At 43.4% G+C, this 121,896-nt stretch overlaps 1 protein-coding gene across 4 annotated transcripts; it reads right to left on the reverse strand.

The window, feature by feature from the left end:
* Positions 1-43,787: 43,787 nt before the first annotated feature.
* Positions 43,788-121,425, reverse strand: ASB11 (ankyrin repeat and SOCS box containing 11). 4 transcript variants are annotated; one of them, XM_030573335.1, is made up of 12 exons: positions 121,235-121,425; positions 117,403-117,482; positions 111,341-111,448; positions 108,128-108,278; positions 107,740-107,874; positions 106,679-106,870; positions 55,649-55,728; positions 54,473-54,580; positions 51,681-51,831; positions 50,127-50,261; positions 49,101-49,292; positions 43,788-44,138 (listed from the first exon to the last, which is right to left on the reverse strand). In XM_030573335.1, the coding sequence occupies exons 1-12, from the start codon at positions 121,410-121,412 to the stop codon at positions 44,014-44,016; spliced, it is 1,635 nt and encodes a 544-aa protein (XP_030429195.1). In that variant the 5' UTR covers positions 121,413-121,425; the 3' UTR covers positions 43,788-44,013. The 4 variants fall into 4 exon arrangements, with proteins under 4 accessions (XP_030429195.1, XP_030429210.1, XP_030429202.1 ...); XM_030573350.1 differs by lacking the exons at positions 106,679-106,870; positions 107,740-107,874; positions 108,128-108,278; ... (1 more) ...; positions 117,403-117,482; positions 121,235-121,425 and adding an exon at positions 62,965-63,333; XM_030573342.1 differs by lacking the exons at positions 43,788-44,138; positions 49,101-49,292; positions 50,127-50,261; ... (1 more) ...; positions 54,473-54,580; positions 55,649-55,728 and adding an exon at positions 77,592-81,718.
* Positions 121,426-121,896: the final 471 nt, after the last annotated feature.

Below are 121,896 nucleotides of genomic sequence, written 5' to 3' on the forward strand. Positions count from 1 at the left end.
AGGATCCTGACACAAGGAAGAAAAGGGAGCAGCAGTATACGGACCCTGGATTTCAGAAAAGCAGACTTTGACTCCCTCAGGGAACTGATGGGAGGATCTTCTTGGAGAATAATATGAGGGGCAAAGAAGTCCAGGAGAGCTGGCTGTATTTTAAAAAATACTTCTTGAGGCTGCAGGAATAAACCATCCCTATGTGTGGAAAGAATAGTAAATATGGCAGGTGACCAACTTGGCTTAACAGTGAAATCCTTCCTGATCTTAAACGCAAAAAAGAAGCTTACAAGAAGTGGAAACTTGGACAGATGACCAGGGAGGAGTATAAAAATATCACTCGGGCATGCAGGAATGAAATCAGGAAGGCCAAATCACACTTGGAGTTGCAGCTAGCAAAAGATGTTAAGAGTAACAAGAAGGGTTTCTTCAGGTATGTCAGCAACAAGAAGAAAGTCAAGGAAAGTGTGGGCCTGTCATAAACAGATAGCTAAGGGTTAATGTCTCTTACACCTGGAAAGAAGTAACCTGAAACACCTGACCAGAGGACCAATCAGGAAACCTGACTTTTTCAGGTCTGGGTGGAGGGAAGTTGTGTCTGAGTTCTTTGTTTTCTGCCTGTACTCTCTCGGCTATGAGAAGTGATTTTTTCTGTCTCCTGCCTTTCTAATCGTCTGTTTCCCAGTTGTAAGTACAAAAGATCAGATAATGATTTATATGTTTTTTTGTATTTTACCTGTGTGTAGTGGCTGGAGTGCTTTGAATTGTATTCTTTTTGAATAAGGCTGTTTATTCATATTTCTTTTAAGCAATTGACCCTGTATTTGTCACCTTAATACAGAGAGACCATTTTTATGTACTTTTTCTTTCTTTTTATATAAAGCTTTCTTTTTAAGACCTGTTGGAGTTTTTATTTAGTGGGGAACTCCAGGGAATTGAGTCTGTGCTCACCAGGGAATTGGTGGGAGGAAGAAGTCAGGGGGAAATCTGTGTGTGTTAGATTTACTAGCCTGACGTTGCATACCCTCTGGGTGAGGGGGGAAGAGAGATTAGCTCTCGGTACTTCTCTTTTCCAAGGCTGGAAACGGGGAGGGTGGAATCCCTCTGTTTAGATTCACGGAGTTTGCTTCTGTTTATCTCTCCAGGAACCCAGGGAGGGAATACCTGGAATGGAGAAGGGAAGGGAAATGGTTTATTCCCCTTTGTTGTGAGACTCAAGGAATTTGGGTCTTGGGGTCCCCAGGGAAGGTTTTTGGGGGGACCAGAGTGCCCCAAAACACTCTAATTTTTTGGGTGGTGGCAGCTTTACCAGGTCCAAGCTGGTAACTAAGCTTGGAGGTTTTCATGCTAACCCCCATATTTTGGATGCTAAGGTCCAAATCTGGGACTAGGTTATGATAGGGCCCCTTACTGAATGAGGGAGGCAACCCAGTGACAGAGGATGTGGAAAAAGCCAATGTACTCAATGCCTTTTTTGCCTCTGTCTTCACGAACAGGGTCAGCTCCCAGACTGCTGCACTGGACAGCACAGCATGGGGAGGAGTTGACCAGCCGTCTTTGGAGAAAGAAGTGGTTCGGGACTATTTAGAAAAGCTGGATGAGCACAAATACATGGGGCTGGATTCCCTGCGTCCAAGAGTGCTAAAGGAGTTGATGGATGTGATTGCAGAGCCATTGGCCATTATCTTTGAAAACTCATGGCAATTGGGGGAGGTCCCGGATGACTGGAAAAAGGCTAATGTAGTGCCCATCTTTAAAAAAGGGAGAAAGAGGATCTTGGGAACTACAGGTCAGTCAGCCTTACCTCAGTCTCTGGAAAAATCATGGAGCAGGTCCTCAAGGAATCAATTCTGAAGCATGTAGAGGAGAGGAAAGTGTTCAGGAACAGTCAGTATGGATTCACCAAAGGCAAGTCATGCCTGACTAACCTAATTGCCTTCTATGAGGAGATAACTGGGTCTGTGGATGAGGGGAATGCTGTGGATGTGTTATTCCTTGATTTTAGCAAAGCTTTTGATTGGGTCTTCCACAGTATTCTTTCCAGAAAGTTAAAGAAGTATGAGACGGATGAATGGACGATAAGGTGAATAGAAAGCTGGCTAGATCGTCAGGCTCAACGGGTAGTGATCAATGGCTCCATGCCTAGTTGCAGTCAATGTCAAGCAGAGAGCCCCAAGGATTGGTCCTGGGGCCAATTTTGTTCAATATCTTTGTTAATGATATGGAGGATGGCATGGACTACACTCTCAGCAAGTTTGCAGATGACACTAAACTGGGAGGAGGGTAGGGATAGGATACAGAGAGACCTAGACAAATTAGAGGATTGGACCAAAAGAAACCTGATGAGGTTTAACAAGGACAAGTTCAGAGTCTTGCACTTAGGATGGAAGAATCCCATGCACTGCTACAGACTAGGAACCAAATGGCTAGGCAGCAGTTCTGTAGGACCTATAGGTTACAGTGGACGAGAAGCTGGATATGAGTCAACAGAGTGCCCTTGTTGCCAAGAAGGCTAACGGCATTTTGGGCTGTATAAGTAGGGACATTGCCAGCAGATCGAGGGACATGATCATTCCCCTCTATTCAACATTGTTGAGGCCTCATTTGGAGTACTGTGTCCAGTTTTGGGCCGCACACTACAAGAAGGATGTGGAAAAAATGGAAAGAGTTCAGTGGAGGGCAACAAAAATGATTAGGGGGCTGGAGCCCATGACTTATGAGGAGAAGCTGAGGGAACTGGAATTGTTTAGTCTGCAGAAGAGAAGAATGAGGGGGATTTGATAGCTGCTTTCAACTACCTGAAAGGGGGTTCCAAAGAGGATGAATCTAGACTGTTCTCAGTGGTAGCAGATGACAGAACAAGGAGTAATGGTCTTTAGTTGCAGTGTGGGAGGTTTAGGTTGGATATTAGAAAAAACTTTTTCACTAGGAGGGTGGTGAAGCACTGGAATGGGTGACCTAGGGAGGTGATGGAATCTCCTTCCTTAGAGGTTTTTAAGGTCAGGCTTGACAAAGCCCTGATTGGGATGATTTAGTTGGGAATTGGTCCTCCTTTGAGCAGGGGGTTGGACTAGATGACCTCCTAAGGTCCCTTCCAAGCCTGATATTCTATGATTCTTACAAACAGCAGATGTCGTAAGCACTTTGATCCTAGATGAGTATTAACTCTAGTAGAGCTTGGAGAACCAACTAGATAAACTTTAGAGTCTGTAACAAAAGACAGGACCAGTTGGTAGCAGCAGATGCAAGGGTAATGAAGTGATCAGTGGTCACCTTGTGCATTTTAGTGGCAGATCATAGCTCATCAAGCCCAAGATAGTGCTGTCCTTCAAAGGGATGTGGCTTTTGACATGAGGAGGACGTTTCATAATGTGGTCATTCAAGAGGAAGGGGAAAGGCAATTGTAATTTGACTGGTGGCCTGAACTTTAGAACAGTTTTCAAAACAAATAAACCATTTTAGATTTTCTGAAACATTCAGCACAAACGCCAGGAAAACGTGACACTTGAATCTGGGGACCATTTCTGATGTCAATGCTTTTGACTTCAACGACTATAGGCCAAAGCAGGTTAAGTCCATTTAAGTAGTGCAGTTTTTCATAAGTGCTCAAGACTGCAAGTTATTGTAGTTACTGAATTCCAGCTGTGAATTCATTTTTTCTCAGCTATTTTAGCATTTGGGTAGATGTTCTTTTTTGTCAAACAGCATAAAGTTGTAAGTAGTATGAATTTAGTGTAGTCTGTTTGAAAGTTATGATATTAAAAAAGACAGACAATTATCAGTTGAAAGAATATCATTTTGTGAACTGGAATGAGATTTATAGTGGAACAATTTAAATAACAGATGAAATTATAGGTTCTTGCACTTCCTTATTTTGTCATTCTTCAAAATGCATTTTGAGTGTGGCCTCTGGGTTGTGATGAATCCTTACTGCAGTAATGTCACCAAAATAAGTTCTCATCAGTTGGGATCACATGATTTACCCAATAGATATGTCACTTATTGGTTTTGGCTAGTATACAATATACATCCTTTAAAAGATAAGCTGATTATGCCAAATGTCTATGAAAAGTTTTGTTCAGGAAATATCTGTGTCTCAGTACATGTATGCATTTCCCCCTCTCTCTCATTATATGATAAAATCTACTTAGCTAGAACACCATGGAGGATGGCCTTTTATGAGAGTTAAGTAGGAATTTGACATAACAAAAGCAACTGAGTTGAGAGTTTGCCACTGACTTCTATGAAACCAGGACTTACCTACTGTGAGTAGAGCTGACTGAAAATTAGTGTATTCTCTCTGGTCAGCACTGCTGAGCCAGCATGCCAGAAAAAGTCACTGGCACCAGGTACAAAGGCTGATGTGCAGGGCTGGTGCAAGGATGTTTTGTGCCCTAGGCGAAACTTCCACGTTGCGCCCTCCCTCGCCGCATCCCCGCCCTGAGACACGCCCCCCCCCGTGGCAGCTCCCCCCTCCACCCTGAGGTGCCCCCTTGTGGCATCTCCCCACCCCCCACTCTCCACCCTGAGGCACCCCCGCTGCCCCAGCTCACCCCTGCTCCATGCACGAGCACAAGCACCCCGAGCACGCTGTGGCTGCTTCACTTCTTTCCCCTCCCAGGATTGCGGCACCTAAGCTGATTGGCACCGCAAGCCTGGGAGGCAGGAGAAGTAAAGCAACTCACCCCTGCCCTGCCTCCTCCCCGAGCATGCCGTCGCTGCTTCACTTCTCCTGCTTCCCAGGCTTGCGGCACCAATCAGCTTAGGCCCAAGCCTGGGAGGCGAGAGAAGTGAAGCAACCACAGCGTGCTCAGGGAGGAGCGGTGCAGGGGTGAGCTGGGGCGGGGAGTTCCCCTGCGTGGTCCCCCCCTTATTTGCTGCAGGCGGCCCTCCCCGCGCTTCCCTGCCCCGGCTCCCTCCACCTAAATGCTGGTGGTGACCGGAGCAGCTGGATCTTCAGCCGTCGCAGTCACTGCCAAAGAAAATGGTGCCCCCGCAAATCCTAGCACCCTAAGCGACCACCTAGGTCACCTAAATGGTTGCACCCACCCTGCTGATGTGGATTGCTTCTCCACTTGACCAAAGGAGAGACCTTGGAACCAGATGCTGACTGACTCACAATAGGGCCCCAGCGCTGCTCCTGGGACGGTATAACAATATGTTTGTTTCCTTTTAATCACCTATCTGTCTGTCTGTCTCCACCATTGCTATCTTGTCTAATACTTAAATTGTAAACTCTTTAGGCCACAGGGCTGTCTATTTGTTTTCTGTTAGTATGGTACTCAGCTAAATGAGGGCTTTCTTCATTACTAGCACACATAGGCACTACCACAATACAAATAATAATAATTAACAAACAGGGCTTATGACAAAGCCACAAATGAGCCCTTAAATAGCGGCAGCTTTAACTTGGTTTGGAACTATAGCTATCTTTCTGATTGGCTGCTCATTACTGTAGCGGGACACCCACAAAAGTGTTTCCTTTTAGCCTGTAATAAGAACTCTGTGTTCTTGTTAAGAAAGTGGTGAAGGAATAAGCAATAAATCAAAGGGCCTTCCCATGATGGAGGAGGGAGGCAACAGCACACGACAAAACACTTATGTTACATAGAAATATTGCTGCTTTGTTTCCTTTAAAACAGGGGTTGGCAACCTCTGGCATGCAGTTCGCCAGGGTAAGCACTCTGGCAGGCTGGGCCAGTTTGTTTACCTCTCACATTGGCAGGTTCGGCCGATCGCAGCTCCCCCACTGGCCATGATTCGCCATACCAGGCCAATGGGGGTGGCTGGAAGCCTAGGCCCGCACCACTTCCCGCAGCCCCCACTGGTCTGGGACAGGTAACCACAGACAGTGGGAGCCGCGGTCAGCCAAAACTGCCGATGCAGCAAGTAAACAAACTGGCCCAGCTGCCAGGGTGCTTACCCTGGCGAGCCGCATGCCAGAGGTTGCCGACTCCTGTTTTAAAAAATAGTTGTACTATACTATGGTTGTACGTAATTCAGCTTGTGTACTTGCAATGGGGAAGGGGGTGAGTGAGAAAGACTGAGTGCCTGCTCACCAAGGAAGTCATGGGGGTTTTGTAACTGTGGACACTATATACAATTTAGTCCCTTCCATATGACAAAAAAATTGCCTTCAGCAGTATTCTTCTCTTTCTATTGTATTTATTTTACCCCCACTACCACGTTATCTGTGCACTGAACAATCTTTTAGTGGTTTATCCTAAAAGCATCCCTGTCAGGCAGGGAAATATTATCCCCATTTTACAGACAGGAAACTGAGGCCCAGATCCACTTAGGTGCCTAAAACTGAGATTTAAGCACTCAAATCCCATGTTTAGGTGCCACTGACATCCACAAAACTCCTACTGTAGATGCCTAAATATTTGCAACAAAAGTTCTCTTGGCACCTACGCTTGTGTGTCTGGGCCTGTACACTGCTGCCTCACGCTAGGCATTTATCTCTCGCCTAAGTCCCAGAGCAACCCATGAACAGAGGCGAGGGGGGGGGGAGATAGGTGCTCCTCTGCCTATCTTACTTGTGGGGCCCAAACCAGTAAGTGTGCTCAGAGGCCCCTGACAGAATCAAGTCCCATTCAAAATCAAGCTAAAGGAGAAGGTGGTACCCCCATTAGAGCTTTTAGCCAGTGGTTAAAGCACTCAACTGTGAGGTGGCAGACCCAAGTTCAATTCTACCCTTTCAGGAGAGTGCTTTAACCACAGGACTATTCTGATATTGGTTTCTCATAATCTTTTCTGTTGAAGCTGTTCTGCTTTGACTTAATACTTAAAATAGTCATTGGGGCAGAGGACCTGGACCCTAGGTGTCCCACCTTCCAGATGGGTGCCCTAACCACTGGACTAGAGTCATTCTCACACTCTCTCTCTCAGGCCCAATGACTACAACAATCAGCATCACAATGCCTAAGACCCTTTGTGGATCCAGCATAGAGAGACCAGCTGACTTGCCCAAGATCGCACAGGAAGTCTAGGGTAGAGCAGAGACTTGGACTCAGGTCTCCTATTTCCCAGGCTAGCAACCTAACCATTGGATAATCCTACCTCAACACCACTGGCCAGTAGGGTCTTACCAGCTTTATGATGTAATTTTTGGCAGGAATTATTTAGCAGAATCTGGAGCAGGGTGACCTGTACCCAGAACAGAGAAAACACCAAGTCCTCTTCAGTTGTGTGATTGAATGTTAATAAAGGATTCCCATGAACCCCCCAAAACTCCCATTCTCCCACGTTGGACATCATGGCTAATATTAGGCCATCAGTATGGTTATACCCTTCTCAATAACTCTCAGCAAATCTTCACATTAAATGCTTGCCTTATTGTGCACATGAGTTCATCCACATGTTAGTCAAATACTCTTGGCAAAGCATTTCTAAGGTAATATGGCACTTTTCAAGTTAATAAAGTCTTGTCTCTGTCAGCCTTATAACACCAACCAAAGCACATTAGCATCAACTAGGTACATGTTGTGTAACTGTTGCTTAAAGAACAAACCATTTCATCTGTTTCCTAGGTGCTGATTGCTTTGTGACACACTGCACCACTCTAGGAAACATCAGTCACATCCCTTCACCTCATCTAACACATCACCCCACCAGGGAGATGCATGAAAGCTGATTTTACAGCTGAAGTGCACGACCCTTGAAACACGGAAAAAACAGCATGTTCCTGAAATTTCAAGCAGAGAAATTATCTGAGAACAGATATAGGTTGAGCCTTCAGTGTCAAAGTCTTCACAGTATTAAGAATCGGGCATGGCCATTTGTTCAGCTTTTAGTTTTTGTGAGGATTTGTGTTTGGAGGATCTTCTCATATTTAAAATTTTTAAAAGAAAGAGAGAGTGCTTTCCATGTGTCTTCTGTTCTTAAGGGTCTGTACCAAGGCCTATTGAAAGGTTACTATTGACTTCAATGGGCTTTGGATAAAGCCCAAAGAGGGGGGATGTATTCCTGTAGTTATGAAGTTAGTTTACTGGTAACTATTTCCCTCTTAAGATAGTGTATCCATCACAAGACACCCCCTCACCCCCATTGTTCCTCTCCAGAGTGATGAGGGTTCTGTAATCTTATTTATTTCACTAATTTTTATTGAGTATGCCTTTTGCCAAGAGGAAGTTGAACATAGGGATGTTCTATGGGGACATTCTACCAGTATGAAACCAGGTAAGAATTTCATAGCCAGAAATTCTGAACTATTACTTCAATAGCAAGCATTGCACACCTTCCCTGAAAATTGCCAACAGTGCTCTCTAGTGTCTATCAAGGCCTAGATAATGGTAAGGCACACACAAATCTGTAACAAAAGTAAAGGTTAGAAAAGCTTCAATATTCAGGAACTGATTATCTGTTTTGATGTAGTATAGAATATAAGACATACAGTAACTATTATTTTAGCTGGGAAAAATATTTTCTCTAGATAATCTCTGTAAGACTTTTCACTGACTGGTTTTGTATAATTCCAAAATCCCAACCTTTTCATTATTGTGAAAATTCAGGAGACTAAACATTATTTGCAATGAAGCGCAACAAAAACTAATGAAAAGAAACTGAAGCACTCTTAGCTGGTTTTTAAAGATGTGCCACATGATTCAGCTTTATTATGAAATTCAAAATTCTAAAGTTTACAGAAAACAGTCAATGCCAAGAGCTGTAAGTATTGGAAAGAATGCTTCAATGCCTTTCATTGCAATATCATTTTGGCTTCATCCAGCCTTAATTATTACTTCATGTAAGAAACAGTGAGTAGGAGCAGATGAACTCTGAATCAAATCTTGGGCCACAGCCTCCTGGTGTTAAGCAGGAATAACTCCATTGAAGCCAATGGAGCCACATCAGTGTAGAACTTATATGAGAGGAGAATTGTCATAAACAGATAGTTAAGGGTTAATGTCTCTTTTACCTGTAAAGGGTTAACAAACAGACCCAAACACCTGACCAGAGGACCAATCAGGAAACAAGATACTTTCAAATCTGAGTGGAGGGAAGCCTTTTGTTTGGGGGTTTTGGGTTTGTGTGTTGTTCTCTCTGAGTCTTGGACGGGACTAGAGGTGCAACCAGGTTTCTGCCAATCTCCCTGCTACAGTCTCTTATCTATTCAGAATAGTAAGTAAGTACAAAGGCGGTTATAGTCTTTTAACTTGTTTTTGTTTGTTTGCATATGTGTACTTGCTGGAAGTAGCTTAAATTGTGTTTCTGCTGGAGAAAGCTTCTTTCTATTGTCTATAAGATAAAAAACCCTGTATATTTACCATCTTGATTACAGAGACAATTTTTATGTTTTTCCTTCTTTATTAAAGTTTTCCTTTTTTTTTTTTTTTTTAGAATCTAATTGATTTTTTTTTTTGGTTATCTATTGTAAGACTCCAGGCAAGGGAGTCTGCACTCACCAGGGAATTGGTAGGAGAAAGGAAAGAAAGGAAGGAAGAAAAACCTGCTCTCTGTGTTTATCTCTGTATCTCTCTCTGGGGAAGAAGGGAGGGGGAAGGTAACATTCCTTTCAGTGTGGTGATTCAAGGAATTGAATCACTGTGGTCTCCTAGTGTACCCAGGGAGGGAAAGAGCTGGGAGAAAGAAAGGAGGGGGAAGGGAAATGGTTTATTTCCCTTTGTTTTGAGACTCAAGGAATCTGGGTCTTGGGGGTCCCCAGGGAAGGGTTTGGGAGGACCAGAGGGTATCAGGCCCTGGAATTCCTGGTTGGTGGCAGCGCTACAGAATCTAAGCTGGTAATTAAGCTTAGGGGAATTCATGCTAGTACCCATATTTTGGACGCTAAGGTTCAGACTTGGGAATTACACTATGACAAGAATGAAGAAGGTTTTGGCTATAGCTACAGTGGAGATTGTCTGACTCATTGTTCTCAGTAGATAGCATTCTACTGGAACTAATATAGACAGAATGCAGGAAGTTTTCCCACCATGTCATCTAACCCTTGTCAGTGTAGTCAAAGCCTAGGTTTTCATACAGATATCCTTAGAAAAGATGGAGTAAGGGATAGATATATATACTTTCCATCATTTCAAAAAAAAAAACAAAACAGCAGAAGGTAGTTAATTCCCATAAGACCTATAGCATTCCAGAGTCTAATACTTTTCCATTCACAGATTTTACTTAGGTGTAATTCCATTGACATTAGTGGAGTTCCTCTTGATTTATACTAGGGTAAGGGATAGGAGAATCAGGCCCCAGGGAAGAATCCCAGGGACCAAATAAACTGCAACCAAACATGTATGAAGTAACCATGGAGTAAGCACAGGTTGATGCCTAGGGAATTTTGAATGTGTGAGTGCAGACCAAGAGACTTTACATGTGGGAAACTGGCATTCAGTGTAGAGAGCTTGAAGGATGGTTTCTAGTTTTCTTACATCTGTGAGTGAATTAATGCTTGTGGATGATTAATAGCCAGCTCAGCCAATGCACCACATTCCTGACCTTCTACACACATGCTGTTCCACTCCTTATTCTCTGTTGAGCAGAGATAGCTGATTATGCCAAATTACTTGCTGGTTTCATGAGGAGAATTGAGAACATGAGAGGGAACACAATAGTTATATGTATTTGAGACATTGGCATAATTTGAATGAAGGCTAGCCAATAAAATATATTACTTAACTAGCAAAGTTTTACAGAATACAGGCTCACTGACAATGTCTACACAGAGCAGAAAATAATATAAAAGGATTCTCAATCCAAGTACAAAATAGAATCAAACATAGTACTTTAGTCCCTCTTCACTTCATTCATTTTTCTTGTGCTTCACTGAAAAATATTTTTTTTGCATCCTGAAATTGAACCAAGGTAGAGTAAAAAGCTGTTTGCAGATTTGCAGTATGTTCTCAAATAGCCCTGCAGTGCATCCCTTCTGCTCAGTGCCCTTTGAGCAAAAGACAAACTCTATGCTAGCCTAAACCCTCATCTCTCTGGAATTGGGAAGGAGGAAATTTGTTGTAATGTTTACTTTATTTTCTGAGGGCAAAGTTACGAGAAACTAAGTGTGTATCATAATCCATGGAACATATCCTCTCAAAAAATAGAAAGCTAGGGAATGTCTGTGTCTCTTACTGAAAATATAATAGGACCCGTCAAACATGAATTTCCAGTAAAAATTAAAAGCCAAAGAAGCAGCCATACTTTGTTTTTAAGCCTGAAAGATTTAGACACTGAAGGCTAATCTGTTCTGAGGTAATTTCTCTGCTTGAAACTTTAGAGAAACTGTGCTTTTTCTGTGTTTCCAGGGTAGCACAAACTGTAAAATCAGCTTTGATGTATCTCCCTGGCGGGGTGGCGTGTCATATATAGTGGAGGGATGTGACTGATGTTGCCTAGAATTGTACGGTGTGTCACAAAGCAATCAGCACCTCAGAAACTGATAAAACATATTTTATTCTTTAAGCAACAGTTATACAACATGTGCCTGCTTGATGCTAGCACGCTTCAGGATTTTGTTACTAGGCTGACAGAGAAGACAATCAACTTGAGAAGTGCCATGTTACCTTAGAAATGTTTTGCCAATAATGTCTCACTGACATGAGGATGAATTCATGCACACAATAAGGCAAACACTTAAACTTGCCTATTGGCTGACAATCATTGAGAAGGGCACATTATCACAGACAATGGAAATAATGAGGATATAACAGTGTGTCTGAGAAAGATCTTGGAGGCTATCAATAGGTGACTGTTAAAATTCCTTCTCCAACTTAAGAAGTTGGTTTAACATTTCTGCTTTGGATGTAGCTCACCCCTGTATATGGATTCTGCTAAAATCAACTCTGATGGATAAATTTGTGCCTTTTAGAATGGACTGGTTTACTCTAAACATCCAATATTTACAAAAAAAGGCTTCCAAATTCCACACATCCACAACATTACAAAATGCATAGCCTAACCAACTTGCTACAATATTTGTGAAAATGGTGTGTGTGTATCTCTTCTAGCAATCTTTATGCTTTGTTCATAAACTACAGATAACTTAGGTATCTTTATCAAGTAGTGCTACTGCCTGCCTTGGATATGAGTGTGTTTTGGTTTAACTAGGAAAAGAAAGGAAAAATTCCTCTTTCCCTGCCTCCCCATTACCATTGCTGCAAGTAAATGCAACCCTAATAAGCCATTGTCCTGTGTAGTGGATGCTGTAAAAACCACAGGCTAGCAGCAAAATTGCAAAATGAAGCACTGAGAAGACTGAAAACACCAAATCAAGGTGGCAGTGTGACTTTGTATATTTGCATTATGATACAGTGTTAGTTAGGGTACTCTTTTTTTTCCTGCAGGACTCCTCCTTCTTTGCTCAGATTACACAGTAAATAAATCAGGAGATTGGGAGGACCCCTGCCTCTTTCTCATTGATGATATGCAGTAACCAGGAGGATTAAAAATCTATTGAAATTGAATAGCTTCCTCCCTCAATGCACACTGTTTAATCAGTTCATTGTGTGAAGAAGGAGCCCTGAATTTAAAACAGTATGATCAGGTAGTTAAAAGGGAGGCATAAATAAAACTATGTGGGAAACCTTAACTTTGAGCATTTGCTGACTTTTGAATGCTTCCCTTTCCATCTTTAATATTCTTTGAAGAGATTTCCATTTGAAAGATAGTTATCTACAGCCTATTAAATACTATTTGAAATCATTTCCTCATATTATCTGAGTAGTTCAGTAGCTCAAACACTCATTTCAAGTGGATTATGAAATTAATCCCTTGTATTGGTCTTCAGGGCTGACTGTGTGAGGGAAATTCCCAAACCTGAGTCATTCTTTTTAGGTGACAAATCTGATAATTGTCTCACACTAAGATGTTGTTAGAGGAGGTTTTGGGAAAAAATGATAAACTAAACAATAATAAGTCACCAGAACCAAATAGTATGGCCCCAAGAGTTCTGAAGGAAGTTAGATGTGAAATTGCAGAACTACTAACTGTGATATGTAACCTGTCATTTAAATCTGCTTCTGTAGCAAATGACTGGAGGATAGCTAATGTGACACCAATTTTTAAAAAAGGCTCAAGAGGTGTTACTAGCAATTACAGGCCACTAAGCCTAACTTCGGTACCGGACAAACTGGTTGAAACTATAGTAAAGAACAGAATTTTCAGACACATAGATGAACATTATTTGTGGGGGAACAGTCAATGTGGCTTTTGTAAAGGGAAATCATGCCTCAGCAATCTACTAGAATTCTTTGAGAGGGTCAACAAGCATGTGGACAAGGGATATCCAGTGGATATAGTGTACTTAGATTTTCAGAAAGCCTTTGACTAGGTCCCTCACCAAAGGCTCTTAATCTGTCATGGGATAAGAGGGAAGATTCTCTCATGGACTGGTAACTGGTTAAAAGATAGGAAACAAAGGGTAGAAATAAAAGATCAGTTTTCAGAATGGAGAGAGTGGTGTCCCCTGGGGTATGCAGTCGGACCAGTACTGTTCAACATATTCATAAATGAAGTGAAAAAAGGGATAAACAGTGAGGTGGCAAAATTTGTAGATGATACAAAGCTATTCAAGATAGTTAAGTCCAAAGCTGACTGTGAAGAGTTACAAAGGAATCTCACAAAACTGGGTGACTGGGCAACAAAATGGGAGATCAAATTCAGTGTTGATAAATGCAAAGTAACGCACATTAGAAAACATAATCCCAACTATAAATATAAAGTGATGAAGTCTAAATTAGCTGTTAACACTCAAGAAAGAGATCTTGGAGACATTATGGGTAGTTCTTTGAAAACACCCACTCAAAGTTCAGCGGCAGTCAAAAAAGCAAACACAATATTGGGAATCATTAGGAAAGGGATAGATAATAGAACAGAAAATATCATATTGCCTCTATATAAAACCATGATATACCCACATCTTGAATACTGTGTGCAGATGTGGTTGCCCCATGTCAAAAAAGGTATATTTGAATTGGAAAAGATACAGAAAAAGGGCAGCAAAAATGATTAGGGGTATGGAACAGCTTCCATATGGAGGAGAGCTTAATAAGATTGTGCTCTTTCATCTTGGAAAAGAGATGACTAAGGGGGGATATGACAGAGGTCTATAAAATCATGCCTGCTGTGGAGAAAGTAAACAAGGAAGTGTTATTTACTCCTTCTCATAACACAAGAACTAGGAGTCACCAAATTAAATTAATAGGCAGCAGGTTTAAAACAACCAAAAGGAAGTGTTTCTTCGCACAACACACAGTCAACCTGTGGAACTCCTTGCCAGAAGATGTTGTGAAGGTCAAGACTATAACAGGGTTCAAAAAAGAACTAGATAAATTCATGGAGAATAAGTCCATCAAGGGCTATTAGCTAAGATGGGCAGGGATGGCGTCCCTAGCCTCTGTTTGCCAGAAGTTGGGAATGGGCAATGGGGGATGAATCACTTGATGATGACCTGTTCTGTTCTTTCCCTCTGGGGCACGTGGCATTGGCCAATGTCGGAAGACGGGATACTGGGCTAGATGGACCTTTGATCTGACCCAGTATAGCTGGTCTTATGTTCTTACAAATGTGTGTGTTTCCTCATCCCAAAAGACCACAAGTAACAGATTCCAAGGTATGCTTTTATCTTCCCTCCATTTGGACCGCAGGGAGTGGGCAGCAGACAAACAATAGGGGACATGGGGAGGAGAAGCAGAGTTCTAAACAGAACTGTGGAGATCATCTAAGTCCCCACTTTCATTGCAGGAAATGACACAGCTTCTAGAGAGTAAGAAGAGAAGGCTGGTACCTCCTTTGAATCAAATGCCTCCCTATCTCTTTGCCTGTTGCTCCTCCCAAGCTCCTGAGACAGCACAAGCAGCACAAATGGGGAGGCAGCCTCAAACCCAGGTAAGGAGCACACAGCAACAGCTACTTCTCTTGTGAGCAACCAACAAAAGCAGAGACACCAGAAAGTAGGTGATGACAGGGACAAAGCCACACATCACTTCAACGAGCTGTAGAGAGGAGGGTACCTCAGGTAGTTATTTTGGGTGAGCACTTCTGGAAGACAAAGCTAGACAATTTCAGACTAGAAATAAAATAGTGAAGGTAATTAACCATTGGAACAACTTATCTAGGGAAATGGTGGATTCTCCATCACTTGACATCTAAGTGTCTTTTCTAAAATATATGCTCTAGCTCAACCAGAAGTCAAGATAATTCTCGATGCAGGAATTATTGTGGGTGTGTTATGGGCTGTGTTATGCAGGAGATCAGATTAAAAGAGCACAACCGTCCCTTTCTGGGTTTAAAGATCCGTGCATCTAATCTAATGCAATGAATAACTTTACTAACTGTTCACAAAGCTTAGGTTGCAAACTACAAAAGTATTATCTAAAGCATGGCAAAAAAGGCTCATTTACATATGACAGCCTAATGCTATGTCTGTCATATCTGTCAGCTCAAAATTCTAGTCCATTATGTGCATGAAGTACCAGCCACTTGATTTTTAAAAACATACCCTTGCTTGCCTTGTCAGTTTATACTAAACTATTTCTTCCATTTCCCATGCATATTTAAAATTTCCTTTCTTGGCCACCCTCTTAAGTTTTAACTCGCTTCACCCTTTGGCCAAGTACTATTGATCTCAATCTGTGTACAAATTCAGCACAATCACAAGTACTGTTTTTGTTCTGCCAGAGAATAGATCTCAGAATTTGTCCCAAGATAACAGTGAATATTTTTAAATGATCTTCAATAAGGTAGGAGCAATTTATGTTAGAAAACATAGGTAATTATATGTAACATGAGTTAAGCAGAATACATCATACCTATTCTAAGACTCTAAAAACTTGGCTTAATTAGATACTTCTTACAATTGCATTTTCCGATATAAAGAAAAATACACTCAATGGCATTTCTGGTTTAGGGTAACACCTTCTTTGTAAGTGAAGCTCTCCTATTGCCTTATGCCCATTTATTTACAGATACATAGGCTTTTGATATTTGGGGGAGCAAAGGCCCATTTAATTTTTTAGACATGATCAATGATATTTATTTATTATAATGTCTTAGAATACACTTATGCAGTGTTCTCTTCCATACAGTTTGCTATTGTATCCAGTATTTAATGAGTCTCACATTAGCTGACAGGTTTTCAATTTCCCTCCAGCTAACTTCCAGTAGTCCAAAGAAACCCTTTGAACATGGATGACTATTTGGTAGACATACTGTTTTGCATACTACTTCAAGTAACAGCCAGCAGAAGGCATCCACCCTGCTGGTGGAGCTAACTAAGCCACTGTGGTCATCCTTTCTGTCAATTGCTCTTTACCTCGGAAAATATATTGGTTCCTTTTCCTATAGGGCAACTTATCATATTTTCCTGAGACACAGATTTAGCAACATATTTCATATGCTCTAGAATTAAAGGTATTTATGTATATCTGTATTGAATGGTAAAAAAACATAAAAATAAAGAGGAGTCCGGTGGCATCTTAAAGACTAACAGATTTATTTAGGCATAAGCTTTTGTGGGCAAAAAAACCTCACTTCTTCAGCTGCATGGAGTGAAAATTGCAGATAGAGGAATAAATATATATTGGCACATGAAAAGAAGGGAGAACCAGTGTTGAAGGCCAATTCAGTTACGGTGGATGTGGTCCACTCCCAATAACTGATGAGGAGGTGTTAATACCAAGAGAGGTAAAACTGCTTTTGTAGTGAGCTAGCCACTTTCAGTCCCTATTCAAGCCCAAATTAATGGTGTTAAGTTTGCAAATGAATTGTAGCTCTGCAGTTCCTCTTTGAAGTCTGTTTCTGAAGTGTTTTTTTGTTGAAGTATGGCTACTTTTAAATCTGTTATTGAATGTCCAGGGAGATTGATGTGTTCTCCTACTGGCTTTTGTATGTTACCATTCCTGATGTCCAATTTGTGTCCATTTATCCTTTTATGTAGAGACTGTCCAGTTTGGCCAATGTACATGGCAGAGGAGCATTGCTGGCACCTAGACTCATAGACTTTAAGGTCAGAAGGGACCATTATGATCATCTAGTCTGACCTCCTGCACAATGCAGGCCACAGAATCTCACCCACCCACTCCTCTTTAAAATCCCTAACCTATGTCTGAGTTGTTGAAGTCCTCAGATTGTGCTTTGAAGACCTCAAGCTGCAGAGAATCCTCCAGCAAGTGACCCGTGCCCCATGCTGCAGAGGAAGGCAAAAAACCTCCAGGCCCTCTGCCAATCTGCCCTGGAGGAAAATTCCTTCCTGACCCCAAATATGGCAATCAGTTAAACCCTGGGCAAGTGGGCAAGACTCACCAGCCAGCACCCAGGAAAGAATTCTCTGTAGTAACTCAGATCCCATCCCATCACAGACCACTGGCCATACTTATCTTCTGATAATCCAAGATCAATTGCCAAATTAATTGCCAAAATTAGGCTATTCCATCATACTATCCCCTCCATAAACTTATCAGTCTTATTAGTCTTAAAGCCAGATATGTCTTTTGCCCCCACTACTTCCCTTGGAAGGCTGTTCCAGAACTTCACTCCTCTAATAGTTAGAAACCTTCGTCTAATTTCAAGTCTAAACTTCCTAGTGTCCAGTTTATATCCATTTGTTCTCGTGTCCACATTGGTACTAAGCTTAAATAATTCCTCTTCCTCCCTAATATTTATCTCTCTGATATATTTATAAAGAGCAATCATATCCCCCCTCAACCTTCTTTTGGTTAGGCTAAACAAGCCAAGCTCTTTGAATCTCCTTTCTTAAAACAGGTTTTCCATTCCTCGGATCATTCTAGTAGTCCACCTCTGAACCTGTTCCAGTTTGAATTCATCCTTCTTAAACATGGGAAACCAGAGCTGCACACAATATTCCAGATGAGGTCTCACCAGTGCCTTGTATAACAGTACTAACAACTCCTTATCTTTGCGGGATGGCATATATCACATTGGTAGATGTGCAGGTGAATGAGCCCCTGATGGTGTGACTGGTGTGGTTGAGTCCTATGATGGTGTCGCTAGAGTAGATATGGGGACAGAGTAGGCAATGGGGTTTGTTACAGGGATTGGTTCGTGGGTTAGTGTTATTATCTTATGGTGTGTAGTTGCTGGTGAGTATTTGCTTCAGGTTGGGGAGCTGTCTGTAAGAGAGGACTGGCCTGCCTCCCAAGGTCTGAGAATGAGGGATTATTTCCAGGATAGGTTGCAGATTGTTGATGATGTGCTGGAGAGGTTTTAGCTGGGGGCTGTATGTGATGGCCAGTGGTGTTCTGTTATTTTCCTTGTTGGGCCTGTCCTGTAGTAGGTGACTTCGAGGTACCCGTCTTGCTTTGTCAATCTGTTTCCTCACTTCCCCAGGAGGGTATTGTGGTTTTAAGAATGCTTGATAGAGATCTTATAGGTGTTTGTCTCTGTCTGACGGATTGGAGCAAATGTGGTTGTATCTTAGGGCTCGGCTGTAGCTCCCTGAAAGCATGCATGCTAATACATTTCTCATATTGCTCATAACAACAACTGTTTAGTGTTGGTCAATTCATGACCTGCTAATATATATAATATATAATATTATATATGTATATATATAATATATATATATACATATATATAGTATATATAGTATATATATACATCTATATAATAATGTCCTTGTTAAGATATGAAAGCAAGATAATCTTCAAGTGTATGTATATGTGTATATGTATGCGTGCATGGGTGTATATATGTATGTATATATATAACCTGTGAAGCCTCTTTGGAAAAATTTGAAGATTATCTTGTTTTCATATTTTAACAAGGACATTAGTTATTAATCCAAGCTTGTATCATCTTGCATAACATTCCATGCAACAGCACTTACCTAGTCAACCTTAGCTGGTCTTGGAACATTCAGTTTCTTAGAATACCAGCTGTTCTGCTTGAAACCTTCCACAACTTTATGAAGCATTAATATGAAGTGTTGCATTTCCATTCCTCTTCTGGCTGCAGAGTGCATTCCCTCCATTGTAGCACACTGTCATGGTCATTTTGTTTGAATTGTTATTATGTATTATTAGTGTTCTCATTCAACACACTGATGGTGACATGCCTCAGTCCTCTTCTGAAGACTTAGTATTGCCACACAGCAAGGTCATTTTTCATGAGAGTAAAGTATTCTCACAACCTTCTGGAGTGCTCTTTCACAAAGCCTTACTTCCCGTTTGAAGAAATCCATCTGCAGTGACCCTGCAGATCCAGCTCTCACATTCAGTTTGAAAGGGCTTAAACTGGGGGAGGAAGTATAACTAGGAGTAAGGGGATGAGATTAAGGAAAGAGAAAGAGGCTGAATATTAGAGAAAGCTTCCAGACGCTGAGCTCTATTAAAATGCACAATAGTCTCCAAAGGCAAGTAATAAAAGCCCCATAGCTTGACACATTTTAAATTAGTCAGGGCAGAGCACTAAAAAAAAGTATAGAAGCACTTGTACTGGCAGGGGGTGGAGGAGATTATCTAATAGATCTTTTCCACCTTGAAGTATCGCAGTTTCACCTTGCAACAGCTTTTCTAAAGTTCCGGCAGAAACCTTTGCTGCTGTGCAAAAAGCAAATGCTGAGCTTTCATCCCATCCTCCATTTGGAGAAAATTATTTGGAAATGGCTTTGACTCCAGACATTTATGGAGTTTGAGCTCGTCTGTCATAATTCCCTGGTCTCCCAGAACAGTGGTTTTCAAACATTTTTTCTGGCAACTCAGTTGAAGAAAATTGTTGATGCCCGTGACCCAAAGGAGCTGGGGATGAGGGGTTTGGGGTGTGGAAGGGGTTCAGGGCTGGGGCAAAGGGTTGGGGTACAGAGGTGAGGGCTGCAGGGTAGGGCTGGGAATGAGGGGTTCAGGGTGTGGGAGGGGGCTCTGGGCTGGGGCAGGAGGTTGGGATGCAGGAGGGAGTCAGGGCTCTGGGATGTGGGTACAGCCTCTGGGGTGGGGCTGGGGATGAGGCATTTGAGTGCAGGAATGGGCTTGGGGGACTCAGGGCTGGGACAGGGGATTGGGACACAGGGTTGTGGCACAGGTTTACTTCAGGTGGCTCCTGGTCAATGGCTCAGCGGGGATGCTAAGGCAGGCTTCCTGGCTATCCTGGCACCACGGACCACACTCATCCCAGAAGCAGCCAGCAGCAGGTTGCAGGCACCGCACCCCCAACTCCCATTGGCCAGTGCTTGGGGCAGAGGCAGCGCACAGAGCCCTGTGGCACCTCGCCCAGGAGCCAGACCTGCTGCTAAACACTTCCAGAGTGCAGTGCAGTATCGGAACAGCTAGGGACTAGCCTGCCTTCTCTGGGCAGCACTGCCAATGGGACTTCTAATGGCCCAGTCGGCAGTGCTGACCAGAGCTACCATGATCCAGTTCCTTATATTCCACGATCCAATACTGGGTCGTGACCTGCTGTTTGAAAAACATTGTCCCAGATGAACTTTTAAAATATCTGTTCTGAGAGCCTGTGGGAAACTGAGACACCCTGAGAGCAGTACATCTAGAATGGTTTAATACCATGTAAATGTAGACATGGGCAAAACAGCCTAAACAATGTGATTTCTAATCATTCTACCCTGCCAGTTCAGTCTTCTAGTGTAGACACAGTCTTAGAGGCTCTTAGTACACAAAATCCAAGTGAGAGTGACAATTACATTAGAAAAGTGGAATATCTTTCTCAAAGCATCCAAAATTGATTGGCTATTTCAAGCTCTGAATATGTCTACCTGATATGATCTGGGCTGGTCCCATGAGTGCTCTTTCCATCCATCCCTCAGACCCCAAAGCCTGACAGGAAACATTACAGCCTTGCTCCACTCTGACCCACCTTTCTAAAATCACTTGCACAACCGCCTCCAGCCCTCGGTGGAGTACCAGTACTGCCACCAATGACATTAACATGAAGGTGGATGGGGTGCAGTGGGAGAGTAGGATCAGATGGGCCAAACTAAAGTTGGGGTGAGAATCCCAGCAGCATGTCCCAAGGCAGCTCAGTTTTTTCTCACATCGGTGCTCAACTTCAGTCATCAAGGAGACATGCCCATCCTAGTTCTGACTGAGCTAGCATGCTAAAAGTAGAAGTGTAGCCGCAGCAGCACGAGTGGCTGGAGAATCTAGCCACCCCAAGTACAAGCCTAGCATCTCAGATAGGTACAAACTTGGAGCGTCCAGTCCCTCCTGCAGCTCGCACCACTGCAATTACACAGTTTTAGCATGCTAGTTTGATCAGAGTTGGGACAGGTATGTCTCGTCCAGCTGAGAGTCACACCCTCAGATCGACATGTAAACTAACCTTGTGGGTTTGAGAGGTGGGTGTTATTCTAATTTTCACATGTAGGGAAATTGAGGTGTACAGAATCAGAACTAAGGCAAAGTGACTTGTCCAAAGTCACACAATCAATGGACCATTTCTCAAGTAAGATGTTACTCAGTGTGAGTGAGTATCAGGCCCACAGTGTGATCCAGTGGTGAACCCAGATCTCTGATTCTGTCAAAAGCTGCAAGACAACTCTGCCACCCCATATTCATGGATAGAAATGAAAGATGAAGGATAAAAATACGTATAGAATTACTGAGACAATAACAATGCTACACTAATTGGCAATATGCAATTACAGTCAAAAAATATGTGAAATGCTATGAGATGTAAAAGATGTAACGTAGAACTCTGAGGAAAACAAGTTTACCAGCATAAATGGTCGAAAATGTCATTTAGTGGTACAGTGTGTGTAAGTCTTATTAGGAAACAACCTTATCACAAAGTCGGTCCGGAGTGTGAGATGATCTGCCTCCTTCCTGAAAGCTCAAAAAGAAGGCTAATGGTACAGAGAATCCTAGAATGCCTTTGTGGGTTTAGAAATGAATTAACCTTACTAGTGATCATCCAAAAAATCTGTTATCATGAATGACCTAAATATTAACTGCTGGTCGGTTGAAATAGCATCTGAACGCTAAACTGTAGTGACCTTAAACCAGAAAGTCTATATCAGAGATACTAACTACAAATGATTTCTTAACAGATCTAGTCCAACTACAGAAGCAGAATTGTGACTCTTTTGTCAGAGCATTTATATAATTACTAGAGCATTGGGCCAATTCACGTTCAATCTGGGAAACCGTGAGTTTTAAGGTCATGGACTTTCTGGAGACTATCAAATGACATGCCACATTTTTCTTAAGGTGGAAAAGGTAAAAATCCTTGTGAATAGGAGAATATGAGTAGGTTCTTAGAGCTAGGGGTCCAGTGATGAAGAGCTTATCTCTGCTACTCATCTTGGGCTTTGCTTACCTCTGGAAATCTTACTCAGTGTTCTGGAAGTTGCCTTAAAATGGATTGACACATACACCAGCTGTGGTGCAAACATAGTTCCGTTGGTCTGAGGCTGGGGAAGGGACACCTGTCTCCCTGGCCATGGCAGGTTCAGGGCTGAAGGAGGTGCGCTGGGGAGGTGCGCCGCAACAGGTATTAGACTGGCAGAGTTGATATACTTGTTCTTTTATGAGACATTTACTTAATTATTTATTCTTAATCTGGAAATTTAATCTTGTTCTGATATTTTGTTTGAGGTTGTGTTTTAATTGTTTATAGTTAAGTATGGAGGGAAGGCTATGTTAAGTTAGAGGCAGTCTCCTGATGTTGTGTTTTGAATTTGATTTTAGTTAATTGTAGGGGTAATTAATAAAGCTTGTGAAATGGAAAAGTCATCTCAAATCCATCTCTTTGGCTTAATAAATGGAGCTTCTTTGAATCACTGAGAACTCTGGGGAGATTCATTAGAATTAATCAGCCTCTGCACTGATTAACCTCAATTCTTGCAATATGTTGACAAAGAATAGGTTCAGATGCTACTCAGTGCTCATTAGGATTTGATGGATCCTTTTAGAATTCAGACATGTGATCACTTAAAAAGTTAAGAAATCAACGGCAGGACCGATGTCATTATCCCCCAGAAATCCCCAGGTAAAAGAGTTTCATATTGGAGAAGCGACAGGACTTTGAAAAGGGTCTGTTCATTCATGTTCTGTAGAGATTTGTATGAGTTTGGCAGCTATATTCTCTGAAGATTATGTCTGTACCAACTATGCTCCAGTTCAGGGCTGCAGGGGCTGAGCAAAACATTCCTTGTGATTGCGTCTCCTGGCTGCCAGTGGCCTCTGAGGTGCTAGATACATGCACAGAGAGTAAGGATCCTCTCTCTCTTGTGCTCTGAATTCTCCCTCTGCTGGCTCCCAGGCAGCAAGGCAGCAGAATGTAGACTTTAATGCAGAAGAGACAAGAGTCAGAGTGGGGGTGGAAGAGGTAGCAGGTTGGGTGTGGGGAGACTGAGATCTGATAAGTTGTTCACTGCCTGGGGACGGAGACTGAGAATGGGTGGATAGGGCAAAGAAACTGAGGCAAAGATGTGCAGCTAGGAGTGGGAGAAAAAAAAAGAGAGCAAGCTTGTGGGCATGGAAGAAGAGCAGCAGGGTCTGTACCAACTAGAGCACTCTCCCTTCCAGAACCTGGAATGAAACCCAAGATTCCTGCATTTCACCACCTCTCTGCTGTCAGTGAATATGTGTGACACCTATTACCAAAATGTGTTTTGTCTCCTCAAATTCTGGTCCACACAGAGGATAACAACCCATTATTGCTATTAGCTACTAGGTTAGCGTAAGTGACCAAGGTCTGGGCAGTGAATTTACAGATTCCAATCCTGATGAACCATGCTGGTATCAATATGATGCCATGTGACTGAATTTCTAATTTTTTCAATTCGTTTTTATAAAAATGCAGGGAATTACACAGAAAAAATGATGTTAAAATAATATTATTAAGATTGCCAAGTCAAGCACTCAAAAGTTAGGAAATGACAAAATTAAGGTTGACTGTACAACCTTAATTTGATGCCCTTGTGTGTATGCATTATAATGCAGCCTTTAATTTCATGAACACATATTGCTCCTTCCACAGGACCCAAGCCTCATTCAGTGCACAGGATGGAATATGATCTATAAATGAATCAGGGTTGTGTAGAAGAGGTGTCTGTTGGCTGTAGGACCACTGCTTTATTTGTTGCAGAATTGGAAGGGGTGTAGTAAATGAAGCAGGGGACTGCAGGACTGGAAAAGACAGTCAACAAGACAAGAGTAGTCCCCATAGCATATCCAGGCGAGAAACCAGTGAGAGGTGTCAAGGAAATCTGAATCTTTCAGAAACTGCCATGTTTCTCTAGAACCACGGATAACATTTTCAAAAAGTGCCTAACTGACTTAGGAACCCAAGTTTCCCAGGTACTTTTGGCTAGATTCACAAAGGGGATATAGACCCAGTAGTTCACCATTTAACGTTTAGGTGCCTTACTGCCTAGCAGAATCCAGAGCCCTGAGTTAGGCACCCAGGCTTCCTGTATAAGGCACAGCAACATTAGGCACCTCTGACTGGAATTCACTAAAGTCAGTATACTGAGCAGAGAGCCACCTAAACTAGCCAGTAGGGAATACATAGGACCAGGGGGTGGCCTAAGCCCCATCTTTCACAGAAGCTTCCTCCTTCCACTTGGGGTTTATAGCTGAACCATCTCCTAGAGATAAGCACCAGCAGAGGAACAAAAAAAAAATGCTACTTAAATGACTAGAAAATGCTGCAAATAGTCAAATAGTTGATGTTCCCAATGAACTCCTTTGGCAGTACAATACACGATGTTTTATTAAGCCTGTTCTCCCTGCAGACAGATATAATTGCTTTAAAAAAATGTGTAAGTACTAAAAATTCAAGTTATGAAAAATTAACTGGAGGAAATTAGGCTTATATTGTTATTAATGGAAAACAGAGAAAACCCTGCAGTGACTTAAATTGCTTATTTTTAAATGATTGGAAGAGATGAATAATAAAACCTAAGAAGAATGACCTTTCACTTCTTACAAACTTTAAAGGTCATTGTAAACCAAAATTAGGATTCTAGGATAATTGTAACACAGATATTTTAATGAAACTGCTTCAGACACATACAGTTCTACAAACATGAAATGAACCATCAGTAGCAGCGGTGAAGCCAAGTGCTTCAATAGAGTCAGGAAACAATTAGATACATCCATACATGAAAAGGAAAGATGAGGCCTGAAACAGAAAATGTGTGGAAAAGAACCGCTCAAAAGGGACAAATACCGTTTCCTCTTCCCAAGATTTTTGTATTTGTTTTGACTTTGTTAGAATCATTTAAACTTTCATAGATGTTTGAGGAGGCAAAAGCTGCTGGTTAAAAGGCTGGGTTTTCACTAGCAATAACCGCAGCGACAGTCCTAACTGAGGTATAGTGCAAAATGAGCTCGGTAATTCCATCTCATCCCTTTCCCACTGTATTACCAATCCAGCTCATGCTGTTCAGCACTGTATAGGAAATACCTGCCCACAAAGGTCAGAATAGGAACTCAGTATTAACCCAGTGGTTACCCTTAAAAAACTTGCCAGTTGCCTTAGATAACTAAATGAGCCAGGTTCTCTCCTGCACGGAGATATCCCTACCCCAGTGCGGAGTGTGTCAGAGATCCAGTTATGGCTCCCTGATTTTCTAGCTTCTAAGGACTCAGCCCCAGCCGTAACATAAGATAGCGATGCCAGGGGACCATATGCCAGCTGAGAATTTCTATAGGGTATAAGGGAACTAACCGTCTGGCCTAGCAATCACAGTTGGGCTGGTGTCCATAAGTCAAGGACAGGCACAAGGCAGCAGTCAGCAAGCAGAAATAAGAGTAATCACTAGAGCCAGGGTCAATAGGTGACAGCCAGGGTCAGCACTAGGCTGGGATCAGTAGGCAAGACTCAGGGTCAGAAACTAGAGATCAAAAAGCAAGATGAGGCCTGGAGTCACAGCAAGCCAGAAATCTGTGTTGTTACCCAGACAATTTCTGAGGGCATGCTGTAAGGTTAAACAGTGAGCACTAGCCCATCAGAAGGGTGCCATTGTTAAGGCCCCTTTGGGCAGGACATCCCATAGTGCCAAATTGCTACAATGCTCTTTGAAGATGACTTGACATACCCTCCTGGGAGTGATGTGGGAAAGTCAGCTGTCCCAGGTTCTGCAGACCTGGGTTCTAGTCCCCCAGGTCCTTACACAGAGAATTCTGCTCTGCCCTTTATGTCCCTTCTACTTTATAGCACATCCACTATGACAGGGGCAGGGACGGCTGGTATAGCAGCCCAGAGCCAATTTTCACCTGGCTAGCTGCAGCTATTTGCACTCAAGTAGTACAAAGAGGTAAGAACTGGGGTCAAGAATCTGACGCCCATAATTTTTCTTCAGTATTTGCAGAAGTGTACACATTTCCTATATTAAGTTTATAGTAATGAAGGAAAAACTGTAGACACCTTCTCTGTTTATTTAAGGCACATTTGACCATTTTTTTAAAGGGGACCATTGTATGATTCCATTTGTAATCTTTCTTCATACAGTCATAGATTCTAAGGCCATAAGAAAGAAATAATTTGAGACATACTTATAGTACGGGGGACTCTAACCTGGAAAGCAGTGACTGTAAAAAAAATGATGTGGGGGTCATGGTGAATAATCAACTGAACAGGAATTCCCAATGTGATCCTAGGATGCATAATCAGTGGGATCTCAAGCAGGAATATAGCAGTTATTTTACCTCTGTATTTTGCACTGGTATGACTGCTGCTGGAATACACTGTCCAGTTCTGGTGCCTATCGTTCAAGAAGGCTGTTGATAAATTGAAGAGGGTTGAGAAGAGCTATAAAGATAAGTAAAGGAATAGAAAACATGTCTTATAGCAGTGGTGGGCAACCTGCGGCCTATGGGCTACATGTGGCCCATCAGGGTAATCCGCTGGTGGGCTGCCAGACAGTTTGTTTACATTTGCATGGCCGCCCACAGCTCCCAGTGGCTGCGGTTTGCTGTGCCCAGCCAATAGGGGCTGCAGGAAGCAGCACGGGCCACAAAGACATTCTGGCCGGAGCTTCCCGCAGCTCTCATTGGCCAGGAATGGCAAACTGCAGCCACTGAGAGCTGTGGGCGGCCATGCAGATGTAAACAAACTGTCTGGCGACCCACCAGCGGATTACCCTGATGGGCCATGTATGGCCTGTGGGCCACAGGTTGCCCACCACTGCTTTATAGTGATAGATTCAACCAACTCAATCTATTTAGCTTAACAAAGAGAAGTTTAAGGGGGGTGATTTGGTTACATTCTATAAGTGTCTACATGAAAAACAGGTACTGTATATACTTGTTCATAAGCCAATTTTTTAAGTAAAAAGGGAAGCACCAGAGAAAGGGGTCAGCTTATGAACCGTTATAGAGAGGGAGAGGTGGGACAGAGCACCTCCTCCCAACAGAGGGAGCAAGGAGAGACAGCACAGCCTACAGAGACAGAAGGGAAGAGGCGGGGCCAGAGTCTCTCTGCTTCTGGCCACACTGCTCTCCCCCCAGCCTCTGAAGCAGCTTCAGCTCTGGGGCTGGCAGGCTGCAGCCATGCTGCTTGGCCCCGCCCCCCCAGAGCAGGCAGTGGCCACGCCACCCGGCCCACCGGAGCATACTACTGCCATGCCACCCGGCCCAGCCCACTGGAACATGCTGCAGCCACGCCGCTGGAGCAGGCTGCAGCCACCCTGCCCAGCCTGTCGGAGCAGCTCCAGCCAAGTCAGAGACCTCCCCTGGCCCTCCCCAGATAAGGTGAGAAGGGATGGGATGGTAGAGTGTGAGGGGTAGGGGTGGGATCATGTGGGAAGTGGCCACAGAGGTTACTCCCCTGACTTCTAGCTTCTCCCCCACCCAAAATTTCCCCACCAGTTGCTGTCCCGGCCCATCAGGGTAAGCAGCTGGCGCACCAGGACTCTTTGTTTACTTAGATTTACCTCCATGCCTGCAGACGCTCGAGGGAAACAAACCATCTCGGCCCACCAGCAGCTTATCCTGATGGCCTGGGAGCCAAAGTATGCTGATCCCTGAATTATAGAGTCAACTTATGAACAGGTTATAAAAAATTTCCATTTTTACTTATCCATCTTGGGGGGGTCAGCTTATAAATGAACCGGCTTATGATCGAGTGTATACGGTACTTAATATTGGGCTCTTCAGTCTAGCAGAGAAAAGTATAACACAATCCAATGGCTAGAAGTTTAAGCTGGACAAATTCAGAGTGGAAATAAGGCATGAATTTTTAGCAAGATGATCACAATGGTCCCTTCTGACTGGAAACCTAAGAAAGGGACTGTTGTGATGATCTAGTCTGACCTCCTATAAATTACAGGCCACAGAACTTCACCAAAATAATTCCTAGAGCACCTATTTTTGAAAAACGTCCAATCTTCATTTTAAAATTGTCAGTGATGGAGAATCCACCACAACCCTCGATAAGTTGTTCCAATGTTTAATCACCCTTGCCATTGAAAATAATGCATTATTTCCAGTCTGTGTTAGTCTAACAGATTTTGAAAGATGGTGAGGATCCTTCATGGTTATTGTCCGCATATGGTACCTTTAAAGCCACATTTTAAAAGCAGTATGCAAATGTATTGAATACTTTGATTTGCAAGTCATTAACCTAAATTAGATTGTTATATGTAATGTGCTCATTATTCTTATCCCTGGTGCTAAACTTATAGAAAACAAATGTAAATAAAATGTCACAAACAGGGCACTTAAACCAGGCCTGCACCTATATACCTGTAACTCTTCTGTCACATGGAGTCAGCAGTGACAAGGGCTAGTTCAAAATCTAGGGGTTCCTTTTTAACAATACAACACAGAACCATCTCAAATCCCCACCCCTTGATGCCTATAAGAGGCAATACATCCCCTCTTGCAAACACTTAGTCTCTGCGTAGGAAAGAAACTTTTAATAAAAGGGGAAAGTAACCCAGCATTAACTTATGAAAATGCCACAAACATGATTCACAAGCATATGACCATGAGAAAAACATCCACCCCAGAGTACGTTGGGCACTGTCCTTTGCTCTCACCTTGCAGAGAAATTCCAATCAACAAAAGTTCCTTCAATGTGCCACTCTGCTCTCCCTCCACCACACCCCACTCACAGTTGTCCATGGTTGGCGAAGACCCAGAGTTCAGAGGTGCATTTGCTTGAGTACACCTCCCACCTGGGAAGGCAGAGGGAAGGCACCTTGGCTCACTCTGCCATCAGTCTCTGCACCACTGCTCACTCTGCTGGCTGCTTGTTCACTCCACCATCAGTCACTCTGCCATCAGCCATCGTCCACTCAGTCCACTGCTGCTCACTCACCACTGCTCTCTTTACTGCAATCACGAGGGTGTACTGAGGTCCTGCCACTTAACACAGCTCTCAATGATTTTGACTGTTAGGGGGAGAGCCGCACTGCTAATGCAGACTGGACAGTCTCTTTCATTAGAGACACTCTCCCATCACTGATCTAATGCTTAGGTCTGGTTATCAGTAATTTCAGCTCTAATGATCTACAACAAAAGACTGTCAATTGAGTCTTAGTCAGCTCTGTCATAACACAGTAGAGAGGGTCAAATGGTGTCTAGAACCCTCAGGCAGGGCCCATACCACCAGGTAGAAACACTCTCTCTCATCTCTACTGGGCTTTGGCACCCCTGTCCCCTGCTTAGCAAGGGCAGTTAGGTTGAGGGTGAACCCCTCAATCAGGGCATGACAGGCACAGTTCTGTTGCCCTTGATTCACACAACCAGGACAACAACCCTTTTTATATTATTGCTGCACCCAATAACAAAGTGACTTGCAATCCAACACTCACCAAAAGTTATCATTTGGGCAAAGCAGCTCCATCCCACTGCACACCTAGGCAGAGTGGATATGTCTATACAAACAAGGTCAGTTTCTGAAGTCTTCTCCAGCTCATCTCTAGATGTCAGGGGAGAGCACATTCAGACCCTGCTTACATACCATTAAAAAAAACTCACACGGACCAGCTGGGATGTCTTTCCATCATCCCGATAACATCTCTGAACTCAGACTGCAGCAATCAACACTTCCCTCCCCAGGAGAAGCCTGGAAGAAAAGGTGGGGTCTTGCAGTGTCTCCAGGTCACCAGATCTGGGTTCTGACAAACAAAGATGAGAAGCAAATTCTAGAACCAAGGACTCCATTGATACTGGGAGTGGGGGAATGGGTTTGCTAGCTCAAGCACCTCAGGTGATCTCAGCTTCTGCAGCAGGAGACAAGAAGAGAGGCAACCTCTCAGATAGCCAGGCCCCAAGCCATTTAGAGCTCTGAAGGTCAAAATAGGATTTAAATGCTTAAGCTTCACCCTGAAATCAGGCAATAGTCAGTGCAAATCATGAAGCACAGAAGTAATATGCTCTCTCTCTCTCTGTGTTGCTGAACCCTGTTGAATGAGTGCTCCGCTGCACTGGTTGCAGATTCTGGATGGTTTGGTAGAATAGCACCAGGCAGAGTTTGTCATAATAGTCTTTCTTTAAAGGGTCTGTGTACACTACAGCAGGACGTGTGCTGCCCAACCTGGGTAGACAGCCATTCTTTGCACAAGCTAACATGCTAAAAATAGTTGTGTGGATGTTGTGGCACAGGTGGTAGCATGGGCTAGCCATCTGAGTATGGACCCTGAGGTTTGGGCGGGCTTGTATTTGGGTGGCTAGCCCAAGCCACTGTCCACGCTGCAACATCCACATTGCTATTTTTGTTGCGCTAGCTTCAGCATGCGCCCAGCTGCAGTGTAGACATACCCAAAGTGACAATGGTGTGCATAACTATGGCACATCTGCATCCAGATGGGAAGGAAGGAGCTTTCTTATTGAATGCAGATGATAGCTCTTAACTGTTGCTGCCCAGGAATTCAACACCAGCCAAGGATCTCCAGACTGTGAAGCTTTGGAGAAAATGGGAAGATGCTGACATGATACATTAGAGATGCTGACACGATTTCCACCATTTCCTCCAGTTGTTTCTCTCATCCTACAAACATCATCTCATTCTTGCCTGAGCTGGGACTCAGCTATCATCCATTAAATACTAGATAAGTCATCACTCCCATGTAGCTTAAGATTTAGAAGAGAACATAAGAACGGCCATACTGGGTCAGACCAAAGGTCCATCTATCCCAGCTCCTGGCAAAAAGTCTGCACAGACAGAAGACTAGAAACAGAAGAGACTATGAAAGTCTACATACTTAGAAATGTAGTGTCCGCATAGTCAAGACACCACAACCCTTGCTTGCTTGAGTTAAAGATCACAGTCACAATCCACCAACATCCCATACTCCCAAAACAGGACTTCAGGCATGGCCAGTGGGATTGATAATAAATAATATAATATGCCCACTTCTTACTCCCTGTTTGCCTACTTCCATGCCTATCATGATAGAGATTGAGGAGACAAAACTTAACATCCCATCACTGTCTAGGATTGCCAAGTCCTCAATTCATGGCAGACATCCAAAAGTGACCATTGAGAGAATGCAGCCACATTCTGAATAGGGACTTCCAAATAGACTGCAAATGATGCCAGAGACACACCATCCAATTCTCCAGCTCCAGCCTCCAAACCTTCCTACAAAAGTCTTACTTCATCCACATCCTATGGAACTGTTCCATTCTAAAAAGGCTAATTAAATTAAACGTCCCCCAACCATCCATTCACCACCACAGAGATCCCACCTGACAGAGTGAACTAGGTGGTACCACATGTCCATCTACATCTCCCCGTCCCCACCCCCCAAAACCTCCTCCCAGTAGAACACTCACTTGTCAGGGAGGCCTGACTGATATAGACCCATTCAATCCTCAGTCCCTGCTCCTCATGACCTCCCAGGGTGAGATCTCAAACATTCATCATTATAAAAAATACCTTAAGAAAACCTAATCTCAGCAGTAACAATTATTTCATTAGAGTGGTGACAGTTTCTGGAGAACATTAGCTTTTGGACGTATTCGTGCTGCACACCCCTGCAGACATGAATCTCTCATTGGTTAATTATCTATAATTTTGGTAAGAATGGGTGATTCATTTTAATCTCTTCTAGCTCCTATAGTTTGCTGTAAATGGCTGATTAATACTGGAAATACAAGTTACCTTGGGCAAAATGGTTGGTGAAATGCAATTTAATGAGAAAAACCGTATAAGAAATGAATGAACATTTCCAAACTAGTGAGTGCTGTGGAATATCTGTAATTACTAGGTCCTTGGCAGCTGATGACCAAGTGTTTGTGTTCATTAGCTTCAGAGCTCCCTGATGCTTTCTTCACACCAGCTGTGAATGGAAAACACATTAGTCTCAGCCATGAAAAGAAATTAAAACCCAGTAAACAAGTCAGTCACGATAAATAAATGCTAATGGCCTGCATTTTCCCTGGTTAATTCCATTCCTGGACAATGAATACAAAAAGTGAGGACAACAGCAGGACATGGAAATAAAATAAAAAGCGACAAAGTTTTCAGTCAGGAATGGAAATTTCTGGGGGTTGCATGTTTTATTCTTGGCAGAATTTATATTCTCTGTTTGTACCTTATTATTTTCTTTTCCATTTTCCTTTGTTATTTCTGAAAAATTCTTGAACAGAAGACATATGCAGCAGCACCATCTGCTGGTTAAATCTAGTGCTGTGTCAGCAGAGGAAAATTCAAGTTGTTTTTTAAACTTGTCTTGTATAACCATCTAGTTAATTGCATTCTATAAAGACTTTGAGCCTGATTCTTAGATTCATTTATGGTCCTATCACAAGGCATGGCTCCCCTCCTGCCTTCTCCCTGCAGAAACTGCACAGATTCCCATGCTGGCACCTTCACAGGTCTTTTTATTTTGAGTTCCCTACATCCTTTCCACAACAATCCCCATGCAACAGTTCATTTACAATGTTAACCTAGTGTTTGGCCCACTCATCAGGGCCTAAGAGGAACATAGGTCTCCCTATTCTGTATCTCTGTGTGACCAGGCTCAGCAAGACCTGTCCCTCTCTCTCTCCCCTATGGTACCTCCATCCTGCCTTTTTATCAGCCTTGTTCTGATGGGGTAATTGGCTCCTCAGACCATCCAGCTGCCTAGCCTGATTGACTAATTACCCCCATCAGCTTTCTCAATGGGAACTAATTAAAGCCGAGTGATCAGAGTTCAGGCTCCTATGTTTTCACTCTGCACTCTGTCACAGGGTGTGTCTCTAGTGCTACAAAGGGGCCCACACAAGCTAACCTAACCAGACAGCTGAGGCGTCTCATGCGTGTAGAACCATTTGCTGCCCCCAAACGACTCTCTTTCTACCTCTAGCCCAGGAGTGGAGGCTGGGAGAAAGTGGTGTCCAAAGTGCTGTCTGCTAGAAGTACATGGTTATCCTTGGTTGCTGGAATGGCTTCTTAGAGACATTGGTATGTAGGCACAAATTAGAGCAGTTATTAAGTGCCTCTAAGTTATACCAGAGGCCAAACCTTTTTGTTTTTGTGTTTTAATTTATTTTTTTAAATCAAAAAAGACGGTTACTCACCGTGGTAACTGTTGTTCTTCGAGATGTGTTGCTCATATCCATTCCAGGTAGGTGTGCGCGCCGCGCGTGCACGTTGGCCGGAAACTTTTTTACCCTAGCAACTCCAGTGGGCCCACAGGTCGCCCCCTAGAGTGGCGCCACTATGGCACTAGATATATACCCCTGCCGGCCTGCCCGCTCCTCAGTTCCTTCTTGCCGACTACTCCGACAGTGGGGAAGGAGGGCGGGTGTGGAATGGATATGAGCAACTCATCTCGAAGAACAACAGTTACAACAGTGAGTAACCGTCTTTTCTTCTTCGAGTGATTGCTCATATCCATTCCAGGTAGGTGAATCCCAAGCCTTACCTAGGCGGTGGGGTCAGAGTGAGAAGTCGCGGCCTGTAGCACTGCAGAGCCAAAGGCCGCATCATCTCTGGACTGCTGAACCAGGGCGTAATGGGAAGCAAATGTGTGGACCGATGACCGGGTCACCGCCCTACAAATCTCTTGGATTGGCACGCGGGCAAGGAAAGCCAGCCATGACGCCTGTGCTCTGGTGGAGTGAGCAGTCACACGGCCGTCGGAACGTGGGGCAGGTCATAACAGGTCCTGATACAGGAGGTAACCCAGGAAGATATCCTCTGCGAGGAAATCGGTAGCCCCTTGACCCGGTCCGCTACCGTCACGAATAAATGGGGGAACTTGCGGAACGGTTTGGTCCTGTCCACATAAAATGCTAGCGCCCAACGGACATCTAGCGAGTGGAGCTGTTGCTCCCTGCGGGACGAATGGGGCTTTGGGAAAAAGACGGGGAGGAAGATCTCCTGGTTAATGTGGAAAGCTGAGACCACCTTGGGAAGGAAGGCAGGGTGTGGTCTCAGCTGCACCTTGTCTTTATGGAAGACCGTATACGGGGGATCTACTGTGAGGGCCCGTAGTTCTGACACCCATCTAGCTGAGGTGATGGCCACTAGGAAGGCGGTCTTCCATGAGAGATAGAGCAGGGAGCAAGTAGCTAACGGCTTGAATGGAGGACCCATGAGCCGAGTTAGGATCAGGTTGAGATCCCATGAAGGGGCAGGAGGGCGGATCTGTGGATAGAGACGCTCCAGTCCCTTCAGGAATCTCACCACCATAGGGTGGGAGAAGACGGAACATCCGTCCACTCCAGGATGAAGCGCGGAGATAGCCGCTAGGTGGACCCAGAGGGACGACAACGCCAGACTCTGGGCCTTGAGGGACCAGATGTAGTCTAGAATAGTGGTGATGGGAATCTCCATAGGGAGAAGACCTTTCTCTGAACACCAACAGGAGAAACGCTTCCACTTAGCCGAGTAAGTATCTCTGGTGGAAGGCTTTCTACTGCCCAGGAGAACCTCCTGAACCGGGGTAGAGCAGCGTAGCTCGGAGCCTGTCAACCGCGCAGGAGCCATGCCGTAAGGTGCAGAGACGGAAGGTCTGGGTGACAGAGCCTGCCGTGGTCCTGGGTGATCAGGTCCGGATGTAGGGGCAGGGCAACTGGGTTGGCTACTGAGAGGTCCAGCAACATGGGGTACCAATGTTGTCTGGCCCATGCTGGAGCTATGAGAATCACCCGAGCTCTGTCTCTGCGCACCTTGAGGAGAACCCTGTGTATCAGCGGAACAGGAGGGAACGCGTAAAACAGGTGAGTCGCCCATGGGATTAGGAAGGCATCCGCTATAGACCCAGGGTCCCGACCCTGAAAGGAGCAGAAAGTTCGACATTTCCTGTTCTCCCTGGACGTGAAGAGGTCCATCCGGGGACGACCCCACCTCTGGAAGAGTGAGAGGGCGACGTCTGGACGGAGGGACCACTCGTGCGAGCGGAAGGACCTCCTCAGTCGGTCCGCTAGAGTGTTTCGTACTCCCAGGAGATAGGAGGCGGAAAGGTGAACAGCATGGGCTATGCAAAACTCCCAGAGACACATCGCCTCGAGACATAGGGGAGAGGACCTGGTGCCGCCCTGCTTGTTGATGTAGAACATGGTCGTCGTGTTGTCGGTGAACACCGCGACACAACGACCCTGAAGGTGATGGATGAACGCTTGACAAGCAAGACGGACCGCTCTTAACTCCCGTATGTTGATGTGGAGGCCCAGCTCCTGAGGGGTCCACAAGCCTTGAGTTCTTTGGGTGCCGCAGTGCGCCCCCCAGCCCAGATCTGAGGCGTCTGTAGTCAGGGATGCCGAGGGTTGGGGCGGATGAAATGGGAGCCCCGCACAGACTATGGACTGGTCCAGCCACCAAAGAAGGGAGTCCAGTACCCTTTGGGGAACTGTGACAACTGTGTCCAACGAATGTCTGGCTGGCCGGTACCGCGCGATGAGCCAAGATTGAAGAGGCCTCATGCGGAGTCGGGCATACGCTGTCACGAATATACAGGCCGCCATATGGCCCAGGAGGCCCAGACATGTTCTTAGAGAGGTCAGCGGGGCCGCCTGCAAGCACAGAATGATGGCCGACAGCGACTGGAACCTGGGCAAGGGTAGCAAGGCCCTGGCTAGGGTAGAGTCCAGAACGGCCCTGATGAACTCTATCCTCTGCGTGGGGAGCAGAATAGACTTGTCCATGTTGATCACGAGGCCTAGGGCAGCAAAGAGGCTGCTGATCCTGCGGACGTGGTCGCGGACCTGCAGCTCCAATGTGCCCCGGATCAGCCAGTCGTCGAGATAGGGGAACACGTGAATGCGGCAGCGCCAGAGGTGTGCAACAACGACTGCCATGCATTTCATGAACACCCTCGGGGCCGTAGAGAGGCCAAAAGGGAGGACCGCAAATTGATAATGTTGGCGGTCGACCACAAAGCGGAGGAAACGCCTGTGCTGGGGGAATATGGCGATATGGAAGTAAGCGTCCTGCATGTCGAGGGTGGCGTACCAGTCTCCGGGATCCAGGGATGGGATGATGGTTCCAAGGAATACCATACGGAACTTCAACTTCACCATATACTTGTTGAGTTCCCGCAGGTTGAGGATAGGCCTGAGGCCCCCCTTGGACTTGGGGATTAGAAAGTAGCGGGAATAAAACCCCTTGCCCTTCTCGCTCTCTGGAACCTCCTCTATGGCTCCCTTGACGAGGAGCGTGTGCACCTCCTGACGGAGGAATTGCTCGTGAGAGGGGACCCTGAAGAGGGACGAGGATGGTGGATGGGGGGGGGCGATGAAAACTGCAGGCGATAACCGGCCTGCACAGTACGCAAGACCCAACGGTCCGATGTTAATTGGGTCCACGCCGGGAGGAAAAATGAAAGACGGTTGGAGAACTGCGGGGAAGGATCCGGAGGGGAAACTGGTACTGCGCCCTCGGGCGCACCTTCAGAATGAAGGCTTGGGTCCAGGAGGGGCCTTGGCAGAGCCTTGGTTTTGCCCCGTTTGGCCACCCGACTGTCTGCATCGGTTGTTCCTGCCGCCGCGCCTGGTGAGGTCCTGCTGCGGACGGAACTGAGGATACGGGCGACGCTGCTGTTGTTGGTTCTGCTGCTAGAATGGCCTGCACTGTGTCGCAGGCGTATGCATCCCCAAGGACCGTATTATAACCCTATTGTCTTTAAGGTCCTTTAGTCTGGGGTCTGTTTTAGCAGAAAACAGGCCCTGGCCTTCGAAGGGGAGGTCCTGGATAGTATGCTGGAGCTCTGGCGGAAGGCCAGAGACCTGAAGCCAGGAAATTCGGCACATCGTAAGCCCTGAGGCAAGGGTACGAGCGGCCGAGTCCGCAGCATCTAAGGAGGCTTCTAGCGAGGTCCTCGCTACCTTTTTGCCCTCATCCAGGATGGTGGTAAACTCCTGGCGGGCGTCCTGTGGTAACAGCTCTGCAAATTTTCCCGCCGCTACCCAAGAGTTAAAGGAGTAGCGGCTAAAGAGGGCCTGCTGGTTCGAGACCCTGAGCTGTAGCGCCCCCGCTGAATAGACCTTGCGGCCCAGGAGGTCCATCCGTCTCGCCTCCTTCGACTTGGGTGCCGGGGCCTCTTGACCGTGGCGCTCCCTGTCGTTCACCGACTGGACCACAAGGGAGCAGGGTGTCGGGTGAATGTGCAGGTACTCATAGCCCTTCGAGGGGGCCATGTACTTCCTTTCCATTCCTCGAGCGGTCGGAGGGATGGAGGCCGGTGACTGCCAGATAGTAGTGGCGTTGGCCTGAATAGTCTTGATAAAAGGCAAGGCCACTCTGGTGGGCGCATCGGCGGAGAGGATGCTCACCACCAGGTCCTCGATTTCAGAGACCTCCTCTGCTTGAATGTCCAGGTTCTGTGCCACTCGTCGGAGGAGGTCCTGGTGTGCCCTAAGATCTAGAGGGGGAGGGCTGGAGGACGAGGTACCCGCCACTGCCTCATCCGGGGAAGACGACGAGGAAACCCCCGGCAACAGAGCGTCCACGGGGGGTTCTGTCTGAGGCTGCACCTCCGTCACTGGAGGGAGCTCTGGGTCCTGGTGGCTGGACCTGTCTTCTGCTTCTGGGGAGGGAGGGGGTCTAGACACCGTTGCCTCAGGTGGCCTGCGTTCCGCCGCAGGGTGGGGAGTAATATGTTGTGGACCCTGGGCTTGGCGGTACGCCCATGGGGTCCAAAACCCCCACTGTTGAGGCCCTCGTTCCTGAGGTGGAGGGTCCTGAAACAGGACCGAGTGTCTGTCCTGGCCCAACGCATAGGCGCTCTCTGCCTGAGAGGACACGGATGGTTCCCTTGAAGGCCACGGAGGCGCTGAGCCAGTTTGATAGACCTCTCTATATGCCGACGCCGACGCTCTCCTCAGTGCCGAGGATCGGTGCCGCGACCCGTATCGGTGCCGGGATCGGGACCGGGAACGGCGTGGTAGTCGGTGCCGGGATCCGGATCGGGATCTGCCTCGAGGTCGGTGCCGAGAGCAGGACCGCGACCTTCGTTCAGCACGGTGCCGGGATGGCAGTGGGGACCGGGATCTGCCACCGACGCGGTGTTGGGAGATCGACCGGGATCGAGACCTACCACCGGCTCGATGCTGGGAGGTTGACCGAGGAGCTAAACGCCGAGGTGAACGGCTCCTAGAGTCTCGGTGCCGGTGGTAAGAGGAGCCAGACCGGGACCGTGCAGATGCTGATCGGCGCCACGAGTGTGATCGGTACCGCCGGGGAGAACGGTGCCGGGACTGCGAGCGGCGCCCCGAGCGCGAGCGTTCCCGTCTCCGGGGCGATCGGTGCCGGGACTCTGGAGACAGTGCTCTCAGCATCGGTTTGCCTCTGGAGGTTACCCGTCCAGGGGGTGCCGTGGTCTGAGGCTGCGATGGCTCCGTGAGCGCTATCAAGTCCCGTGCCGAGGCAAAGGTCTCCGGTGTAGATGGGACTAACAGCTCGACCCCTGATCTCAAGGGGGAGCTAGGAGGGGCTGGACTGGACGGACCTTCCGGACCCGGAGTCGACAGCAGCCCTGCAGGCGGTGCTGCAGCCAACGTAGATGCCGGGCGTTCCACTCGAGCCTGCCTCGATGGTGTTGCAGACGTCGAGGGTCTTGGATCTGCTCCCGGTGCCGGGGAGTCTTGCCGGTGCCGGCGCGGTCCGGTGCCAGAGTAGAAGTGGCCGGTTGCGCCGCCGGTGCTGGAGTCAGTGCCGCTTCCATTAGGAGAGCGTGGAGTCTTTGATCCCTCGCCTTCTTTGTGCGAGGCTTAAAGGCCTTGCATATACAACACTTCTCACTGATGTGCGATTCCCCCAGGCACTTGAGGCACGCGTCGTGGGGATCGCTAGTCGGCATCGGCTTCTTGCATGCCGAGCACTGCTTGAAGCCCAGCGAACCAGGCATGGGCCCGGTGCCGGGCGCCGGGAGGGCAACGGCCCACCCGCGAACAAGTTAAACAACTATATATAATAAACAACTAACTAATATACTACTTCAAACTATCTATAAAACTATTTACAACTACGACTACGAACAGAGTACAGGAGAGCTAGGTGCGTGGAGGACAGCATGCCGCACTCCACAGTTCCAGCAACCGACACGGCGGTAAGAAGGAACTGAGGAGCGGGCGGGCCGGCAGGGGTATATATCTAGTGTCATAGTGGTGCCACTCTAGGGGGCGACCTGCCAGCCCACTGGAGTTGCTAGGGTAAAAAAGTTTCCGGCAAACGTGCACGCACGGCGCGCACACCTACCTGGAATGGATATGAGCAATCACTCGAAGAAGAACTGGAACACATTTCAGTTTTTAATCAAAACAAAAAGTGTTCCAGTTAACCCAGACTGATATGTGTGTGCATGTGCATGTGTGTGTGTATGAACATTTTCTGTTGCATGGGGGAAAAAAATTCATTCTGATTTGAAAGAAAATCAAATTTCAAAATATCAACATTTTTCATGGAATTTTTTCATGAAATTCCAGTTCCTTAATAGCTCTGCTCAAAATGTTCAACTATTCCAAATATTGGCGTAGCCATTTAGGTCCCAGGATATTAGAGAGACCAGATGGGTGAGGTAATATCTTTTATTAAACCAACTTCTGTTGGTGAGAGAGACAAGCTTTCCAACTACACGGTGCTCAGACCTGAAGAAGAGGTCTGTGTAGCTCAAAAGCTTGTCTCTCTCACCAACAGAAATTGGTCCAATAAAAAATAAGACTTCACCCACCTTGTCTCTCTAACTATTTAAAGAAATCTGGGGATTTATGTGCCCCTAACATTGCTTAGGGATATAATTAGCTGGGGAGCAAAAATATGTTTTTTACGTGCACTGGAACCTCAAAGTTGGGGGTTACTGTTAGTGAGAAGGAGGCCCATGACCTTTGTTGAGGGAGTCTTAAAAGAAATGGATATGGTCCCTCCCATCCTGTAGGAAGAACTGCAGAAAGGGGTTGGGAAGAAATTAAAAAGTTAATTGATCTGATTCATTACTGTGAGTAGGATGGCATAACACTGATCATAATGTACAGTAGTGAATCAGGCTCAGGAAGTATCTGGAGAGAGTAAAGTAAATCTGCATAAGGAGAAGGTTTGCAAGTAATCTATATTTGTTTTACAATTACCAGTTTAAATGAAAGTAAAGCTAATGTGAGTCAGAAAATATGGACTGTTCTTGTAAGGGAAAAGCTTTCACACCAAGTATGTACACAAGAGAAGGGCCAAAAAGAAGATAGGTATTTAGAAATCTGGTCACCCTTTCTACCATACTCGGAAGAGGAGGAATCCCCAGCAGGCAAGCCAAACTTTTTAGCCAGTTCTTTGAATATTAATCTGATCCTGAATAAGTCCCATACAATGCAGTATGTTAACATTTCATTTTAAGTTTGTTTTAATAAATAGTTAAAATAAATGAGAAAGTAAAATAAAACAATAAAAAGTTTGTTTTTTTTTAAAAAGGAGGGAGAGGAGGTTTCAGAGACAGCCCATTGCCTATTTGTTTCCAGCAAGAACTGTTAAGTAAGGAAGAATTTATCTATTTGAAAAGAATGAGACAATAATTTGTGTATTTATTTAATGTAATTGTTGCAGGGACAGCTGAAATCTTCAGGAGAGATCCAGTACCCACACCGCTTCAGGGGACAAACAGCTGCTTCAGCTCTTATCGCAGCATTCTTTAGACATTTTAAAGGAAAAATACTGTGGTTACAAGAGCCCCAGACTCAGATAGGATTCCAGCTTATGAGAATTTGTATAGTATTATAAAGTTGTTAGCTCCCTGTTACAAGCCAGAGTATTAGACCTCAACCCAGGATGCCGGAATATTAAAACATAATGCAAAATTGGTGCTCTAATTAAAAAACAAAAACCAAACTTAGAATATAAACAATATATTTTGAGCAAACATCATGTACAACAGTGGTTGAACAATCTTGTTAAAAACGGCTGAAATAGAATCCTTGAGCAAAATTACAGCCTAGAATCTACAAAAATATATTCATGACAGTCTTTCAAACACTGAGTGGCATTTGGCATGATTTCAAGTTTGGAAATAGCTCCAGATTTCACTAAGCTTACCCTACAGCTTCAAGGATATCTATGCATAAAACTGTAATCCATCAGTTTCAATCACAAATGATTTAAAAATAAATAAATATGTAAATATATTGAGATGATGCAAAATGAGCCCAGGGAATTCATCCTAGTTATACAAGATAAAAAGATTCAGATAAACGGAGCCAATCTATTAAATTTTCAAAAGGTAAACAGCTAAAAAACCAGCCCTCACTACCTGATATGATTATGTGTCTCAGGATATTAGCTTTGCCCTACAAACACACTGATTGAGGTCACAAAATCAGAAGCTTAAAAGTAAGTGGCAACACTGCTAAGAAAAAATTACTTACTGTTTCTGATCCTAAAATTTGGAGAGCTGAATTCTGATGTGGGTATTTAAAGCATGATCCAATGCTCATTAAAATCAATGGAAGTACTCTTGTTGACTTAAGGGCATGGGATCAAGCCTTTAAGCAGGGTATCTATAGTCCACATCTATATGTCAAGTAGAGATGTAAATACTTATTTTACATACCAAAGGACCAAATATGAGCATACAGTTGTGGAATTTGGCCATTCTATTAAAGTTCCCATGTTTGTCAACTATGTAAACCACACAGGTGTATTGGAAAAGTTTTAAACAAGATGCTGTATTTGTAAAGTTGTGTGTCCTTCTTTTACATGCTAAGGACTCTGTATTTCCTCCTGCAGAAGTTAATGATATCACCAGCACTGGATGCAAACCATTTTCCTGTACTTTGCATATTAGTAAGGCAGTCAGCTTCTGCTTGGGAAACACAGTCCTAGTGAGCTCTTGGCAACTGAAAAAGGAGAAAATTATTTTTAAAGTGTAATTTACTGAGTAGTAGCATTTGGATCTACACATGTATTCTTTTGAGAAAGACAGTATGGAGATATCCCAGAAGAATATGCACTTGGCATTTAATGCTTAAGTATTGTGTAAAAGCACCATGCTTCAGAATGAGAGATGGGACTGAACTAGAAAGTTTGTACTCAGATCCCAGTCCAGACTTTCCCAAATTCAGGGTGTGCAGTTCTGTGGTTTTGCTTCAAATCCATCTCTATTCAGATTCAAACATTCTTTGAACAGAGAGTCAATGTAGAGAATTATCTGCAGAGAGAGAGAATAGCTAAAATACACTAAAATCATTCTTTCTACCCCAAAAAGCATGAGTTCAAAGAACTTGTAGGATATTTATGAATAAATCTAAAATTGAGTATAGCTGACTGAAAGCTGGCTCCGCTAATGTCAATACGAGTTTTGCTATTGACTTCAGTGGAGTCAGAATTTAAACCCTTGTGTTTGGTTGACCAACATGCAAATTAAACTAGAAAAAAAAAAGGGAGGAACGCAGATTACCGTTGTCCTAATTTTATTTTAATTAGAGTTTTCAAAGTATTTATATGGGATGGACTTTTCTAAGTATTTATGTTTTCATTATTTACTATATTATTCTACATTAAAGATAATTGTTTTTATTCTCTCATGTGGGAAATGTAAAGGAAGAGGTAGAATGTTTTCCAAGAAAGATTTTTAGTTCACCCTTTGAATGAACTCTCTGGTACCTTTTTCTGGAGGAAAAAAAATGAAGCTGTCCTTTTTGATGACCTGCTCATAAATCCTTAGGAAATTTCACTTTTCAATCAAACCATAAAGCGGAAGAACATTTACTCCCTGCCAACATGTGGTAACCTGTGTCCTTGAAAAATTGATCCTTAAGGGAGAAGTTATACTGAGCTAGGAGGTCATTAAGTCTCAGAACACATCAGTGAATGAGTGTTTTTAATGGCTGATCAAAAATAATTTTCCTACTATTTCCCCACTGCAGGAAGCTACCCTCAACAATGATCTATATGCCGTAATGGCAATAATGTAAACCCCTAACAGTTTCAGATGCCCGTCTGAATAGATCATTGTTGGCTGGTGCTCATCTACATGCACTGTTGGGTGTTCTGAAAACACAGAATATTCTTTAAGAACTAGTTAATATTTTCAAGTTTAAAACATGAAGGGCAGAAATAACCTAATTCGATAAAATAATTGACATTCACTATCTTCCCTTTACTTTTCTTTGAATTCTAAGGAAGAAATTTTCAGCAAATTCATTGACCATCTTTAAAAGAGTGGAATTATCTATGCCAAATGATTAACCAGTTTTTCCATGTCAAATCAACCCACTTGCTTTGCAGGGTTGGAATTGGGTCTGTTTCCTTATACATAAAGGGCAGCAAGACTGTGGAACATCTTCTACAGTTGACATGGGCATCCTAGATGGTTGCTGTTTAAAGCAAGACTTCAGCCATCCTTCTTATTTAATAAATCTGAGATGTTGTTTGTACTGCACTAATACATGTACTTGGTGCAGTACGGCCAACCCCAAGCATTCAAAAATCAGGCCTCAAAGAATCATGAGATTAGCTTAAAAATCATTTTCTTAAAAAAAAATGATAAATTTGGTCCTCATGTTACTTGCTTTCTGGTTTCTGAGCTGGGTCACGTTATCAAGTTTTTCTCCACAGCCACAAGGGCTAGAAAATTACTTCCTTTTTAATGAAAATTGAGATTCTCATCTAAGCGCATGACTCCAGCAGCTGGAGCTTTCAGAGAAACATCACATACCACAAGATTCACGGTAAAATTGCAAGAGTTGGCAACACTATGACAAACCGCGCCTTATTTTTACTGGTATGGTTTTGAATACAAAATGTTTAAATATGGAGGAGAAAATGTTTCAGCTCATCCGGGAGCAGAAGTCCAGTTATTTTATGATGTTGTTTGTGTCCGAAGCACTTCCTAATGCACAGGCGGCACAACTGCATCAAGGACAGGGGCCCTGGAGAAAGATGCCACAAGACAAGTTATAATGTGATTTTATTGTCCCAAGATCAGGTGTCACAGAACTGAAGCTGCAGATATGTAACAAGGCCAACTTTTGTGTAGTACAGGGTAGACCAGCTTTGGAAGGGCAACATTCCCAAGCTCTCAGCTCCTGCAGGCTCCTAAAAGCTCAACATACAGGAAATTCTTTACCAAATCATTTGAGTCACGTGGTGTTTGGAGCAGGTCATTTAAGTTTAAGGGAAATCAGAGGTGGTGTTAGCCTACTGGGGGCCCTACGCTTGCATATTGTGGGATGGGGTGTCCCTCCACACACAACATATACTCAAAAAGCAAAGAGGGGCCCCTGTGAGCTGCTCAGGATCCCCAAATAATTGTTTAGTCTGCTTATGCCTAGCGCCGGCTCTGAGAAAGATTATCATTTATAAATAGATTTTGTAGCTGAATACTGAAAACAGCACACAGGGACCGATTCCCCATTGCTATGCTCCTGGTGCAGTCATTTATTCTAGTGCAAAAACGGGTGCTAAACACTATCAAATGAGGAATCGCCTCTCACTTACTCCAGTAGAAGCAATTTATCCCCATGTTACCCAGGTGTAAATGACCATACAAGAGGCAAAGCAGTAGTAAGTCGAGCCCACAACGTAAATATGTTGTCTTGGAACCAAACACAGTCATTCTTAATCCTTATACAGAAATGATCAGTAGCTATATTTTCCTACAAGCTATAAGACAAATGTTAAATACTTTATGTTGCTTGAAAATAAGAGATGATTAATGCTTCCTTCAAAATCCTTTCCCTTGAGTGAGATTCAAGTTTGCGGCCCACTGGTTTCTGCAGAAGTATTCACAACAGTGATAAACACAGAGCAAGAGACGCAATATATAATCCCTTATTTAAACCTTCAAGATTAAATAGTCCCATGCTGATAATGCAAGCCCTAGTAAAGAATCTATGTCTTTTATTTAAATGTAATAGCATAACATGCTTAATGGAGGGCTTATCCTTCTTGTTAAGAGGTAGTTACTATCATGTATTTAAATACAAAACAGTTGGATCATATAACATGTCATTCGTACGGCTATCTCATCATGCACAGCAGTTACAACAACAGAACAGTTACTGTCAGAGTAGATAAGAAGAGCAGACAAGCAGGACACACTAATGGGGGAAGGCAGGATTGGGTTGGGTTTAAGCAGTGTAAGAGGATATGAGCTTTATGAGGTATTTTAGAAAGCAAGAGGGAATCAGTGAAATGGGATCAGGGAGGCAGAGACAATGGTACTAGCTAAAAGTAAGTTCCAGTTAAGATTTTCTAAAAGAGGTTAGAAGATAAAGGCATTTGTGGTCACCAGATAAGCTGTGTTGGCAGTAGCTGTGAGTAAGGGAGTTGAAGGTACTGATGGAAGCCGCTGGTACTGCTTTTGAGTAACAGCTTTAAAAAGCAGCTGTTTTCAGTGTCCTTCTACACTCCAGCTACCACTTTTTCAGCAGCTTTTCACAGCTGGCTGGGTTCTCTTAAAGATGATTTTACTGATCAAATGGCTGTAGCAAGAGCACTGTCAACATGCAGTATTAATGAGACATGTATTAATGAACCTGGTAAATACAGAGGCTTGAGTCTCCTCCACTGCTTTGCATCTTATACTGCCATTTACCTCTGTGCACAGAGAATGCAAGACTGTTCCAGGTCAGAACAGCAGCATTTTATACCCACATTACACAAGTTTAAAAGACTGTGTATGGTACAAGGAAATGGCGAATCCAGACCAGAATCACTTCATGCTTCAGGGTCTGTTCCCGCTGAAACTGGCAGAACTGCAGTTAGACAGACAAGGTGGGTGAGGTGGTATCTTTTATTGGACCAACTTCTGTTAGTGACAGAAACAAGCATTTGAGCCACACAGAGCTCTTCTTAAGATCTGGGAAATGTACTCAAAGCATCACAGCTAAATGCAAGGTGAAACATAGGGTATGTCCAGACTACCCGCCATATCGGCAGGTAACGATTGATTTATCAGGGATCGATATATCACGTCTCATCTAGACGCGATATATCAATCCCCGAATGCACTCCCTATCAACTCCGGAACTCCACCAGAGCGAGCGGCCGTAGTGGAGTTGATGGGGGAGCCGTGGCCATTGATCCTGCGCTATGAGGATGGGAGTTAAGTTGGAATAAGATACGTCGACTTCAGCTACGGTATTCCTGTAGCTGAAGTTGCATATCTTACATCAACACCCCCCCACCCCCCAGTGTAGACCAGGCCATATAGCAGAACATAAGCAGTGAGCACATATTCTAAGGGACCATTCAAGATAGAGTGGCCCATTAACACCTCTTCAGTCATAGAACAAAAAGAGGTGGTTGGTGAGTTACAGATTGTTGTAATAAGCCATAAATTCAGTGTCTCTGTTCAGTCCATGATTTTTAGAGTTAGCAAAGTTGTGAATTTAAGCTCCCAGGCTCATCTTATGAAACTGCAGTTGATATCAATGGGATCAGGAGTGACTATTGCAATATTACATTGTGCATTTCATTTTGTCCATTTTATTTTGCTCTGCCATAAGTAAATGTCTCTTTGAGAACTTCTTAAACATTTAAAAACACTCCCATAAAAGCAGAAATGTTTCACTGAAAAAGAGAAAAGTTTAAACAAAATTTAAAAAATCAATTTCACACTCCTGAAAAATAACCAAAAAATGCAAGGCAATTCATGTATTCAAGGTAGTTCAGTGTAGTGCTGGTTTATTCATCTAGTTCTCCGGAACACATGCACAACTGTCTGTATCATTCACATAGAAAACATATGCAGTGAAACATTAGATTGAGGCAATAACATTCTGTAACTGTTCATATGGGTGACTGTGGGCTGGTACTTTGACCAATAGTCTACTGAAGCAAAAATCCCTATATGCTGCCATTTCCTGCATATTTGTAGGTAGAGCCTTCCAAGCATTTACCAGACAGAGGAAAAGAAAACAGAATGGAAACCAAGTCTGATTAGCAAGTGAGTCTACTGGAAAATGGAGGCTGCACAGGACTGCAGGAAATACTATAGCTCACCTGCCGCCTGTACCCGAGATCACCATATTCATAGAATGACTCTGAATAAAACCAAAAGGAAGTAACACTACAAGAAGGGAATCTGAAGGTTAAATAAAAGGCTGTATATTTTCACATCTGTTTTCAATTGCTTCAGAGCAGACAATTTAGAAACCAGCTGCTAGCAAACCTGGAACTTACTCAGAAAAAGGAATTTTGAAGAACATTTGGGAAACACTACTCAGTAGCAAAACGGTCTCCAGAATTTTATAAGTACAGGCTTCAATGACTGTAAAAGCAGAAATTCCCTTAGAACCATTAATTATTGTCCAGCCCTCTCAACATTCCCTTCCAATGTTACATATGGTTCTGTGGCTGCTCCCTGGGCATGCATGACATATTCTTTTACCTCAGATAAATACATGTGATGTGAGTCAGAGGTCTAACAGAAAGAGGATTTGAGTTCTGTAACATACAGCTGTGTGTTGGCAGAATGTGTTGAAAGACCAAATATCTGTGCCATGCAGCACCATGTGGTTGTTTTCATAATATTATTGACTACACATACAGGGCCTGAATTCGCACTGTATTATTCCAGTTTTACACTGGGGGAACTCCACTGATCTCGGTAGAGTCACATTGGCATAAACTGGAGTAATATAGTGGCGGATCATACCAGCAGTATCTTGTTTAACATAATGATACTAACTGCTGTTTACTGCCTCCATAGGAAGTTCTAAATGAATACATTATAGGAATGTAACTCTGTTGACCAGAGGCATTGTTCAGATTTACCTGGCAAACACACAGGATTTCCCCCCAGAATTCATGAATATAATATACTCAATAAAACAAAATGGATTTGAAGCTATTTTGATTTATAGGTAAATAACAGCTGCTTTTTAAAAAGTTTAAATAAGAATCAAACCTAAAGATTGGAAGAAAGGCTGGATTCTGCAGGACATAATATAGGACCTTAATAAACACAGACATATATACTTATTGTACCACCTCTTGAGATGTATTTTACAACTTTTGCAAAAAAGCAACACAAGAGAAATTAATTTTCAGACACATTTTGCTACTTCTTAAGATTTTGGCCCAAAAATATAAAGCAAAAGGCAAGGAATTAGATCATAGTTACTGTCCATTTACTGTTTTTATACTGCATGAATTTAAGGCTTCCCAGCTGTACTTTAACACAGATTTTTCCTGGCATTTGCTGGACTTGTACCACAAAAATTACATTATTTAAACTCAGTGGGTACATTTCTGCTCTCTGGTAATCGGGTTCAACTCTCACTGGGTGATTTGAGGTTACTTTCTATCTTTTTCAAATTTGTTAACACGCTCCAAGGAGAATCACTAGCTTAACACAACCCAGGAATGATCCAGAACCCACTAAAGTCAATGGAAAGTTTCCAGTTGACTTCAGTGGATTTAGGGCCAGTCCCAAGAAGAACATTGATAGTCAGAAAGAGGAAAGTTCCCAGCTGATTTGTAAGTGTTCTTCTGCTTAATACATCTCCTAAGCTCATTTCTGTGACCCATTACAAGCTTCAAGTCTGTTCACTGATGCTCTGGACTCTCACTGAAAACTCTGGGGGGCCACGGGTGCATGGGATACAAATAATACTCTATCGCATTTGTAGTGACTGGAAATTCCTTTTTGCTGAGACTGGAACCTCCATAAAGTCTTTTAATAAAATAATAATAATAATATTTCATAAATTAATACTCTGATGCTAACGGACACTGTGTCCAAATATCTGAGGATAGAACTGAGCCCAGTTATTTTCAGTTTTGCTCCATGATACAGAACATGAAGTGCAGCACAGTAAATAACATGCCCTTTTTTCAGCCACCTACTGGTTATGATTTTGAATAAAACAAATATTAAAGGACACCTTCTTTCTGCACAAATATTTGTGTTAAAGTGCTGCTTGGTGGAACCAGCTCCACTGGCCTTTTGCCTTCTGCATTCTTAGCTCTCACGTCTGCTCCAAAGTCAATCAGCAAGTGCACCAGGTCAGCACTGGAATTCCTGGCAGCCACATGGAGAGGAGAGTCCAGATCTTTGCCACCATTTGCACTTGCTCCTGAAAATAAGGTAGGACCAAGAACATGATCACATTAGTAAAAAAAAGTCATAGCTGGACCATCTCATTTCCTTTGCTATTTCCTAGGTCTCTGACCAACCTGCATCAATAGTTAGGGGCTAGATTATGGCTTTAAATAACTTCCTGTGTTGGCATAGGATGAGGGGCGTGGTCTGTGAATCAATGAAAGCTCCTTGAGACACTCTGCCTATGGTTGTGCCTCTGTTCTGGGGGATCACACACAGCAGTGGTACCTGCTGTACCCTCTTGCAGGCCACAGACCAGTCTGCTGGATGCTGTGGAGTAGGGAAAGGACATAGTTCCACTCTCAAACCCCACATTCCCTTTCCCACCACCTATGGAGTTGCTAGCACTGCGGGAGGTGCTTCAATCTTCCAGTGTTCACATGATGTGATTGCACACTCCCAGGCCCCAGTTCAGTAGGGTACTTAGGCACATGTCTGAGTTTACACATATGGAAGCCCCATTGACCTGAGTGGGACCCCTTGTGCTACAAGTGAGGCACATACTTAAGCATCTGCTGAATGGAGGACCATGTCTGTGTCTGGCCCTTGCACTGGTGTACAAAAGATCCAAGAATGCAGGGCTTGGTGCAGTCCGGCTCCCTGCTCAAGGCACATGTAGTTTCAATGGGAGTTGTGTGGCTATATCCCTTCTAGTCAACTTAAAATTTCACTACAATACCCAGAGCTACCTACACGATTCAAATGTTTCAGAATTCCAGCGTGTGAGCCCCCCTGAGCCTGGGATGAGGACAGAGTATAAAGAGATGTTACAGAAAATAAAAGAACATCATTTTACTTTTTTTTTTACCTGATTCAAGTAACCTCTTGGCACAGGCTACCTGCTCATTCTCACAAGCCACATAAAGCGGAGTACCCAGATGTTTGATGTTGAGGTCTATATTTACTCCATTGGATGTGAGGGATTCGACACATTCAATATGTCCTTTGAAAGGATAAAGGAAGGTCAAATAACAAAAATAAGGGGTTTCTGAAGGCGCCTCATTTTGTGGTCCAGATAACTCTCCCCTTGTCCCCTTCCCAGTGTAAATCAGTAAAGCTCTATTGATTTGGCAAGAGATTTCAGATTTCCATTTTTTCCTCTCCCCAGTATTTTGATACATTCAAGATGTCTTTGTCTATCCATCCCATAATGAATCATTTTGATGGGATGGAGGAGAAAAGCAGCAGGTGGCGCAGCTCACAGACAACAATAGTCTCAAAGGTGCTCATCCAGTCACCTCTGCCATTTTTTATTTCCTGTCTATAATGGCCCCTTCTCCCCTAGTCTCTTTTCAAGAGATTGGAATCCTCATTTTCTCTTTCTCTCTTTAGTCTGGTCAAGGGAACAGTAGCCATAAGGAATATTACCATGTAAGGGGGGAGAGTTTACATTACACTTGACCAAATTATGCCATGACATCTTCAAAGGAATGCATTTTATTTGTTGGGCAAAGTCTGCTAAATCAGAGAAGGCCTTTGCAAGGCAGCCCAGTTACTTCCTAGGTTCTTGTATTTCATTTATTAGCTGAAATATTTTGCTCTTCCTGGGGTCTCATTTTAGTATGCCTATTGCTAGCTAATGTGAGATCATTATCCATTCTCAATACTTAATGGAAAGTAGTAAGTGGCATTTGTTCACCATCAAGGTGCTGAAGCAGTCTTCTTGTCCATAAGACTAGAACAGTAGTAGAGATGTGAATCCTTGCTTCATAAAGTGCTTACTAGGAAATTGAAGTGTCTCTGAAAATTTGTATTGATTTCCAGTGCTTTCAGTAATTCCTTCTTCACAGAATTCTCCTTATGGCGAACAAGTTTGTTAATTTAGGCAGTGAGAAGTTCAAGTTCAACCTGTTAAAACTGTTTTGTCAAGCTGTAGTAGATAGAGGCCACAGCAACACTGTTGGTGGGATACTTTCCCCTCCAATGAACAGCGCCATTTTGGGGGCCAAGGAGAGATAAGTACCAGATAAGGAAACACTTGCACCCTTTCCTTCACCCAAATGACAGCAGTTAAGTTGTGGGAGGCCCAAGGGCAACGTTCAAGTTAGAGGAACCCTCATAGCAGTGCAAGTTGGTGTGAGGGCTTGGGAGCCATTTTGTGTGGTAGAGGAAGTTAAGAGAGGTCACCTCACATACCCAGGACCTCAGGAGCTGATTAGACACTACAGAAGCAGGTGTCATGGATGAAGACAGGATGGTAGAAACTGTGATACCAGCACTGAGAACAAGTATCATGGTTCTATCGATGATATATTTGTATTTTACATTAATTCAATATATCGACTGATCTTTCCTTTTTCTCACCAGCTGTGAGGTGTTGGTAAAAGGAAAAGTAATTCTGACTCTTGATTGAGTAACCTACCTCTCTTAGCAGCTTCATGGATAGGGGAAGCCAGATCACATGGTGCATGCGGGCTGGCTCCATGCTGTAATAATAGATTCAAACAGGCCACGTTGCCACTGACACAGGCATTGAACAAAGGAGTATGCCAATCAATAGTAACTCCATTCACCTGAAGGAAAAACAACAGACAAGTAGTTTCTTTAGAAACAGTAATGATCTGGGAATATTTTAACTAGGGCTGGGTGAATATTTTCATTAAAAATGTTGTTTTCTATGAAAAATTGAGAGTATTCAAAATTATTTTTTTTTCAAAAAGTGTCTACTTTCTGTTAAAAATATCAACTTTTCATTGGAAAAACACATATTTTTTTTCCAAACCCGAAAACTATTTGAGTCAGAAATACCACCATAGTGCTCACGGGAGTTGTCTGGGATCATCATGCCCTCATTGTCCTGTATGGTCCAGATTATCTAGAGGGACAACATCTCCCATGATGCACCATGGCTAGGGGCTTCCATGATGTACCATGGTGGCTTAGCAAGAGGGAAGACCATGGTGCATCATGGAAGATATAGTCCAATCAGGGAGCCCATCCCATCGAGGAGAACGTTGGCATGAGGCACCTGACCCAGAACTCCCAGGAGATAGATATGATGGTGACGTTTGTGAACTAACATTTTAGGTTTTCCAACAAAAATATTCAGTTTTCAATTTTTCATTGAAAAATCAATACTTTCTGTTGGGAAAATAAAAAAAAACAAAAAACCCCCAGAAATGTCATGTTGCTTGTACTCATCACCACTTTGGGCACTTTGCTTGTCCATTCTCTCCATTTCTCTCTATTTTTTATGTGCTTGCTGCTTTTTTTAGGCACTGATCCTGCATATTTACACCTGTACTGAATTTATGCATGTGATTTGTTCCGCTAATGTCAGTGGGACTAATCACGTGTATAAAGTTAAGCATGCACATACTTTTTTGCAGGATTATAAACTCTTTGGAATAGAGACTGTCTCTTCCAATATGTTTGATAAGTGCCTAGAACATTCTGAGTGCTACAGCCAAGACTAAACTCAAGGAGCTCAATTTATTTAACTTAATTAAGAGAAGGCTAAGAGGTAACTTGATTACCATCTGTAAGTACCTACATGAGGAACAAATATTTGATAATGGGTTCATCAGCCTGCTAGAGAAAGGTATAACACCATCCAATGGCTGGAAGTTGAAGCTAGACAAATTCAGACTGGAAATAAAATGTACATTTTTAACTGTGAGGGAATTAACAGGGCCCTACCAAATTCACAGGCCTTTTGGTCAATTTCACGGTCATGGGATTTTAAAAATTGTAAATTTCATTATTTCAGTGATTTAAATCTGAAATTTCACAATGTTATAATTGTAGGGGTCCTGACCCAAAAAGGAGGTGTGCGGGGTGGGGGAGAGTCACAAGGTTATTGTGGGGATGGGGGGTTGCAGTACTGATACTCTTACTTCTATGCTCTGGCTGGTGGCAGCGCTGTCTTCAAAGCTGCGTAGTTAGAGAACAGCGGCTGCTGGCTGGGAGCCCAGCCCTAAAGTCAGAACTCCACCAGCAGCAGGGCAGAAGTAAGGATGGTATGGTATGGTATTGCCACCCTTACTTCTGTGCTGCTGCCTTCAGAGCTGGGCCCTCAGTCAGCAGCCGTCACTCTCCAGCCACTCAGCTCTGAAGACAGCAGCACAGAGGCAAGGGTGGCAATACCACAGCCCACCTAAAATAACCTTGAGACCTCCGCTGCAACTCTCTTTGGGTCAGAACCCCGAATTTGAGAAACGTTGGTCTCCCTCATGAAAGCTGTATTGTACAGGGCAAAAGCACACAAAACACCAGATTTCACAGTGGAAGACCAGATTTCATGGTCCGTAATGTGTTTTTCATGACTTTGAATTTGGTAGGGCCCTAGTAATTGACCATTGGGACAATTTATCCAGGGCTATGGTGGATTCTCCATCACTTGCAATTTTTAAATCAATAGTGGATGTTTTTTCTAAAAGATCTGCTCTAGGAATTTGTTCAGAAAAGTTCTGTGGCCTGTATTACACAGACCAGATGATCACAATGGTCCCTTCTGGCCTGAGAATCTATGAACATATGAAACCAAAATATTAATAATAATAATGGCTGGGCTGCTCATATCTGCACTTTTTTGTTGCTTTATTAAAAAGTCTCTTTTATGTAAAGAGTGGCGATATGCTTAGAGTTAAGCTAGGCACAGTGTACATATAAAGTATAAACTTTTATATTTAATATTTTATCATAGCATATTATATTATAAATTAAGTCTCACTGTGCTTTTTGGAATGGCTGTTCAATATATTTTGATCCAATCAAAATAATTAAATAAAAAAAATCTACAAGACCCAGCATCTTAGTTATACTTACACTCCTCCAAAAATGTAAGGGGGCCTTAATATGTAAATGGTACTTACACCCACGTTACACTGCTTTACACTACCAAAGTAGTGTAAATGGGCTTTAGTTTACATTAGAATTTGGTTCAGAAAACTCTAGCAGGGTTCATTCTTTTCATACAGCTTACAATATCAGGATCTTGAAATAGACTTTTTTAAAAATACAACTGGTCTTTTTATTGTTTAACTCATTGTGGTACATTCCTTCACATCACACAATTCCTCCTACATAACACACCATAGACATCTCAACATGCAATCCTATGGTTCTCTTCTCATCATTCAGTAAACCAATTACTATCCGGCAGCGGAAACTGAGTTTCATAGATCTGCTTCTAAACATCTTTGTTATACTTACCTGAGCCCCATGTTTTAATAGGACACTAGCACAAGCAGGATGGCCCCCTAAGCAGGCTTCATGGAGAGGAGACACATGATCAGCTGTAATGAGGTTAACACTGCTCCCCTTGTAAAATAACAGAAAATATTATTGGAGGCAATAACAGTAATGCTGACCACGTATATAGTGCTTTACATATTTTAAATGTCTTTGAATGATCTTGGCTCCCAGCCGTTTATGTCACCCACTGTGCCATGTGACCTTTTCCTCAAGATTTAGAATTGTGACTTCTCAAATAAAAGTGACCTTTTGATTTTTGCGAATATCTTATTTCCAATTTTGTCAAGAAATTCTGGAATTTTATCAAGTTGTTTTCCAGAAACCTCTGTGATTTTAGGAGCAAGTTTTGATGGAAAAGCAAACCTTGCATTACAAATATTTTATTTAGCTCTACCACAAACCCTTCAACTATGACAGAGTCTCATGCGATCTGCAAGATCAAACACAGGACATTTCCCCAATAACTGCTCTCCTCCAACTGACGTCTCAACAAGTGAGAAGGATATAACTCAGTTAGGCCCTAATCCTGCAAACACTAACACAGGGGTGGGCAACCTTTCATAAGTAGTGTGCCGAGTCTTCATTTATTTACTCTGATTTAAGGTTTCGCATGCTGGTAATACATTTTAACATTTTTGGAAGGTCTCTTTCTAGAAGTCTATAATATATAATTAAACTATTGTTGTATGTAAAGCAAATAAGGTTTATAAAATGTTTAAGAAGCTTCATTTAAAATTAAATTAAAATGCAGAGCCCCCTGGACTGGTGGCCAGGACCCGAGCAGTGTGAGTGCCACTGAAAATCAGCTTGTGTGCCACCTTCGGCATCTGTTCCATAGATTGCCTACTCCTGCACTAACACGCGTGCTTAACTTGAAGTATACGAGTAGTCCCATGGACTTGCATGGGACTTCTTGTGCAAAAGTTAAGCACATGCATAACTGCTTGCAGAATCCAGGCTTTCATTTATATGGCTTTGCATAGATAATAATTTGGTTAAAAAAAAAACATCCATCACAAGTGGAATTCACTGTACTAATCTCAGATATCTTACAATATAAAATACAGCCTTCATTCAACAACTGGATCAATGAGCAAAGCAAGCAGAATGTTCATCTCCCCAATAAAATGATACCTGATTGATGAGTTTCTTCAGAGCAAGCAAACGCCCATGGATAGAGGCATCATGTAAGGGAGACCAGTCTGAAACGAAATCTGCAGAAAGAGAAAAGAATGGTCAAGAATTTCATGGACTATTTCATTGCCTGACTTTATCTAAATGGGTGACATCCGTGAATTTAATAAATCTGCTTCTTTCTAATGCGATTCTTAAGTATGATCTGATTTCCACTTGTTTAATACATTGTTTGCGTTGCTGTTGCATTCATTCAACAATAGTAATGGTTCTGGTCAAGGTGTTTCATTACCTGAACTGCCACCCTTAACTCATTTGGAGGGAGTAAGAAACAAGATACATATTATGAAAATGCAAATTGTCTTCTAAACAAGCACTAAGCAACCCATTGGAGGATAAAAGAGTAATTAATCAGCACAGCCTGTCACTAGCTCAGAATTGTTTATAATACCTTTGGGGTTTTTTCAAGCTCAGCATACTTTACCAATTTTAAAAGGAAGGTATTCTGCTGGTGGCATCTGACTCAGATGATGAAAATGAACATGCGTCAGTCCACACTGCTTTGGATTGTTATTGAGCAGAACACATCATCAGCATGGACACATGTCCCCTGGAATGGTGGTTGAAGCATGAAGGGGCATATGAATCTTTAGCGCATCTGGCACGTAAATATCTTGCGATGCCACCTACAACAGTGCCATGAAAATGCTTGTTCTCACTTTCAGGTGACATTGTAAACAAGATGTGGGCAGCATTATCTCCTGCAAACTGTAACCAAACTTGTTTGTCTGAGCAATTGGCTGAACAAGAAGTAGGACTGAGTGGTTTTGAAGGTTCTAAAGTTTTATATTGTTTTATTTTTGAATGCAGTTATTTGTTTATACATCATTCTACATTTGTAAGTTCAACTTTCATGATAAAGAGATTGGGCTACGGTACTTGTATTAGGTGAATTGAAATATACTATTTCTTTTGTTTTTTATAATGCAAATATTTGTAATAAAAATAAATATAAAGTGAGCACAGCACACTCCGTTTTGTAATTAAAATCAATATATTTGAAAATGTGGAAAACATCCAAAAATATTTAAATAAATGCTAATCTATTATTGATTAACAGTACAATTAATCACGATTCATTTTTTTAATCGCTTGACAGCCCTAGTTATTACCTATCACCTTGTCCATGTTGGTTCAATCAAAACATCTCTATTACATACTGCCATCCTAACCTTATCTTTTAAAAGGAATCAGTGTATTCCTGTTATCCTTGGGAATTGTTTTTGTACTATCCTAATATTAGAATGTTTTGGTACCACTTAATGTCAAAAAGTGTTTGTGTAAGTACTCTGTGTTTAGTACTTCTTAGAAATGTATCAGAGGCGTAGCCGTGTTAGTCTGGATCTGTAAAAGCAGGAAAGAATCCTGTGGCACCTTATAGACTAACAGACGTTTTGGAGCATGAGCTTTCGTGGGTGAATACCCACTTCCTCAGATGCATGTAGTGGAAATTTCCAGGGGCAAGTATATATATGCAAGCAAGCTAGAGATAATGAGGTTAGTTCAATCAGGGAGGATGAGGCCCTGTTCTGGCAGTTGAGGTGTGAAAACCAAGGGAGGAGAAACTGGTTCTGTAGTTGGCAAGCCATTCACAGTCTTTGTTTAATCCTGAGCTGATGGTGTCAAATTTGCAGACGAACTGAAGCTTAGCAGTTTCTCTTTGAAGTCTGGTCCTGAAGTTTTTTTGCTGCAGGATGGGCACCTTAAGGTCTGCTATAGTGTGGCCAGGGAGGTTGAAGTGTTCTCCTACAGGTTTTTGTATATTGCCATTCCTGATGTCTGATTTGTGTCCATATATCCTTTTCCGTAGAGACTGTCCGGTTTGGCCGATGTACATAGCAGAGGGGCATTGCTGGCATATGGTGGCGTATATTACATTGGTGGACGTGCAGGTGAATGAACTGGTGACGGTGTGGCTGATCTGGTTAGGTCCTGTGATGGTGTCACTGGTGTAGATATGTGGGCAGAGTTGGCATCGAGGTTTGTTGCATGGATTGGTTCCTGAGCTAGAGTTACTATGGTGCAGTGTGCAGTTACTGGTGAGAATATGTTTCAGGTTGGCAGGTTGTCTGTGGGCGAGGACTGGCCTGCCACCCAAGGCCTGTGAAAGTGTGGGGTCATTGTCCAGGATGGGTTGCAGATCCTGGACAACCTGCCAGGATCTGCAACCTACAGAACCAGTTTCTCCTCCCTTGGTTTTCACACCTTATCTGCCAGAACAGGGCCTCATCCTCCCTGATTGAACTAACCTCATTATCTCTAGCTTGCTTGCATATATATACCTGCCCCTGGAAATTTCCACTACATGCATCTGAGGAAGTGGGTATTCACCCACGAAAGCTCATGCTCCAAAACGTCTGTTAGTCTATAAGGTGCCACAGGATTCTTTGTTGCTCTTAGAAATGTGTATTTCTGCAATATCAGCCTGGTTCTTGCCAAATTCTGAAAGCAGGTCCTGCCTCATACCAGGCCTCTAATACAAGGGCTTATGTCTCAAGCTGTCTTCCTTCTACATTCTGTACCATTAAAGCCACAAAATTAGATACAAAATGTTCAAGGAAAACCCAGAGGAAGGATCTGTCTTAGCATGTTGTTTGCTTATTTTTAGTGGGAAGGTCAAAGTGCTTTAGATTAGCATTGATGGGTTTCCTGGGGAAAGTGAGTTTTAAGGAGGGATTTGAAGAGAGTGAGCTCTCCCAAAAGGCAAGAACCACCCAATTTCTTACTGATTTGCTCCCCTGGAGTAACACTAAAACACCATAATGTCGGCTCACTAAATTCAATCCTGTCTCAGACACTTTAAAAACAAACAAAAACATAAGCCCTGACTTTCAAAGGGCTCTTTGAATTATAACTAAAGCAAACAGATCCGAAGCAGGTGCAAATGTTGACCACTCCCCCAGATTCCCTTGCATGATTTCAGGCCTACAGCAAAACACTGAAATGAGAACAACCTATAGCAACAGTCCAGGGAACCAGCACACTGCACAGCAGTAGTGGGGGTGAGGAGTGAAATTTCATCCAAGGGCATGAGGAGATATCCCTACCACTGTGAGAACTGTTCTGAGATCATTTACATCCACATAAGCAAACACATCGTTGGGTTTTAAGGTCCTGTCTGACAGGCCTAAATACAGTAAAATAGATGGAAGTCAGTTTATCTACCTTTAAAAGATGAAGTCCTAAGTCAAGCTAGGATTCGAGCTACTGATTCCAGGGAACCCAGGTATTTAAAAATTGATATTAGACATGTGACAGTCTGTACATGCTCTGACATTTGGAGGGTTTTGATGGAAAAATTTCCCCAGAAACTTGTCAGTACAGATGGCTGTGATAGGATCTGAAAGAGTCTTTTATAATGGGAAAATTGCTATGGTTACAATTCGATACAGGAATTGGAAAATTATTTTTTTTAAAGAGAGAGAAAGATTTATTTGGTATTTGTCAGGCGAAGGAGCAATTGGATATATATCATAAGACTTGCCAGCCATCCCTGGACTTGGTAGATCCACACAAATATGTGAATGAATACTCACATGTATGTCTATGGACAGTTATGTTTAATTTCCCCGGTTGCTGAATCTATTAATTAATTTATTTAAAATTACTTCTCTTAGTATTAGGCACCTGTACAAATACTGAAATAATAGCAAAAGGATCAATATCCTTAACACAAAAGGCTTTGTGGCATGAGCTATCTGACCGCACTATTCAATCAGTATCACATAAGTGAAATAGAATATTTAACCTTGAAGAGTCCCCCATAACTAATCAAATAAGCCACCAAAAATCCTTTACCCTTTCAAGAGAATAACAAAGATCTTCGGCAGGCACAAAAGGTCAACAAATCTTAGCTCTGATGGATCAAGAGAGGAAACAAATACGTTAGAGACTTATGGACCTGACACAGAAAATGCCTTGCTAGCAGCCACTACCTTTTAAGCTATGATCTGCTAGCCAGATACCTCAACTGACTTAGGCCACTGGATTACTCCTCTTTTATTTGTAATGACAACAACGGAAAGATATTACATCGACATAAGACATAGACAAGTGATGGCAATTTTGGACATAATGTCTGTAATTTATAAAGTTCTGTAGTAGGTAAATCATGAATGGTAATATTTTAGGGATGGTGGTATTGGGATATTTTAGGTGAATTTGGCTTTTGTTCTGTCTGAAACAATGTGTTATTAAAGGAACAAAAATGAGGCAAATTTTAAGGCATTTCACATTTTCCCAGACTTGAAGCCTCTGGGCAGTTTATCAAATGACAATTCAGAAAGGTAATAGCCGCACACATCTGATAACAATAGTCCAGTCTGTGAGGCTTATTATATTATTCAAATAAAGTAAATTGAAAGGAATTTGGAGTGCATAGTGAAGCCTCTGCAACGCTCTTGGGATAATAATTCAACAATACTTGTTCTAAAGGGGTTGTCATCCTGGGGCTAAGAGAAAGGATGGAGCAATTCCGATGGAACTCTGATTGTTATCCCAAAGTGAACAGCTCAAAGCAGGTTGAGGCCAGAGTGAAATATCTTCACTGGTATCTGGTACAGCATGTTGGCAGACAAGTCTGTACTAACTTCTGAAGATGGAATGAAGCCCTTACAATAGGGGTTCTTATCACAGACTGACAAACAGGTGGGCCAGTGTATTTTTTCCCAGAGGTGAACACTTCTTTATCTCCTGTGATGTCTCTGAAAAAGGCAGGCTGAAATCAGCTCAGTAGAGGAGAGAAAGACTGGAATGCAGACAAAGATCATGAATTCAAAGGGGCAGAAAGATTCACTCCTCTGTAAAAAACAGAATCTGTGGAATCTAGAGGAGTCAATGGGCCAAATGGGAGGAATGACATGCCCTTAATGCACCATTCCTGGTGGTAGTCAGTGCACGGCGTGCACACATTTGTGCAGTAAGTCTTTCTGAATAGCCCATTTTGTGGTACTTCTAGAGAAAATTATATTCTTTTTTTAATTTGGTCATTTGGTAGCATCTCACTGTTTTCACAAGCGAGTTGGCATTGACTTCACTGAAACTACAGTACTGTACACCAGCTAAAGATCTGTCCCCATATGGATAGTGCCACAGTGGGCCCAAGCCACACTATATTGATTGATGAAGGGTATTATGCTATGTATAATTATATGGATTTTGCTTTAAAAGCAATGTATGTAGAATATTGTTTATTAACTCACATTTATCCATGAACAATATATAGTGATTTTTCAGGCTGGAAAGTGAGATCATCTAAAGAATAAGAAATAGCCAAGTTGTTAGAGTAATGAAGATAGCTGTCTCTGCTCATTTGCAGTAGATGTCATGGAAATGGTTTTTATTTGTTGGGTGTATTGATAACCTAGTCCCGCATTTTTCCTACGTGGGGTCAATGATTGTCAGACATGTGGTTCTGAGCAACCACATGAGAAAACCTGAATCAGCAGGTAAGGAACAACCAAAAATTGTAGAGCAGAAATATTACTAGTATCAGCCCAAGTACTGGGGTTTTTCTAGTGAAACATTTTGGGATGAGGATATCACTAATCTAAGGACTTAAACCCCACACTTCTCCTACTCTTCTGGGTCAATCTTAACCCTACAGTATAGCCTCTTCAAGCTCTCTTGGCAACATCACATATTTATTCCTCACAGGGTTACCACTTGTATATTCAGTCTCTTCCAAAATCTTCAGACTTCCCCATTTTGAAACCAATGCCATCACAAAGTCTGCATGGGCTTCAGCAGCGATATGTTGACAGATCATTTCCAAATTTTGGACTGAGAAACAATTTTTCTGAGTTATACTCTGCTCTTTTATTGTTACCTACACCTTATGTCCCAAGCTTATCCGGACAGATGCAAATGCAGGTATTACACACAGATGTGTGAACTACATACCTATTGTATAAATTCACAAGGGATTCAGGTGACAACCTAGTAACTACAAGAGTGAAAGTGCACAGTTATGCCATCACAGTCTGGAGCTGTGTGCGTAGTTTAAGTGTTTGACGTTTCCCTCTGTTGCATACTAGTCCAGATTTAGGCTGGGGCAGTGGTGCCCAATGTGGGGCTCCCATGGGTTATGTGGGTATTCATTCCTTGAGCCTGGGCCACACTGACTTTCAGTGGGAGCTGGGTATCTCATTTCTTAGGCCTTATTGGAAGTTCCTGTCTAAATATTATTTTGAATCCTTAAATTAGTGCCACTACCTTTTGCTTCATCGTATGATTATTTATCATTTATATTACCAGGCTTCCATTGTGCTAGGCTCTGTACAAACAGACTTTCCTCCTTCATTCCAGATGCTGGAAACCTGCCATCCATTAAGGAAGAATTAATCTCAAACCCAGACTCATTTGGGATTTTATTGTTATCACTATTCCGCCATCCCCACAAAAATCAGAATCAACGTGACCTAGACCTTGGTCACTTCTGCGCTGCAGATGGCCTTGTAGTTCTCCTATTCTAACTGCATCATTCTTTTTTCGTTTAGTAACAAATGGAAGATTCCCAGAGCTCTCATGAAAGAAAGAGGAATACTGCAATGTTACTGCATGTTATCTTCATTTTTCCTCCCCCAGCATGCTAGCCATGAACTGAAAGCGAAGGAATACAACTAAGTGAAAAGCCACTAACTAAGCTGTATGTGAAAGAGATTTACGATGTCTTTTGACACTGTATCATTTTGTCAAAAGCTTTGGGCCAGACGGCAAGCCTCTTACTCAGCATGGTGAACAGAATGGGGCAACTTGTGTGAGTAACTACTCATCAGTGACAGAAAGGGGTTCACAACCTGGCCCTTTGAGAATAATCCACAAATATCTGTAATGCCACTAGCAAAAATTCCTTAGTCTATCTTTAAAAACAAAAGAGGAACTTTTTTTGCTGAGCTAACACTGAGCATTCAGCTGGCAATAATGCAAACCAAACATGCCCACGTTGCAACTTCTTTTTCAGTTATGTCCAACTCAGATTGTAATGCTTAGTTAACTTTACACAGATTCCTAATATTTGTGAAGTGCTAAAAATAAAGTTTGGTTTTTACTGTCGGAAAGCACTAAGAGTGCATAATAAATACTATTTAAAATGCAAGAACATGTACATGGATGTCTGCCTACAAACTGCATGTAAACAAGCTTTCAGGGAGAATACGCTTATGGAGCTATCTGCATATATACCATCCATGGCCCTTCCATCACCACTAGAAGACTACCTGGAAGATTGTTTGGATAGATACAGTTATATTACTTACCACTCATCAGTGGGTTTGATAGAGAAGTTGCATGTGACTGTCCTTCCACTCCCTGGTATTTACTGGCATTTCCCTTTGCTCCTGCACCATCCATTGCACGCTGAGCAGTCAAATTTCTGTTATTTCACTTCGCAGTTGGACTTGAGAGTTCAAATTCCATCCTCCCTGATGAAAATCCTAGTTATGCAAGTAATCTATTAAACAGACTCTGTGTGTGCAAGTCAAGCAGACTTCGCAGCAGACTGGAACTTGGTGCCGGCAGCAGTTTCCGAGTAACTCGAGTACCTGTGTGCAGATTTAATGAAACACCTCCTCATTCACTTGGTGTGCAGCCAGAGATCTGACAGACCACACCGTACAAAGCGAGGGATGTGGCTGATGTCATATCCTTTCAAAAGCCACACCCAATCAGCAAGGCAGCCTTCTGTTTTTATCAGGAAGGAACTTCTTAGTTTGACAAAAAAACAAGACAGAGCCAGCTCAGCTAGTTGAGCAAACTCTGCCTTTAGGGATCTGAAAAGGCAACTCAGAGAGATAACTGCGCTCAAAGCTTTGCATTCAAGAGAAGGATCGAATTAAGTTGTTTTGAGACAACACTCTTTTCCTATATCTACTGTGCCTCCGGTATTCAAAAACTGACATCTAAAAAGCTCATGACTGCATGCAAAAAATGGTGTACTGAATTCCTTTTACACAGCAGCAGTCACCACATACCAAAATAATATTGAAACCACATGTTCACAGAGCTGTGCTTTCCACTGGAAGTACTTTATTGTCTCCATGGCATGAAAAGCACAGCATTATGCAGGCTTATTTCCCTCCTTCCATTTCAATCAACTTCACTGAGTAGTCATAGTTGCACCAATACGATATATAAAATCTGCTTTTTCACCTGAAACAAAACTAATTAACTTACAGGCAAGTAAACAGGGTCAGATTTTCAAACAGGCTTCATCCTCCTCTCTATTGGTATGGGTGCAACTTTGCTACGTGCAGGTCATTTCAACATGCACATTTTTGTGCACATAAATTAAATAATTTACGAGTACAAAACCCATTTGCTCTCATCGCGTATGTATATTAGCACGGGTGCACAACTAAGGGTGCAAGAACTGCATTTGTAAGTGATTGCCTGTACAAAGTTGCATGCATGTACACAGAAGTTACATTCTTTAAATGTGGCCACAAATCTGCCCAACAACTGGGTAATTTGACTTCATTTTATTTCTATTTATAGTACATAAAAAGGCACCTGTGCTAGCTTCTAGGTACCTTTGACTGCAAATACATTCATATTAAGCATATAACTGCACAGTTAATCTAGGGGCTGACCTGGGTTTTACCTCAAGACACCCTACCTCTGACCTGGGTTTGGAGGTGTTTTAAGTCAGGGGTAGCTAACACGGCTCAGGGATGGGTTAGAACCCAAGCTCCTCTTTCATTCAGCCTGGAACCTGACCACTTTGCAGTGAGAATGGAGGCAAAAATCATTCCAGTGCTCATAGTCCTCCAATTCTATCCCACAATTCCCCCCCAGAGGACAGACAAGTTCTCCTGCAATTGACACAATTGACTAGGAAGGAATCCTATAGTATCTCACCACAAAGAACCATAGAATATGCCTCCAGATACTCATGGGTGACTGCAGAAACAGTGAGAATGCAGTAACACAGGAGGGATTTGCTGCAGGGCCTATCACACGGGGGCCAGGTTAACCCAGGTGCAGATTTCTCAGGATGACTGTGCAGTGCAGACATAGCCTAAGGGCTTGTCTACACTACTGCTTAAGTCGATGCAATTTACATTGCTCCGGGGTGTGGAAAAACCACCACCCCTGAGTGACGTAAGTTATATCAACTTAAAAGCGCTGTCTACACCGCGCTATGTTGAGGGGAGACACTCTACCACCGACATAGCTTCTGCCTCTCGTTGAGGTGGAGTAATTACGGCGATGGGAGAGCACTCTCCCTTCGACATAGCATGTCTCCATCGGATGTGCTACAGTTGCGTCGATGTTAGGGCTGGCTCCAGGCACCAGCTGAGCAAGCTCATGCTTGGGGCGGCAGATTCCAAGGGGCAGCATTCTCTCCGATACTTTTTTTTTTTTGCTTTGCCACTTCAGCTGCCCCCGCAGCTTTTTTTCTTTTTGGTTTGCTGCTCTGGCCGCCTGTAGGGGGCAGCAGCTCAGAGGAGGGGAGCGCCCTGCTGGGAGTGGTGACAGGTCTGTAGCAAGCCCGGCAGGGCAGTCTGCATCTTTCCCTGCCCGCCGACTGGAGCGGCATGGAGCCCTCCTGGCAGGAGGCATGGCGAGCGCCCTGCTGAAGGAAGCCCTGGCCGCCCCCCTTCTGTCTTCTCCCCCCCCCCCCGCCAGCCAGGGCACGCACTCCACTGCCCAGGGCACATCTGCAGGGCTGAGAGTCCCTCTGCACCCGTGCTCCGTCCACCCTGCAGGTTTTGTTTTTGTTTTTTTTCTCCTTCACTGCTCCAGCCTCCCCACAGGTTTTGTTTTTTTCCTTCGCCCCTCCGGCTGCCCCACAGGCTTGTTTGGTTTTTTGGTTTTTTTCCCTTTCACTGCTCCAGCCACCCCGCAGTTTTGTTGTTGTTGTTGTTTATTGTTTCCCCTTTGCCGCTCTGGCAGGCCTGCAGGTTTGTTTTGGGTTTTTTTCCCCATTCACTGCTCCGGCCAGCCTGCAGGGTTTTGTTTGTTTGTTTTTTGCTTGGGGCAGCAAAAAAGCCAGAGCTGGCCCTGGTCAATGTAGCATGATAGTGAAGGCAAGCCCTAAAAGATCCACCTGGCAGCTGCTCCTCACCACCCAACCAGAACATAAGCAAAGATGAAATCCAAATGCTGACAATCCCCACAAACACAAGCCCTTAGCGTATCCTTCCATCCTCAACAGCCTGGGTACAGAATTTGGTCTTGCAGCATGCCCTAAGGTTTGGGGCTATTTTGGACTGGAGGAGGGAGGTTAAGAAGCAAGACAGTTCCAAAGCTGAGGCAGGTGAAGTGACATGGCCACTACTCTAGCCCATGCACTGGAAAAATAACTGCTCCTACATGAAGTACTAAAACCACTAGAATCACATAGCTGCATTTCCCTCATGCTGCTGCCTTATCCACCAGTCTCAATGGATCCAGCACGGATAGCTCTGCAGTGCCCAGGGAATGAAACTATTCCCCAGCACAACCACTCTGTCAGCCAGTGCTTAGGGGACGCAGAGGGCCTTGCACAAGCCAAGGATGACAGCATGACCCAAAGCCTTTATTCTACCAAACGCAGAATAAGGCATTTTCAAACAAGCAAAGAATCCTCACTCCTCCCCATCGCCAAAAGGCAATTTTCAACAGTTAACTATTTATTATTAACCATGTTTATTACTGGTGCCTAAGGACCACCAAAGGATGGGGCGCCATATTGCTAGACACTGTACAAACACAGATACAGGCACAAATTGCTGTCTTGTTTTTGTACACAATTTGACCTGGATGTCTAAACAGATATCGAGAACAAGGAATGCAGTTTTGCAGCCCTTACTCACTGCAGTAGTCAAAAAAAGATCACAGGGCCCTAAATATTTTCTTGTTTCTTGTTTCTTGCTGCTTCTGGATCTCCTTACACAGATTCTAATCATGTTCCTGTGAGTATTCTCCACCCCACGTCAGCTTCCATGGTGTCTCAGCATTACCTCTTTCCAGTAATGACGTTCGTTAACTGCATGCATTCCCCTCTGAAAGATGGCTCTGTTTGCATAGGTCTCACTTCACAGCAATTTTATCTGTCAAGTGCATTAGTGAGACTGATGCAGTAAATTGCGTACTAACATAAGAGGTCTAGTTTTACAGCATTAAATATTGTATCCTGAATTTGGGAGCCGAGGGACAGTGGATAGAAACGATGAATGAAAAATAACTTCAATTATACGACAAAAGGCAAACAAAAACATTTCTTTGCACTGGCACAAAGCCTGTGTTCCTTTCTCTTCACTATCAATACCTTCCCACCCCAAGAGCTATGAGTGACCAGCAAATTGGGGTGTGAGTTACCTGAGGTCACCATAGTCAGGTGTGTATGTCTATCCTCCTGATAGCAATAAAGCAGTATTAAGGGACAGCTGGCTTTGTACATGGGGGGCCGGATACTGTGTAATTGCCCACAGTAAATATATAACCCACGGGTGCAGCTCAGGGTAGTTGTATTTGATAAGTACACACATAGCTGAGTCTAGCTGAAGGAGAAGAAACACAAACTACAAAACTAAAGTTCTTTTTTCCCCAAGCAGTAGCATAAGACTAATACAAGCCAAAGTTTAGGCAATTGGGCAGAGTCCACCCCAAGGGTATGTCTACAATGCAACTGGTGGTTGCAGCTTGGGTAGACATACCCACGCTAGCCTTACTTGCCTGTGCTAGCCTGACTAAAAGTAGTATAGCTGTCTCTGCACAGGTTTCAGCAATGCAAGTAGGTACCTTTGATGACACCCCACCATCACTTCTACATTGCTATTTTTAGCCATGCTAGCAATCACACCTTGGATTGCAGTGTAGACAAGCTCAAAGTCTCTTGTCAGACGCAGAGTAAAGGAGAGAAGCTCCTGTTAATTTAATGTGCTTCTTGCAAAGTCTTTATGATAGAAATATCTCAAGTGCTACCATCAGGGCAACAGTCGTAAATATAAACCCAGAAGTCAGGCTAAACTCTATACAACTTCAGAGCCAAACCAGAAGCAGAGCTTATACACATACACACCAGACTTTTCAGTCATTACACTGCTATTTTTCATTTATGTAGCACCCTTCATCCTGAAGGGTCCTAAAGTTTTATATCAACTTGGCTATCTGCAGAAATCATCTCCACCACCACCCAACAACAGGCATCCCTATATAAACACAGCAGCTGCTCAACAGTGCCCCATAAAGTTGGAGCAAATAGGTAGCAAATAACAATTTATTCAATGAATTTTCCTTCTTTTTCTCTTCAGAGAATATCCACAAGCCAATCACATTTTTTTTCCAAATTTATTAATTATGCCAAACTAATCAATGATTTTTTTCACTAATTCCATTTACTGTCTTCCTCGCTATTCAGTAATTGAAAGCTGAGCTCTGTGTGTTAGTTGTTATTGGTCAGAGAAGACACATAGAGTAGAAGCTCCGAGTTATGAACACCTCGGCAATGGAGCTTGTTTGTAACTCTGAAATGTTCATAACTCTGAACAAAACGTTATGGTTGTTCTTGCAAAAGTTTACAACTGAACATTGACTTAATTGACTTTGAAAGTTTACTATGCAGAAGAAAAATGCTGCTTTCCCTTTATTTATTTTTTACTTTTAACACAGTTCTGGGCTTTTTTTGTTTTTGTCTTTTTGTTTGGCTCTGCTGCTGACTGTTTGCGTACTTCCAGTTCCAAAAGAGGTATGTGGGATTGACTGGTCAGCAGGGCCACCCAGAGGATTCAGGGGGCCTGGGGCAAAGTAATTTCAGGGGCCACTTCCATAAAAAAAAGTTGCAATACTATAGAATTCTATATTCTTGTGGGGGCCCCTGGGGGGGACTGAGGCAAATTGCCCACCCACCCCGAGCAGTTCTGGGAAAAATAAACATTTAAAAACCTTCCGCATCTCAGCACAAACCCAGTTTTGAGAAAACTTCTTTTCAAGTCACTTTTACAAAGTATCACTGGTTCTCAGCATCAGCTAGTGCTAAAAGGCACTAAAGCTCATTAAAAGGGTTGGACAAATATTTTCTGTCTTTGGATCCAAAACTGGGGACTTTTAAAAAGCAGAAAAAAAGTCACGGACAAAGTCTTCTTTCCTTCAAAATTTGTTGTGTTTTTTTTAATTGAAAAGCTGAAATTAGTCTGCCAAAACCTGAACATGGTTTGGGGTTTCAGAAGTGTGTTGCCAAATATTTGCTGCTTGCTGTGTTTGACTGCTTAAAGAAACAATAAAAAAAATCTGCATAAAAAAAATCCAAAACTTTTGAACCATCTCAGCATGTGACCAAATGTCTGAGCCCATCCAGTCAGAGATTTTTCCAGGTTTCTGATACTCTGCTGGCTTCCTTGACTCATATCTGTCTCCATAACTTTGAGTTCATTTAGGTTAGAACAAAAGAACGGCCATTCTGGGTCAGACCAAAGGTCCATCCAGCCCAGAATCCTGTCTACCGACAGTGGCCAATGCCAAGTGCCCCAGAGTGAGTGAACCTAACAGGTAATGATCAAGAGATCTCTCTCCTGCCATCCATCTCCACCCTCTGACAAACAGAGGCCAGGGACACAGTTCCTTACCCATCCTGGCTAATAGCCATTAATGGACTTAACCTCCATGAATGTATCTGTTTCCTAGAGACTGGCTCCACAGGGTCCCTCACAAATTGGAGATGGTTATTGTGGGTTTGTCTTTAGTATAGCTTATGTACATACTCCACGAACTGAGCATTTAAGCTTGTTCCAGAATCTGGGATGAGCCTATGTTGTGACAACTGAAATGCTCAAAATAGCACATGCATGTGAACGGACACAGGGTGGTAAAATTAAATTAACTCAGGGGTTCTCAAACTGGGGGTTGGGACCCCTCAGGGGGTCACAAGGTTATTACTGGGTGTCATCAACAGTCAGCCTCTACCTCAAACCCTGCTTTGCCTCCAGCATTTATAATAGTGTTAAATATATAAAAAAAGTGTTTTTAATGTATAAGGGGGGGTCACACTCAGAGGTTTGCTATGTGAAAGGGGTCACCAGTACCAAAGTTTGAGAACCACTGAATTAACCCCTCTGGAGCCTCAGGGAATGCAGGGGAGGGGGGTCTCCCTTGGTAGGGTTGGGAAAGAGGTAGGTGGTGTAGGATATTGCTCTTCTCATGTGATCCCTCCCCCATGGAAAAGATAACAGCTTGGCTGTTTGTGTTAAATAGCTGTCTGCAAGCCTCAAACTGCTTTAGGGTAGGGAAGGCTGTGCCTCCCCAAACAGCCTGGCCCTGCTCCCTATCCAACCCCCATCCACTTCCTGCCCGACTGCTCCCCTCAGAATCCCCAACCCATCCTGCTCCTTGTCCCCTCACCACCCCTTCAAGACCCCATCCCCAACCACCACCCCGGGACCCAGCCCCTCCCAACTCCCCCCATTCCCTGTCCCCTGACTGCCCCAACCCCTATCCACCCCACCCATCCCCTCCGAGTCCTGACAGACCCTGGAACACCCACGATCCAGCTGCCCATTCCCCATCCCCTGACCGCCCCCCCCAGAACATCTGCCCTCTCCCTGTCCCCTGACTGTCCCCAGGACTCCCTGCGCCTTATCCAACCCTCTCGGCCACAGCCCCCTGCCATGCTACTTACCCCCGTCTACCCCTTCTCCTGCAGCCTCAGTGCACCGCGTGCAGGAGGCCCTGGACAGCATTGCAGCAGAGTGGCTCCAGCGGGGCCTAAGTTCCTGCCAGTCAGCCCAGAGCCCCACCCCCTTACTATGTGTCTCCGAGCAGGGATGAGCTCAGGCCTCGCCCCAGCCACGCCGCTTTAGTTCTATCCAGGACCCCTCCTGGAAGCGGTGGCTAGGGGAAGGCAGGGCCAGGGCCAGGGCTGGAGAATTCTCGTGGGGGCCCCTACCAGGCCCAGGGCCTGGAGCAAATTGCTCCACTTGCCCCGTCCCCCACCCTGTGGGCGGCCCTGCTGGTCAGCTCGTAACTCTGGTGTTCGTAACTCTAAGGTTCTACTGTAGTTTTATTTCTGTTTCCTGTCTGGATGTGCGTAACACTGATTATCAGGTTTCTGGTACAAATGTTTGCTGCAAGGGAATTCAAAATTCACTTTTGATGAATATTTCAAGCATGCAAGAGCAAAATTCGACTTGTCCAAGTATATATACAGTCATAAAGAGTAGTGTTAACATGGCTGAAATTCATAGTTCAGGCTGAATGAATATTCATGGCAATATTTTTGTCTCATTCACCCATTCTGTGATAGCTAATGCACAGCAATACTATGAAACAGTCTTCAACAGAAAGAGAGGAAGAACTTCAGATGAAGGGATAATTTAAACAAGCAGAATGCAGTTGCCCAGCTTAGAATTTGACCAGCACATAAGGGCCATCACTCCTGTAAAAACTATGTCATGGAATCTTTAATAACGACATGTACTCGGCATGGTGGTTTTGCACCAATAGCACAGTCTTTCTAAATACTAAGCTGGGGCACTGGTCCAACACTGACTCAGAGGGAAAAAAATGTCATGTACTGAAATCATCAATGCCACCTTCCTGCAGTATGCATGTTTTCCTCTGCGGGCTCCCAACAAAACACTGAGCAGGCTCTGCCCTTCTTAAGAGGTTCAGAATCTTGTCAGATCTCACAGGGACAAAAAGGCCTTATCCTCTAGTTGTCCTTAGCCACCAATAAAATCTCTTTCTTGGTTGCTGTTGTTTTTAAATACCTTCCTGTGCTGTCTGTTCCTCTGAAGCACCAGCAGCAGCTCCCCCTCACTCTCAGGCTCATAGAAACTTTCCTCTGTAAACATCCTCTCTTCCTATTAGAGTTTACGCCCACTGTGCTCTAACTGGGGGAGTGAACAGAAGTCTGCATCCAGTTACTGTTTGCCCTACACAGGTTTGTTGCTTTCAGGGAAGGAGAATCTCAGTTTAAACCAAAAAAACAGAGCTAACTTCACTTAATTAGAACCAAATCCTGACTTTAGTGAAGTCAATAGAAAACACCTTTTGAGTTCAAAGGGACCTAGATCTGTGTCTTAAAGTTCATTGCATAGAAGCTACAGTTTCTCCAGTCAGCAAGACGCACGTAGCATGAGATCTTCACACTAAACATTGCAACATTTTTTGTGGCATTTGTGCAATTACTGTGTATCCCCACTGCACAGGGTGTTGTAAAACTTTGCTTTTCATCATTTGATGCCAAATCCTTCTCAATTTATTAACCTGACTGGCCTCACTGGGGTCTTTTTTTCAATCCACACAGGATCCCTATCATTAAAATTGCAGTCAAATTGTTCTTAAAACGAATAACGTGCTGAGTCGTCATCCAAGACTGCTATAACATGAAATATATGGCAGATTGCGGATAAAACAGAGCAAAGGACATGCAATTCTCCCCTAAGGAGTTCAGTTACAAATTTAATTAACACATTATATTTTTAATGACCGTCATCAGCATGGAAGCATGTCCTCTGGAACGATGGCCGAAGCATGAAGAGGCATATGAATCTTTAGCATTCTGGCACATAAATATCTTGTGATGCCAGCTACAACAGTGCCATGCAAACACCTGTTCTAACTTTCAGATGACATAATTAAGAAGTGGGCAGCATTATCTCCCATAAATGTAAACAAACTTGTTTCTCTTAGCGATTAGCTGAACAAGAAGTAGGACTGAGTCAACTTGTAGGCACTAAAATTTTACTTTGTTTTGTTTTTGAGTGCAGTTATGTAACAAAAATAATTACTTTTGTAAATTGCAATTTCATTATAAAGAGATTGCACTACAGTACTTGTATGAGGTGAATTGAAAAATACTATTTCTTTTGTTTATAATTTTTACAGTGCAAATATTTGTAATAAAAATAATATAAAGTGAACAGCATACACTTTGTATTCTATGTTGTAATTGAAATCAATATATTTGAAAATGTAGAAAAATACTCAAAAATATTTAATACATTTCAATTGGTATTCTATAGTTTAACAGTGCAATTAATCGTGATTAATTTTTTTTGAGTTAATCGCATTCGTTAACTGCGATTAATCAACAGCCCTAATCAAAATATTTTGATGGAAAAATTTTGTCCAGACCATATTTATGAGACATGCACACAAACACAATGGAACAAACTTCAATATACTGCAAGCAAATACACATCCACTGAGGTCAGTGGAGCCAGCTTTGCCAAGTGTCACTCACCTTCCCAGGTCTTGCTCCATGTGTATTCCCACAGCCCAACCTGTGAGTCACACCCAGGGCCAGCTCCAGGCACCAACACAGCAAGCTGGTGCTTGGGGCGGCCCATGGAAGGGGGCGGCACATCGGGCTTTTCGGTGGCAATTTGGCAGTGGATCCCTCAGTCCCTCTCGGAGGGAAGGACCGTCCGCCGAATTGCTGCCGAAGAATGAAGCGGCACGGTAGAGCAGCTGCCAAAGTGCCGCCAATCGTGGCATTTTTTTTTCCTCTAAGCCGTTTGGCGTGACAAAAAAGCTGGAGTCAGCTCTGGTCACACCACTCAGCAGAGCTCCCCAAATAGGAGCCTTTGGGCTATGGTGGATCCTCTACATCACCAGAGGCCATGTGTCATCTCCTAAGCCAGGCAGTCTCTCTGTCTCTGAGTGTAATGAGTATACAGGCCTTGAATGAGGGGAATCCTCCTGGGCAAGTACCACCTATTTCCAGGATTGCCTATAAGAACATCTGTCTGTCAAGGCAGGAAGGTGGTGTGACTGAGGGGAAGGAAGTGGTCTTGGGAAATTGATATAAGGTGATGCAAGACTGCCTGATCTGCTGACGTACAGCTGAAGGTCCAAGGCCAAAGCTCCATGAACAGGGTCAGCTGGAACTAGGGTGACCAGATGTCCCAATTTTATAGGAACAATCCCAATATTTGGGGCTTTTTTTTTAATATATGCTCCTATTACCTCCCCACCCCCATCTTGATTTTTCACACTTGCTATCTGGTCACCCTACCTGGAACTCACCTCTCACTCAGCAGTGGGAGATAATATTGATTTTTGGTAACCTTTGGGCTTTGTCTCACTGATACCCAGGAGAGCAGGGCAGAATGGGAACTGTAATCTATTGTGACACACAGTTGTAGCCCTAGCTTCTGGCAAGGCATGATGGGAAATGGTGGATATATTTTTACACGCACACACACTTCTTTCTTTAAAAAATACCAGAAAAGACCTAGAGGAAGTTCGACTGACTATAGTGTAATGTGGTATTCTCTCTTTAAAGTTAGTCGTGCAATAGCCAAAGCAATCCCATTGTGAAGGGTCTCTGACACATAAGATAGACTGGAAAAGGTGCCTCATCACCGACAGTGCTGTGTATTGGTCAGGAAGGGGGTGACAGGTTGCCTTCCCATTTGAATTCAGTCTTTCCCTGCAGCACCCCCACCCCAGGGGCTTCCAGTCCTCCACTCCTGCACAGGGGTAGTAGGGACTGGGATTTCAAATAATCAAGGAGTATTCCAGCAGGCCTCTCTCAAGGCCCCTGGTGGTGCATTATCTTCTGGGAGTGGGTAGGAGAGCCTGGGCTCACCCTCTCCATTAAGCTTCAATTAGGATCCCAGTGGTGGGCAGCTCACTCGGCCCCTTAGGGTGCTAAACCACTGCCCTCCCCGGACCACTTCCTACCCCATCCCTGTTAGTTGCATCAGAGTAAGTCACTTCTCTCCAGTCTCTGACACGCAAGCTCAGTCATTCCTCTCTTCTTCATAGGGTCTTCAATGGTCCATGAAGTGAGACCTCAGGTAAGGAGTTCCTGGGCAGTACTTTTACCCTCAGAGTTCAGGGCAGCTGTCTGTTCCCTTCCATGGCCTGAGCTGCTCTGCTCCTCTTTTTAAAGCCCTGTTTAGGCTCTGCAGATGTGGCTGGGTGGGGCTGGCTGGGCCCAGAGCTGTCCCTTACCCCCTTGCTCACCAGTGTGGGGTTTGTAAAGCCCATCATACAGACACACACACACACTGAGTCAGGTTCTGCATGTTCAGAGCCTGTAGGAGTCATTTTGGTACGTATCGAATACAAAGAGTTGTGCTTCAAACTATACATCCTTGGACTCATGCTAGGTTTCTGATGTATTGAGGCTTCAGCCCACTCACAGATAGGGCGATCAGATAGCAAGTGTGAAAAATCAGGATGAGAGTGTAGAGTAATAGGCACCTATATAAGAAAAACCCAGAATATCAAGATTGTCCCTATAAATCAGGGCAACTGGTGACCCTACTCACATGGCTGTCTGACCATACTAGAAAGTATGACACTGTCAGAGAAGTTTCTGGAATAGTTACTGGAAGGAGTAGACAAGTAAACCCAGGGGCCTAAATTTTCAGTGTCCAATTACAGACTTCTTTTAGGGGTTTGTTCTTCAGAAGTGCTAAGCACGAACTCCCTGAAAAGCAGGTCCCTGTAAAGCATTTCTGGCTAAGCACATAAAAACTGAGGCCCCAAAAATCATTACTTGCCTTTGAAAGTATAGACATGTTTTATATTTTATTTTGTAATGTGGGCTGGGAAGACACCTTTGACCTGTGTCTGGAACAACCCCTCAGGTTGTACATCATTTTTGTCCCTTTTGGATAGGTTAAGATAAAGTTACCATAATAAAAGAATTTTCTGTTAAAATGTCCCAAGGATTTAGCCTTGTTTTACTCATTAGCCTATAACACTAAGGAAAACAAGAAAACCAGCAAGTGATCTGAGTCAGCAGCAAAAGCTATTTCCCCCCAAACCAATAGCAAGAGGGCTAAGAGTAGATATTTTTCATTTACAAACAATATTCAAATAGCAGGCAAGTGCATTTTTTGCATTGGATTTATGAGCTGCTTTCTGCATTAAATTCTTCATTAATGTCAGCTGAGCAGCCAGTTCCTTAAACACCCCCATAAAGGAAATTAGACATTCCTACCAATGTCTGCCAGTTCTGAGCAGATGGGAACAAAGTAGAATCCATTTATCTGAAGCAAGAAAGAGAATCTGCATCAGTATCAGAGTGGAATTTCTTGCTTTATTTAAATGGACTCCAGTTATTCACCTGCTAGGTATTATTCCTTTGGGAACAAACTGATATATATATATATATATAACTTAATGAGTTTTTTTATAGAAAAATTTCTATTGAATGACTTGCCAAACCCTTGACACAAAAATATGATTGACAAATGTCAGGCATTAACCAGGTGCAGTTATTTCAGTGTTAAGTGTATTGTCAGCTCTGAATCTGTAGTGATGTTAAGAATGGCAGTAACAAATCAGAATGATCTCACTCACTAATAAGGAGCCAATCTGGGTATTTGGGGCTGATTATTCTGTGACAGGTATTCACTGGTTAAAGGCACAAAGCTTCTGAGACAAACTTAAGACAATATATCTTCGTACATATCTCAGGCTGCAGACAGCAGGAAACTAATCTTTAGAAACTGCTAAAAACAAACATCTCTCTGCAGGATAATGAGATACAAATAGAAAGCAAAGAAATATGTCTGCTGGGCCAGTGACCTGAAAAATATTCCATCTCACGTTGAGTAAGACTGGGAGATCATGAAAGTGTACAGCAGCTCCTCTGATTTTAGTGTTTTAGGGTGATCTACATGCAGTAGCAACTAATTCATAAAGATCAATCTGAATATTAGGTACATTCTATTACAACTAAATTGGAACACTTGTGCCCTAAACCTAGCAACTGATCATTCTTTTTTCATTAAAGTATTGGATGTTTTCATCACTGCATCTTCTCTGTCTTCTGTTCCAAGGTCTGCTCTCAACCAATATTATAATATTAACAATAATTTATATAGTACTCTATTCCCAGTTGCTGTAATCTGATAGTACCTTCATATATTAATCCTTCCAACATGAGGGAAAATTAACTGCTATCATGATGCTCTGGTGATAATAACTGCTCTAACAGAAAGCTTCTGATTTACACTGAGAGGAGAACAAGGTGCAAGGTTACTGTTTGACTCAGCTTGCTTAACTGCTCAATCAGACTAAATTGAAATGAGCTTTTAGTGTATAATTAATACAGAAACTGTAACTAAGTGCAATTTTCAATACTCCATCCCATTCATAAACTAATTTGTAGCAGGTTAAGTGAACGTTAATAAAGAGAGGCCCATGGCTGACATAGCAGTAGCGTTGCAGGTCACAACTGAGTGATGTGACTTGGCAGAGCAGCATAAGAGAAGCTTGGTCACTGACAACCTTTGTTATACTCAAGCCAGAGTTATTAAGTCCTTTGAACACTGAATCCACTCAATTTTTTTTAAATGGCTGTCTTACAGATTTCCCTGGCCTCTGACACTTCTCTCAGGGGATTGCTTCTCTTTTAGACCTTCTGGTGACCCAAACTTGTAGAACATAATTCCTGAGACTGCGGTGAGAGATGAAAGATCTACTTTTCTGAGCACCTTTGCATCATGGATGGCACCCCCTCCAGCTGCAGTGAAGGAAAAATGCTGAGGCTGACTAAAAATGTGATTCTACAGGAATTTCACTGATAAATATTTCATCAGTGAAAATCTCCATGTACACCAAAACTTACTGAGTGTTAGCACACGGACATGTTATTCATACTGGTTTGCTGAATTGTATATTCAGTACGTTCAACTCACTCATTAAACAAGATGGTAGCAAAAATCCTCTCTGTCTCCCTGAATTTTATTATAATTATTGAATCTCTAAGTGACATTTCCTTCCCCTTCCCAAGTCATTCTGGATGTCATTTGTTCAAGAAATTTTTCAATAGCTAAATTATAATATTAATATAATTTCCTTCCCTCCCACCACAATGAGTTTCAACAAGGGTTGAGAATCTTAAGGATAAAGGTAATTTCCAGAAATAAAAATAAAACCAGACAAACAGTTCTTTGTGGAATAAACTCTATTAGATATTACACATCTGCTGCAGAACGTTTAAAAAAAATCACAATGAGGAGCAATGAGTTTGTGCAAAGAAAAAAAAACCCTATTTCCAAAAGAAAAAACACACAAAGACATCATAAACTGTTAGCCAGACAGATGGTTCAGTTGTCTTTTCAGATGGTCACCTAAAAGTTTGCTTATAAATTAATTTTATTATGAGGCTTTGTAATCTTGGCATCCTGCCACATTGTGATGCAGCATCACACCATAGATATCGGGAGTCTTTCAACAGCCCTGTCAGATACAGGACTGCCCACTGAAAACTGGGATAACACGGCTTTTGTGGTGGATGGACCAGATTCATCCACTGTGGTGCACATAGGTATAAATTATTCCTCCCTGTGCCATCTGATCCCTCTGTGCTCCAACAAGATTTTCCCAGTGGAGGCCCTTAGTGGCACTGCCACCTGCCCTCCCTTAGGATTTGTACTGGGGGGAGGGACAACAATAATTGTGGCAGGGGTTCCATTTCCAGTGGCCACTCTGAAGGCAATGCACTGAGTCAGAATATGCCCTAGATGTCTGGGCCATGCTTTCTTCTGGGCAATCACCATCCATTTTCTGGAATATTCTAGCAATTTACACAGAGGAAGGATCTGGAGAAGGAGGAGAAAATAGAAGGACTTTCCCTCTCCCACACCGTTCCACAGTAGACCTTTCTGCAGCTAGGCCCTGTACTTTGTTTTTTCACAGTGGAAACCAGTGTAAATCCCAGCTGAATCCAGTCCTATATGAACACACAGAAAGAAAGAGCCATATAATGGAGAACAGTTGAATAATAAACAGATATCAACTTAATTTTACGTGAACAGGAAGACTAGTCAACTTGAGAAGGGAATGCTGATCTCTGTATACGAAGCCAATGTGCAATATATACTGCCATATTTACACATGGAATGTCTTCCAAGGAAATATCTGACAGCCTCTCAATTATACCCACACATTTCAGGAGTATACCAGTTTTTTCCTCTTAAACAAAGATTCATACAGGGAGTTTTACTTCCTGACCCATAAAAAGATAATGTTTGCCACTGATAAGCCACTCAGAAAGCAGGAATTTGTATATGTGAATTTAGTAGCTCAGAGGTAAGCAAGTTTTCCCTGTACTCACTTCTAGCCAACTGGGGCACGCTTATTTGCATAGGAGATCTGATTCGTTAACACAGTACCAGATGTCAATATTGTTCATCTCCGAGAAAAGAAATAAACAGTATAAACTGGCTAATTTACCACATAACTATTTTTAATAGGTGGGGACAAGATAGGGGAGGTAATATCTTTTATTGGACGAACTTCAACTGAAGACAAGCTCCTTATATAAGCTCAACAGCTTTTCTCTCCCACCAACAGATTTTGGTCTAATAAAAGATATGACCTCACTCTCTTTGTCCTGCCCCAAAAATGATCAGATCATGATATGGAAGAACTTCCACAATCCCACTTCACACTACAAAGCATAAGGCAAACACTAACTGCCAGTGATTAGAAAGAAACTTTCCCTAGAGGCAAGAGATTACATAATTGTCCATTGTGGGATTTGTTGCACCTTTCCCTGAAGCAGCTGGTATTGGCTGCTATTAGAAAAAAAGGATGTCAGACCACTGGACATTACAGCACAGATGTACATAGATGTTACATGTTCCTGTGAAAAAGATGGTTCACCCACACAGCTGATTTGGGTAGATGATATAAGCGATATTGGAGAGAGAGAAATTGAAAGACCACCTCCTACCATGTCATAAGCAATACTTCTGAAAATTGTCCCAAAGCAAACTAAAGTCAACAAAAACACTTGTGGCATTTTTAGGCGAGACAATGGAATTACAGCAAAAAAAATTGGACAACATATCAAGTGAACTTCTAATACAATTTCAAGACACCGTAACTTTAACTCTTGTTTTCTGATTTTTTTTTAAATCAAACTTCTCAAAAACCTCTACCCAGAAACAAAGATGTGCCATGTGAAATTTCAGGAAGAATACTGTTTTGGAGGAAAGTTGAGATAAGGGTTGAAAACTGATCTGATGATGGGAAGCTAGGTTCAACTATAACTATGGAGCAGCTACTGCCACTCCAGAATACATACCTTCCAGAGTTGCTACATGGGATTTCCATTCCTTTAAGGAATATAAATTCTTTTAAAATTTAAAATCCCATGTAAATTACATATTGTATTAATTTTGCATGTATAAGGAAAACAATTGTATATTATACACTCTGGAGCAGATTCTCAGCTCAGGTAGATTGTCTTAGCTCACCTGATTTCAGTGACGTTGTGATCAATTATATCAGCTGAGTGTCTGCCTCTCTGTTAAGATACCAGATGTCACCTAGAAACTAGGACTGATGCTCTAAAATATGGCAGATTAGATAAAGATAAGGATAATGACATTGAGTGACTGAAAATGAACACAAATCTTTTTGGGTTTTGATAGGTTCCTGAGATTTTGAGGATACACAGTTCCAAATGCTAATCCAACTCTGGCATATGTCCCGTACCATATGAGGAAATGCTTATATTCAGTGAAGGCTTTGCTGCCCCTTTAGAATGGTTTTTGCTGTTAATGGCAATGGAAAGAACATCCCACATGTGCAAACACAGGCTATTTGCAGAGGCAGAAAAATGCATTTAACTTCAGTTGTGACATCGCAGGTCTGTTCTGCTTGATCTCGGAGGGAAATAGTAATACCTAGCACTTTTCATCTTCCATATGCTGAACTGTCATAACAATGTGAGGGAGAACAATTACTCTCATTTTACAGATAGCAAAACTGTAGCGGAGAGGTTAAGTGACTAGCCCAAAGCCAGAGACATTGTTGCTGTCAGAGCAAGGGTCAGAGCTCAGAAGTTCCTGGCTTTCGATCCCACATTCACACGAGACCATGCCTATTTCTCAAGTTATTTCTTTTTATCTTCCTTGTGACTTATATTGAAAACTGTTCATTCACAGGTTGAAAATGTATTTGTTCCTCAACCCCTTAAGAGGTCAGGATAACAAAATGAAGCTGGAATCCCTTTTCAGCTTTGTTGAATCTAAATGAGCCATCACTACCCCCCTGCTTATGGCAAAACTGTATCAAAGGCCTGAGACTGAAGACACACTCCTTCCATTAGCCAACCAACCTCTGGAAAAAACAGAACAAACCTTGAAGTATACTATTATACTATTAATCCCAGGATCTCCACTTGCTATAGTCTGATAGCTCTGGCTCTTTATGACCTTCTGTTCACTCCATGACAGTCCATAGGCTTTTCAACTAATAATGTGAAGGCTAAAGCCATAATAAAGTTCCAGAGTCCTTTCACAAAGCCAAATAAAGTGGGAATGAGAGAAGGAAGGAACCTATCACCCCCCAGATATTTCCACACAGACTGACAATGAGGGGCTCCATTCCCCTTTGATATTTTCATGTAAGGATCTATTTCATGAAATCTCAAAAGTTCAGGATTCATGCAGACTTTTTGCTGCATTTGAAAGGAAAGAGAGGAGAAAACGAATTATTTCTTTTGGCTTAATTTAAAATTCTCTAGCATCAGATTTCTATACAGTAGTTGACTTCATTAAATCATACTTAAGGTGGCTTGTATACCACACATACATATACCTGCACAGTCAGCTGTTTGTGCATAACCACCCCCCCAAACACACACACATACCCATACAATCAGCTGTTTGGGTGTATACTTACACACAGCTGTACAATCTACTGTTTGCGTATTTCAGTCTCTGATCTAACATCAGTGGATTCAACACTAAAGTGTGAGGATATCATTTCCATAGTAACATGCACTGTGCTACAAAGCAGTTTCCACTGGTTACACAATACAGGAGTATTGTGTCAGGGAGTATTGTTATGTCAGCAGCTAAGTGGTTTGGTACCTATAGTAAGCAGTAAATGATGTCTTTGTTTTTCACTTCAGTTTAATATCTTTGTGATAAACAGCCATTTTGTTGTTCTCCTGGCAATCATCTTATAGATAGTCATAGAGCTATCGATATAAGAGAAATTTCTCAAGTGGCTCAGGAAGATTCAGCTTGTGGACTACATAAAGAGATGAGCGACCCAAACACTTCCTGATACACAGCCGACACAGCTGGGCAAGGCTGGCAGGACCTGGAAAAGAAGGAAAAACCCATAAACTCAAAACCCGTAAACATGAAGGCCAATGGGGGCTGTGGGAAGCGGCAGCCAGCAGATCCTTCGGCCTGTGCTGCTTCCTGCAGCCCCCATTGGCCTGGAACTGTGAACCACGGCCAGTGGGAACCGCAATCGGCTGAACCTGCAGATGCTGCAGGTAAACAAACTGTCCCAGCCTGCCAGCAGATTTCCCTGACCGGGCCGCGTGCTAAAGGTTGCCGATCCCTGTACTATGCCAATATATACCAGCTGAGGATCTGATCCAAGGCTGGAATGCAATGCTCCTTATAAACTCTTTTGAAGTTGCTCATAACTTTCTTAAACAAATTCCCCATGGGAGGAAGTTTTCTAAGCTGTGTGATCATCCAGGGACTTCAATTTGAGTGACATATGCTGGAGGTCTCATGCTGCCAGTACTAAAACATCCTTGGGATTTATAAATAGTATATATGACAATTTCCTAACTCAAAAAGTGTTGCATCCAGCATAGGGAAATTCTATTTTAGACCTCATTTTGACAGATACATAAGAACTGATCACAGAACTAAAAATTACTGGTAATTTAGTTATAGGTGACCATGACATGATCACATTTATAATTTGCAAACAATAAAGTCTACACCAGTGATATTTATAATTGTTGCTTTGAAAAGGCCAATTTCACAAAGCTGAAAACAATTAGAAGCCAAATCTACTGGGAGGAATAACTCAATAAAAAAATGTGAATCATAATTGGGAATTGCTTAAGAAAACTTTACCAGCTGCTCAAAAAGTCACAATTGAGGAAGAAGGCCGTATTGGTTAAAAAACTGTCCTAGTTTAGTGGAGAAGGAAAGGCAGCTAAAAAAATAAAATAATAATATATAACAAATGGAAAAAAAGGGAAGCTGATATTAATTATTATAAATCGAAAGTTGGGAATTGTAGAAAATTCATAGGGGAATCAAAGGGATACAAGGAGAAATCTATGACCACCAGAGTTAAGGACAATACGAAGGAGTTTTTAAAGTACAGGTATATTAGAAACAAAAAGAATCCTAACAATGGTAATGGTCCATTACTAGATGGTAGAATTATCACAATGAGAGTGCAGAAAAGGCATAAATGCTCGATAAATATCTGTTCTGTATTTGGGAAAAAACAGATAATACAGGCATAGCATGTGATATTATTCTTTCCATTCCACTAGTATCTCAGGAGGATGTTAAACTGCAGCTAATAAACTCGGACATTTTTAAATCAGCAGGTCCAGATAACTTGCGTCCAAGATTTTTTAAAAAGCTGGCTAAGGAGCTTGCTGGACAATTAATACTGATTTTCAGTAAATCTTGGAACACCATGGAGTTCCAGAAGACTGGAAGAAAGCTAGTGTTGTGCCAATATTTAAAAACAGTAAACTGGATGACCCAGGAAGTTATAGGCCTGTCAGTCTGATGTTACATCTGGGCAAGATAATGGAGCAGCTGATATGACACCTGATTAATAAAATAAATACAGTTAATGCCAATCAACATGGGATTATGGAAAATATATCCTGTCAAACTAACTTGATATCTTGTTTATGACATTACAAGTAATAGTGTTATTGTAATAGTTTTCTGTAAGGCATTTGACTTAGTTTCACATGAAATTTTGATTAAAAAACTAGAAAGATACAAAATTAACATGGCACACGTTAAATGGATTAAAAAGCTGGCTAATGGAGAGGACTCAAAATGTAATTGTAAATGGAGAATCATCATCGAACAGGTGTATTTCTAGTGGAGTCCCATAGGGATTGGTTCTTGGCCATATGCAATTAACGTTTTTATTAATGACTGGGAAAAAAACATAAATCATCCCTGATAGAGTTTTCAGATGACACAAAAACTGGGGAGTGGTTAATAATGAAGAGGATAAGCCACTGATACAGAGCAATCTGGATTTCTTGGTAGGCTGGGCACAAGCAACAATGTGTGTTTTAATAGATATACATTTATGAACAAAGAATGTAGCCATACTTTACATGCTGGGAGACTCTATCCTGGGAAGCAGTGACTGAAAAAGATTTGAGAACTGTGGTGGATAACCAGCTGAACAAGAATTCCCAGTCTGACACTGTGGCCAAAAGGGCTAATCTGATCTTTGGATGCAGAGGAATCTCACATAGGAGAAGAGAGGTTATTTTAGCTCTATATTTGGCACTGGTGTGACTGCTGCTGGAATCTTGTGTCCAGTTCTGGGGTCCACAATTCAAGAAAGATGCTGATAAATTGAAGAAGGTGAAGAGAAAAGCCACAAGAATGATTAAAGGATTAGAAAACATGCTTTATAGCAGGGGCGGGCAAACTTTTTGGCCTGGGGGCCGCATCGGGTTTCGTAAATTGTTTGGAGGGCCAGTTAGGGGAGGGGATTGTGGCACAGTCCCCACCTCCTATATGCCCTCTCCCCGGGAATCCTGCCGCATCCAACTCCCCTGTTCCCTGACGGCCCCTCTGGCACCCCTGCCCCATCCACACACACCCACTCCCTGTCCCCTGACTGCCCCGGGACCCCTGCCACCCCATACAATCCCTCTGATCATTCCTGATGGCCACACTGGGACCCCTGCCCCATCCAACCACCCCTTCTCCCTGTCCCCTGACTGGCTCCTGAACTCCTGCCCTTGACTGCCCCCTACCGCCCTATCCAACCCCCATCCTTCCTGACTGCCCCCACCAGGACCCCTGCCCCCATTCAACCCCCTGTTCCCCCCCGACTGCCCCAACTCCTATCCACACCCCACCCCCTGACCACCCCCTCAAACTCCCCTGCCCTCTATCCACCCCCCTGCTCCCTGCCCCCTTACCGCGCTGCCAGGAGCATTGGTGGGTGGCGGTGCTACAGTCGCGCAGCCAAGCTGAAGCTGGGCCTTGCTGCCACCATCACAATGCAGCACAGAGACCGGGTCAGGCCAGGCTCTGCAGCTGCGCTGCCGCAGGAGCTCACAGCCCCCCCACCCAGATCACTGCACCAGCAATGGAGCGAGCGAGCTGAGGCTGTGGGGGAGAGGGGACAGTAGGGAAGGGGCCAACGGCTAGCCTCCCAGGCCAGGAGCTCGGGGGCTGGGCAGGATGGTCCCGTGGGCTGGATGTGGCCCATGGGCCATAGTTTGCCCACCTCTGCTTTATAGTGATAGAGTCAAGGAGTTCAATCTAGTAAGCTGAATGAAGGGAAGGTTAAGGGGTCATTTCATCACAGTCTATAAGTACCTACATGGGGAACAAATATTTAATAATGGGCTCTTCAATTTAGCAGAGAAAGGTACAATACAATTCAGTGGATGGAAGTTGAAGCTAGACAAATACAGACTGGAAATAAGGCACGCACTTTTAACTGTGAGAGTAATTAACCCTTGGAACAACTTACAAAGGGTCATGGTGGTTTCTCCATCAATGGCAATTTTATAATCAAGATTAGACGTTTTTCTAAAAGATCTGCTGTAGGAATTATTTTAGGGAAATTCTATGACCCAGAGGAGATCAGACTAAATGGTCGCAATGGTCCCTGCTGATCTAGGAATCTACTAAATGTTTGTGCAAACTCCCTTCAGACATTTTTGAGCTGTGGTCACAACAAAACAAACAACTTGCATTATCCCATTAGAAATGTTGTCCGTGGGTAATTCAGGAATGCTTGAATAGATTTTGTTCAAACTTGAGTTGTTTTATGGAAACTGGCTTAGAATTCTGAAGCTATGAGCGCTAAAAGCATTTTCATGTGTGCACAATAAAGCTTTTTCTGATTCCTGCTTTGAGCTAAATCTCAAAACCATAAAGGTGTGCATGAGTATTAGATTTTTAGCTAATATGGTCATGTGCCTTACTTAGCTAATAGCAGAACACAGAGAAGTCTGGTGAGAATAAACATAATAAAGAGTGCTTGGTGATCAGATGCCCTGGTAATGTGGGCTGTACTTAGTCAGGTGTTTTCATGTACAGCACATGTACACAATTGCATGTTCAAATATATATTTGTGTGCCTGAATACACATATGCACCCAATACCTGTTTCTGTGGGTATGCAAATGTAACCCTTTAATGAGTGTGTGTTACAGGTCCTGCTTTCTGCCTGATCCCAGAGTGTATGAGCATTACCACCCCAGCTAGATAGTGTTGGCACTTTAGGTCAACGTGTAGTAGCTTAGGCTGTTAGCTCCGGAGATTCTGGAGTGTTAACCAAGATGTCACATGGTGCAGGGCCGCCCAGAGGAGTCAGGGGGCCTGGGGCAAAGCAATTTCAGGGGCCCCTTCCATAACAAAAAAGTTGCAATACTATAGAATACTATATTCTCGTGGGGGCCCCTGCAGGGCCTGGGACCCGGGGCAAATTGCCCCACTTGCCCTCCATGGCAGCCCTGGTCACAAAAATGTTTTGCAAGCACAACTTAGACACCTATGTTTAATAATATGGCTCCAAATCTTCCAAAGGTGCTTCATGGAATGAAACTATTACAAAGATAAATTTGTGGTCCTAAACAAGCTGACAATGTCCCATTAAAAAAATTAACAGGCAGAAAAGCGGGGAAGAAACATGTAGGAAAAAACAGCTCATATAAATGGCACTTGAGATGAAGAGGGAAGTAGCTCTGTAGGCAAACAAAGCAAGAAAGAAAATCTCTCACATTAAAATTGTCATTATATAATGGCAAGGAAGGAAAAAAGGGTAAAGGAAAATATCTAAATACATGTAGCAGAAAACATAGGCAGTAGAAAGAAGATTGCTCAAAAGAAGTTTCTGTGGTGCCTCCATTTGAAAAGAGGATTCTAGGGAAAATGTTTGGGCGGCGAAGTAAAGGTGCAATGAAGTGTTTGAAAGCAAAAGAGATAGGACGTTTGGATTATTTCCAGGTCTAGAATTTATTCATCTTTCAAAAGTGGAGAGCCAAGATTAAATTAATTAAAATGTTCTACAGAGCACCCAATTGTAAGGAAGAACAGGATGAATAGCTGACAGTGGAAATTAAAGGATTTGTGGGGAAATTAATAGCAATGAGAGACCTTTCTTCCCAGACATAAACTGTGATAGATTTAATGGAAAAGACAAACTGAGCAGCAGATTTATGAATATTGTACTTGTTCGTGCAGCCTATAAATCAAGCCATAAAGATAACTCTTGATTTAGCTCAGAGAAACGCAGATATTATGACAAAAGGTATAAATGTTGCAAACCATATATGTAAAAGTGCTGTGACCAGGTTTATAATCAGGTTTAAACTGTGATGGGTTTGGATGACTAATAGAAGCTCTGGGTGGAAACCAATCCAATAATGGAATGGGAGGGAAGGATATTAAGTGGGAAATTTCATTTCATGAGTGGGTTAAAGTCACTTCTGTGCAGTTAGCCAGAACAAAGCCCAAGCACTTAAGTGGTCAAAATTGGACTTCAGTGGGACTTAAGCAATGGATAGGCCTTTTGCTGGCCCTCTGAGTACAGTGAATTTCATCCAGTCTAAGTAAGGTGGATGTATTTTTTTATTGATGATAAATGCATTAAGGGCCAGAATAACTTGTGGAGTTACACTGGCCTGAGCCAGAGTAGATCCTTACCTGGGTCCCGTCATTGGAAACCCTGCCAAGGGAGAGACCAGAGCAGTGCAAAAGAGCCACAGTCTGAGTTTCAGTGTGCTGGAAGAGGTTGGAAGGGGCCAGCAGGGTCTCAAAAGTAGACAGTGCTAGCTAAGCAAAATGCAAAAAAAAGCTCTCATAAACACCACTTCCCTTCCCTTCCCTTGAGGTGAATCTGTCTCCCACGTGATGCAGTGGGCCTACCTAGTGAAGGGAGGTGTATTTTACACTTCCCTGCATGAAAGCACTAGTGAGAGGAGAGAGAGAAACCAATGTGGATATAGCAAGGAATGCAAAGATCAATCTAAGAGAATAAAAAGGCCTTTGAGTGGCTTATAACATGAGCTACTCTGGACAATGGGAAAATGTGCTGGATGGACCTATAGAGGCATAAAAAATAAACAGGAAATGTGAGTGAGGTAAAGGTATGGTTTACAACAACACTGCATACAAATGACAAGAAAGGCAGAGCAGAGAATGAAGAGTGCACAAGAATTAAAGAAAACTGCTTTTCAATTGTATAAGGAATCCAAGGTTGTTAAATCCTCTATGATACTTAATATAGTGATAGGAGTGATACCTGTTGGGTTAAGCACATCTCTGAAGTCTCAGATTAGCTTCTAAATGATGTGATCTTTAGTCATTGAAATCAACAGAAATTAGGTTCCTTGTTCATAGAAAAGTCACCTTGTTACAGGATGAAATGCTGTAGAGATACAGAAGCACGACAATATTCTAATCTTATTGATTCTTAAAGGATCCAATTCTCATTGACACTAAGGCCTTGTCATATAACCTAGTCCCAGATTTGGACCTTAGCGTCCAAAATATGGGGGTTAGCATGAAAACCTCCAAGCTTAGTTACCAGCTTGGACCTGGTACTGCTGCCATCACCCAAAAAATTAGAGTGTTTTGGGGCACTCTGGTCCCCCCGAAACCCTTCCCTGGGGACCCCAAGACCCAAACCCTTGAGTCTCACAACAAAGGGAAATAAATCTTTTCCCTTCCCCCCTCCAGGTGCTCCTGGAGAGATACACAGACACAAGCTCTGTGAATCTAAACAGAGGGACTCCACCCTCCCCGTTCCCAGTCCTGGAGAACAGAATTACCTCCCTCTTCACCCAGAGGGAATGCAAAATCAAGCTAGTAAATCTAACACACACAGAGTTTCCCCTGACTTCTTCCTCCCACCAATTCCCTGGTGAGTACAGACTCAATTCCCTGGAATTTCCCAATAAAGAAAAACTCCAACAGGTCTTAAAAAGAAAGCTTTATATAAAAAGAAAGAAAAATACATAAAAATGGTCTCTCTGTATTAAGGTGACACATACAGGGTCATTTGCTTAAAAGAATATTGAATAAACAGCCTTATTCAAAAAGAATACAATTCAAAGCACTCCAGCAACTATATTCATGTAAATACAAAAGAAAACCAATAGAAACCTTACTGCCTTACTATATTTTGTACTTACGACTTGGAAACAGAAGATTAGAAAGCAGGAAACAGAAGTCCTCCCATAGCCGAGAGAGATAGATTCAAGACAAAGGACTCACACACTACAAACCCTCCACCCAGATTTGAGAAAGTCTTGTTTCCTGATTGGTCCTCTGGTCAGGTGGTTTAGATTACTTCTTTCCAGGTGAAAGAGACATTAACCCTTAGCTATCTGTTTATGACAGGCCTGGCCTACACTTGGGGGAGAGGGGGGCGCGAGCTAAGTCGGTCAAAGTTACACAATTTCAGTTATGAAAATAGCATAGCTGAAGTTGATGTACTTAGAGCTACTTACCACAGTGTTTCACTGTAGTAGGTCGACTGTTCCTGTTTCCCCATCGACTCCGCCTGCGCTTCTCATTCCGATGGAGTATCGGAGTCGACGGGAGAGCGGTCGGAAGTCAATTTATCGCATCTTCACTAGATGCGATAAATCGACCCTTGCTGGATCAATCGCTCCAGAGGTAAATGTAGACATGCCCTAAGCCTTTTATTCCAGTGGTTCTCAACCAAGCATATGCGTAACCCTGGGAGTACACAGAGGTCTTCCAGGGCAGTGGTTCTCAAAGCCGGTCAGCCACTTGTTCAGGGAAAGCTCCTGGTGGGCCGGCACAGTTTGTTTACCTATCGCGTCCGCAGGTTCTGCCGATCATGGCTCCCACTGGCCACAGTTCACCGCTCCAGGCCAATGGGGGTGGCAGGAAGGGCGGCCAGCCAGGAAAGTAGCCAGGTGGAGGGAACAGGGGGAGCAGAAAAAAAGGTGCTACCTGCTATGGCGCTTTTACTGATGGGGTGGCACTCCGGGTCTTCAGCGGTACTTTGGCGGCGGGACTTTCACTTGCTCCACAGGTCTTCGGCAGCATTTCGGCGATGAAGCTTTAGTGCCACCGAAGACACCCGGAGCTAGTGAAGGGTGCCACCAAAGTGCTGCCGAAGACCTGGAGTGCCACCCTGTCAGTAAAAGCGCCACAGCGGGTGGCACCTTGGTTTTTTTCGCTCCCAGGTGAGTAAAATTAAAAAGGTGCCACTTGTGCTTGGTGGGGGAGCAGCCGCTGCCCTACTCCCCCTCTAGCTACACTACTGCAGCCAGCACATCCCTTGGCCCGCACCGCTTCCTTCAGCCCCCATTGGCCTGGAGCGGCAAACCACGGCCAGTGGGAGCTGTGATCGGCCAAACCTGTGGATGCAGCACGTAAACAAACCAGCCCAGCCAACCAAGGGCTTTCCCTGAACAAGCAGCAGACTGGCTTGAGAACTACGGTTCCAGGGGGTACATCAACACATCTAGATATTTGTCTAGTTTTACAGCAGGTTACACAAAAAGCAGTAGTGAAGTCAGTTCATACAGACATTGACTTGTTTATTCTGCTCTATATACTATATATACAGTAATGTAACTTGTGCATACGAACTATATTAGACATGCATTTTATGTCATTTACTGATGCACACAAGCATGTTAATGAGGTTGAAGTTGTCATGGTGTGTATGTGATTGCGATGTAAAAATTGATAGATTTTTGAAATGAGGAGCTGGAAGTAGCAGTAGTGGCAAAATTGTAAGAAACTGAAAATGACTAAAAAAAAATCATCAGTTCTGTGAGGAATATATTGCTTTTGGATTCACATCTTCAACAGCGATCCACCTCAAGCTTCATGTTTCCTTTGAGGAGAAACTCTATCAAATAACAGTATGAAGCTGGCACATTTGCAACAACATGTGAAGACAAAACACACTGTGCATGCGGGAAGCCAGTAGAATGTTTTCAAAGAAAGCTCTGAGTTCCAGACTTGCCAGGTTAAAATGAAAAAAACTTCAACTATTTCTACAAGATCACTCAGAGTTTCATATGTTATCTCCCTTCTCGTACCAAATTCAAAGAAGTGTACACAATTGTGGGAGATCTGATACTGCCTGCCACTGTGGCACTTGCAGAAAATATACTTCATAACAAAACCCAGCAGATACACTCAAGAAAGTACCCTTATCAAATGACACCGGGTGTTGCAGAATTGAAGAAATGGCTGAGGATATTGTCTCTTAACTTGTAGAGAAATTTAGAAGGGCAAAAACCTTCGCCCTTCAGCTTGATGAGTCCGTGGATATTAGTGGAGAAGCTCAAGTGATTGTGTATGTTTGATACCCTGAAACCACTGATATCAACGAGCACATGCTGTTTTGCAGAAGTATAAAGGAAAACTCAACAGCAGAGGACATTTTTAAACAAATTGACTTTTTTTCTGAACACAATTTGAGTTGGAATTTATGCACATTTGTTTGCACTGATGGGGTTGGTGCAATGACTGGGACAGTGAATGGACTTATAGCTAGAATCAGGAAAGAAAATCTTTCCTTGCAGTTGGTGCACTGTATCCAGGGCTGGCTCCAGCTTTTTTGCCGCCCCAAGCGGCGAAGCAAAAAAAAAGAAAAAGAAAAAAAAAAAGATAAAGCCGCGATCAGCGGCACTTCGGCGGCAGCTCAGGCACATGCTCAGCTCATTCTTTGGTGGCATTTCAGCGGCGGGTCCTTCACTCCAAGAGGGACTGAGGGACCTGCTGCCGAATTGCTACCAAAGACCTAGACTTGCTGCCCTTTTCCATTGGCCGTCCCAAGCACCTGCTTCCTTCGCTGGAGCCTGGAGCCGGCCCTGAGTGTACCATACACAGAGAGGCACTTGCTTCAAAAGAGGTGAGTTCTGAACTTCAAGAAGGTTTAAATGAGTGTGTCAACTTAATCAAGTCCAGGCAACTCAATGCTCACCTGTTTTGCATTCTTTGTGAAGAGATGGGGTCAGAACATCAGCAACTGTTGCTTCACATAGGTTCACTGGCTTTCAAGAGAGGAAAGTACTTGACAGATTGTTTGAATTACACACAGAAGTTCACACATTTCTTTCTGATTATTCATCCCTTTTTACCCCTGTGTTCGACAATACTGAGCGGTTAGCTCAACTTCCCTACCTCGCTGATATATTTAGCAAGCTGAATGATCTAACTTTGACCATGCAAGGCCATGACACCAATGTTCTGAATCTCGATGATAAAGTGAATGCTTTTATCAAGAAAACTGAATTTTGGAAGTCCAAATGCGGCTTCATGTGTATGTCACTGATATCTGCACAGGCGAAATTGAGCAGAGCAAACTTAAAGAACTAATAGATCATTTAGCCCATCTGATGGGACGCCTGCCCCACACTGGGCTCTAAGCAGTTAATAGAGACCTAGGGAAGTTGCGCAGGAGGCAGCCAATCAGAGAAGGGCTGAAGGGAGCAGCCAATCAGGGCCAAGCAAGCACATATGAAAAGGGAGCTGCAGGGCAGAGGAAGGAAGTTCTCTGCTGGGAGCCCAGGGAGGAAGGACTGTGTCTCTGGAGGGCTGAGAGAACTGCCAGCACCCTGGACAGAACAGTGCTGCTAGTAGGACCGGGGGAGTGAGTGACAGATCCTAGCTAGCTGCTGGGGTTTGCAGGCGGAGGCCATGAGGTAAGGGCAAAGAGGATGCTGGGGCCACTGATATTGACCAGAAAATTCACTGCAGGAGTCTCTAAGATATTCTATATACTAAGAGAAGTGGCTCAACAGTGGCCTGCAGGTCCCCTGGAAGGGGGGAGTAGGGGGCACAGTGTGTGGCATGACCTGAGGGCTGTGTCACCGAAGAGGATGTTGCAGTCCTTGGAGAGACATGGGTCCTATAGCAGGAGTAATGGTGGCAAGGCACCACCCAAAGAAGGGTATGATCATGCAGAGCTAATTCCCAAGACAACCAGCAGGAGGCGCCACAGTGGTGAGTGAATCCTGTTACAGCCCACTTGACATCAGAATTCAAGTCATATTTCCCAAACACTCAACACAACTCAGCTCAACCTGAGTGGATAAGAAACCCATTGATTTTGTCAGATGTTAGCAGCAGTAACCTCTCTGCCGGTCAGCAAGAAACTCTTCTTGAGCTGTGATCAGAGCGTGGCCTGTAAATGAAATGTAATGTCTCCACACTAACCCAGTTATGGTGTTTAGTACAGAAATTACACTGACCTTGGGAACCAGACTCTGGATGATCTGTAACCTTTTGGGTCAAATTATCTTTGTGAAGTCTCATTTTCTACTATGACTGCCATTAAGACAAAAAGTAAGAATAAACTCAATGTGGAGAAAAACCTAACTGTTACTGTCACTTCACTGCCTCCCAGAATGACAAGGATGACGAGTGAAAAATAGTCTTAAGTATAATATTTATATCCCAATCAATGTATTTGATAATTATATGGTACAAATGAGAAAGTAAGCAGTTTTTGAGTAATAGTGTGCTGTGACACTTGTAGTTTTATGTCTGATTTTATAAATAAGTAGTTTTTAAGTGAGGTGAAACTTGGAGTACACAAGACAAATCAGACTCCTGAAAAGGGTATGGTAGTCTGGAAAGGTGGAGAACCTTATATGCTTCACGAATGGTGTGGAATGGAATGGAATGCTAACTGTATTATACTGTTGAGCCACTAGATGGTGGAATGCCATTAGATAAATCAAGAACTAAAGCAAAATCTTATTTGACAAAAACCATGTGGGGCAGAAATGTTGGGGGGTTGGCTGTATTTGTCCCAGTCAATCGTCTTAAGAAAGGGGCTTGTTCCTTTAGCTATTGATGTAGCTATTCAGGAATGCATGTGTCCTCCTGTAAGTTTCAGGCATTTTGTATTCCAGTTATACTGATTCCTGTACCTTTTTTCATTTTTCCTTTTGTCAGGCAAGCTGGAGGTGCAAAAAATGTAGTTGGGCTTTCTAACACTAAGCACCCCTCTGTTCATACCCTATACGCTATTGTAATAATCTTTGTACATAATATGCCTTGTAAGGTATCATTTGAAAACTAATCATGAACTGACCATTAATATTCTTGCATGATGTATGGATGCAGAAGCTATTAAAAGTTATGGATATATGCTGGAATTATGACTAAAGTGTGTTTAAATTAGGGAAATCAGAGGATGTTGGTAAACATGTTGCTTTAGACAAAGGAATGTGTATTTGATTTGCTGACCTGCTGGCTCTTTCCGCAAAGACAAAGAAGGTCCAATTTTAGATATTAAGTAAGCACAGCTATTAAGCTAACAAGTGGGGGAAGAAAAAGCAGAAGCTTCCTTCACCATGTTGGTGTCACTAGGCATAAATCTAGGCCTCAGTGAACCAAAGCTCCTCCATGTTGAACTCTACTTGATCTAGAAAGCTAGCAGCTGTGAAATTAAATGTGTAACAGTAAGTTAGTTGCAGCACAGCTAAAACCGGTCTAAAGCAGTGGTGATAAGGCCTGTGCACCTTTAGCAGAAGGACAAGATAACTTGCAGAAGGAAAACTTACTATTGAGCTGCCGCGGCCAAGATTACTTAATGCACCTGCGTTTACGTAACTGCTACAGGGGGAGGAAGGAGGAGGGGGGGAGAAAGAAAAAAAAACTTATAAAAAGGAAAAAGCTGCTTGTGTAGGGGTGCATGATTTGAGGTGTTCGTCTCCTTGCACCGCTTTGAGATCTCAGATAAACTTTGCTTGCTTCTCCACCCTGGTGTGTGTTCATTGGCACTTCGCACTCTGGGCAACAAACCACTGTAGCTTGCCTCGGGCACCCTCTGTGTTGGCAACTGTTCTTGGCATCCCAGGGTGGGCTCGAGGCTAAAATTAGCCTTGCCCAGATCCCTCCTGGTGGTCAACGGATCGCGGCGATGACCGATGCCCAGTGCACACCGGTGACTTCACCGGGGGCCTCGAGGGAGACGCAGTTCGACTGACCTCGGAGGGCACAACGGTGCAACGCGCTCGAGTAGTGGAGAAGCAGTTGAGGGTGACGGTGAGGAACTGGTCCCTTGGATAAGGCAGGAACAGTCCAGTTGTCTGGACTTTCTCTGTTAGGACCTGGGGACGCCCAGTGTCTTCCTGCGGCATGGAGCAGGGACAGAGTAAAGTGGGCAAGGCATGGTGCACACCCCTAGAATGCAATCTAGTGAATTGGAAGGTGTTTGGTTTGGATCTGATGACTAAGCATAAACTGAAAAAGTTCTGTATAGTAGACTGGCCTCAATATCAACTAAAGGACCAGACAAGGTGGCCACCGGCAGGATCACTTAACACGATCCTCCAATTACTCCTGTTTTGTCAGCGAAGGGGTAGCTTCTGAAGCTGTTTGTATGGAGAGCTCTTGTAAAAAAAAAATCTCCCACCGTAGCTCCTGTTCTTCCCCCTGTCTGGCAGAGTGCAAGGATTCAAAAGCAGGTTAGGGATAGTGCAGGACAAAGGAGGGACCTGTTTAGAAAAGGGAGACCCTATGTCCTAGTGCACTCTCTCCCTATTGTAGCTAAAAAGCAAGATCAGATGCAGAATGGTACTGGGGGCCAGTGTGAGTGACTGTTACCGGAAGACGCCCAGAGTACCCTGTGAAGCAAAACCTCATGACCAGGACTACTGTAACGCAAACCCGGTAACTAGTGGATCTTTAGGAGGTCCGACCCATGGTGGGCTGACTCGACCTGGCATCGTCCGGTGAGGAAGCTACCTGGGTCTAGGGGCATGTGTACCCATCTTCCATCCCCCTTTCCTTTCCGTGTGGGCTACTGACAGTCTGATCATCTCACTGGATGCAATCAGAGTAAGCGGCGCCGTCTCCCAGAGACTAGCCGACGCTCTTTGCTGAAGGGAGGTGTAGGAGGGTTGTGGCCATCCTCATTAGCCTCTCCTGTGTGAGTACCCTGTAGGGAAAAATCCTTACTTTATGAGCCGCTAGCACGGACAGCGCACCCTCCCTGTGTGTGTAAGTGGAAAATGGGTGGGGGGACAGTCTAAACATTCCACCTCTCCCCCTAAGGGTACCCCCACATATTACATGTACGTACATTATGGTTCAACAACCTGCAGGTATTTAGAGAATTGGAATATTTACACGCGTGAAAATCCATCTAAACAATGCCCGCTAGAAGGTACTTCAATCTAGATAAGATCATACATCTAAGAGGAGCATTTAATCACCAAAAAGCCCTGACACAGCGTGAGCAAATTTGTCTGTTGAGGAAAGGAACGGGTTAATTTGAAATTCAGCTTGGCCCAGGGATAAAAAGAAAGTTGCTCTGCGTTCAAGGTCAAGAATCAACGCAGACTATGCTAAGTACAAAGAAAAATTGCTTTCAGCCCCAGCTGGCTGTGGAAAAAGGAAAATTGACAGAGGCGAACCAAAGGCAATATAAGTTACAGAACTGAGATTACATTTGCAAAGCTTAACTGTCCAGTAAGATCCAACGGTGTGCCTTTGTGACCCTGGAGCCGGTGTGGCTTGGTGACACCAGAGAAGCCACAGGCAGACGACCTGGACTGGAATCTCTGAAAGAGATGCTGCAGGAGATTCCAGGGTGTAAAAGAACAGCCCTCCCAAGAGTGGAAGCATGTTGGAAATTCTGGACAAGCTGTATACAGGATAATCTCCCATCCACCTCTCCCCTTTCTCTGAACATTATACACAGAAGTGGCCAGTCTGGATGTACGTGTGTGAGTATGAAAGGGGCTTCGGGCTTGGGGCATTAACGTTTTCCTGAGTGATGTGGGAGTGTTCCCAACACTCTCCGTTGTTTTATTATTTTATTAATGGAGCTTTAAAAATTCAGTTATATGATGTGTTTTCTTTATCTTCCCCCAATGATCCTGTAGTGTCAGCCTGATTACCTGACACGAGGGATAGATTGGTAACAGAAATTTGTCACAGTTTGGTGAGCAATTAAAAAGGGGGGAGCCCTGCAGAATTTACATCATCTAATTGTTTTACCCTTTTATTTTATGTTTGCTTTGCTTGGTACTGTTGGTGTTATATGTTGAGAACTGCATGAGTAAAAGTGAGCCTTAATAGGATAAGGAAACGCTATCTGGTTCTGGTTCTGTTCTGTTTAACCGATTACTGTTGTTTTTCTGCTCTGTTCATTTGGGCATTAGGAGTGTGGGCGGAACTGAACCTCTCGTTCGTAATTCCTCGGAGTGGAAGCCACGCGTGCGAGGAAGCTCTGAGGTCAAATTGAGATCCTTCTGTCCCGTCCCCTGTAGCGGTCACTGTATGGAAGTGAGAAATCCTGGCTTAGACTGTAAGTTCCTCTGCTCTGTGTAATTCTCTTTTCTGTTTAAGTGTCAACAGACAGATAGATGGGTCTCTGGGTAAACCCTCTAAAGGGGTTTGGATTATATGTTAAGTAAATGGCCTTTGCCCAATGGGCCATGTGTTTTTGTCCATGTGACAAGCCTCATGAGGGAGGACTCAGGTAGTCTTGCGAGTAAGAATGTTTAAGGGAAGAGACCAGAAGGGGTGAGGGCTAGTTGAGAAGCCCACCCTCCTAGCTAAACTGGTAGAGGAACAAGTTGGTGCCCATGGAAGGGACGGTTCAGCAAGAAAAGCAGGATCGGGCCCAGGCAGGCAGGCAACAGACAGAGAGATTGGAAAACAGATTGGAAAACCTTTAATGGTGTAGTGGAAGGAAGGAGTCAATAAGTGTAAGCATGGGGATTTCAAATACCCAGGACTTACTTGGAATGGTGATTAAAGTTGATAAAAGTAGCTGTTGGGAGACAAGCAAGTGATTTAAAGGAGAGTGAGAAGTGAACTCTGTAGTTGCTGGAGGGAACAGCAGCTGAACTTTGTAAAAATGCTAAAGAAGAAAGTTCTCGGTGTCTGTGAAATGTTTGTAAATAAATTCAGGCAAAGAAATTATTGGTCTGCAATTATTTGTGAACAATTAAGTTAAATTAGCTGAAGAATGTATACAGTGTTATGTAATTGAAAACCTGGGCTGCCTATGAAACAAATACAAGAAAATATGGGGTAATTCCTCTGTTTTGCCTGAAGTCAACAAGGGTGTTTGTATATTTTATGCGATGATTGTCTGCCCAGAAGGGGTAGACCTCTGTTGTTGTTTTTTTTGTCTTTCAGATAACCAGAGAAAACTGATGCCAGCTGAACAGCATTCAACGTACCATGCATTTACTGGCACAATAGGAATTATGTTTTGTGTTCTATGTTCTGTCTTGTGGTGTTTGTCTTGTGGCCGGAATTGTTGTGTTTAATATTTTTATAAAATAATCTAGTTTAAAATCAAACAAGAAGGTTAAATTAAAATGTAGATACTCATCTTGTTCAACTTGGAATACAAAGTGTTTGGATAAATCAGGAGAATGTGATATACTAAAGTCTAATGCATTTCCTTAAGTAAGAAAAAGAAACTTCATTGGCCAAATTGTTAATTGCAAAAATTGTTGTTAAAATTTGCATACCAACAGTCTTTGGAAGCAAAGACATGAAAAGTTAACCCACTCCCCATATTGTACATGGGATCTTTCTGGCTACCTCAGATTTCTAGCCAGGGGGCTGGGGATGGTGGAAAGCTATTGGACTAGAGGTTGAATTGAATGAACTCCTCAAAGTGGGTGTGCTTGTTCTAGCTTGTTGCTCCAAATTTCTGTAATAAGGTTGCAAAGAATCCTGTGGCACCTTATAGACTAACAGACGTTTTGGAGCATGAGCTTTCGTGGGTGAATACCCACTTCCTCAGATGCATGTATTCACCCACGTAAGCTCATGCTCCAAAACGTCTGTTAGTCTATAAGGTGCCACAGGATTCTTTGCTGCTTTTACAGATCCAGACTAACACGGCTACCCCTCTGATACTGTAATAAGGTTATTTTAGTAAAAGAGTATGTGTGGCATATATTGAATAATCAGACTAATGTACTGTATAATGACAATGCTTATGTGTTCATTGTTGGGAAAAAGGTGTATAAGTGAAAAGTGGAAGTTTCCTTTGCAGGTTAAAAGAAGCCAAGAAGGGGGGAAAAAAATTAGCTCGCAAGCTTAGGCTATAGATAAGACACTGACTCCATTCAAGGACACTGCTCACAGTTAAGACTTGGCTAACAACCAGGAAAAGGAGGGCTTGAATTTGCCCATGCAGCTATAAGGTTTGCAAAACACTGCCAGACACTAATGAAATGCATTAGGTTTCTTTTCTCACAGGTAAAGAAGCGCTACCCGAAGACCCTAGCAGCCCTGCCACTCCTTGGAACCAGAAAACTGGATTGATGTAAAGGTCCACCAACGAAAGACTGCTTTGGCTCCATGCTGAAAAGGCCCTTATTAAGCCTTGCTGACTACCAACACCACTGTGAAGTGCCAAAGGCTGACTGCTTGGACCCACGATTCTGACTGCAAAAAGACCCCTCCACCTCGTGAGAATTCTCCTATTGATGCTTAGCCTATTTCTCCTTCTAGCTCCACTGTGCCTTCTGGACAGTAGGGAAAAAGTACAAGGTGAAGTGCTAGTAACCTCTCCCTTGTCCATTGACAGATCTACTGTGCCTTTGAATTTTTCTAGAAGAATCAAAACCATTACAGGGTGATGTGCTGGTAACCTCTCCCCTGCAGGATGCTGAACCACGACTGTTTCGGAAAAGAAGAAGGAACACTCAGAAATTGCCAAAGTCCAGGAATCCCTGACTAGAAAGGACATTAAGAACTGACCCTGGTGAAGAAACAAAGAATTATACACTGGCGGGAGGACATTTGTGGGACCCATGCTTGGGAATGTGGTATTGATTGGAGCTTGAGGTTTATTCTACTGGCTGCGCCCTGTGTCCTGGAGATTGACTAATAATGTAATCCCCCCTCTTATGCTATTAATGTTGATGCCCTTTGAAAGTACCTGACAATAGTTAAATAACAGGTGTATCATAGTACTACATCAAGGAAAAATGGTATTGAATATCACTGAGGCTGGGAAGGCATTCCAGTGGGATCTAGCATGTTTAGGAATTCGGGATTTCCTGAATGACCAGCTGATGGCCATTCAGAGTAATCTTGAGTACCAGACTTGGCCCACTGCCCTTACAGACGCATCAGAAATACCATCTGATCTGTGATCATGGAGACATACGTGGACACTTCCTGGGTGGAAGTGTGGCTTCCCAGGGCGGGGTGTGCACCCTTATAGGGGATGAATGCTGTACTTATGTCCCAGAAAATGCACAGGATATTAACAAGCACATCCTGTCAGCCAAACAGGCTTTTGAACAGTGGAAGGCCTAAAAAGGGGAACCCATTATTTCTGATTCCCTCCGGGACTGGTTACGCAACCTAGGGGGACTGGAGGGAGGCATTGTTCGCCTCCTGCTCACTGGTGTGGTGTTGTGTATCATTACTCTCCTTTTGTTTGCTTTCTGTAAAGCACTCCTACATAGAATGTGTACCTCCCGTTCCCCAGGAAATCCCGCTATACTCCCTCATTAATGACCCCAGCTCCCTAGAGCTTAATCGCTTTTTGTCCTCAAAGTATGAGAAAACTCAGCCAAAAGTTTGTTGAGTATTCTCAAAGGAGGGAGTTGTTGGTGTCACTAGGCATAAATCTAGGCCTCAGTGAACCAAAGCTCCTCCATGTTGAACTCTGCTTGATCTAGAAAGCTAGCAGCTGTGAAATTAAATGTGTAACAGTAAGTTATCAGTTGCAGCACAGCTAAAACCAGTCTAGAGCAGTGGTGATAAGGCCTGTGCACCTTTAGCAGAAGAACAAGATAACTTGCAGAAGGAAAACTTACTAACGAGCTGCCGCGGCCAATATTACTTAATGCACCTGCGCTTACGTAACTGCTACAGGGGGAGGAAAGAGGAAGGTGGGGGGAAGAAAGAAAAAAAAACGTATAAAAAGGGAAAAGCCGCTTGTGCAGGGGTGCATGATCTGAGGCGTTCGTCTCCTTGCACCACTTTGAGATCTCAAATAAACTTTGCTTGCTTCTCCACCCTGGTGTGTGTTCATTGGCGCTTCGCACTCTGGGCAACAAACCACTGTTTCTTGCCTTGGGCACCCTCTGTGCCTGCAACAACCACTAGCCTCCACCTTGCCTTCCTCACTGCTTGAATACACTTTACTTTGAGAGGGAACCTTCAGAACGAAGAATCAATTTCAAGTATTTACTGGTCTATAAAGACAGTGGAGCTGAACCCCAAGTGATAAGCAATTGAATCAACCGTATATGATGTTACTGCACTATGAGAGCGAGGTCTTTTCTGAAAGCTAATGCACACTGGTGATTAATACCACTGTTCAATGTATGTATTAACACTACATGAGGAAATATGGATACTTAATGATAATATCTCTTAAAGTCTCTGGCAAAACAGGTTCCACCCTGGACAGGAAAAAAGGCAGCTATTACTTGTCTGCTATGTAAATTAAGCATGGCGCAATCAAAACAATGGAAGCTTCCTTTACATACAGGGGGATAGCAGGACCACAGGAAGGGAAAAACAGCATGAAATCATCCTGTCTCTTAAAACAAGTTTACTGAACTTTGGAAGCTATAAGCAAGGATGGAAGCCATCTTTGGCATCCATCATTAGGCAGACATAAGGGAATAGAACAGGAGTACTTGTGGCATCTTAGAGACTAACAAATTTATTTGAGCATAAGCTTTCATGGGCGACAGCCCACTTCATTGGATGCATAGACTGGAACATACAGCAAGAAGATATTTATACATACAGACAACATGAAAAGTTGGAAGTAGCCATACAAACTGTAGGAGGCCAATCAATTGAGATGAGCTATCATCAGCAGGAGAAAAAAAAACCTTTGAAGTGATAATCGAGATGACCCATAGAAAGTGTAAGGATACTTAACATGGGGAAATAGATTCAATTAGTGTAATGACCCAACCATTCTCAGTCTCTAACTGGGAACTTCAAGACAGATTTTCTACAATCTCACTGGAAGCGGGGAAAATACATGAGGATTAGTCAAAAGCTATTAGTGGACCAACATTTAGGAAGGGATCTAATAAAGATTTTGAATTCTACAGGTTGCTAGATCTATCCTATTAAATAAGCAGGGTCCAAATAGCTTGCCTCAGATGAAAATGTGCTGTAAAACTGTAAGGCTAAAGGAAAGAATAATTCAGCTCAGCATGTATTTCAGAGCTATTCATTATACAGAGCCTTAGGGTTTGGCTACACTTGCAGGTGTGCAGCGCTGGGAGTTAAAGCTGTCTTCATACAGCTGTGTAGGGAAAGCACTGCAGTGTGGCCACATTTGCAGCATTTGCAGCGGTGTTGGGAATGATGCATTATGGGCAGCTATCCCACAGAGCACCTCTTCCCATTCTGGCGCCATGGGTTGTGAGAAGGAGGCGGGTCATTTTGTTTCCTGTCCCATCGCCCCATGATGCATCACTTCACATCCCAGCAATCCTTGTTCTTCCGTCCACGTTTGGTGCCATCATGACTCTCCCAGTGGTTTCTGTGCAGCACGATTTCTGTGGGAAATAGAGCCTGAACTGCTGAGGAGTATGCTGACGAGTCTCACCAGCACATCACGTTTGGCAGTTGAGCTTTTCCTTAAGATCCAAAGTAACAGTGAGGAGTCCGACGATGATAGCGAGTCACGTGACACATACGACACAAAATTGCTGCTGGCATTCACGGAAATGCTCAGCACTGTGGAACACCGCTTTTGGGCTCAGAAAACGAGCACTGAGTGGTGGGATCATATCGTCATGGAAGTCTGGGATGACGAGCAGTGGCTGCAGAACTTTTGGATGAGAAAAGCCACTTTCGTGGGATTGTGTGATGAGCTCACCCCCACCCTGCGGCGCAAGGACACAAGGTTGAGAGCTGCCCTGCCAGTGGAGAAGCGGGTGGCTATTGCAATCTGGAAGCTGGCAACTCCAGACAGCTACCGATTGGTCAGGAACCAGTTTGGACTGGGAAAGTCGACCATTGGAATCATGTTGATGCAAGTTTGCAGGGCCATTAATCGCATGCTGCTAAGAAGAACCGTGACTCTGGAGAACATGCAGAACATTGTGGATGGCTTTGCGCAAATGGGTTTCCCTAACTGTGGAGGGGCGATAGATGGGATGCATATTCCTATTCTGGCACCACCCCACCTAGCATCTGAGTACGTTAATCAGAAGGGGTATTTTTCCATGGTTCTCCAGGCGCTTGTAGATCACTGTGAGCATTTCACTGACATTAACACAGGCTGGCCCGGAAAGGTGCATGATGCATGCATCTTTCGGAACACTAGCCTCTTCAGGAAGCTGCAGGCCAGGACTTTTTTCCCAGACCGGAAGATCACAGTAGGGGACATCGAAATGCCCATTGTGATCCTTGGAGACCCCTCTTACCTGTTAATGCCGTGGCTCATGAAACCGTACACAGGGAACCTTGACAGGAGCAAGGACCAGTTCAACTACAGGCTGAGCCGGTGCCAAATGACTGTGAAGTGTGCTTTTGGCCGTTTAAAGGGCCGCTGGCGATCTCTGTATGGGAAGCTAGACTTGGGGGAAAGCAGCATCCCCGCAGTTATATCCGTGTGCTGTACCTTCCATAATATTTGTGAAGGGAAGGATGAAAGATTTTAGTCAGGCTGGGACCTCTGAGGTTCAACGCCTGGATGCTGAATTTGCACAGCCAGAGAGCAGGGCTACTAGAGATGCCCAGCATAGGGCTGCAAGGATTAGGGATGCCTTGAGGGAGGAATTTGAGGCTGAAAACCAACAGTAATGATTGGTGCCTTGCACCGGAGTGAAATGCAGTGGTTACAATATTAGTAGGAATCTGTGTTTCCTAAACTGATTTGCTGTGCCTGTTTCTTTCCTGGGCTAAGGTATCTTTGACTTTCTGCAATAATAAAGGCTGTTTTCAAAGCCAAGAATTCATTTATTGAAAAGAAAATTACTTTATTGACAGACACACAACTTTTTGGGAACAAAAAAGGGCAGGGGGGGTGGCGTGCTGTACAAACACATGGGTACATTTCTATAGAAAACTATTATTTCATTCCTATTAAACAGGAATGGGCTTCTCCCACTAGGATATCACCATCCACTCTCAACTGACCAGCCTTCTCCCATCCTTATACATATAAAATTTAAAAACTACATTTAAAAATGTACATTTTAAAATTTAAAAACTACATACAGCTGTGAACTGTACAGTCACAGGTTTGAATATGTGCTGTCTGGAGTGCTGTGCAATGACTGCCGCACTTCAGGATGGCTATACTGAATGGGAGTTGAGTGCAGAGGGTAATGGACATAGTTCTCAGGGCTGGATGGTGAACGTACAGGTGTTGGATGCAAGTGGTGGTGGTAAGAACCTGGGTGCTGGGGAAGGGGGTTTTGAGCTGACATTGGGGCACAAGGGAAAGAGCTTTGGGACGAGGGAGGGGGCGCGATAGTGCCCTGCCTGCATGGCTACGAGTGCCTGGATAGAGTCCGCTTGGTGTGCCAGGATGCTTATCAGCTGCTTTGTGCTTTTCTTCCTGTCCACTGCGTTTTTCTGGCGGATCCTGCTTTCCCTTTCCCTCCAGTCCTGCACTTTTTGATTCTCTGTGACAGAGTGCTGCATAACTGCTTGCAGCATGTCTTCTTTGCTTTTTCGCGGCTTCTTCCGGAGGTTTTGTAGCCTCTGAGCTGTTGATAACACAGGCAGCCAAGATCTCAAGGTTGCTTCTGGAAAGGTAAAATGCAACACTTAACAGAGGCAGCATTGTTTATACCAGACAGTTATTCCCACACAGTTCAGGAATGTAACAGTTTTCACAATAGCATAATTTTCCCGTCCCAAAGAGAGCGGACATAACCCACGGGAGCCCTGAAATGGTGAGTAAGGGGGACTGATTGCTTCAGGACCTTACTGTCCTCGGGGTTTCTATGCGTTGGGGAAAGCAAACAGCTGCCAGGGGCACCTACACTGAACACTATCCCAACATTTTCCACAGGAGTTGATCCTGGAAGATATCTCGCTGCTGTGGGTCACCTGGGAAGTGCAGGAGGGTCTTCTACAGCAATGCAGATTCCACCCTGCCCCTATGCAGCTTGCCTCTGTCTTGCAATGGTCCCCCCACCCCTCGTGGCACAGTGATGAGAACGCGTTAGCCTGACTGGGACAAGGACCACAGTGGGTCTCCCAATAAACTTGTGCAAGCGCATTGCCCACGCTCTGGCTGAAACTTTTGAAGAGATTACTGAGGCCGATTACCATGATGTGATAGACCACATCAATGATTTGTTCCGCATCTAGGCATGCATGCATGCAGCCCTAACCCTCCCTCCTCTCCCGAAAAATTTCCATCCTGAAAATAAAAGCCACTTACCGGAACCCACTCTGTTTGTCCTTCACCAAGTACCGGCTGCTGCAACTGGCTACCTTCCTCTGGCTTGAGAAGAACTCCTGGCTGCATGCCTCCAGGGACTCCCCCACCACAGTACCCTCACTCTTGGTTTCCTCCTCCTCCTCCTCCTCTTCTTCCTCCCGCTCTGAAGTGTCCATCGTGGTCCTCGGAGTGGTGGTGGGGTCACCCCAAGTATCGCATCCAGCTCTTTGTAAAAATGGCAGGACGTGGAGGCAGCACCGGAGTGGTGGTTTCCCTTGCAGGCTTTGCAATAGGCACTCTGCAGCTCCTTCACTTTAACCTTGCACTGCAGCGCGTCCTGGTCATAGGCCCTTTCCAGCATGGCCCTTGATATCTGCCCATAGGTATCGTAATTCCTACGGCTGGAGTACAGCTGGGACTGCACAGCTTCCTCCCCCCAAACACTGATGAGGTCCAGCAACTCGCCATTGCTCCATGCTGGGGCTCGTTTGGCGCGTGGAGGCATGGTCACCTGGAAAGATTCACTGATTGCACTCCACATCTGGCTGAGCAAACAGGAAGGGGATTTTTAAAATTCCCGGGGCATTTAAAGGGCGGGTCACCTGAGGCCAGGCCAGTAGAGTTCGAACTGATGAGCAGAGTGGCTGAACAGGCATTCTGGGATACCTCCAAATACCTCTGGAGGCCAATAACAACACTTTTGGTAGCCACACTGGCGGAGCAGCGCTGCATCAGCAGCGCTATAGTCGTTATTCCCCAGGCCGAGGTGGAGTACAACCAGCGCTGTAGCCAGGGAAATACAGCGCTTTATGTGCCTTGCAAGTGTGGACAATGAATGAGTTGCAGCGCTGTAAAGCCACTACCAGCGCTGCAACTCTCCAGTGTAGCCAAGGCCTTAGCTGTGCATTTCACTCTACAAAACAAGTAGAGATGCAGTTTCTACCCTCCAGAGTCAGATGTACATATGAAGATAAAAAACAGCATGGCAAGAATTCCACATGAGAGGAAGGTGCAAGATGAGATGGCTAAAATGTTGGCACACCTCTAGTACAAAGTTTCTTCCAAATAGATTTTTAAATGGTACCAGAAATACTCTAGGAGAGGCATTGATCTAACAGAATGCTTCCTGAAGCCTCATGAAACAGCAGTAATATGAGAAGCTGAATAGCCAACTGGGCTTAAGTTCCACTTTCTCATTGTAACCAAGTTATACACATTCATGGAGCTGTTTACGCAGGGAGCTGTACAATGAGACTCAGTAACATCCAAGTTGATGTATACATTTCATTTGGGATTTCTGGTTTGTATGCAAAATAGTTGTTGGCTTGCTCTCTCAAATATGGTTGATAATAATAGTAATAAATAAAAATACTTGGCATATATATATGTCACTTCTTATTCATAGTTTTCCAAGGACTTTACAAAGGCAGATAAAGACTATCCTCATTCAATAGATAGGAAACTGTGGCACATAAAAATGGAGCGACTTGCCTGCCATCACATAGGCAGTCAGTGGCAAAGCTAGGAACAGAACTGAGATCTCTTGGCTCTCATTCCTGTGCCCTGTCTTGAAACATCCTGGAGAATCTCAGAGAACTAACAGAGGGAGCAGCTGTATGTGGAAAAGCAAGATGAACATGAAAAAAATACTTATGTAAAGGAAATAAAAATTGTCCAGTTAAAAAAAGAAAGAGCCATTACCTTCCCGAAGCAAGAGGGCCTGTTCCACTTTACTGTTGGGGGCTGCCAGATCAAGGGCACATTTGAATTCAGCATTTCTGCGTGTCAAGCTAGCGCCATAGTCTGTTAACAAGTTGACTGCTTCTGCGCTGGATTTCCTAACTGCAGCATGGAGTGGAGTGTCTAATCGTTTACCCAAGTCAACACTGGCTCCTTAAAAGAACACACACAGAGATAAGAATAGACCAGGGTTAGCTTTAGGAGGAAGCAGAGAAACACATGAAGGGCTGAGTCTAAGATTTCTATCACACACTTTGGTTTCCATCATTAGCATCAATAAATGAAGTGCACCTGATGGCACAAAGGACTTGCTATCTTCTCTTGATCAGAGCAGTGCTCAAAATTCAGAAGTCACATGGCTACTATATTAGCATCAAGAGTAGCGGTAGGATGAGGAGAATGGAGAATCAACAGGAGTTGAGCCAATGCTGAACTTTTTGACTACCAAATGAGCGAGTGTTTAAAATCTAAAGTTGCTTCCATCTGATTAATTCAAATGGCCAGAAAAGCATGTTTTTAACATTTAATTAAAATAATTTTGGAAGGTCCAGGAGTAAAATGCTTATCCTGAGCTGGCCAGAGCCTTAGCTGGTGTCAATCAGGATAGCTGCATTGGCTAAAACAAGCCATACCACTTGAGGTACTGCCCTGCTGTGTGTGGGATCTTCATGATCACTAAAGGGATTATTCTTTTGAGTGGTCGGTTAGCAGATCTGCTCCCTCTGCATGTGGTGAGCAGTGGAAGAGTGAATGCTTAGTATGCTTGGCTATTTATTTTATAAAAATCAAAAGGAGCTGATGCAGGTCAAGGGCAAACAATATACCAAGACAGTTCTTTGTAGCTCCTCTCATCATCATCTTTGAATGACAGAATCCCCTTTTTTAACCCAATCTCAAAATTCTTGGTCCTCCAAGGAGTCATGAGAATTAAATGCTAATATCAGGAGCAGGGAGGGATTAAGGAGAAACAATAGGTGGTGGCTTCAAATATCTTCAGCTTCCCCTCCTCTGCCCCAGAGCACCTAGTTCGAGAAGCTTCTTGACACAGTCTGTCCTCTGATACATGCAGGCCACATAAAGGGGTGTTCCGTGCTGTGAATCTTCTTGGTCAATGTCAACGTCATTGGCCACAAGAATTTCCATACACTCCCTGTGACCTGGATAACACAGAAGAGAGGTCATCTCAACTCAGTGCCTCTCTGCAGGATGCCCGACAAACACACACTATATAGATAACATTAGAATAGAATACACAGAACTCTTTATAGAATAGGATGGAATAAACCAAACACACATTTATCACTATGGCCCAGATACTTCAGATGCAGATGAATTTTCCACAATTATTTAGGGAGGAAAAACAAAGCCAGATCTATTTATAGTTAGCTGTACTCAAAGCCTTAAAATTACCTCTCTTTACTGCTTCATGAATAGGTGAAGCAAGGTGATTCTCTAGCTGTGGTGTGCCTCCGAATTCAAGCAGCATGTTCACACAAGCTGCACTGCCACTACAGCAGGCATTAAAGAGAGGAGTGATCCCATCAATAGTGACTGCATTGACCTGAAACAGCAAGACAGACAGACAATAATCTGTTTTAAAAGGGACACACGTCCATTGGAAACCACCTGCATCTCAACGCTAAATACAGCGTAAGAAGAAGACACTGATTTTAATTAATGTCAGAGCCCATATTAGTCAACATATTCAGAGTGTAGGAGAGACTCTGTAGGACAGACATTACCCATCAAGTGCCACCCAGCTTCTCAGGGTGGCAGCAGAAACAGGACTCTGACACTGAAAATTGTACAAGCTCCTACGTAGAGCTGGCTGGAAAATAGGGATTATTCCCATGGAAAATTTAGACTTTTCACTTAATCTCCTCAAATCGTTTTCAGACACCCAACCCCAACACAGTTGCAGTTTTCTGACCAAATCAAAATCTTGGAAGGAAAGCAAATACTTTGTGAACATTTTTATTTAGTCAAACAGATCTTCTAGTCCCCCGTCTGTTTCCTGCTCTCTCCAGTTTAGAAGTCACACAGATTATTAGATTTCACTGTCAGCACTGTTGCATGATTCCCAGTTTGTCACAGAGATAAGTGCAGCTCTGCTGAATAAACTGCCTGGAAGGGACTTGTTGCATAATGTGGATCTAGTCACTAGTACGCTGTATGATAGCAAATGGGGCCCTTCACTGCAGTTTGCTACAGAATGAGAATTGGAGATCCCAGCTGTACTTATGGAATATGATGAACAGTTTGATTGCCCTCCCCTTATAACAGAGCAGCTAGATTCACAATGACCTCTGTTTCCAACTCAGTCTCCTTTCAAGCTCCAGTTCTACAGCGGAATTAGATCTGCCTAAAAATTTTCTGTGGAAGGTTTTTTTTAGTAATGGAAAATTGGGGGGGGGGGTTAAACTAAAAAATATATAATTTAATAGTCAGGTATGCAGCCCTCTAGGAAAAGCTGTGTCACATTCTATTACCTTTCTGCAGTGCTGTGATCATTTAATTTCCTTCCCTCCTGAGCCATTAACTCTGGAACAACCTTCCTAACATTCTTTCCTCTATTACCAGATAAGTGGGTACCCAGTGGAGAGGAGAAGCAGAGGGGCAGCTTCTTTGCTAGTGTTTTTGCTGGCATTTCGATGCCTGATTGGCTGAGTTGGCAGTCCAGTATAAAATGCTACCAATCAATTCCCAGTTATTGGAGCAGCTTCAACAACGTCTACATGAGGTGATTATGCAACTCTGTGAATGGATGCACAGTTTAGCTTTTTTCCAAGATGCTCAATATATCTTGAACTGCATATATCTGAAAAAGCAAAAGGCAATTTTCCAGCTCTCTTCCAGACTGCCCACCTCCTATTTTGGAAACAGTACAGAATGGGGGTTTGTTTGGCTTCTGGGGAAAGGGAGGGCCTGGCGAAAGATGAGGGCCAGAAGGAACACAAGCACAGTCTTGAAGGGACCAGTATATCTGAAGGAAGAGACGTCCATCATCTTGGATGTCTGAGTCCTACCAGACTGGTTCCCCATATGTGGTGCAAAGGTATTTGCCCAATGAGGTAAAATGAAGTCTACTGTGTTTTGAATGGCACCTCATCCAGCTGCAGAGCTCTACACCCAGGGAATGGGCTCAATGGCAGAACCAGGTCTACAATGGGGAACAATCATTGTGCTAGAAAACTTGCTAACTACCATGATGTTAAACATGACTTAGCACTTAATGTAAATGAGGACAAGTTGTGTTTAAACACCTGTTGAAAGCATAGACCAGCTAATATGCTTTCATCATGACTGTCCTTGTCCACGCTAAGGGCAAAGTCGTACTGCAAGTTAAAATGAGTTTTGAATCCATCTCTAACATGATGCTTTCCCCCAGAGTAGACAAAGCCTTGCTGTGCAGCTCCTACATTTTGATGGTAGCCAATTTGTCTTGCAAAAACACTAGTAAAGCCTCTCCACTGGGTACTGACTTATCCGGTAATAGAGGAAGGAATTCCGGGAAGGCTGTTCCAGAGTAAATGACCTTCTAGTGAAGGAAATGAAAAAGATCACAGTGCTGAAGAAAGGCAACAGAATGGGACACAGCTTCTTGTGTCCGTGACTATTAATTTATGTAAAGAAAAAGCCACTGACTAACTGAGACTGTATATAGCAATGAAGAATGGGAAAAATTGAACTATAAGGATGACTTATTGACAGTGACAATTGATAGTTCAGATTTATGAATTTCTAGGTGCTAAAAAGATATCTGATCAATATACTTCAATTTTTTTTTAAAAAACTGGGTAATTTCACAAACAACCTGAAACTAAGTAATATGAAGATTAAGGTTTTTTTTCCTGTCTGGGGGCTTAAAAATTAATGTACAGTATAGTTATTCTATAATCATATTCTTCTCTGCTAATGAATACATCAGTTGTTGGACTGCACTTTTTTGATTTCTTGCCGCTCCACACATAAATTGTTCAGCATCATAATCAGGGGAACCTGTAAGCAGACCCACTATAATAAATTCCCATATATTTCATTATATTCCCATATTTCATTTTTAAAGATATTTTTATATTAGGTCTAATGTGGAGAAAAGCTGCTCTTTTATTAGACAAAATGTTTCATTTCTTAAGCATCTTTATGTATAAATCACAAACTATCTCAAAAAACTTGGAGCAATTCCAGTGACCATTCTGGAAAGCGAATCATCATCGTAATAGTTAGTTTGGTCTAATTTTCCTAATTTTTTTCCCACTGATCACAGTGAAGTTTCAGAGAAGAAAAACAAAGAGGAATACGTTTGCGATCAAAACAGCCACCAAGCTGTAAAAAGGTGGGGTCCTTCAGGAAAAAAACTATCACTACAGAAATGTAAGTAATTTATTATTAGTGAAAGCAAAATATTGTCCCCTTTTGTGGTCAGAATTTCTCTGTCTCTCTGACACACACACACACACACACACACACACACACACACACACACACACACACACACACACACACTGAGAAGAATCCAATACATGTGTCTCCCTTGGGAGTCCCTGCTAATGCCAGTTGTGTCACCATAGTGCTGATCACTTCACAAGGAAGTGCTGGTCTCGTTTATATGCCCATACTCACTTGAGCACCGTTCTCCAGTAAGACTTTCGCACAAGCGACATGGCCACCCAGGCAGGCCTCATGGAGAGCAGAAACCCGATCTATGGTTACAATGTTCACATTGAATCCCTAGAAATCAGAGCAAAGATGTGAAAAGCAAACAAACACTAAGCAATGCAAACATCATTCCTGGAGTTCATTCTAGGCGGGAGTTACATAGTGGTCAAATCTACAGTCCTTGCCTGGCTACATTCCTACCGAAGTCAATGAGAGTTGCCCTGGAATATGCATGGCTCAGACAATCACTCTGAAAGAAACCGAGTGACACTTATCTGTGTTGCTTCATAATTCATGGTAAATTGCAGGAGAGACACTGTACATCAGCCTGACTGAGATTAATTTCCCTATTCCCAGATATGAAAAGGTGCCTGTGATATGTCATAAACTACATTTTTTATCCGCAAAATGAGCACTCTGACCAGGAGTGTGATTTGTTTTCTGAGTCACGTGGCACTGGTTCTTCTCCCTGGTTGTTTATCAACCTGATTAAACAGGAGTAGAGAATACTGAATAGCAAATACATTTTATAAGTGTTCCATTAACAGCTGTGTCATAAACAGATAGTTAAAGGTTAATAGAACAGGAGTACTTCATGTCTCTTTTGCCTGTAAAGGGTTAACAAGTTCAGTGAGCCTGGCTGTCACCTGACCAGAGGACCAATCAGGGGACAGGATACTTTCAAATCTTGAGGGAGGGAAGTTTTCGTGTGTGCTGTTAGTGTTTGGTTGTTGTTCTCTCTGGGGGCTCAGAGGGACCGGACGTGCATCCAGGTTTCTCTCCAATCTCCCTGATACAGGTTCTTATAGATTCAAAATAGTACTAGGTGATAAGGCGAGTTAGGCTTATGTTTGTTTTCTTTATTTGCAAATGTGTATTTGGCTGGAAGGATTTTAATTTGTACTTGTATACTTAGGCTGGGAGGGTATTCCCAGTGTCTATAGCTGAAAGACCCTGTAAAATATTCCACCTTAAATTTACAAAGATAATTTTTACTGATTTTTTTCTTTCTTTAATTAAAAGCTTTTCTTGTTTAAGAACCTGATTGTTTTTTTATTCTGGTGAGACCCCAGGAGACTGGGTCTGGATCCACCAGGGAACTGGTGGGGAGAAATGAGGGAAGGGGGAGAGAAAGGTTAATTTTCTCTCTGTGTTAGGATTACTTTCTCTCTCAGGGAGAGTCTGGGAGGGGGAGAGAGAAGGAGGGGGGAAGGTGAATTTTCCTCTCTGTTTTAAGATTCAAGGAGTTTGAATCACAGTGATTTTCCAGGGTAACCCAGGGAGGGGAAGCCTGGGCGAGGCAACGGTGAGGGAAAGGGTTTACTTTCCTTGTGTTAAGATCCAGAGGGTCTGGGTCTGGGTCTTGGGGGTCCCCGGGCAAGGTTTTGGGGGGACCAGAGTGTACCAGGCACTGTAATTCCTGGTTGGTGGCAGTGCTAAGCTGATAATTGAGCTTAGAGGAATTCATGCTGGTACCCCATCTTTTGGAAGCTAAGGTTCAGAGTGGGGATTATAGCATGACAAGCTGTATGAACTGAAGCCAGCCACACAAACATTCACAGGGGGAAAAGCAGAGCAAATATGGCTGGATCCAAACATGGCTGGGACTTTGTTGTACGTTTTCCAGACTATGGCTCCATCAAATGACAAGTAAGAATTCAAGCACAAATACATTGGAAATCAGTTCTACTGGAAACTAATTCAAACTCTGCCATTCCAAATACAGTATCTGTAACTATATCAGTGTAGGTTCTAGATATTTCCCACCCCATCACCCTCAAGCAGTTCACAAGATGGTGGTGGTGTTTTTTTCTTTGTAGCAGCAAATATTACCCATGGGAATAAATATTTCTGGGCAATTTAGTGTTGTGAAAGTAGCCAGCCACAACCCACTGACACAATGAGCAATACCCTCTAGCTCAACAATTTAAACTAGAAGAAATGAATATTTTAAAAGAAACAATTCTCTTAAAACTGAAAGCTTTGCTGGGTCATGTCCATATGAAGGAAACATGTAAGAGAATTAACATGAAGCCCAATATTCCTTTTGTACCTGACGTGACCTTCCTAAGATTACTCCATTTTACAGCTTTACAGTAGCAGTGCATTCACTGCACAATATTACCCCCCTCCCCATAGAAGGAAAGCTGCTGTACAAATCCTTTGTGTGAAGAAAAGAAATGGAGGCAGTGATACAGCAGTACAGCAATATACCAGAATTAGATACAGGGCAGCTCCTGGCACCAACGCTCCAAGCGAGTGCCTGGGGTGGCAAGCCGCGGAGGGCAGCCTGCCGGTCACAGTAAGGGCGGCAGTCAGGAGCCTTTCAGCGGCATGCCTGCGGGAGGTCTGCCGGTCCCGCGGCTTCAGTGGCAATTCGGCAGTGGGTACACTAAAGGCTAGATATACATGCCTAACACATGAAATGCAGTACACCAGTGAAAGAAAAAATACCCTATCTATTGAAAACTGGAGTAATCCATTTCATCAGTTAAAAAAATGCTTAAACTAAGAACTAGTAGCCCTGACTTTAGATAATGGTGTCCAGCACTTCCCATTAGAAGAACCAGCTGCTCATAACTTTGCCAAACTTTGAAAATCCAGCCACTTATTTAGGTGCCTCAACAAGAACTGGGTGGGAGCTGAACTCTTGAAAATCTTGACGGGTAGGACTTTTTAAAGCACCCAAGTGATTTAGTTGCATAAGTTCCATTGACTTTCCATGGTACTTGTGGTCTTAGATCAGTAAGATTATCTTTGAAACCACATCTTAAAATAAAAAGTGTTTGGATTTCTTTTAAAGTAAAGATACCTGTTTAATTTGAGCATAAAGGGTAACAGTATAGGTAGCTTCAAAACAGTGAGCAATGTCTATGCTATAGCATGTGCAGCTTTACCCCATAGTTCATCTTGATGCTGTGGATCAACTCCATCCTGCTCCCTTCAGTGGTTACTCCCTTGACTTTAGCTTTACCAACTGGGAGTCCAGTCGTTCATTGCTGAAATCAGTGGCTTCAAAGTGTGCAGAAGCAGACTGTAGATGCAACCATAGATTTTAAAAAAAAGTAATTCTGTGATTTTAGTTATAACTCTTGTTCTCCTTTCCTTCCATCATCCCTATTCTGTTTAACTTGCAATACCTACGCTTAGGTTGTGAAGTTCTGCAAATCAGGTACTGTGACTTTTCTATATTCTGCAAAGTACCTAGAAAACTTCAAGAACTACAAGTATTATGATGCACCAGGGACTAGGCAATGCAGATTCTGTTCTATTCAGGTTCTGGCACTTCACCTATCTCTGTAGTATTTGCGTAGCTTCCAATGCCGCATCAAGCCATGTGCTTAGCATCAGTCATGGGCTGTTCTTTCTTCATTCCTCCCCTCAGGGAGAAAATTGTGTTTGTTTTAAACTACGTGCTATGTGCTTTTGTTTGTGAAATTGGTGCTTGTTTTAAAGAAATGCCATTAAGTAAATCTGTGTTTCGGCATTTCTAAGGGAACAAAAATCATGTTCACAGCTGCAGTTCAACAGCACTTCTTCAATATAGTACCATATGATCATCATGACAACCTGAAAACTAGAGCCAGAAAGAGAGATCTGAACAAGTGAGCCATATTGCTTATCACTTGCACCCTTCATTTCCTCCTCCACAACATACTTTTCCCTCCCAACTATACATATAAAATGATGTGGTCTAAATTAGCTGTTACCATTCAAGAAAGAGATCTTGGAGTCATTGTGGATAGTTCTCTGAAAACATCCACTCAATGTGCAGCGGCAGTCAAAAAAGCTAACAGAATGATGGGAATCATTAGGAAAGGGATAGATAATAAGACAGAAAATATCATACCGCCTCTATATAAATCCATGATACGCCCACATCTTGAATACTGCATGCAGATGTGGTCGCGCCATCTCAAAAAAGATATATTTGAATTGGAAAAGATACAGAAAAGGGCAACAAAAATTATTAGGGGTATGGAACAGCTTCCATTGGAGGAGAGATTAATAAGACTGGGACTTTTCAGCTTAGAAAAGAGACGACTAAGGGGGGATATGATAGATGTCTACGAAATCATGCCTGGTGTGGAGAAAGCAAATAAGAGTGTTATTTACTCCTTATAACACAAGAACTAGGGACCACTAAATGAAATTGATAGGCAGCAGGTTTAAAACACACGCAAGGAAGTATTTCTTCACAAAACGCACAGTCAACCTGTGGAACTCTTTGCCAGAGGATGTTGTGAAGGCCAAGACTATAACAGGGTTCAAAAAAGAACTCAATAAGTTCCTGGAGGATAGGTCCATCAGTGGCTATTAGCCAGGACAGATAGTGATGGCATCCTGTGCCTCTGTTTGCCAAAAGCTGGGAATGGGTGACACGGGATGGATCACTTGATAATTACGTGTTCTGTTCATTCCCCATGGGGCACCTAGCACTGGCCACTGTCAGAAGACAGGATACCTTTGGTCTGACCCAGTATGGCAGCTCTTATGGGCTGTTTTATGGAGTAGTCTGTATTAAATTAAGGCCATCTTTTGTCCTTGAGAGTTGATAGAGTGGCCCCTGAGCATCCCCTATTTTCTACTTTCCATAGAAATCACAGAGAGAAGTCTTGTAACATATCAGAGGCCTGAAATACATTAGCTCACAGGCAGGATCTGGCTCCCTAGAAGTATTTATATGACTCATATGACAAATTCCAATTCCTCAGAACTGAACCGTTCATTGAAAGAAAAGTTTTGAGACTTTATGGCAGTGAAAAAACCCTTCCAAATATGAATTGAGTGTAACTGATGAAGAGTTATCTTTCTAAATCTATAGACATCCTGAAAGAACAGCTCTAAGCCAGGTGAACTCCTTCAGCAAAACTGAGAGCTAACTCTAAGCCTTATGGTGAAAATTTACAAAATTGTTTTTCAAATATCTTAAGCTTGCAATTTGCACAGTCACCACAAGAGACTGCCTGTGCACATATGCATACAAATTGAATAAATGCATGTAAATGACCAAACAAAAAACAGAAAAAGCAATGACCCTGAAGGCATCTTGCATCATTTTTCTCAGTGTGTGATGCTCAATGAAATTACTTTAGTTAACGTATTAAGAGTTTAGTTACTGCATCTTGGTCATATTTTACCCTTCATCTTTGTAAATACCACTATTGTTTTATTGTGGATCAATGGTGGGATATGGCCCTAACTTTGTTGGCCTGGCCCATAAACCATAATTCAGAATGCCTTATGGCCCTCGGCACAGGAAGGGTTTGACAACCCCTTGATAAATAAAGACTGAAGAGAGGAATCTTGAGTACGAGTGGCTGACATCACACTTTGGTAATGCCTACATTTTGAGCAAGGGGTGATTCACGGCTTGTGTAGATATTCTCATGCTAGCTTGATGCGAGATAGTGCAAGTATAAACAGCATAGCCGCAGTAGCACAGGCAGAGTACATATCCATGGGGTTCAAGCTAGTTTGTACTTGGCTCAGCTAAGCCAGGCCACCACTACCACTTCCCATGCTACACTGCTATTTATACGAAGACTAGTTCTCTTCAAGCTACCATGAGTATGTGGTAGTGAGCAGGGAATCACAACACCTGGAATGCAGACACAGCCTTTGGACTGGGCCCCCACCTTGTAGGCTTCTCTGTGGCAAGGAACACATGTGGCTCTGCTTTATAAGGTAACATGCACTTTTGCAGCGTTACAGAAGTGAAATACCTGATCATTAATACCTGAGAAATAATATTGGTATCTTTAGGTTCAAGTCCTATGAAGTATTAGTTGCCTTTGAAAAGGAATCCAAAGATCATGTTTATTATAATTCAGTGTGATCTGTGGCCTTTGTTTTGAGTTTATCCCCAACATTTAATATGACAAAATGTGTCCTGTATATCCTTTTATTTAGAACCCTAACTCTATGTCTTTGAGCGCCCACTGTAATCTATCACATCAGTCGCAGATAAGATCTAACCAAAAAAATCCTGAGGCCTAACCTTTTATTTATTTTTGGTTTCTTACCTGCGCAATCAATGTTTTTAAAGATAGCAGGCACCCTTGGAATGCAGCATCATGAAGAGGAGATCGATCTGCCCATGAACCTAAAACAGCCCAAGAGTTCATTCAAAGGCATTGCAAAGGCACTGCTGGGCACAGAGACACCAAGATACAAACAGTTCCAAAAAAATCGCAAGAGAAATTATTACACACATCCCCCCTTGTCTGCCTGGGAGGATTGATCAAGCTGTGTCAGTGTGTGAAATGTACCCTTGGCCTGAAACCAACAAAGTGAGATTGCCTACGAAAATTCTTTTCAGTGGGAACTGCTGCATACCCAGCTCTTCTGAAAATTAGGCCACTTATTTAGAAACTTAAGTAAAGCCTTATGGGAGGGATCTTTAAAAACACCTAAGTGAGTTAGGAGAACAATGTCACTGATACTTTCTCCCACCTCACAGGTCCCTGAGCTCGGTCTCCAGCCTGAGCCCAAATGTCTACACTGCGGTTAAATAGCCCCTCAGGGCATAGGCGGCAGGTTATGTATGTTTGCGGTGCTCGAGCACCAGGAATATTCAGGGCTGGGGGCCCTGCTCCAGCAATATTTGGAGCTGGGTCTCTCCCCCGGCACTGCCTGGATCAGGCCCTGGCCCCAGCCCGCGGCCCTCGCATCCCTCCCCCTGCCCCGCCCCGCCCCGCCCCGTCTCTGCCTGACAGAAAGCAGCGCAGCGCCTCTCCCCTGCCTGCTTCTGCTGCCGGAGTAGAGCGCTCCTGGTAGAACTGCTGTCTGCTGCCCTTGGGTCCTAGTGCCCACCATTCACTAATGGCAAGGCAGGCTGCCCTTACCCTGCCCTTCCGCCCTAGCCCTGAGCCTCTCCAATGCCCCAAACCACTCATTCACAGCCAGAGCCCTCATCCTCCTGCACCCTAATCCTCTTCCCCAGCCCTGAGGCCCCCCGCATCATGAACCCCTCATCCTCAGCCCCAACCCTCATCCCCCTGCACCCTAATCCTCTGCCCCAGTCCTGAGCCCCCCCGCAGCATGAACCCCTCATTCCCAGCCCCAGCCCTCATCCCCCCGCACCCTGATCCTCTGCCCCAGCTCTGAGCCCCCTCACAGCTTGAACCCCTCTTCCTCAGCCCCAACCCTCATCCCTCCGCACCCTGATCCTCTGCCCTAGCCCTGAGCGCCTCCATCATGAACCCCTCATCCTCAACCCCAACCCTCATCCCTTCGCACCCTAATCCTCTGTCTCAGCCCTGAGCCCCCCCATCATGAACCCTTCATCCTCAGCCCCACAGTCCTCACCTCTGCACTCTCTCCTATCGCCAAACTCCCTCCCAGAGCATGCACTACCTCCCCCTTCCCACACACCCCTTCCCACTCCCAAACTCCCTCCCAGAGCCTGCACTCCCACCCCTTCCTACACCCCCATGCCCAGCCCAGAGCCTGCACCCAAACTCCATCCCAAAGCCTGCACCCCTCACCCCCTCCTGCACACCCACCCCCTGCCCCAACCCGGAGCCTGCATCCAGCACCCAAACTCCATCCCAAAGCCTGCACCCTGCACCCTTCCTGCACCCTAATCCCCAGCCCAGGACCTGCACCCCAGACCTCCCCCCCAAACCCCTCCCAGAGCCTTAGGCAGGTGGGGGCAGAGTTTGGGGGAGCGGAGTTGGGGGGCGGGTTCTGGGCACCACCAAAATTTCTACAAACTTGCCACCCATGCCTAAGCCTGAGCCCAAGTCAGGTGGCACAAGCCAACCATAGATTTTTAATTGCAGAGTAGACATACCCATTGAACACAGAAGAGACAAGCTCCATACAGTCCCAACCGAGTCTGCAGCAGCATTGGGCTATAACTGCAAGGAAAGTCCTGCTTAGCCCTGGCCTGGAGCACATCCAGGGCACACAGTCTTTGCAGTTTTTTAACTAATAAGCTCTAGAAAGTCTTCTGAGCATACAAGAACTGTGATTTTTCAAAGGCTACAACGGGCCAAATTTGGTCAGATATTCACAGGAATGGTAAAAGGATACAAAGGACCATCCTGCCAGATTTCAAGTCCTTGCTCCAGAGTGTGGGAGCAGCCCAAATAAAAGGCCAGCCGAATTTTTGAATGCAGGCAGAACAATGAATTTTTCCCTGGCCTTGTTCTGAGAAAATGCTGAAACATTTTGGCTGAAAGTTATCTATGTATATATACACATATTCTATTCAGCCTGAGGCAGACACTTGACATGGAAAATTTCAGTCTGAACAGTTAAAACTTTGGCAAAGTTATATAATGGGAAGCATCCAGCAACCTTAATAATAGACTGTGCTTCCACCCCCACCTCTAACTAATCTCCTTCACACACACCATACCGCATATACAAACATTTCACACCCATATATACAGTATGTCTATATTTACACACTTCATGTTGCACACTTCTCACCATGAGAATGCACACACATATTTCCATGCCAGCTACAGCAACATACCTCCCTGAAACATGTGGCAAATGTAGTTCCCATAAGGGGCATCTCTTAACTCTCCGGTTACCAAAGGCATGTTTGAAATTTCATGTCCTTTCTAAATTTCTACAGATAATTTAAGCCAGCCTGCTGCTGCTTCTCTCCACATTGCTTTACTTTAGGCTGTGACACTGCATCTGTAATTCAACCTAGTGAGCAGGAAAAAAAATCACATGACCTTGTGTTTTGAAAGATTATCCTTGATGGATAGTTGCAAATGGCAACTTGCAGATAAAAATATATTGTAGTCCTGGTAACCTTGTAAGCACTTAGATAAAGAATCTCTAAATGGGGGCGGGAGGAAGCCAATTATCAACTACTTCACGAAATTTAAATTAAGGCATATGTAATAAGTACTTTGTTTATAAATTAACAGCACTCTTTTCTAATAAACTGTAAGATAATTCTAAAACATTGCAGAGATGGGGATAAATAACTATTTTATTCTGCTTTATACGAGCTTGGTAAGAAGTTGCAATTTGCTGTAGCTTCACTTTGGCCTAGATTCTGATACTCTTACAATGAGCTAGCATCTTACACTGCAAATAGTTCCACTTGCTTCCATAGGACCACTCACAGAGTAAGGCACTATACATCGTGAATCAGAGTCTAGCCCGTAATAAGAACGATGTCACTAAATACTGTGTCTTTATGATTTAATTAGAAAATCAATTACTGATTAGCAGCTATTTTTAAAGCCCTTAGAAGTGTTACTTTGTGTTAATTCCTATCAATGCACTATTGTAGCAAATGTGTTTTAAGTCTGTAGAAAAACTACTTGGAAAGAAACAAATAGAAAAATGATTCTTTGGAGGCCCATTATGTAGAGTAATTTCCATACTTTTGGTTGCACAGGAATCTTAACTATGCTTTTTTTTATGGCCTGGTTCAAAACAACAGGGACGCTAGACTTAGATCCAGTCAGGCATTAATTACATCCTTCCTGGTATCTTCCTTCAGAAAACCCGCAAGCTAACCCTCTTCCCTGATTGCTCTCTGGTTGTAAACTAGGATACATAGTAAAACCTCTTGCCACTCACACAGTTAACTCTGACAAGTGCTTTGCTTTCCAAAGCAAGCGTCTTTATTTACTTTACTATTATTCTATACTTACTATACTTAAACAAGTGTTGTTCACAGTCAAGCTGGCTGTTACAGAGTCTCATATTTTGCACGCCTAGAACATGCCAACCCACATTGTTTTTGCAAAGACTTCAGAAGTAGAAAGTACTTGTGGCCAGAACAAAACATCCATTTTACACTTTTATCAATCACCTCCTCATCCTACAGCAACACAGTAATTAAAATCTAATTTCTCAAGGCATAAAACATTTTACCTGGTGCTATTCCATAGATCTCTTCTGCTATCCTGGCAGCCTCTTTTCTGTTGCCTTTAACAATATAGAAGTGGGTCAGCAGAGCCAAAGAAATCTTAATTAAAAGCTTGAAGCAAAATAAAGCAAAGATTGCAAAATAGATGTTGTTAAAAGCATGGAGTATAGAATTGCCCTCCATTTTGGCTTGCTCATTGTAGTTTCCCAGGTCTGATAAGTTTCACCAGGCTATAATTGGTATCATATGACATCTATTTTCAACCCTCCAGCACTTGCTGTTTCTCAGTTAGGAAAAATACATTCCATTTTTATTCAGGGGCAACCATTGATGTTGAATAACAATGCTGGGTATTAAATCATTTCATGGTCTTATTGGGCTGTAATTATATGTCAAGTACTCATATTTTTCCATTTCTGGATGAAAGAAAACACTATGTGAATATTCACTACAACTACCATAACACACACTGAAGAAACTGAAACAATGTTTTTCATAATGTATAGGTGTAATATTTGAAAATTAGAGATGTTACCTCTCTGCGATTGGGTTGACTTTTCTTTTCCTGAGAGGCACGTGGCTCCTATACAGATCAAAGTACTTTGGCAGTATGTATTTAGCTGAACGCACAATCCTCCCATTATTTAAATTCCTCTTAAAAACTACT

This window comes from Gopherus evgoodei, chromosome 1 (genome assembly GCF_007399415.2).
Source record: "Gopherus evgoodei ecotype Sinaloan lineage chromosome 1, rGopEvg1_v1.p, whole genome shotgun sequence".
NCBI lineage: Eukaryota > Metazoa > Chordata > Testudines > Testudinidae > Gopherus > Gopherus evgoodei.

Bases quoted from the DNA above. Each gene is read 5' to 3' on its own strand.
- ASB11 (XM_030573335.1), bottom strand. From the start codon at position 121,412: ATGGAGGGCAATTCTATACTCCATGCTTTTAACAACATCTATTTTGCA. The intron at 106,871-107,739 runs GTGCTCTGGGGC...TGTTCTTTTAAG, and splicing joins CAAGAAGCTTCTCGAACTAG to GAGCCAGTGTTGACTTGGGT. The intron at 44,139-49,100 runs GTGTCCTTTAAT...ATCTTTCTCCAG, and splicing joins AATATTTGTGCAGAAAGAAG to GGCCCCTGTCCTTGATGCAG.